Source organism: Lactuca virosa, chromosome 8 (assembly GCF_052849685.1).
Source record: "Lactuca virosa cultivar CGN04683 chromosome 8, Lactuca_virosa_CGN04683_v6, whole genome shotgun sequence".
Taxonomy (NCBI): Eukaryota; Viridiplantae; Streptophyta; class Magnoliopsida; order Asterales; family Asteraceae; genus Lactuca; species Lactuca virosa.
Genome location: NC_136433.1, coordinates 230,201,962 through 230,324,538, shown reverse-complemented (window position 1 = coordinate 230,324,538; position 122,577 = coordinate 230,201,962). Strand labels below are relative to the sequence as shown.

The 122,577-nt window shown below is 34.6% G+C and overlaps 19 protein-coding genes and 1 pseudogene across 19 annotated transcripts; all 20 read right to left on the bottom strand.

Moving 5' to 3' along the window:
• Nucleotides 1-3,473: 3,473 nt before the first annotated feature.
• On the bottom strand, nucleotides 3,474-4,155 carry LOC145131311 (uncharacterized). Its single transcript, XM_079066019.1, has 2 exons — nucleotides 3,604-4,155; nucleotides 3,474-3,533 (listed from the first exon to the last, which is right to left on the bottom strand). Exons 1-2 carry the CDS (start codon nucleotides 4,153-4,155, stop codon nucleotides 3,474-3,476), a joined length of 612 nt encoding a protein of 203 aa, XP_078922145.1.
• A 19,305-nt stretch (nucleotides 4,156-23,460) lies between these two features.
• Nucleotides 23,461-24,602, bottom strand: LOC145132198 (senescence-specific cysteine protease SAG39-like). Its single transcript, XM_079066906.1, has 2 exons — nucleotides 24,170-24,602; nucleotides 23,461-24,053 (listed from the first exon to the last, which is right to left on the bottom strand). Exons 1-2 carry the CDS (start codon nucleotides 24,600-24,602, stop codon nucleotides 23,461-23,463), a joined length of 1,026 nt encoding a protein of 341 aa, XP_078923032.1.
• A 3,587-nt stretch (nucleotides 24,603-28,189) lies between these two features.
• Nucleotides 28,190-29,514, bottom strand: LOC145132061 (senescence-specific cysteine protease SAG39-like). Its single transcript, XM_079066704.1, has 2 exons — nucleotides 28,899-29,514; nucleotides 28,190-28,782 (listed from the first exon to the last, which is right to left on the bottom strand). The coding sequence occupies exons 1-2, from the start codon at nucleotides 29,329-29,331 to the stop codon at nucleotides 28,190-28,192; spliced, it is 1,026 nt and encodes a 341-aa protein (XP_078922830.1). The 5' UTR covers nucleotides 29,332-29,514.
• A 3,394-nt stretch (nucleotides 29,515-32,908) lies between these two features.
• Nucleotides 32,909-34,050, bottom strand: LOC145132053 (senescence-specific cysteine protease SAG39-like). The gene is made up of 2 exons (XM_079066696.1): nucleotides 33,618-34,050; nucleotides 32,909-33,501 (listed from the first exon to the last, which is right to left on the bottom strand). The coding sequence occupies exons 1-2, from the start codon at nucleotides 34,048-34,050 to the stop codon at nucleotides 32,909-32,911; spliced, it is 1,026 nt and encodes a 341-aa protein (XP_078922822.1).
• Nucleotides 34,051-37,664: 3,614 nt separating this feature from the next.
• On the bottom strand, nucleotides 37,665-38,806 carry LOC145132315 (senescence-specific cysteine protease SAG39-like). Its single transcript, XM_079067060.1, has 2 exons — nucleotides 38,374-38,806; nucleotides 37,665-38,257 (listed from the first exon to the last, which is right to left on the bottom strand). Exons 1-2 carry the CDS (start codon nucleotides 38,804-38,806, stop codon nucleotides 37,665-37,667), a joined length of 1,026 nt encoding a protein of 341 aa, XP_078923186.1.
• Nucleotides 38,807-42,316: 3,510 nt separating this feature from the next.
• On the bottom strand, nucleotides 42,317-43,458 carry LOC145132140 (senescence-specific cysteine protease SAG39-like). The gene is made up of 2 exons (XM_079066814.1): nucleotides 43,026-43,458; nucleotides 42,317-42,909 (listed from the first exon to the last, which is right to left on the bottom strand). Exons 1-2 carry the CDS (start codon nucleotides 43,456-43,458, stop codon nucleotides 42,317-42,319), a joined length of 1,026 nt encoding a protein of 341 aa, XP_078922940.1.
• Nucleotides 43,459-47,062: 3,604 nt separating this feature from the next.
• On the bottom strand, nucleotides 47,063-48,204 carry LOC145132054 (senescence-specific cysteine protease SAG39-like). The gene is made up of 2 exons (XM_079066697.1): nucleotides 47,772-48,204; nucleotides 47,063-47,655 (listed from the first exon to the last, which is right to left on the bottom strand). Exons 1-2 carry the CDS (start codon nucleotides 48,202-48,204, stop codon nucleotides 47,063-47,065), a joined length of 1,026 nt encoding a protein of 341 aa, XP_078922823.1.
• A 3,595-nt stretch (nucleotides 48,205-51,799) lies between these two features.
• Nucleotides 51,800-52,941, bottom strand: LOC145132967 (senescence-specific cysteine protease SAG39-like). Its single transcript, XM_079067924.1, has 2 exons — nucleotides 52,509-52,941; nucleotides 51,800-52,392 (listed from the first exon to the last, which is right to left on the bottom strand). Exons 1-2 carry the CDS (start codon nucleotides 52,939-52,941, stop codon nucleotides 51,800-51,802), a joined length of 1,026 nt encoding a protein of 341 aa, XP_078924050.1.
• Nucleotides 52,942-56,564: 3,623 nt separating this feature from the next.
• On the bottom strand, nucleotides 56,565-57,706 carry LOC145132121 (senescence-specific cysteine protease SAG39-like). Its single transcript, XM_079066782.1, has 2 exons — nucleotides 57,274-57,706; nucleotides 56,565-57,157 (listed from the first exon to the last, which is right to left on the bottom strand). The coding sequence occupies exons 1-2, from the start codon at nucleotides 57,704-57,706 to the stop codon at nucleotides 56,565-56,567; spliced, it is 1,026 nt and encodes a 341-aa protein (XP_078922908.1).
• A 3,636-nt stretch (nucleotides 57,707-61,342) lies between these two features.
• On the bottom strand, nucleotides 61,343-62,484 carry LOC145132922 (senescence-specific cysteine protease SAG39-like). The gene is made up of 2 exons (XM_079067874.1): nucleotides 62,052-62,484; nucleotides 61,343-61,935 (listed from the first exon to the last, which is right to left on the bottom strand). Exons 1-2 carry the CDS (start codon nucleotides 62,482-62,484, stop codon nucleotides 61,343-61,345), a joined length of 1,026 nt encoding a protein of 341 aa, XP_078924000.1.
• Nucleotides 62,485-66,083: 3,599 nt separating this feature from the next.
• LOC145132693 (senescence-specific cysteine protease SAG39-like) lies at nucleotides 66,084-67,225 on the bottom strand. The gene is made up of 2 exons (XM_079067584.1): nucleotides 66,793-67,225; nucleotides 66,084-66,676 (listed from the first exon to the last, which is right to left on the bottom strand). Exons 1-2 carry the CDS (start codon nucleotides 67,223-67,225, stop codon nucleotides 66,084-66,086), a joined length of 1,026 nt encoding a protein of 341 aa, XP_078923710.1.
• A 3,604-nt stretch (nucleotides 67,226-70,829) lies between these two features.
• On the bottom strand, nucleotides 70,830-71,970 carry LOC145131310 (senescence-specific cysteine protease SAG12 pseudogene; annotated as a pseudogene).
• A 3,610-nt stretch (nucleotides 71,971-75,580) lies between these two features.
• On the bottom strand, nucleotides 75,581-76,722 carry LOC145132448 (senescence-specific cysteine protease SAG39-like). The gene is made up of 2 exons (XM_079067230.1): nucleotides 76,290-76,722; nucleotides 75,581-76,173 (listed from the first exon to the last, which is right to left on the bottom strand). The coding sequence occupies exons 1-2, from the start codon at nucleotides 76,720-76,722 to the stop codon at nucleotides 75,581-75,583; spliced, it is 1,026 nt and encodes a 341-aa protein (XP_078923356.1).
• Nucleotides 76,723-80,336: 3,614 nt separating this feature from the next.
• LOC145132228 (senescence-specific cysteine protease SAG39-like) lies at nucleotides 80,337-81,478 on the bottom strand. Its single transcript, XM_079066936.1, has 2 exons — nucleotides 81,046-81,478; nucleotides 80,337-80,929 (listed from the first exon to the last, which is right to left on the bottom strand). Exons 1-2 carry the CDS (start codon nucleotides 81,476-81,478, stop codon nucleotides 80,337-80,339), a joined length of 1,026 nt encoding a protein of 341 aa, XP_078923062.1.
• A 3,626-nt stretch (nucleotides 81,479-85,104) lies between these two features.
• LOC145132231 (senescence-specific cysteine protease SAG39-like) lies at nucleotides 85,105-86,246 on the bottom strand. The gene is made up of 2 exons (XM_079066938.1): nucleotides 85,814-86,246; nucleotides 85,105-85,697 (listed from the first exon to the last, which is right to left on the bottom strand). The coding sequence occupies exons 1-2, from the start codon at nucleotides 86,244-86,246 to the stop codon at nucleotides 85,105-85,107; spliced, it is 1,026 nt and encodes a 341-aa protein (XP_078923064.1).
• A 3,630-nt stretch (nucleotides 86,247-89,876) lies between these two features.
• On the bottom strand, nucleotides 89,877-91,018 carry LOC145132229 (senescence-specific cysteine protease SAG39-like). The gene is made up of 2 exons (XM_079066937.1): nucleotides 90,586-91,018; nucleotides 89,877-90,469 (listed from the first exon to the last, which is right to left on the bottom strand). The coding sequence occupies exons 1-2, from the start codon at nucleotides 91,016-91,018 to the stop codon at nucleotides 89,877-89,879; spliced, it is 1,026 nt and encodes a 341-aa protein (XP_078923063.1).
• A 3,616-nt stretch (nucleotides 91,019-94,634) lies between these two features.
• On the bottom strand, nucleotides 94,635-95,776 carry LOC145132319 (senescence-specific cysteine protease SAG39-like). Its single transcript, XM_079067065.1, has 2 exons — nucleotides 95,344-95,776; nucleotides 94,635-95,227 (listed from the first exon to the last, which is right to left on the bottom strand). Exons 1-2 carry the CDS (start codon nucleotides 95,774-95,776, stop codon nucleotides 94,635-94,637), a joined length of 1,026 nt encoding a protein of 341 aa, XP_078923191.1.
• A 3,621-nt stretch (nucleotides 95,777-99,397) lies between these two features.
• On the bottom strand, nucleotides 99,398-100,539 carry LOC145132160 (senescence-specific cysteine protease SAG39-like). Its single transcript, XM_079066853.1, has 2 exons — nucleotides 100,107-100,539; nucleotides 99,398-99,990 (listed from the first exon to the last, which is right to left on the bottom strand). Exons 1-2 carry the CDS (start codon nucleotides 100,537-100,539, stop codon nucleotides 99,398-99,400), a joined length of 1,026 nt encoding a protein of 341 aa, XP_078922979.1.
• A 3,617-nt stretch (nucleotides 100,540-104,156) lies between these two features.
• Nucleotides 104,157-105,298, bottom strand: LOC145132113 (senescence-specific cysteine protease SAG39-like). The gene is made up of 2 exons (XM_079066766.1): nucleotides 104,866-105,298; nucleotides 104,157-104,749 (listed from the first exon to the last, which is right to left on the bottom strand). Exons 1-2 carry the CDS (start codon nucleotides 105,296-105,298, stop codon nucleotides 104,157-104,159), a joined length of 1,026 nt encoding a protein of 341 aa, XP_078922892.1.
• Nucleotides 105,299-115,276: 9,978 nt separating this feature from the next.
• On the bottom strand, nucleotides 115,277-116,418 carry LOC145132589 (senescence-specific cysteine protease SAG12-like). The gene is made up of 2 exons (XM_079067434.1): nucleotides 115,986-116,418; nucleotides 115,277-115,869 (listed from the first exon to the last, which is right to left on the bottom strand). The coding sequence occupies exons 1-2, from the start codon at nucleotides 116,416-116,418 to the stop codon at nucleotides 115,277-115,279; spliced, it is 1,026 nt and encodes a 341-aa protein (XP_078923560.1).
• Between the last annotated feature and the right edge of the window lie 6,159 nt (nucleotides 116,419-122,577).

Sequence of the window (122,577 nt, the reverse complement as noted above, 5' to 3'; positions counted from 1 at the left end):
CATGAACATAGTCTTTTATATATATATATATATATATATATATATATATATATATATATATATATATATATATATATATATATATATATATATATATATATATATATATATATATATATATATATATATATATATATATATATAGGGTGAGGTTCAATAGAGAACTATAATTAACCAAGGAACCAATGAACCAATCGTGAGCGTTGGAAATCATAACGATCAACGGCCAAGGAAATAGATGTACACTTTTACATTGGACGCACACACACCGGATTATACCAAAAAATCCACCCTTTACAAAAAAAACGCATCACTTTTTTTCGTTTAAATTTTTTTTAGGCCATGTTTTTTATCGAAAAAAAAACCGAATATACCGTTGTTCACGATTTTTCGTTCTCTTTCCATAGAGATCCATGATGATATATAAAAAACGAACTTTTTTTTTCGAAAAAAACCCACTTCATTTTCTTTGATGAAAAAATTTAAGGTCTATTTTTTTATAGAAAAAAAATTAATAAATACATCAAAATTCATATTTTTTTGTACTTTTTAAACATAGATTCATATTCAAGTTAAAAAAAAAAAACTTAATTTCAGTTTAGATTCACATTGTGAACCTGATTCATATTGTAAACCTATTCAGATTCACATTATGAACCTCCATAGATTCACAGTGTGCATAATAAGAAGTTAGATTCACAGTGTGAATCTGAACTGATCGGAACTTTTTCACATTGTGAATGTTAAAATTTGAAATATTTACAGATTCACGGTGTGAATCTACACTGATCGAGGTTTTTTTTTGAACCTTCTCAGATTCACAGTGTGTATAATAGTAATTCAGATTCACAATGTGAATCTGAATTGCTCGAGATTTTTCATATTGTGAATGTTAAAAATTGAAATATTTACAGTTTAGATTCACAGTGTGAATCTGTACTGTTCAAGGTTTTTTTTTTTTTTTTTTTTTTTTTTTTTTTTTTTTTTTTTTTTTTTTTTAAGTCGGTGTTGATGTTTATTAATAGAGTACAAAAATTAATATTTTTGGTATAATTAGTTTTTTTTTATAAAAATAAACTTATATATTGAAAAAACTAAGAAAATTAAGTGGGTTTTTTTCGAAAAAAAAAGTTCGTTTTTTATATATCATCATGGATCTCTATGGAAAGAGGACGAAAAATCGTGAACAACGGTATATTCGGTTTTTTTTTTCGATAAACAACTTGGCCTAAAAAAAAATTTAAATGAAAAAAAAGGAATTGAGTTTTGTTATAATCCGGTACATGTGCGTCCATTATAAAAATTTATAACCCTTCATTTTGCCGTTGATCGCTTTAAATTCCGACGCTTTGGATTGGTTCTTCGGTTCCTTGATTAATAATGGTTCTCTATTGAACTTTTCCCTATATATATATATATATATATATATATATATATATATATATATATATATATATATATATATATATATATATATATATATATATATATATATATATATATAAGGCTATGTTATAATTTGGATAACATCTATTGTGTGGTTGTAAGTGTTGAAAATGGTGTCCAAGGTCATTAATTGTTTTTGTAATATTTAGACAAAATTATGTAAATGGTCCATGTCGTTGGCAAATTATAACACCGGAGGTCCTTTTCAAAGTTTGTGAACACCATTGGTCCTTTTGAGAAGAAATTTTCACACGAAGGGTTCTTTTGGTAAACACCGTTAACTTAGAGACGTTAGTCTCTCTCACGTACCCACTATGTGAGCGCAATTTGGTAGTTTTCTGATTTGGTTTATGTATTCACGAGGGGTATACCAGACTCTTCAATTCGACGCAAACCCCTTCACTTCTCTTCTTCTTTCTTCTTCGTTCGTCTTCATCCCAGGCCTGCTACATCGTAGGAACAAAGATCAAGAAGATATCGATACATTGCAAGTTAAAAATCGAAGGTTGAAGTTTGGATCAATATGCAGTTGGGTTTCGATTTTAATGTGTCTGTTTGTTGCAAAATTTTAGTAGTTAGGGTTTTCGATGGTTCTTTTTGTTTTTGGTAAGAATGGGGAAATTTCTAAAGCATTTAGAATTACGAACCTGGTGCATTTTTTGTAATGTATGTTGTTAAGAAATGAAAGTATTTGTTTTGCTATTCTGTTCTTGCAATCGAGTATTTGACTAAGCAAGCTGCAAATTCTGTTGTTGCATCTTTTGCAAGGTGACTCTCAGATTGTGTAACTCAGTTCCATTGAGATCAATAATTTTTCTGCAATAATATTAAGAATTGTTGTGTATCCATGTTAGAATCGGTAAAGGTTAGTTTGGTAATTTTCATAAGAGGGATACCTTTTTTCTGTTAAGTGCTTATTGAGTACTGCATCTTCCTAGATTATATTAACATAACATCATGTTAGCAACATTTAAACATGAGAGAAACCTCAAAAATAAAGTGACATTAGTCTTTTATGTTTGAGAAGTCCCAGAATATCACAAAGTATAACAGTTCTAGTATCATTTGTGTAAGCAAAAGTATGATGTTTATACAAACTAAATTAAAATCAAATTTCACAACAGCATGATGTTTACACAAACTAAATTAAAATCTAATGTCACAAAAGCATTGTACTAAAAATATGTCTAACCAAAACACTACCCATAAGCAAAAGTCATAAATTTTTTAGGGGGAATTAGTATAAAGGGACATGCTGATTTGTGCCACATGTTCTTTCCATTAATATGGCCTATTTTATGGCTATACATATTAGCCCATGTTTTAGGCCAATAAACTGGATGAACCCATGCCTCTATAGCAGGTACTTTTTTTCTACCATACTTGATTTTGTCCTAAATTGCACTCACAACATGACTACAAACAATGCATGTGAGTTCCCAATACATAAAAGTACAAGTTTTTTCCTTCAAATTGACCACATATTGGTCCTTCCTTGGAGTGGTCACTTGTGTCTTATCAGCACCATTAAAAATGCAAGCATTTTGAGTTGCTTCTTTCTTAATACCTTCTAAAATGGCTGTAGTTGTTGGTGTTAGTGGTCCTTTGGATTTGTCAATGGAGTTTTGAACAACAACTATCCTTTTCATCTGGTATTCTCTAATATACTCCAAACAAGTGATCACGGGTTTGTCTCTAGCATGAATGATTTTTGAATTAAATACCTCACACAATTTATTTGTCAAGCTGTCTGTCTTTTCCCTTCCTATATAAGATTATATACATTTAATACAATTTATATGAAAATAGTGCAATAATAACAGGGAAAAAAACAAACCACTGAAATGAGCTCTAGTCTAATGTGCTGCTGGAATTTTCTTCAACCAATCATTTGCCTTAACATCATACTTCTTGAACAACTCCATTGCATTGTCAAAATGTGGAATTCTAGTTGTTGTTGCAATGTCCCACAAGCAGTCCTTGTACTTTGTATCCCTCCAATGCAACCTCATATTCTCATGAATATGTCATAAACAATATCTATGCTCAACATTTTGGAACATCTGATTGATAGCAGATATGATACCCTAATTAAAGACAACAAACATAAATTAGATAATTTACAAAGCAGGTATGTTAATCTAAAAATAAATTTACTTTTTGTCTGTCACAAATAATGGTGAAGTTTGAAGATGCATTCAAATCTGGGTCATCTGCTAAACACTCTAAGAACCAACTCCATGAACTTTTAGTCTCAGCTTCAACAATACTGTAGGCTAGAGGGTCGATTCTGTTGTTTGAATCTAGACCTACAACAGACAAAACTTGACCTGGGAAAGGACCCTTTAAGAATGCACCATCAAATCCCAAAAAATCTTTCATACATGCTTTAAAACCTAACTTCAAAGCACCCAAGCAAACATAAACTCTTTTGAACATTCTAGATTGTGAACTGGTATTTGGTTCAATGTATACATCTACTTTGAATGTTGTTCCAACATTAGATCTCATGAGTTGTAATCCGTAATCCATGAGTAAAGCATATTGCTTTTGAAAATCCCCAAACACTTGTTTTTGAGTGATTTGTTTAGCCCCAAAAGCTTTCATCCTTGAAAACCCCACTTTGAAATTTGTTTGCATCTCTTCATGTAAGGCACTAACAGGAATAGTTGGGTTCCTCTCAACTTGACCAATGAGATTTTTAGCCATGAAATTTGTTGTGCAAGCTTTGATTTCTCTATTATGAACACAATTGTGATCTGTAACTATACTCTTCACTATCCACTACTCTTCACTATTTCTCCTTGAAACAAACAGTAACCAATGAAAAGTGGAAGAAGTAGACTGAACAACTTTCTTTTTGCTTCTAATCTTGCTTTTTCTCCATGGCCCATATTGACTAAAGTCTGTAACGACACCGTTGCATTTTACCCTTATTATTGTTTTGTCATTTTTTTCAAAATAAAGGGATCTCTTAGTGTGTATTGAATGAAGTTTCATCAACTGCTTCACATCCTCTTTATTCTTAAATATTTGACCAAGTCTAAATGTTGGTTGATGAACTCCCCCTAGTGAACAAAGAATTTGCTTTGCAAAAAATTTCAACATTTCCATCCTCTTGTCCCCTTCAACTATCCTTGAATCAAGAACTTGGGTATCAATGACATTTAGTTCATCTTCAGCATTGTCAAATGAATCAAGAATTGGAATGGTACTTGGATCTCTGTCAACTTCTTGGTCAAAAACACTAATAAAGTATATCATGTCAACCTCTGGTTCATTTAAGATGTTGTTCTCATCATATAGTAAATTACTACTCTCTTCATTGTTTGTGTTACTACTATCTATAATCCCATCTTCACTCTCATCATCCATATATACTGAATAAATCATCATCATCCAAATCCGTGTCGCCAAAATTAAGGCCTTCAAACGAATCTAATTTAGTAGCATCTTCCAATGGGTGACCTTCATTTGCATCATAAAAATATGGAACAGGTTCATTAAATGTTGATTGCCCATGTTCTATGTAAATCTGAAGGACTTTATTTTCCTTAACATATTTACTCATGTCATTAGCATCCCCATTGGTTACCAGAGGCATTAACCCAAAATCCAATTCGGTACCTGGTGTATGAAAAAGAAGGTAGATTGGCTCACCATTCTTATATCCAAGTTCCCTAATCATGTCGGCTATCTCGTGAATAGAAAACAAATCCATATCAACGAAATCGTAATAATCAACTGTTCCATCAACATATCTTATTCCCCTGTTCTTCGTAAAAGCCCCACTGTGATGGATTTTGAAAGAACAAAAAGTTTCTAATGATCCTGATAAAAATTGAAACTTTATTGTTATTACCTTCAAGGGGAGAAAACTAACTATAACATTTTTTAAGATAAACTTTGTATTTTGATGATAAAACTTACCATATTCTTCGTGCAAGTTTGGTTCAGGGGTAAAACGTGAACAGAGATTCTATATACTGAGAACCATTATGCATGAACTTCAACAACGACGAAGATGAAGGATATTTTTCTCGTGATTATGGTTGTTTGCAGATTCTTCAATCGTAAGAAGAAAAGGGTTTTTGGGGTAGTGATTGATGAACTAACATAGGGTTATGAGGATTGAAGGCAATAGCGTGGCAAAGATGAAAAATACCGAATTGCCCTTACATGGAGGGCACGTGAGAGAGACCAACGTCTCTAAGTTAACGGGGTTTACCAAAAGGACCCCTTGTGTGCAAATTTCTTCTCAAAAGGACCCATGGTGCTCACAAACTTTGAAAAGGACCTCCGGTGTTATAATTTGTCAACCACAGGGACCATTTACGTAATTTTGTCTAATATTTATAATAATAGAAGAGTCTTTTTTAGGTTGGCCTCATGACCTAAATTGTATAAGGAAATATAGTTTAATAATGTGTTAATTTATTAAAGAATTAATAAATTAATTAGATTTTCTTTTTGTAAATTAACTAAAATGATTTCATTAATTAAAAGTGGTTGAATATTAACTAATCAAAGGGATTAATTGGGATATTTTAGAACCTCCTAGAAGACATATAGGGACGATTTTGGTGTCCCTAGGATAGAGATAGAGCTGTTTAGAATCAGATAAGGATAAACCCTAGAGTTTGTATCCATCTGGGATTCTAACAGTTAACTATAAATAGACTGCTAGGGTAAATCCTAAAGCTTGTTATTCTCTCACTCAAAATCGTCCGCACTATGTCTCTCTTACTCTCTAAATCCGAAAATCACAACCTCTTTCCTAGGGTTGGTGATTTTCAAATATACCCTAATTTATGGGTTCCTCCTTTTGTTATTTGGTGTGTTGGTCTAATTTCATTAGAGGGGTTCTCCTTGAATCCTTCATCTTGCAACAAAGTGGCATGTACAATATCACAAACAAGAGAATCTGAGGGTGGTAACCCTATCTATGATGTTTTTCAAAGTATGTTGCTATAATTTTAAAACATAGTTTCTAGGTTGCATGTGCACTTAGGTATATCAAGTTTTGACTTTTCCACTACCTATCTGTTGTGTACTTGATGCTAATAATTCCCAAAAGTGGTATCAGAGCCTACTTGTTTTAGTTATGATACAAAACTTTGTGAAAAATGAAAAATGAAAAATGAATGAAACCTATTAATCGACAGGCACGGTGCGATGTGCCTATCTGGATTTTCAGGTTTTCACGTTTTTTTTTAATTTCAAAAATCTAGGGATAAACCTTATTTTTATAATATTATTTTAACTGTTTGAATCTGAATATTTAAATCTGATAATTAATCTGAAATACTATTAATTGGAATTTAAATTTTAGTATTTAACTAATTATATTTGAATATTATTTAAACTAGAATTAAAATTTGAATATTTATCTTGAATTTTATTTATTATGAAAATTAAATTAGATAGACAAGAATATAAATTTACAAGTTTAAATTTAATATATGGTATTATTTACTATACGTGAAACATTAATACCACATGTATCCTCACATGTTAATAAAATACATTGTCGTTGAAAGAAGACTAGGCTCACCTACTCTAATATTTAAGGAGGTCTCTTTGATTCCTAATGAGGTCGGTTTTAATATGCTTCGCGTTTACCCACCCCTAACCGCCTTTCATATTTTGATAATGGAGTTACATAAAGGATTCAATCGGATTTTGTTTTTCAAGCGGTTTTGCAGGGTTGATTCACCATCTATTTAATGGTTTGCGGCATCCCCAAATTAAATTTGAGATGAGCACAATCAAGATCAACATGCCATTGAATGCCAATGAATCTCAGATGATCTAGGAGTTTCAGTAGTTTCAAAAGTTTGAAACTGGCAAGTTTCTTTGCCTACCTATATAACCTTGTTATGTGTTTACGACATCCCTTTATACACTACAAAGTGAAATATGGATCCTAGCCTTGTTAATAATTGATTTAGAGCTGACAATTATTTTAACGACAAATTCGAAGTAACTAAATTCCGTTTCATCTTTTAGATGTCGAACAAGAACAATCTTCTTATTCTTCTTCCTCCTCCTCCCACACGTAACTCAAACTTTTCGCTTATCTCGATATTACATAATGATAAACTTACCAGTTAAAAACTATTAAGAATGGATTTGTAACCTAAGGATTTCCTTGAGGTACGAGGGCAAAGAGTATGTTTTCGATAAGGATATCATTTTTGTGAATGATAATGCTTTACCAGAAGATTTAGCCGCTTACAACAAGCACGACGAAGAATCTACCATAGTTGCTTGCATCATGTTGGCGACCATATCACCAGAGCTTCAAAAGAGCTTTGAGAACTGTGGAGCGTTTGAAATAAACGAACATCTCAAGGAAATGTTCCAAGAGCAATCTTGGAAAGAAATATTTGAGATCATCAAATCCTTGATGGCATGCAAACATCAAGATGGGAATTATGTATGTGTGCACATTCATAAAATGAAGTCATACACCGACATCCTAGGAACGTTGGTGTCGCGTTTCCAAAAGAGTTAGCTATTGACATGGTCCTGAACTGGCTTTCTAGTTCGTATCATCAGTTAAACATGAACTATAATATGAACAATGTCGACATGACCCTCGTGGGATGTTAAAAACAGCCAAAGCAAGTATGTCTTGGGTTTTATTCAAAATCATTTTTCTAAAAACGCTAAAAACGGTAACGAAAAATTTACAATTAAAATAAACTTAAAACCATTTTAACCAACCAATGATCATTTGGAAAATCATGGATATAATAAAACACAATCATAGAAGAAAAAGTGTTACAATCTTTAAAGACTTTGAATCCTCTCGAGAGGTTGGAAGTTGATGAAGATGACAAAAAGATCTAAAGTAGAAGCTCTCCAAAGGCATCCACCAAGCAATGATCAACCACTAAAACATGCTAGTCTTCACTTGTATATAAGTTGTTATTAAGCCTTAAGACATATATCAAATGTAACAATCCAAAATCAGTACCAAATTTTTTCATTGAAAAACCATTAGTTTTCATTCGTTGATTGTATCGAAAGCCATCATTCATTACAATATTCCAAAACATCAGAGTATAAATAAATCAAGTGCGGAAATCATGTGGGGAGGATGCTGTGTCATCATGCCGGACCCTTCCCTTTTGAACTGGAAGTACCTTAAACCATAAACATAAATTGTAAGCATAAAGCTTAATGAGCTTCCCAAATTACCACATACAACATACATGTCAAATAACAACACGTGGTTGTGACAGGTCCGTATCCACCTCCGGGTCCGTATCAACCCAAAATACAGCTTGTAGCTGTGTCGGGTCCAAATCAACCCCTGGGTCCATATCAACCCCAAGTCTATAATGACTCTGAGCCCATATAGCTCAATGCATGAATCATACAAGCACATAAAAAAAATCATACGAAAATCAAATGAAAAGGTACAAAATATGCTAAAGGGAAATCATGGAAAATCAAATGAAAAAATACATTTAAAGGGAAACCATGGAAAATCAAATGAAAAAATACATTTAAAAACCGTGCATTTAGCCATTTTTGTAATTTTAATCATAATAATTTTTTCATCAATTATTTTCAATGTTAAATGTTACTTTTGATTTTATGTTATTATTATCTATTATTATTGTTTGTTAATTTAAAATCTTTTTCATCGGAAAATTTTCTCAAAATGTGGACTTATTCAAACCCTTTGTTTGTCTGTGGGTGAAGAACTAAAGTTCTCTTAGTGGAAATATGTGTCCTCCACCTTTTATAAGCTTTATTACCCTATTCTTTTTTTCAACTCCCGTCGGGTGTGAGATATGTGGAAAAACCAAAGTCTCTAAACCATTTCATTAGGAGTCGCCTCATGCAACAAACAAACATGATAGTTATTCTTTATATATACAAAAAAACTATGTTTTCCGATAAACGAAGGGGGCTAAGGGTGACCAATAATTAAAGTGTTATGTCGGTCACCGTTTTGGTACTAGACTCCTCAGCTTTGAACTACACCTTCGCCTGCTAGACTTTAATGTTAAAACCATGATTGATTACGAGTGATTCGGATGGAAATCATGTTAATTTATAAATTTATTCATCCATGTTGTCGTAATAACAAAATTGAGTAGGTTTCAACGAAAGTGAGAAGATAAGAACGATGTTGAATGATACTGGCAATGTAGTCATTTTTATGGCAACACAAATCTTTAACGGCATACATTAGGAAAATCTACTACACGACCATCGAATCAATTTTTTCTAAGAGAAATGTAACCGACATGCTTTAGGTGTAATAGTCATTGTTAGTCCGGTCTCGAATAGAGGTAGTATACAACTATTTGAATTCCCTTAACATCTCAAGAAAGAAGGTCTTAGATTTCTCGAAAATCTACATGGTAATCGTATTCGGTTTAGGATCATTTTATAAAATATAGTTGTTAGATTATACCGTAGATCAAAAGTTTCACGATCAAGTCGATTTTTCTGCTCTCACGATCGTAATGTGTTGTAGGATTTTACGACAAGTTTCGTCAATATGATAAAAATAACATAGAACTCAATACTATGTGTGTAAAATAGTTCTTCTCACGAACCCAATACTATGTGTGTAAAATAGTTCTTCTCAGGCTAACAAGGTTGAGAAAAATAATGAGGAGGTGTCGATCATGGTTTCTTGAAAAGGTAAAAAATAAAGGTTTACGGTTGTTGATGCCAAGAAGGATGTAAGGGGAAAGAGATCAAAATTAGGAGAGACAAATTGACTTTGATACTATTAGAGGCGATCCAAAACCCCAATATGCATGAAATTATTTTGTTGAATCTAATGACAGAGTTCCAGAAATGTTTTGCATTTTCTATTGTGCAGTTGTTTTGTATTTCGTTTTCTTCTATGTAGCTTTTCTTATTTTCATATTCATTTCTTTCTTTTGTGATAAACTTAGAAAATATAAATAAAAATGAAGTATTATATGGCATTTAGGAGTCTTTAGTTATAGATAAAAAAATGTCCTGACTATTAAGAAGTTTTTAGTTTATTTACGAAATTATGGAAGGTTTGATTATAAAGACAGTTTAGATGCAATTATCTCAATGATTCCAACGACAATTATTTAAATTCCATTAATAGTGTTTGATGTGGCTTTTCTGTTTTGGACATCCAATATAACGGTTGATGTTGTGTAGTTGTTCTTTGGCTTTCGATCAATTGTTACAATCTTTATCTACTAATCAATACAATAAAAATTTGTTCTCAGGAACAACATGATTTGTTTCATTAATAATAATATATTAACAATTACAATGTACAAAAGGAACTATATATAAAACGGTCATATATGGGCCAAAACACAACATGATAAATACACATAACATAAATACACAAAATTTCTTTTCTTTTTATTATTAATTCGTAAATGTTAGTAGTTTTCTTAAAAATAACATGTGTGGTTTCATAGCTACTTCCATCTAGCCAATAAATTGCATAGCTCTCAAAATGACTTCATCATTACTTCCATATGCAACTTAGCACCCACAAAAATGTTTCAAGGGATTCTCAAGGAAAGTTGCTGTTTTGATTGGCACGACTTGGATTTGACTCCGGTCTCACATCTATCCGGCCCGCAGATTCGCATTCCCTGATTTATGATGTCCTTCATTGTGGGTGTTATTCGTATTATCAAATCATTTAGAGACTTTGGATTATTTGGAATTTTGCACTTGAATCTGCTACCAACTTATGGTAAACTTTGTTATTTGGTTAAAAGTATTTATTGTTCATTGGACCCTTCGTTTGATCAAAAAAGAATTCACACGTTTCAACATGTTTTGCATGGGTGAGTATTTTGTTCGACATTTCCTATACTCGGAGAAGCATTTGCATATACGAAGAGACATTCAAGCTCACAATTTTTCCGATACATAATATATATATATATATATATATATATATATATATATATATATATATATATAGAGTTATGTTCCAATGAGAACATTTTCCCCATGAGAACATTTGAGAACATTTTTTAGACTATGAGTTCAAAAAATTTAGACTATTAAACACGAGCCGCTTTCTTTTTTCTTTCTACTCGTCGACACAACGTCCCATTTTTGCCTCTACCCTCTCTGTTCTTCAACAATCAATCTACCTTGCCCCGATCTGCAACGACATTTCCGCCTTCGCTAGTTTCACCGACGACCCCTATCTCCAGGTTGTATTCTTCATGAAATCAAATACCTGTATCAATTATCATAGATGTAGATGTTAAGTTTTTTGATGCTATGGATGAATGACCTTGGATTCTGTTATGATTTTAATGCTGGATTTTGATTTGATTTTCATGTTGGATTTTGATTTGATTTCACCATCACCATCAACGAAGCTCATCTTTAACTATCTCTTCTGCAAGTCTCAATCTACTGTGAAGTTAATGTCTACAAACACGTTCTATGAGAGCTTCCAGGTAGTATTTTTTTCAAGTCTTTACATCTGCATTTTTCAACCTAAATTGACTCGATTTATCATGAAATTCATGAAATTAAGCTTATAATGAATGACTAATTGAGTGTCTAATACTTGATTTCACATAAGAAGACGTTTTATTTGAAAAGTTCCGGTATCTTTTCCTGTTGTTGATGGATTATGAACTTGCTTGTTCATTTGCTTGCTTTTGTGAGGAATTATGTGTACAGTTAGATTGTTTTAATGAAAACAGTAAGTTCTATTGTTTTTTATTGAAAATAGTAAGTTCTAGGGGATGGATTGGATTCTATTAGAGAGTTGATTATCATTTTAGGATTTCATGCACACAAGGTGTTTGTCATATTGTCTGAAAGAACCTAATAAGTGTAAAAGTAGCCTTTTATGTGAAAATCCTTAACTTTGAACCCTTATCAAGTTAAGCATTAAGGGCCTTATGTTAAATTAAATTTCACATCTCAATAGACTAATAAGTAACCAACAATCATGTTAAAAGTGTTAAACTTAAGGCTTAACTATTACGTACTTAATAGAACACCAAAAGTGATTTAAAAGCTATTATGATCAATTTTCCCAAATCTGTCCTCCAACTTCTAAAATTCGTGCAAGTCAGTAGGAATACCTAAAAATCATGAGACTTATTTTTCTGGAAATATTATTGTGTCTAGTTTCTTCAAACTTTGAATCACATTTCGAAATTCCAAATCTATGAGGGATAAAATTGACAATCTTCTCAGTTTGGTCCATGCTGTCACAGATTTCATGCATTGTCTTCAAAAAATCATAATAAATTCATCAGAACTCCAAATGCCAAAATTCCAAACCCTATAGTTATATATGGATGTATAGTTTCCCACATATAAAGGGTTTGATGTAATTCTTAGTAGATTGGTACAGTTTATTCCAATAGTTTTGAGTGGTCCAGAATGTGACAGCTTAAAGTTACTAACTTGTAAATTTAATATAAAATCAACCAAAAATCATTAGAACGAGATCTTTATATTTCTGAAAAGATAAAAGAGGGAACTTTACCATTATTATTTTATCGAAATTTAAGAATGGGTTGAAAGGTAAGAAAACAGATCCGAAAAGAGCACTACAATCAAAGAGAAAATAAGAAAATATATACATAAGTTTTATAAGAGTAATACAACAAAGCACAAGCTAAATAATGTTATGATTGTTGTGTAGGTCCTCAGAAAGGAAAGGATCCATCTTGCTCATGCTATCTGATTTTCAAGTTCAAGGAGGTGAGTTACACTAACTCTCCTATTATGTAGGCATTACTTGTTTTATGATATTGTTTACGTTCACCCTAATCCGGTAGAGTGAACAAGGAAAGGCAAAATGTAGTTTTTTTTTGGTGTGAAATGCAGACAAGATTTATTTCCATGTTCTCGATTCGTTAATTGTTCTCGTGTATGAAATCACATGCGATTATATGATCTAATCACGTATGACTTAGATGCACAGGATTCATTTTTGTGTTTTTGATTCAATAATTGTTCTTTGTCCATATTAATCATATGTGATTAAATATATAAAATGACATAGGATTAAATACATGATAACAACTATTGAATTGAGAATGCGAATTTGAATCTTATTCACATAAATCATATGTGATTAGATACGTATAATCACATGTGATTAAATACACGAGAACAACTATTGAATCGAGAACACAAAAATGAATATTGTCCACATAAATCATATGCGATTAGATACATATAATAACATGTGATTATGTGTATCTAATCACATATGATTTATGTGGCTAAGATTCATTTTTGCATTCTTGATTCAATAATTGTCTTTTTTCCACTTTAATCATATGTGATTAATTACATTTAATCAGATGTGATTATATGTTTCTAATCACATATGATTTTATTTGGAAAAAATGAATCTTGTCTATATAAATCATATGTGATTAGATACATACAATCACATGTGATTATATACATGATAAAAAATATTGAACCAAGAACACAAAAACAAATCATTATCCAAAATAATCATATGCGATTAAATACATCTAATCACATGTGATTATATGAATCTAATCACATATGATTTATGTGGACACAATTCATTTTCGCTTTGTCGATTGAATAGTTGTTCTCATGTATTTTATCACATGTGATTATATGTTTAATCGCATGTGATTAAATACATGAGCACAACTATTGAACCGAGAAGGCAAAAATAAATCTTGTCCACCACAAATCATATGTGATTATATACATATAATCACATGTGATTAAATACACAAAAGCAATTATTCAATCGAAACCGCAAAAATAAATATTGTCTACATAAATAATATTTGATTAAATACATATAATCATATGTGATTATTTGTATCTAATCACATATGATGTATATGGACAAAAAATAATGATTTCTATATAAATCATATGTGATTAGATACATATAATCACATAAGATTATATACACGAGAACAACTATTGAATGGAGAACACAAAGATAAATATTGTCCACATATATCATATGTGATTAAATGCATATAATCATATGTGATTACATATATCTAATCACATAGAATTTATGTGGAAAATATTTATTTTGGCATTCTCAATTCAGTTGTTGTTCTTGTGTATTTAATTACATGAGATTATATGTATCTAATCATATATGATTTATATGGAGAATATTCACTTTCACATTATCGTTCAATAATTGTTCTTGTACATTTAGTCACATATAATTTCTGTACACAAGATTCATTTTCGCATTTTCGATTCAATAGTTTTTGTTTTTCCACATTAATCATATGTGATTAAATACATACAATCACATATGATTAAATACATGAGAAAAAATATTGAATAAAAAATGTGAAAACGAATACTATCAATATAAATCATATGTGATTTGATACATATAATTACACGTGATTAAGTACATGAGTATTGAATTGAGAAAGAAATAATGACATTTGTCCAAATAAATAATATGTGATTGGGTACATATAATCACATGTGATTATATGTATTTAATCACATATGATTTATGTGGACAATATTCATTTTCACGTTCTCAATTCAATAATGGTTTTTTGTCCATTTTATTCGTATTTGATTAAATACATTTAATCAATTGTGATTAAATACACGAGAACAACTACTGAATCAAGAACACGAAAACGAATCTTGTCCATATAAATCATATGTGATTAAATAAATATAATCACATGTGACTAAATACACATGTGCATATATGTATATAATCACGTATGTTTTATGTAGACATGATTTATTTTTGTATTCTTAATTCAATAGTTGTTCTTTTACCACATTAATCATATGTGATTAAATTGATATAATCAAATATGATTATATCAATTTATGTATGATTTATGTGGACATTATTCATTTTTGTGTTCTCGACTCTATAGTTGTTCTCGTATATTTGATAATATGTTAATATATGTATCTAATCACATATGATTTATATAGACAATATCGATTCAATTTTGTCCATATAAATCACATATGATTAGATACTTATAATCACATGTGATTAAATACGTGAGAAATTATTGAATCTAAAACTCGAAAGTGAATTTTGTCCATGTAAATCCTATGTAATTAGATACATTTAATCATATGTGATTATATACACGAGAACAATTATTTAATCAAGAACGCGAAAATATATTTTTTCTACATAAATCATATGTGATTAAATACATTTAATCACATATGATTAAATACACGAGACTAAATATTGAGTCGAAAACATGAAAATGAACATTGTCCATATAAATCATATATGATTAAATAGATATAATCACATGTGATTAAATACACGACACCAACTATTGAATGGAAAACGAGAAATAAATATTGTCCACATAAATCATATATGATTAAATACATATAATCACATGTGATTATACGTATCTAATCATAAAAGATTTATGTGGACAAAATTCATTCTCGCTTTCTCGATTCAATAGTTTTTTTTGTGTATAATCACATGTGATTATATGTATCTAATCACATATGATTTATATGAACAAAAACGAATCTTGTCCACATTAATCATGTATGATTAAATACATGAGAAAATTATTGAATCGACGCAAAAATAAATATTCTCCACATAAAGAACATGTGATTAAAAACATAAAAAATTTTGTTGAAGAGAAAATGTGAAAATTAATCTTGTCAATATAAATCATATGTGATTAGATACATCATACATATAATCACATGTGATTAAATATAAGATAACAACTAACGAATCAACAACGCGAAAATGCATGTTGTTCACATAAATCATATGTGATTAAAACATATAATCAGATGTGATTATATATGTCTAATCACATGTGATTTATGTGGATACTATACATTTTTTTTATTCTCGTGTATTTAATCATATGTGATAAAAGGTATCTAATCACATATGATTTATTTAGACAAAAACGAATCGTATCCATGTAAATCATATGCATACATATAATCACATGTGGTGTTGGTGGGTGGAGGTGTTGGTGTTGGTTTCGGGTGGTGGTGGTCTTGGAGAGTGGTGGGTGGGGGTGGTTGTGGCGGGTGGTGGTAACGGGTGGTATAAGTGGGTGGTTAGGGGTGGTGGTGGTGGTGATGGGTGGTGATGGTAGGTGGTGGTGACGGGTGGTAGTGATTGGTGGATAGTGGTGGTTGGTGGTGATGAGTGGTGGTTTTTGTAGGTGGGGGTGGGGCTTGTGGCGGCGGGTGGTGATGATGGGTTGTTGAGGTGGTATGGTTGTGGGTGGTGGTGGTGGTGATAGTGATGGGTGGTGGTTTTGGTGGGTGTGTGTGGGTGGTGGTGGCGGGTGGTGGTGGTTGGGTGGTGATGATGATGGTGGGTGGTTGTGGTGGTGGTGGGTGATGGGTGGTGGTGGGTGGTGGGTAGTGATGGGTGGTGGGTAGTGATAGGTGGTGGGTAGTGATGGGTGGTGATGGTGGGTGGTGGTGGAGGATGGTTGTGATGGGTGGTAAGTGGTGGTGGTAGGCGGTGTTGGTTGGGTGATGATGATGGGTGGTGGAGGTGGATGGTGGTGGCGGGTGGTGGTGCTTGGGTGGCAATGGTGGTGGTGGTGTTGGGTGGGTGATGGGTAGTGATGGGTGTTAGGTGGTTGTGGGTAGTGATGGGTGGCGGGTGGTGGTGGTTGAATGGTGATGGTGGGTGGTGATGGTGGTGGTGGGTGGTGGTGATTGGTGGTGGTGATTGTGGTGGTTGTGGTGGGTGGGTGGTGGTAACGGGTGGTGTAAGTGGGTGATGGTGGTGGGTGGGGGTGGTTGTGGCGGTGGTGGTGGTGGTGATGGGTGGTGGAGGCGGGTGGTGATGGTAGGTGGTGGTGACGGGTGGTAGTGATTGGTGGATAATGGTGGTTGGTGGTGACGAGTGGTGGTTTTTGTAGGTGGGGACGGGGCTTGTGGCGGCTGGTGGTGATGATGGGTGGTGGAGGTGGCGTGCTTGTGGTGGTTTTTGTGGGTGGTGGTGGAGGTGGCGTGGTTGTGGTGGTTTTTGTTGGTGGGGGTGGAGGTGGGTGGTGGTGGCGGGTGGTGGTGGTTGGGTGGTGATGATGGTGGGTGGTTGTGGTGGTGGTGGGTGATGGGTGGTGGACTGGTGGTTGTGGTGGGTGGGTGGTGGTGGTGACGGGTGGTGATGGGTGGTGGGTAGTGATAGGTGGTGGGTGTTGGTTGGTGGTGGTAGGTAGTGATGGGTGGTGATGGTGAGTGGTGGTGGAGGGTGGTGAGTGGTGTTAGTTGGTGAGTTTTTTAATTGTTTGTAACAATTTTTTGATTTATATGAATATTATTTTATAATTTTAATTAAAAAAATTGTGTGGTCCAAATTTGTTCTCAAATGTTCTCGCGATAAAAAATGTTCTCGATTGAACGCTTCCCATATATATATATATATATATATATATATATATATATTTATATATATAAATATAAATATATATATATATATATATATATATATATATATATATATATATATATATATATATATATATATATATATATGGGGATAGGGAATATACATTACAACCCCACCTAAGCTTAGGTACTAAACCTCTAAAATATATCGTTTTAACTTAGTAGTTATCCTCGATTTGGTTTTCACTTGGTAAATATATCATCCCTAATAACATTTCTTCCCTTCATTATCGTTTTACCATCATTGTTTTTTTCCTTCATTATCGTTTTTACTTCACCCTAGTGAACAATATTGTTTTCCATCGTCACGAAGGAGGAAGATAATCAACGTTCTTGCTTCCTTATCAAAACTGTTGTGTACATTATGAAACTACAACTTCAAGTGGTAACCTAATCGTTATCTTTATATAGTAAAACAACATATTTTCATTAGGTTTAGTACCTAAGCTTAGGTGGGGCTGTAATGTATATTCATTTTTCCCTATATATATATATATATATATATATATATATATATATATATATATATATATATATATATATATATATATATATATATAGGTAGGTTCAGGTGTTTAAAATATTTATTGTGCTATTGTATGCATAAATGTGGGCCAATCAAAATTTAAAATATAAATAAATAATTAAATAAATAAATAAGGGTAATTAGGTAATTTTATAAACAACTTCCCCAAATACTTTCCTATAATTATGCTAATTGATTTTAACCTAATTTATCCACTTTTAATTACCACCACGATCCAAAGTTTGGATTTAAACCTAAACCCCCCGTAGGAACTGGTCGATCCATCAGGAGGAGGATCGCCGACTCTAGGGCTCGATGAGGCAGAAGCATCGAAGATGTGAAAAAGCAGCGATGTGGTCTCCTGGGTTCGACGTGCCGAAGGGAAGAACGGGATGGGGTAGGGCAGCAGCATCGTCGCGGTAGGAAAGAGGTCGAGGGATCAGAGGGGGTTGTCGCCTCCCATGTTTGCTCCGGGGAAACACCCACTTCGGTAGGTTTTGCTCTTGGTGGTTGAAAGGTGCGTGGACGGGGGCTGCTACGGCAGCTCCCCGGTTCTTTTTCTCTCTTTGTTTTTCTTGATCTAGCAATAGCTCCATTGAAATATCAGTGAAACAGATGAGCATGGGATTTGCTTTAGCAGCCTCGTTTTTTTTTTTTTTTTTTTTTTTGGGTATAGGAATCAATGTAGGACAAAGATGGATGTTTGGGTTTGTTTTTGACAGAAATTGATAGAGAGGAACAGAAGAACAATGAAAATTCCTTTTTCTTTGTTTGTTTTGACACAAACTGATCAAAGGCATCGTCCATAAGACCCCCCTCACATCCCTGATCCTGACCACTCGTGTCGCAGTCCACGAGCTCTTGTTCGGATAGAGAGACCAATTTACCTGTTTTCAGTTGGGTTATTCCTTCCATAGCTGCCACAGCTGAAAACGCCCAGCAACACCCTACAAACATATATGATGCGATATCGAGTTTAAATATGGTCTTGTTAACAAACATAACTTAATTAGTACTTGGACTACGTCTCAAGTTTGAAATTCCCATAGTAGTTTTTGCTTACCACATCGGCCTTGGTCTTTAACAGGTGTTACTGCGCCTTTCTTTCTCCAGTCCATTGATGATGGAACTGCTGTCACATTTTCATACCTGAAAGCAGAGGTCGATGGGGAACATTCGTGTGCCTTGAATCGGTTCCTTGTGCTCGTGAACTCTTGGTTTGTAAGGTCTGCAAACTCATTGACTGCTAGTTTGTAAGCTTTGTTCATGAGACTGTTGGATGACTCTATGTACTGAACATTCTCTTGAAAAATCTTTGAAACGTTGTTCTTTCTCATCAGCATTCCTTGTACACGCGTCCATAACGAGCCATCCATTGTTCGTGGCTCTCATAGCTTGAAGTTTCAGGGAGCAGCCGAGATGTAGTGTGCGAAAGCAAAGTAGCGGAGAAGAAAATTAATACCAAAAAAGTCAGGGCTGTCCGGTTTGTTGATGTCATAGTTCTGGTAGATATAAGAAAAAATGGATGTGAATGATGATTTGGAATAATTTCTTTGCCCACAGGTCGGCTTTATATAGAAACACATGGTTTCGTCATTGTTTGGGAAACGAAATATATTTATCACCTGCGTGGAAGATAAGATGTTCATTTGATATATTAATCAATACGAGGAAAACACACATGTTACGTTGTTTAGATTTATGATTGATGCCACTAATTTACTTGGATTTTTCTTTTGGACTATACTCCTAATGACTAAACTTGTTGTGTACTAATTTGTTTTCTTAACATAGGCATAGGTAGGTTATGTAAAAGTTTACAGAACATAGCTTGGCCATTATTTTGGAATGTAGTTGTGTCCTATATGAAGGAAATTCTCCAAGGGTTTGATACTTACAACTTATTTTTTATTTATAACTTTTTTTTTATTATCTGGCTATTAGATGTTCAAAACGCAGATATGCATGCCTATTCTATTCGTTTCCATCTCGGTTTCTTTTAACTTTACCCACACATTCAATGCATTTGAAGAATACTAGGCGATAAAGGAATTTGGCTGGTTGTACGCAATATCAATCTCATCACTACATAAATTGCAATTGCAAGGTGCTTGTTATATATAATATATATTGATCCCTTCAACAAGACTTGCAGTATCCCCAAAACGATCAAGAAATCTAATATTTCACAATTTTAATTTCGCCCTAATGCATGAATGCTTCTTAACGGCCACTTTTCAGAATCAATGAATGATGTCCGATGTCTGAATTTTCCACTGAAATCGGTTGTCACGACGTGATACTCCAATATATACTCATTTGACAAAACCTCCCCACAAAAGAGAATCAAAACGAATAGTGTGCACCAACAATGATCTTGTGCGAACTCTCCCCTTCCAAGCTCATTTGCCACAATATTAGTGTAGGAAACTTGTCCACATGCCCGCCAAATTAAAATGGTGATGAAAAAAGCAAGTTTACTATGTTAATAAAGGGAAATCGTGAAAATATGTTTGAAAAGGTACAAAATGTGCTAAAGGGAAATCATGGAAAATCAAATGAAAAAATACATTTAAAAACTGTTCATTTAGCCATTTTTGTAATTTTAATCATAATAATTTTTCATCAATTATTTTCAATGTTAAATGTTACTTTTGATTTTATGTTATTATTATCTATTATTATTGTTTGTTAATTTAAAATCGTTTTCATCGGAAAATTTTCTCAAAATGTGGACTTATTCAACCCCCTTGATTGTCTGTGGGTGAAGAACTAAATTTCTCTTAGTGGAAATATGTGTCCTCCACTTTTTATAAGCTTTATTACCCTATTCTTTTTTCAACTCCCATCGGGTGTGAGATTTGTGAGAAACCAAAGTCTCTAAACCATTTCATTAGGAGTCGCCTCGTGAAACAAACAAACATGATAGTTATTCTTTATATATACAAAAAACCTAGGTTTCTGATAAACGAAGGGGGCTAAGGGTGACCAATAATTAAAGTGTTATGTCGGTCACCGTTTTGGTACTAGACTCCTCGGCTTTGAACTTCACCTTCGCCTGCTAGACTTTAATGTTAAAACCATGATTGATTATGAGTGATCCGGATGGAAATCATGTTAATTTCTAAATTTATTCATCCATGTTATCGTAATAACAACATTGAGTAGGTTTCAAAGAAAGTGAGAAGATAAGAACGATGTTGAATGGTATCGGCAATGTAGTCATTTTTATGGCAACGCAAATCTATAACGGCATACATGAGGAAAATCTACTACACGACCATCGAATCAATTTATTCTAAGAGAAATGTAACCGACATGCTTTAGGTGTAATAGTCATTGTTAGTCCGGTCTCGAATAGAGGTAGTATACAACTATTTGAATTCCCTTAACATCTCAAGAAAGAAGGTCTTAGATTTCTCGAAAATCTACATGGCAGTCGTATTCAGTTTAGGATCATTTTATAAAATATAGTTGTTAGATTATACCGTAGATCGAAAGTTTCACGATCAAGTCGATTTTTCTGCTCTCACGATCGTAATGTGTTGTAGGAGTTTGCAACAAGTTTCGTCAATACGATAAGAATAACATAGAATCCAATACTATGTGTGTAAAATAGTTCTTCTCAGGAATCATAATTCAGGCTAACAAGGATGAGAAAAATGATGAGGAGGTGTCGATCATGGTTGCTTGAAAAGGTTAAAAATAAAGATTTACGGTTGTTGATGCCAAGAATGATGTAAGGGGAAAGAGATCAAAATTAGGAGAGACGAATTGACTTTGATACGATTAGAGGCGATCCAAAACCCCAGTATGTATGAAATTATTTTGTTGAATCTAATGCCAGAGTTCCAAAAATGTTTTGCATTTTCTATTATGCGGTTGTTTTGTATTTCTTCTATGTAGCTTTTCTTATTTTCATATTCATTTCTTTCTTTTGTGATAAACTTAGAAAATATAAATAAAAATGAAGTATTATATGGCATTTAGGAGTCATTACTTATAGATAAAAAATGTCCTGACTATTAAGAAGTTTTTAGTTTATTTACGAAATTATGGATGGTTTGATTATAAAGACAGTTTAGATGCAATTATCTCAATGATTCCAACCACGATTATTTAAAATCCATTAATAGTGTCGTTTGTTGTGGATTTTCTGTTTTGGACTTCCAATTTATCGGTTGATGTTGTGTAGTTGTTCTTTGGCTTTCGATACAATAAAAATTTGTTCTCAAGAACAACATGATTTCTTTCATTAATAATAATATATTAACAATTACAATGTACAAAAGGAACAATATATAAAACGGTCATATATGGGCCAAAACACAGCATGATAAATACACATAACATAAATACACAAAATTCCTTTTCTTTTTATTATGAATTCGTAAATGCTAATAGTTTTCTTAAAAATAACATGTGTGGTTTCATAGCTACTTCCATCTAGCCAATAAATTGCATAGCTCTCAAAACGACTTCATCATTACTTCCATATGCAACTTAGCACCCACAAAAATGTTTCAAGGGATTCTCAAGGAAAGTTGCTGTTTTGATTGGCACGACTTGGATTTGACTCCGGTCTCACATCTATCCGGCCCGCAGATTCGCATTCCCTGATTTATGATGTCCTTCATTGTGGGTGTATTCGTATTATCAAATCATTTAGAGACATTGGATTATTTGGAATTTTGCACTTGAATCTGCTACCAACTTATGGTAAACTTTGTTATTTTGTCAAAAGTATTTATTGTTCACTAGACCCTTCGTTTGATCAAAAAAGAATTCACACGTTTCAACATGTTTTTCATGGGTGAGTGTTTTGTTCAACATTTCCTATACTCGGAGAAGCATATGCATATACGAAAAGACATTCAAGCTCACAATTTTTCCAATACATAATATATATATATATATATATATATATATATATATATATAATTGCATCCTTACTAATATTTAATTTTTTGGATACATTTTGTAATTTACATATTTCATTGTAATAAAATAACCGTAAATACACTTAATTTACAATAATTACTCTTGATGTTCCACAATTATGCAGTGGGGTAGGAAGCCATCATGGCAATGCCACAAAGGCCTTCTTGCGCATCAACATCTCTTTGCATCATTATGTACCCCTCTTGACCCCAACTTGTTCCCCAAGAGTTCTTCACCAGCCAATATTTAGTTCCGTCAGCACTCGCTCCATAACCAACCGCAGTAACACCATGGTCTAGTTCAGTACCACATTCTCCTGTAAACACCCCGCTAGAGTAGAATTGGAAGTCGGACCCACTAGCATCAATGGCCACAGAAATAGGCTGACTAGCTACAGCTTTCAAAAGTGCACTTTCGCTATTAGCAGGAACATCTTCATGACCCGTAATCGCTGCAGCATGGTTAGATTCCTCGTTGCTGTTGCAGGTGCCATCGACTCCTTTGTACGGGTAGTTGCTCTCTGTAGTAAGGCCTTTATTGTTTAGGATGAAATCAAAGGCATCGTCCATAAGACCCCCCTCACATCCCTGATCCTGACCACCGGTGTCGCAGTCCACGAGCTCTTGTTCGGATAGAGAGACCAATTTACCTGTTTTCAGTTGGGTTATTCCTTCCATAGCTGCCACAGCTGAAAACGCCCAGCAACACCCTACAAACATATATGATGCGATATCGAGTTTAAATATGGTCTTGTTAACAAACATAACTTAATTAGTACTTGGACTACGTCTCAAGTTTGAAATTCCCATAGTAGTTTTTGCTTACCACATTGGCCTTGGTCTTTAACAGGTGTTACTGCGCCTTTCTTTCTCCAGTCCATTGATGATGGAACTGCTGTCACATTTTCATACCTGAAAGCAGAGGTCGATGGGGAACATTCGTGTGCCTTGAATCGGTTCCTTGTGCTCGTGAACTCTTGGTTTGTAAGGTCTGCAAACTCATTGACTGCTAGTTTGTAAGCTTTGTTCATGAGACTGTTGGATGACTCTATGTACTGAACATTCTCTTGAAAAATCTTTGAACGTTGTTCTTTCTCATCAGCATCCTTGTACACGCGTCCATAACGAGCCATCCATTGTTCGTGGCTCTCATAGCTTGAAGTTTCAGGGAGCAGCCGAGATGTAGTGTGCGAAAGCAAAGTAGTGGAGAAGAAAATTAATACCAAAAAAGTCAGGGCTGTCCGGTTTGTTGATGTCATAGTTCTGGTAGATATAAGAAAAAATGGATGTGAATGATGATTTGGAATAATTTCTTTGCCCACAGGTCGGCTTTATATAGAAACACATGGTTTCGTCATTGTTTGGGAAACGAAATATATTTATCACCTGCGTGGAAGATAGGATGTTCATTTGATATATTAATCAATACGAGGAAAACACACATGTTACGTTGTTTAGATTTATGATTGATGCCACTAATTTACTTGGATTTTTCTTTTGGACTATACTCCTAATGACTAAACTTGTTGTGTACTAATTTGTTTTCTTAACATAGGCATAGGTAGGTTATGTAAAAGCTTACAGAACATAGCTTGGCCATTATTTTGGAATGTAGTTGTGTCCTATATGAAGGAAATTCTCCAAGGGTCTGATACTTACAATTTATTTTTTATTTATAACTTTTTTTTTATTGTCTGGCTATTAGATGTTCAAAACGCAGATATGCATGCCTATTCTATTCGTTTCCATCTCGGTTTCTTTTAACTTTACCCACACATTCAATGCATTTGAAGAATACTAGGCGATAAAGGAATTTGGCTGGTTGTACGCAATATCAATCTCATCACTACATAAATTGCAATTGCAAGGTGCTTGTTATATATAATATATATTGATCCCTTCAACAAGACTTGCAGTATCCCCAAAATGATCAAGAAATCTAATATTTCACAATTTTAATTTCGCCCTAATGCATGAATGCTTCTTAACGGCCACTTTTCAGAATCAATGAATGATGTCTGATGTCTGAATTTTCCACTGAAATCGGTTGTCACGACGTGATACTCCAATATTACTCATTTGACAAAACCTCCCCACAAAAGAGAATCAAAACGAATAGTGTGCACCAACAATGATCTTGTGCGAACTCTCCCCTTCCAAGCTCATTTGCCACAATATTAGTGTAGGAAGCTTGTCCACATGCCCGCCAAATTAAAATGGTGATGAAAAAAGCAAGTTTACTATGTTAATAAAGGGAAATCGTGAAAATATGTTTGAAAAGGTACAAAATGTGCTAAAGGGAAATCATGGAAAATCAAATGAAAAAATACATTTAAAAACTGTTCATTTAGCCATTTTTGTAATTTTAATCATAATAATTTTCATCAATTATTATTTTCAATGTTAAATGTTACTTTTGATTTTATGGTATTATTATCTATTATTATTGTTTGTTAATTTAAAATCGTTTTCATTGGAAAATTTTCTCAAAATGTGGACTTATTCAACCCCCTTGTTTGTCTGTGGGTGAAGAACAAAATTTCTCTTAGTGGAAATATGTGTCCTCCACTTTTTATAAGCTTTATTACCCTATTCTTTTTTCAACTCCCATCGGGTGTGAGATTTGTGAGAAACCAAAGTCTCTAAACCATTTCATTAGGAGTCGCCTCGTGAAACAAACAAACATGATAGTTATTCTTTATATATACAAAAAACCTAGGTTTTCCGATAAACGAAGGGGGCTAAGGGTGACCAATAATTAAAGTGTTATGTCGGTCACCGTTTTGGTACTAGACTCCTCGGCTTTGAACTTCACCTTCGCCTGCTAGACTTTAATGTTAAAACCATGATTGATTATGAGTGATCCGGATGGAAATCATGTTAATTTCTAAATTTATTCATCCATGTTATCGTAATAACAACATTGAGTAGGTTTCAAAGAAAGTGAGAAGATAAGAACGATGTTGAATGGTACCGGCAATGTAGTCATTTTTATGGCAACGCAAATCTATAACGGCATACATGAGGAAAATCTACTACACGACCATCGAATCAATTTATTCTAAGAGAAATGTAACCGACATGCTTTAGGTGTAATAGTCATTGTTAGTCCGGTCTCGAATATAGGTAGTATACAACTATTTGAATTCCCTTAACATCTCAAGAAAGAAGGTCTTAGATTTCTCGAAAATCTACATGGCAGTCGTATTCGGTTTAGGATCATTTTATAAAATATAGTTGTTAGATTATACCGTAGATCGAAAGTTTCACGATCAAGTCGATTTTTCTGCTCTCACGATCGTAATGTGTTGTAGGAGTTTGCAACAAGTTTCGTCAATACGATAAGAATAACATAGAATCCAATACTATGTGTGTAAAATAGTTCTTCTCAGGAATCATAATTCAGGCTAACAAGGATGAGAAAAATGATGAGGAGGTGTCGATCATGGTTGCTTGAAAAGGTTAAAAATAAAGATTTACGGTTGTTGATGCCAAGAATGATGTAAGGGGAAAGAGATCAAAATTAGGAGAGACGAATTGACTTTGATACGATTAGAGGCGATCCAAAACCCCAGTATGTATGAAATTATTTTGTTGAATCTAATGCCAGAGTTCCAGAAATGTTTTGCATTTTCTATTATGCGGTTGTTTTGTATTTCTTCTATGTAGCTTTTCTTATTTTCATATTCATTTCTTTCTTTTGTGATAAACTTAGAAAATATAAATAAAAATGAAGTATTATATGGCATTTAGGAGTCATTACTTATAGATAAAAAATGTCCTGACTATTAAGAAGTTTTTAGTTTATTTACGAAATTATGGATGGTTTGATTATAAAGACAGTTTAGATGCAATTATCTCAATGATTCCAACCACGATTATTTAAAATCCATTAATAGTGTCGTTTGTTGTGGATTTTCTGTTTTGGACTTCCAATTTATCGGTTGATGTTGTGTAGTTGTTCTTTGGCTTTCGATACAATAAAAATTTGTTCTCAAGAACAACATGATTTCTTTCATTAATAATAATATATTAACAATTACAATGTACAAAAGGAACAATATATAAAACGGTCATATATGGGCCAAAACACAGCATGATAAATACACATAACATAAATACACAAAATTCCTTTTCTTTTTATTATGAATTCGTAAATGTTAATAGTTTTCTTAAAAATAACATGTGTGGTTTCATAGCTACTTCCATCTAGCCAATAAATTGCATAGCTCTCAAAACGACTTCATCATTACTTCCATATGCAACTTAGCACCCACAAAAATGTTTCAAGGGATTCTCAAGGAAAGTTGCTGTTTTGATTGGCACGACTTGGATTTGACTCCGGTCTCACATCTATCCGGCCCGCAGATTCGCATTCCCTGATTTATGATGTCCTTCATTGTGGGTGTATTCGTATTATCAAATCATTTAGAGACATTGGATTATTTGGAATTTTGCACTTGAATCTGCTACCAACTTATGGTAAACTTTGTTATTTTGTCAAAAGTATTTATTGTTCACTAGACCCTTCGTTTGATCAAAAAAGAATTCACACGTTTCAACATGTTTTTCATGGGTGAGTGTTTTGTTCAACATTTCCTATACTCGGAGAAGCATATGCATATACGAAAAGACATTCAAGCTCACAATTTTTCCAATACATAATATATATATATATATATATATATATATATATATATATATATATATATATATATATATATATATAATTGCATCCTTACTAATATTTAATTTTTTGGATACATTTTGTAATTTACATATTTCATTGTAATAAAATAACCGTAAATACACTTAATTTACAATAATTACTCTTGATGTTCCACAATTATGCAGTGGGGTAGGAAGCCATCATGGCAATGCCACAAAGGCCTTCTTGCGCATCAACATCTCTTTGCATCATTATGTACCCCTCTTGACCCCAACTTGTTCCCCAAGAGTTCTTCACCAGCCAATATTTAGTTCCGTCAGCACTCGCTCCATAACCAACCGCAGTAACACCATGGTCTAGTTCAGTACCACATTCTCCTGTAAACACCCCGCTAGAGTAGAATTGGAAGTCGGACCCACTAGCATCAATGGCCACAGAAATAGGCTGACTAGCTACAGCTTTCAAAAGTGCACTTTCGCTATTAGCAGGAACATCTTCATGACCCGTAATCGCTGCAGCATGGTTAGATTCCTCGTTGCTGTTGCAGGTGCCATCGACTCCTTTGTACGGGTAGTTGCTCTCTGTAGTAAGGCCTTTATTGTTTAGGATGAAATCAAAGGCATCGTCCATAAGACCCCCCTCACATCCCTGATCCTGACCACTGGTGTCGCAGTCCACGAGCTCTTGTTCGGATAGAGAGACCAATTTACCTGTTTTTAGTTGGGTTATTCCTTCCATAGCTGCCACAGCTGAAAACGCCCAGCAACACCCTACAAACATATATGATGCGATATCGAGTTTAAATATGGTCTTGTTAACAAACATAACTTAATTAGTACTTGGACTACGTCTCAAGTTTGAAATTCCCATAGTAGTTTTTGCTTACCACATTGGCCTTGGTCTTTAACAGGTGTTACTGCGCCTTTCTTTCTCCAGTCCATTGATGATGGAACTGCTGTCACATTTTCATACCTGAAAGCAGAGGTCGATGGGGAACATTCGTGTGCCTTGAATCGGTTCCTTGTGCTCGTGAACTCTTGGTTTGTAAGGTCTGCAAACTCATTGACTGCTAGTTTGTAAGCTTTGTTCATGAGACTGTTGGATGACTCTATGTACTGAACATTCTCTTGAAAAATCTTTGAACGTTGTTCTTTCTCATCAGCATCCTTGTACACGCGTCCATAACGAGCCATCCATTGTTCGTGGCTCTCATAGCTTGAAGTTTCAGGGAGCAGCCGAGATGTAGTGTGCGAAAGCAAAGTAGCGGAGGAGAAAATTAATACCAAAAAAGTCAGGGCTGTCCGGTTTGTTGATGTCATAGTTCTGGTAGATATAAGTAAAAATGGATGTGAATGATGATTTGGAATAATTTCTTTGCCCACAGGTCGGCTTTATATAGAAACACATGGTTTCGTCATTGTTTGGGAAACGAAATATATTTATCACCTGCGTGGAAGATAAGATGTTCATTTGATATATTAATCAATACGAGGAAAACACACATGTTACGTTGTTTAGATTTATGATTGATGCCACTAATTTACTTGGATTTTTCTTTTGGACTATACTCCTAATGACTAAACTTGTTGTGTACTAATTTGTTTTCTTAACATAGGCATAGGTAGGTTATGTAAAAGCTTACAGAACATAGCTTGGCCATTATTTTGGAATGTAGTTGTGTCCTATATGAAGGAAATTCTCCAAGGGTTCTGATACTTACAATTTATTTTTTATTTATAACTTTTTTTTTATTGTCTGGCTATTAGATGTTCAAAACGCAGATATGCATGCCTATTCTATTCGTTTCCATCTCGGTTTCTTTTAACTTTACCCACACATTCAATGCATTTGAAGAATACTAGGCGATAAAGGAATTTGGCTGGTTGTACGTAATATCAATCTCATCACTACATAAATTGCAATTGCAAGGTGCTTGTTATATATAATATATATTGATCCCTTCAACAAGACTTGCAGTATCCCCAAAACGATCAACAAATCTAATATTTCAGAATTTTAATTTCGCCCTAATGCATGAATGCTTCTTAACGGCCACTTTTCAGAATCAATGAATGATGTCCGATGTCTGAATTTTCCACTGAAATCGGTTGTCACGACGTGATACTCCAATATATACTCATTTGACAAAACCTCCCCACAAAAGAGAATCAAAACGAATAGTGTGCACCAACAATGATCTTGTGCGAACTCTCCCCTTCCAAGCTCATTTGCCACAATATTAGTGTAGGAAACTTGTCCACATGCCCGCCAAATTAAAATGGTGATGAAAAAAGCAAGTTTACTATGTTAATAAAGAGAAATCGTGAAAATATGTTTGAAAAGGTACAAAATGTGCTAAAGGGAAATCATGGAAAATCAAATGAAAAAATACATTTAAAAACTGTTCATTTAGCCATTTTTGTAATTTTAATCATAATAATTTTTCATCAATTATTTTCAATGTTAAATGTTACTTTTGATTTTATGTAATTATTATCTATTATTATTGTTTGTTAATTTAAAATCGTTTTCATCGGAAAATTTTCTCAAAATGTGGACTTATTCAACCCCCTTGATTGTCTGTGGGTGAAGAACTAAATTTCTCTTAGTGGAAATATGTGTCCTCCACTTTTTATAAGCTTTATTACCCTATTCTTTTTTCAACTCCCATCGGGTGTGAGATTTGTGAGAAACCAAAGTCTCTAAACCATTTCATTAGGAGACGCCTCGTGAAACAAACAAACATGATAGTTATTCTTTATATATACAAAAAACCTAGGTTTCCGATAAACGAAGGGGGCTAAGGGTGACCAATAATTAAAGTGTTATGTCGGTCACCGTTTTGGTACTAGACTCCTCGGCTTTGAACTTCACCTTCGCCTGCTAGACTTTAATGTGAAAACCATGATTGATTATGAGTGATCCGGATGGAAATCATGTTAATTTCTAAATTTATTCATCCATGTTATCGTAATAACAACATTGAGTAGGTTTCAAAGAAAGTGAGAAGATAAGAACGATGTTGAATGGTACCGACAATGTAGTCATTTTTATGGCAACGCAAATCTATAACGGCATACATGAGGAAAATCTACTACACGACCATCGAATCAATTTATTCTAAGAGAAATGTAACCGACATGCTTTAGGTGTAATAGTCATTGTTAGTCCGGTCTCGAATAGAGGTAGTATACAACTATTTGAATTCCCTTAACATCTCAAGAAAGAAGGTCTTAGATTTCTCGAAAATCTACATGGCAGTCGTATTCGGTTTAGGATCATTTTATAAAATATAGTTGTTAGATTATACCGTAGATCGAAAGTTTCACGATCAAGTCGATTTTTCTGCTCTCACGATCGTAATGTGTTGTAGGAGTTTGCAACAAGTTTCGTCAATACGATAAGAATAACATAGAATCCAATACTATGTGTGTAAAATAGTTCTTCTCAGGAATCATAATTCAGGCTAACAAGGATGAGAAAAATGATGAGGAGGTGTCGATCATGGTTGCTTGAAAAGGTTAAAAATAAAGATTTACGGTTGTTGATGCCAAGAATGATGTAAGGGGAAAGAGATCAAAATTAGGAGAGACGAATTGACTTTGATACGATTAGAGGCGATCCAAAACCCCAGTATGTATGAAATTATTTTGTTGAATCTAATGCCAGAGTTCCAGAAATGTTTTGCATTTTCTATTATGCGGTTGTTTTGTATTTCTTCTATGTAGCTTTTCTTATTTTCATATTCATTTCTTTCTTTTGTGATAAACTTAGAAAATATAAATAAAAATGAAGTATTATATGGCATTTAGGAGTCATTACTTATAGATAAAAAATGTCCTGACTATTAAGAAGTTTTTAGTTTATTTACGAAATTATGGATGGTTTGATTATAAAGACAGTTTAGATGCAATTATCTCAATGATTCCAACCACGATTATTTAAAATCCATTAATAGTGTCGTTTGTTGTGGATTTTCTGTTTTGGACTTCCAATTTATCGGTTGATGTTGTGTAGTTGTTCTTTGGCTTTCGATACAATAAAAATTTGTTCTCAAGAACAACATGATTTCTTTCATTAATAATAATATATTAACAATTACAATGTACAAAAGGAACAATATATAAAACGGTCATATATGGGCCAAAACACAGCATGATAAATACACATAACATAAATACACAAAATTCCTTTTCTTTTTATTATGAATTCGTAAATGTTAATAGTTTTCTTAAAAATAACATGTGTGGTTTCATAGCTACTTCCATCTAGCCAATAAATTGCATAGCTCTCAAAACGACTTCATCATTACTTCCATATGCAACTTAGCACCCACAAAAATGTTTCAAGGGATTCTCAAGGAAAGTTGCTGTTTTGATTGGCACGACTTGGATTTGACTCCGGTCTCACATCTATCCGGCCCGCAGATTCGCATTCCCTGATTTATGATGTCCTTCATTGTGGGTGTTATTCGTATTATCAAATCATTTAGAGACATTGGATTATTTGGAATTTTGCACTTGAATCTGCTACCAACTAATGGTAAACTTTGTTATTTTGTCAAAAGTATTTATTGTTCACTAGACCCTTCGTTTGATCAAAAAAGAATTCACACGTTTCAACATGTTTTTCATGGGTGAGTGTTTTGTTCAACATTTCCTATACTCGGAGAAGCATATGCATATACGAAAAGACATTCAAGCTCACAATTTTTCCAATACATAATATATATATATATATATATATATATATATATATATATATATATATATATATAAAATTGCATCCTTACTAATATTTAATTTTTTGGATACATTTTGTAATTTACATATTTCATTGTAATAAAATAACCGTAAATACACTTAATTTACAATAATTACTCTTGATGTTCCACAATTATGCAGTGGGGTAGGAAGCCATCATGGCAATGCCACAAAGGCCTTCTTGCGCATCAACATCTCTTTGCATCATTATGTACCCCTCTTGACCCCAACTTGTTCCCCAAGAGTTCTTCACCAGCCAATATTTAGTTCCGTCAGCACTCGCTCCATAACCAACCGCAGTAACACCATGGTCTAGTTCAGTACCACATTCTCCTGTAAACACCCCGCTAGAGTAGAATTGGAAGTCGGACCCACTAGCATCAATGGCCACAGAAATAGGCTGACTAGCTACAGCTTTCAAAAGTGCACTTTCGCTATTAGCAGGAACATCTTCATGACCCGTAATCGCTGCAGCATGGTTAGATTCCTCGTTGCTGTTGCAGGTGCCATCGACTCCTTTGTACGGGTAGTTGCTCTCTGTAGTAAGGCCTTTATTGTTTAGGATGAAATCAAAGGCATCGTCCATAAGACCCCCCTCACATCCCTGATCCTGACCACTGGTGTCGCAGTCCACGAGCTCTTGTTCGGATAGAGAGACCAATTTACCTGTTTTCAGTTGGGTTATTCCCTCCATAGCTGCCACAGCTGAAAACGCCCAGCAACACCCTACAAACATATATGATGCGATATCGAGTTTAAATATGGTCTTGTTAACAAACATAACTTAATTAGTACTTGGACTACGTCTCAAGTTTGAAATTCCCATAGTAGTTTTTGCTTACCACATTGGCCTTGGTCTTTAACAGGTGTTACTGCGCCTTTCTTTCTCCAGTCCATTGATGATGGAACTGCTGTCACATTTTCATACCTGAAAGCAGAGGTCGATGGGGAACATTCGTGTGCCTTGAATCGGTTCCTTGTGCTCGTGAACTCTTGGTTTGTAAGGTCTGCAAACTCATTGACTGCTAGTTTGTAAGCTTTGTTCATGAGACTGTTGGATGACTCTATGTACTGAACATTCTCTTGAAAAATCTTTGAACGTTGTTCTTTCTCATCAGCATCCTTGTACACGCGTCCATAACGAGCCATCCATTGTTCGTGGCTCTCATAGCTTGAAGTTTCAGGGAGCAGCCGAGATGTAGTGTGCGAAAGCAAAGTAGCGGAGAAGAAAATTAATACCAAAAAAGTCAGGGCTGTCCGGTTTGTTGATGTCATAGTTCTGGTAGATATAAGAAAAAATGGTTGTGAATGATGATTTGGAATAATTTGTGTGCCCACAGGTCGGCTTTATATAGAAACACACGGTTTCGTCATTGTTTGGGAAACGAAATATTTTTATCACCGTTCGTGGAAGATAAGATGTTCAGTTGATATAAGTATTAATCAATACAAGGAAAACACACATGTTACGTTGTTTAGATTTATGATTGATGCCACTAATTTACTTGGATTTTTCTTTTGGACTATACTCCTAATGACTAAAATTGTTGTGTACTGATTTGTTTTCTTAACATAGGCGTAGGTAGGTTATGTAAAAGCTTACAGAACATAGGTTGGCCATTATTTTGGAATGTAGTTGTGTCCTATATGAAGGAAATTCTCCAAGGGTCTGATACTTACAACATATTTTTTATTTCTAACTTTTTTTTATTGTATGGCTTTTAGATGTTCAAAATGCAGATATGCATGCCTTTATTCTATTCGTTTCCATCTTGGTTTATTTTAACTTTACCCACACTTTCAATGCATTTGAAGAATACTAGGCAATAAAGGAGTTTGGTTGGTTGTACGCAATATCAATCTCATCACTACATAAATTGCAATTGCAAGGAGCTTGTTATATATAATATATATATTGATCCCTTCAACAAGACTAGCAGTATCCCCAAAACGATCAAGAAATATAATATTTCAGAATTTTAATTTCGCCCGAATGCATGAATGCTTCTTAACGGCCACTTTTCAGAATCAATGAATGATGTCCGATGTCTGAATTTTCCACTGAAGTCGGCTGTCACGACGTGATACTCCAATATTACTCATTTGACAAAACCTCCCCACAAAAGAGAATTAAAACGAATAGTGTGCACCAACAATGATCTTGTGCGAACTCACCCCTTCCAAGCTCATTTGCCACAATATTAGTGTAGGAAACTTGTCCACACGCCCGCCAAATTAAAATGGTGATGAAAAAAGCAAGTTTACTATGTTAATAAAGGGAAATCGTGAAAATATGTTTGAAAAGGTACAAATGTGCTAAAGGGAAATCATGGAAAATCAAACGAAAAAATACATTTAAAAACTGTTCATTTAGCCATTTTTGTAATTTTAATCTTAATAAATTTTCGTCAATTATTTACAATGTTAAATGTTACTTTTGATTTTATGTTATTATTATCTATTATTATTGTTTGCTAATTTAAAATCTTTTTCATCGGAAAATTTTCTCAGAATGTGGACTTATGCAACCCCCTTGTTTGTATGTGGGTGAAGAACTAAAGTTCTCTTAGTGGAAATATGTGTCCTTCACCTTTTATAAGCTTTATTACCATATTCTTTTTTCAACTTCCATCTGGTGAGAGGTATGTTAAAACCAAAGTCTCTATACCATTTCATTAGGAGTCGCCTCATGAAACAAACAAACATGATAGTTATTCTTTATATATACAATAAACCTAGGTTTTCCGATAAACGAAGGGGGCTAAGGGTGACCAATAATTAAAGTGTTATGTCGATCACCGTTTTGGTACTAGACTCCTCAGCTTTGAACTTCTCCTTCGTCTGCTAGACTTTATTGTTAAAACCATGATTGATTATGAGTGATCCGGATGGAAATCATGTTAATTTCTAAATTTATTCATCCGATGTTGTCGTAATAACAACATTGAGTAGGTTTCAAAGAAAGTGAGAAGAAAAGAAGGATGTTGAATGGTACTGGCAATGTAGTCATTTTTATGGCAACACAAATCTTTAACGGCATACATGAGGAAAATCTACTAAACGACCATCGAATCAATTTATTCTAAGAGAAATGTAACCGACATGCTTTAGGTGTAATAGTCATTGTTAGTCCGGTCTCGAATAGAGGTAGTATACAACTATTTGAATTCCCTTAACATTTCAAGAAAGAAGGTCTTAGATTTCTCGAAAATCTACATGGCAGTCGTATTCGGTTTAGGATCATCTATAAAATATAGTTGTTAGATTATACCGTAGATCGAAAGTCTCACGATCAAGTCGATTTTTCTGCTCTCACAATCGTAATGTGTTGTAGAAGTTTACGAGAAGTTTCGTCAATATGATACAAATAACACATAACCCAATATTATGTGTGTAAAATAGTTCTTCTCAGGAATCATAGTTCAGACTAACAAGGTTGAGAAAAATGTTGAGGAGGTGTCGATCATGGTTGCCGGAAAAGGTTAAAAATAAAGATTTACGATTGTTGATGCCAAGAAGGATGTAAGGGGAAAGAGATCAAAATTAGGAGAGACGAATTGACTTTGATACGATTAGAGGCGATCCAAAACCCAAGTATGCATGAAATTATTTTGTTGAATCTAATGCCAGAGTTCCAGAAATGTTTTGCATTTTTCTATTGTGCGGTTGTTTTGTATTTCGTTCTCTTCTATGTAGCTTTTCTTATTTTCATATTCATTTCTTTCTTTTGTGATAAACATAGAAAATATAAATAAAAATGAAGTATTATATGGCATTTAGGAATCGTTAGTTATTGATAAAAAATGTCCCGACTATTAAGAAGTTTTTAGTTTATTTATGAAATTAGGGAAGGTTTGATTATGAAGACAGTTTAGATGCAATTATCTCAATGATTCCAACCACAATTATTTAAATCCCATTAAGAGTGCCGTTTGTTGTGGCTTTTCTGTTTTGGACTTCCAATTTAACGGTTGATGTTGTGTAGTTGTTCTTTGGCTTTCGATCAATTGTTACAATCTTTATCTACTAATCAATACAATAAAAATTTGTTCTCAAGAACAACATGATTTCTTTCTTTAATAATAATATATTAACAATTACAATGTACAAAAGGAACTATATATAAAACGGTCATATATGGGCCAAAACACAGCATGATAAATACACATAACATAAATACACGAAATTCCTTTTCTTTTTATTATAAATTCGTAAATGTTAATAGTTTTCTTAAAAATAACATGTGTGGTTTCATAGCTACTTCCATCTAGCCAATAAATTGCATAGCTCTCAAAACGACTTCATCACTACTTCCATATGCAACTTAGCACCCACAAAAATATTTCAAGGAATTCTCAAGGAAAGTTGGTGTTTTGATTGGCACGACTTGGATTTGACTCCGGTCTCACATCTATCCGGGCCGCAGATTCGCATTCCCGGATTTATGATGTCCTTCATTGTGGGTGTTATTCGTATTATCAAATCATTTAGAGACATTGGATTATTTGGAATTTTGCACTTGAATCTGCTACCAACTTATGGTAAACTTTGTTATTTTGTCAAAAGTATTTATTGTTCATTGGACCCTTCGTTTGATCAAAAAAGAATTCACACGTTTCAACATGTTTTTCATGGGTGAGTGTTTTGTTCAACATTTCCTATACTCGGAGAAGCATATGCATATACGAAAAGACATTCAAGCTCACAATTTTTCCAATACATAATATATATATATATATATATATATATATATATATATATATATATATATAATTGCATCCTTACTAATATTTAATTTTTTGGATACATTTTGTAATTTACATATTTCATTGTAATAAAATAACCGTAAATACACTTAATTTACAATAATTACTCTTGATGTTCCACAATTATGCAGTGGGGTAGGAAGCCATCATGGCAATGCCACAAAGGCCTTCTTGCGCATCAACATCTCTTTGCATCATTATGTACCCCTCTTGACCCCAACTTGTTCCCCAAGAGTTATTCACCAGCCAATATTTAGTTCCGTCAGCACTCGCTCCATAACCAACCGCAGTAACACCATGGTCTAGTTCAGTACCACATTCTCCTGTAAACACCCCGCTAGAGTAGAATTGGAAGTCGGACCCACTAGCATCAATGGCCACAGAAATAGGCTGACTAGCTACAGCTTTCAAAAGTGCACTTTCGCTATTAGCAGGAACATCTTCATGACCCGTAATCGCTGCAGCATGGTTAGATTCCTCGTTGCTGTTGCAGGTGCCATCGACTCCTTTGTACGGGTAGTTGCTCTCTGTAGTAAGGCCTTTATTGTTTAGGATGAAATCAAAGGCATCGTCCATAAGACCCCCCTCACATCCCTGATCCTGACCACTGGTGTCGCAGTCCACGAGCTCTTGTTCGGATAGAGAGACCAATTTACCTGTTTTCAGTTGGGTTATTCCTTCCATAGCTGCCACAGCTGAAAACGCCCAGCAACACCCTACAAACATATATGATGCGATATCGAGTTTAAATATGGTCTTGTTAACAAACATAACTTAATTAGTACTTGGACTACGTCTCAAGTTTGAAATTCCCATAGTAGTTTTTGCTTACCACATTGGCCTTGGTCTTTAACAGGTGTTACTGCGCCTTTCTTTCTCCAGTCCATTGATGATGGAACTGCTGTCACATTTTCATACCTGAAAGCAGAGGTCGATGGGGAACATTCGTGTGCCTTGAATCGGTTCCTTGTGGTCGTGAACTCTTGGTTTGTAAGGTCTGCAAACTCATTGACTGCTAGTTTGTAAGCTTTGTTCATGAGACTGTTGGATGACTCTATGTACTGAACATTCTCTTGAAAAATCTTTGAACGTTGTTCTTTCTCATCAGCATCCTTGTACACGCGTCCATAACGAGCCATCCATTGTTCGTGGCTCTCATAGCTTGAAGTTTCAGGGAGCAGCCGAGATGTAGTGTGCGAAAGCAAAGTAGCAGAGAAGAAGATTAATACCAAAAAAGTCAGGGCTGTCCGGTTTGTTGATGTCATAGTTCTGGTAGATATAAGAAAAAATGGATGTGAATGATGATTTGGAATAATTTCTTTGCCCACAGGTCGGCTTTATATAGAAACACATGGTTTCGTCATTGTTTGGGAAACGAAATATATTTATCACCTGCGTGGAAGATAAGATGTTCATTTGATATATTAATCAATACGAGGAAAACACACATGTTACGTTGTTTAGATTTATGATTGATGCCACTAATTTACTTGGATTTTTCTTTTGGACTATACTCCTAATGACTAAACTTGTTGTGTACTAATTTGTTTTCTTAACATAGGCATAGGTAGGTTATGTAAAAGTTTACAGAACATAGCTTGGCCATTATTTTGGAATGTAGTTGTGTCCTATATGAAGGAAATTCTCCAAGGGTCTGATACTTACAACTTATTTTTTATTTATAACTTTTTTTTATTATCTGGCTATTAGATGTTCAAAACGCAGATATGCATGCCTATTCTATTCGTTTCCATCTCGGTTTCTTTTAACTTTACCCACACATTCAATGCATTTGAAGAATACTAGGCGATAAAGGAATTTGGCTGGTTGTACGCAATATCAATCTCATCACTACATAAATTGCAATTGCAAGGTGCTTGTTATATATAATATATATTGATCCCTTCAACAAGACTTGCAGTATCCCCAAAACGATCAAGAAATCTAATATTTCAGAATTTTAATTTCGCCCTAATGCATGAATGCTTCTTAACGGCCACTTTTCAGAATCAATGAATGATGTCTGATGTCTGAATTTTCCACTGAAATCGGTTGTCACGACGTGATACTCCAATATATACTCATTTGACAAAACCTCCCCACAAAAGAGAATCAAAACGAATAGTGTGCACCAACAATGATCTTGTGCGAACTCTCCCCTTCCAAGCTCATTTGCCACAATATTAGTGTAGGAAACTTGTCCACATGACCGCCAAATTAAAATGGTGATGAAAAAAGCAAGTTTACTATGTTAATAAAGGGAAATCGTGAAAATATGTTTGAAAAGGTACAAAATGTGCTAAAGGGAAATCATGGAAAATCAAATGAAAAAATACATTTAAAAAGTGTCCATTTAGCTATTTTTGTAATTTTAATCATAATAATTTTTCATCAATTATTTTCAATGTTAAATGTTACTTTTGATTTTATGTTATTATTATCTATTATTATTGTTTGTTAATTTAAAATCGTTTTCATCGGAAAATTTTCTCAAAATGTGGACTTATTCAACCCCCTTGATTGTCTGTGGGTGAGGAACTAAATTTCTCTTAGTGGAAATATGTGTCCTCCACTTTTTATAAGCTTTATTACCCTATTCTTTTTTCAACTCCCATCGGGTGTGAGATTTGTGAGAAACCAAAGTCTCTAAACCATTTCATTAGGAGTCGCCTCGTGAAACAAACAAACATGATAGTTATTCTTTATATATACAAAAAACCTAGGTTTCCGATAAACGAAGGGGGCTAAGGGTGACCAATAATTAAAGTGTTATGTCGGTCACCGTTTTGGTACTAGACTCCTCGGCTTTGAACTTCACCTTCGCCTGCTAGACTTTAATGTTAAAACCATGATTGATTATGAGTGATCCGGATGGAAATCATGTTAATTTCTAAATTTATTCATCCATGTTATCGTAATAACAACATTGAGTAGGTTTCAAAGAAAGTGAGAAGATAAGAACGATGTTGAATGGTACCGGCAATGTAGTCATTTTTATGGCAACGCAAATCTATAACGGCATACATGAGGAAAATCTACTACACGACCATCGAATCAATTTATTCTAAGAGAAATGTAACCGACATGCTTTAGGTGTAATAGTCATTGTTAGTCCGGTCTCGAATAGAGGTAGTATACAACTATTTGAATTCCCTTAACATCTCAAGAAAGAAGGTCTTAGATTTCTCGAAAATCTACATGGCAGTCGTATTCAGTTTAGGATCATTTTATAAAATATAGTTGTTAGATTATACCGTAGATCGAAAGTTTCACGATCAAGTCGATTTTTCTGCTCTCACGATCGTAATGTGTTGTAGGAGTTTGCAACAAGTTTCGTCAATACGATAAGAATAACATAGAATCCAATACTATGTGTGTAAAATAGTTCTTCTCAGGAATCATAATTCAGGCTAACAAGGATGAGAAAAATGATGAGGAGGTGTCGATCATGGTTGCTTGAAAAGGTTAAAAATAAAGATTTACGGTTGTTGATGCCAAGAATGATGTAAGGGGAAAGAGATCAAAATTAGGAGAGACGAATTGACTTTGATACGATTAGAGGCGATCCAAAACCCCAGTATGTATGAAATTATTTTGTTGAATCTAATGCCAGAGTTCCAGAAATGTTTTGCATTTTCTATTATGCGGTTGTTTTGTATTTCTTCTATGCATTTTCTTTTGTATTATATGGCATTTAGGAGTCATTACTTATAGATAAAAAATGTCCTGACTATTAAGAAGTTTTTAGTTTATTTACGAAATTATGGATGGTTTGATTATAAAGACAGTTTAGATGCAATTATCTCAATGATTCCAACCACGATTATTTAAAATCCATTAATAGTGTCGTTTGTTGTGGATTTTCTGTTTTGGACTTCCAATTTATCGGTTGATGTTGTGTAGTTGTTCTTTGGCTTTCGATACAATAAAAATTTGTTCTCAAGAACAACATGATTTCTTTCATTAATAATAATATATTAACAATTACAATGTACAAAAGGAACAATATATAAAACGGTCATATATGGGCCAAAACACAGCATGATAAATACACATAACATAAATACACAAAATTCCTTTTCTTTTTATTATGAATTCGTAAATGTTAATAGTTTTCTTAAAAATAACATGTGTGGTTTCATAGCTACTTCCATCTAGCCAATAAATTGCATAGCTCTCAAAACGACTTCATCATTACTTCCATATGCAACTTAGCACCCACAAAAATGTTTCAAGGGATTCTCAAGGAAAGTTGCTGTTTTGATTGGCACGACTTGGATTTGACTCCGGTCTCACATCTATCCGGCCCGCAGATTCGCATTCCCTGATTTATGATGTCCTTCATTGTGGGTGTATTCGTATTATCAAATCATTTAGAGACATTGGATTATTTGGAATTTTGCACTTGAATCTGCTACCAACTTATGGTAAACTTTGTTATTTTGTCAAAAGTATTTATTGTTCACTAGACCCTTCGTTTGATCAAAAAAGAATTCACACGTTTCAACATGTTTTTCATGGGTGAGTGTTTTGTTCAACATTTCCTATACTCGGAGAAGCATATGCATATACGAAAAGACATTCAAGCTCACAATTTTTCCAATACATAATATATATATATATATATATATATATATATATATATATATATATATATAATTGCATCCTTACTAATATTTAATTTTTTGGATACATTTTGTAATTTACATATTTCATTGTAATAAAATAACCGTAAATACACTTAATTTACAATAATTACTCTTGATGTTCCACAATTATGCAGTGGGGTAGGAAGCCATCATGGCAATGCCACAAAGGCCTTCTTGCGCATCAACATCTCTTTGCATCATTATGTACCCCTCTTGACCCCAACTTGTTCCCCAAGAGTTCTTCACCAGCCAATATTTAGTTCCGTCAGCACTCGCTCCATAACCAACCGCAGTAACACCATGGTCTAGTTCAGTACCACATTCTCCTGTAAACACCCCGCTAGAGTAGAATTGGAAGTCGGACCCACTAGCATCAATGGCCACAGAAATAGGCTGACTAGCTACAGCTTTCAAAAGTGCACTTTCGCTATTAGCAGGAACATCTTCATGACCCGTAATCGCTGCAGCATGGTTAGATTCCTCGTTGCTGTTGCAGGTGCCATCGACTCCTTTGTACGGGTAGTTGCTCTCTGTAGTAAGGCCTTTATTGTTTAGGATGAAATCAAAGGCATCGTCCATAAGACCCCCCTCACATCCCTGATCCTGACCACCGGTGTCGCAGTCCACGAGCTCTTGTTCGGATAGAGAGACCAATTTACCTGTTTTCAGTTGGGTTATTCCTTCCATAGCTGCCACAGCTGAAAACGCCCAGCAACACCCTACAAACATATATGATGCGATATCGAGTTTAAATATGGTCTTGTTAACAAACATAACTTAATTAGTACTTGGACTACGTCTCAAGTTTGAAATTCCCATAGTAGTTTTTGCTTACCACATTGGCCTTGGTCTTTAACAGGTGTTACTGCGCCTTTCTTTCTCCAGTCCATTGATGATGGAACTGCTGTCACATTTTCATACCTGAAAGCAGAGGTCGATGGGGAACATTCGTGTGCCTTGAATCGGTTCCTTGTGCTCGTGAACTCTTGGTTTGTAAGGTCTGCAAACTCATTGACTGCTAGTTTGTAAGCTTTGTTCATGAGACTGTTGGATGACTCTATGTACTGAACATTCTCTTGAAAAATCTTTGAACGTTGTTCTTTCTCATCAGCATCCTTGTACACGCGTCCATAACGAGCCATCCATTGTTCGTGGCTCTCATAGCTTGAAGTTTCAGGGAGCAGCCGAGATGTAGTGTGCGAAAGCAAAGTAGCGGAGAAGAAAATTAATACAAAAAAAGTCAGGGCTGTCCGGTTTGTTGATGTCATAGTTCTGGTAGATATAAGAAAAAATGGATGTGAATGATGATTTGGAATAATTTCTTTGCCCACAGGTCGGCTTTATATAGAAACACATGGTTTCGTCATTGTTTGGGAAACGAAATATATTTATCACCTGCGTGGAAGATAAGATGTTCATTTGATATATTAATCAATACGAGGAAAACACACATGTTACGTTGTTTAGATTTATGATTGATGCCACTAATTTACTTGGATTTTTCTTTTGGACTATACTCCTAATGACTAAACTTGTTGTGTACTAATTTGTTTTCTTAACATAGGCATAGGTAGGTTATGTAAAAGTTTACAGAACATAGCTTGGCCATTATTTTGGAATGTAGTTGTGTCCTATATGAAGGAAATTCTCCAAGGGTCTGATACTTACAACCTATTTTTTATTTATAACTTTTTTTTTATTGTCTGGCTATTAGATGTTCAAAACGCAGATATGCATGCCTATTCTATTCGTTTCCATCTCGGTTTCTTTTAACTTTACCCACACATTCCATGCATTTGAAGAATACTAGGCGATAAAGGAATTTGGCTGGTTGTACGCAATATCAATCTCATCACTACATAAATTGCAATTGCAAGGTGCTTGTTATATATAATATATATTGATCCCTTCAACAAGACTTGCAGTATCCCCAAAATGATCAAGAAATCTAATATTTCACAATTTTAATTTCGCCCTAATGCATGAATGCTTCTTAACGGCCACTTTTCAGAATCAATGAATGATGTCTGATGTCTGAATTTTCCACTGAAATCGGTTGTCACGACGTGATACTCCAATATATACTCATTTGACAAAACCTCCCCACAAAAGAGAATCAAAACGAATAGTGTGCACCAACAATGATCTTGTGCGAACTCTCCCCTTCCAAGCTCATTTGCCACAATATTAGTGTAGGAAGCTTGTCCACATGCCCGCCAAATTAAAATGGTGATGAAAAAAGCAAGTTTACTATGTTAACAAAGGGAAATCGTGAAAATATGTTTGAAAAGGTACAAAATGTGCTAAAGGGAAATCATGGAAAATCAAATGAAAAAATACATTTAAAAACTGTTCATTTAGCCATTTTTGTAATTTTAATCATAATAATTTTTCATCAATTATTATTTTCAATGTTAAATGTTACTTTTGATTTTATGGTATTATTATCTATTATTATTGTTTGTTAATTTAAAATCGTTTTCAATGGAAAATTTTCTCAAAATGTGGACTTATTCAACCCCCTTGTTTGTCTGTGGGTGAAGAACAAAATTTCTCTTAGTGGAAATATGTGTCCTCCACTTTTTATAAGCTTTATTACCCTGTTCTTTTTTCAACTCCCATCGGGTGTGAGATTTGTGAGAAACCAAAGTCTCTAAACCATTTCATTAGGAGTCGCCTCGTGAAACAAACAAACATGATAGTTATTCTTTATATATACAAAAAACCTAGGTTTTCCGATAAACGAAGGGGGCTAAGGGTGACCAATAATTAAAGTGTTATGTCGGTCACCGTTTTGGTACTAGACTCCTCGGCTTTGAACTTCACCTTCGCCTGCTAGACTTTAATGTGAAAACCATGATTGATTATGAGTGATCCGGATGGAAATCATGTTAATTTCTAAATTTATTCATCCATGTTATCGTAATAACAACATTGAGTAGGTTTCAAAGAAAGTGAGAAGATAAGAACGATGTTGAATGGTACCGGCAATGTAGTCATTTTTATGGCAACGCAAATCTATAACGGCATACATGAGGAAAATCTACTACACGACCATCGAATCAATTTATTCTAAGAGAAATGTAACCGACATGCTTTAGGTGTAATAGTCATTGTTAGTCCGGTCTCGAATAGAGGTAGTATACAACTATTTGAATTCCCTTAACATCTCAAGAAAGAAGGTCTTAGATTTCTCGAAAATCTACATGGCAGTCGTATTCGGTTTAGGATCATTTTATAAAATATAGTTGTTAGATTATACCGTAGATCGAAAGTTTCACGATCAAGTCGATTTTTCTGCTCTCACGATCGTAATGTGTTGTAGGAGTTTGCAACAAGTTTCGTCAATACGATAAGAATAACATAGAATCCAATACTAAGTGTGTAAAATAGTTCTTCTCAGGAATCATAATTCAGGCTAACAAGGATGAGAAAAATGATGAGGAGGTGTCGATCATGGTTGCTTGAAAAGGTTAAAAATAAAGATTTACGGTTGTTGATGCCAAGAATGATGTAAGGGGAAAGAGATCAAAATTAGGAGAGACGAATTGACTTTGATACGATTACAGGCGATCCAAAACCCCAGTATGTATGAAATTATTTTGTTGAATCTAATGCCAGAGTTCCAGAAATGTTATGCATTTTCTATTATGCGGTTGTTTTGTATTTCTTCTATGTAGCTTTTCTTATTTTCATATTCATTTCTTTCTTTTGTGATAAACTTAGAAAATATAAATAAAAATGAAGTATTATATGGCATTTAGGAGTCATTACTTATAGATAAAAAATGTCCTGACTATTAAGAAGTTTTTAGTTTATTTACGAAATTATGGATGGTTTGATTATAAAGACAGTTTAGATGCAATTATCTCAATGATTCCAACCACGATTATTTAAAATCCATTAATAGTGTCGTTTGTTGTGGATTTTCTGTTTTGGACTTCCAATTTATCGGTTGATGTTGTGTAGTTGTTCTTTGGCTTTCGATACAATAAAAATTTGTTCTCAAGAACAACATGATTTCTTTCATTAATAATAATATATTAACAATTACAATGTACAAAAGGAACAATATATAAAACGGTCATATATGGGCCAAAACACAGCATGATAAATACACATAACATAAATACACAAAATTCCTTTTCTTTTTATTATGAATTCGTAAATGTTAATAGTTTTCTTAAAAATAACATGTGTGGTTTCATAGCTACTTCCATCTAGCCAATAAATTGCATAGCTCTCAAAACGACTTCATCATTACTTCCATATGCAACTTAGCACCCACAAAAATGTTTCAAGGGATTCTCAAGGAAAGTTGCTGTTTTGATTGGCACGACTTGGATTTGACTCCGGTCTCACATCTATCCGGCCCGCAGATTCGCATTCCCTGATTTATGATGTCCTTCATTGTGGGTGTTATTCGTATTATCAAATCATTTAGAGACATTGGATTATTTGGAATTTTGCACTTGAATCTGCTACCAACTTATGGTAAACTTTGTTATTTTGTCAAAAGTATTTATTGTTCACTAGACCCTTCGTTTGATCAAAAAAGAATTCACACGTTTCAACATGTTTTTCATGGGTGAGTGTTTTGTTCAACATTTCCTATACTCGGAGAAGCATATGCATATACGAAAAGACATTCAAGCTCACAATTTTTCCAATACATAATATATATATATATATATATATATATATATATATATATATATATATATATATATATATATATATATATATATATATATAATTGCATCCTTACTAATATTTAATTTTTTGGATACATTATGTAATTTACATATTTCATTGTAATAAAATAACCGTAAATACACTTAATTTACAATAATTACTCTTGATGTTCCACAATTATGCAGTGGGGTAGGAAGCCATCATGGCAATGCCACAAAGGCCTTCTTGCGCATCAACATCTCTTTGCATCATTATGTACCCCTCTTGACCCCAACTTGTTCCCCAAGAGTTCTTCACCAGCCAATATTTAGTTCCGTCAGCACTCGCTCCATAACCAACCGCAGTAACACCATGGTCTAGTTCAGTACCACATTCTCCTGTAAACACCCCGCTAGAGTAGAATTGGAAGTCGGACCCACTAGCATCAATGGCCACAGAAATAGGCTGACTAGCTACAGCTTTCAAAAGTGCACTTTCGCTATTAGCAGGAACATCTTCATGACCCGTAATCGCTGCAGCATGGTTAGATTCCTCGTTGCTGTTGCAGGTGCCATCGACTCCTTTGTACGGGTAGTTGCTCTCTGTAGTAAGGCCTTTATTGTTTAGGATGAAATCAAAGGCATCGTCCATAAGACCCCCCTCACATCCCTGATCCTGACCACTGGTGTCGCAGTCCACGAGCTCTTGTTCGGATAGAGAGACCAATTTACCTGTTTTCAGTTGGGTTATTCCTTCCATAGCTGCCACAGCTGAAAACGCCCAGCAACACCCTACAAACATATATGATGCGATATCGAGTTTAAATATGGTCTTGTTAACAAACATAACTTAATTAGTACTTGGACTACGTCTCAAGTTTGAAATTCCCATAGTAGTTTTTGCTTACCACATTGGCCTTGGTCTTTAACAGGTGTTACTGCGCCTTTCTTTCTCCAGTCCATTGATGATGGAACTGCTGTCACATTTTCATACCTGAAAGCAGAGGTCGATGGGGAACATTCGTGTGCCTTGAATCGGTTCCTTGTGCTCGTGAACTCTTGGTTTGTAAGGTCTGCAAACTCATTGACTGCTAGTTTGTAAGCTTTGTTCATGAGACTGTTGGATGACTCTATGTACTGAACATTCTCTTGAAAAATCTTTGAACGTTGTTCTTTCTCATCAGCATCCTTGTACACGCGTCCATAACGAGCCATCCATTGTTCGTGGCTCTCATAGCTTGAAGTTTCAGGGAGCAGCCGAGATGTAGTGTGCGAAAGCAAAGTAGCGGAGGAGAAAATTAATACCAAAAAAGTCAGGGCTGTCCGGTTTGTTGATGTCATAGTTCTGGTAGATATAAGTAAAAATGTATGTGAATGATGATTTGGAATAATTTCTTTGCCCACAGGTCGGCTTTATATAGAAACACATGGTTTCGTCATTGTTTGGGAAACGAAATATATTTATCACCTGCGTGGAAGATAAGATGTTCATTTGATATATTAATCAATACGAGGAAAACACACATGTTACGTTGTTTAGATTTATGATTGATGCCACTAATTTACTTGGATTTTTCTTTTGGACTATACTCCTAATGACTAAACTTGTTGTGTACTAATTTGTTTTCTTAACATAGGCATAGGTAGGTTATGTAAAAGCTTACAGAACATAGCTTGGCCATTATTTTGGAATGTAGTTGTGTCCTATATGAAGGAAATTCTCCAAGGGTCTGATACTTACAACTTATTTTTTATTTATAACTTTTTTTTTATTGTCTGGCTATTAGATGTTCAAAACGCAGATATGCATGCCTATTCTATTCGTTTCCATCTCGGTTTCTTTTAACTTTACCCACACATTCAATGCATTTGAAGAATACTAGGCGATAAAGGAATTTGGCTGGTTGTACGTAATATCAATCTCATCACTACATAAATTGCAATTGCAAGGTGCTTGTTATATATAATATATATTGATCCCTTCAACAAGACTTGCAGTATCCCCAAAACGATCAACAAATCTAATATTTCAGAATTTTAATTTCGCCCTAATGCATGAATGCTTCTTAACGGCCACTTTTCAGAATCAATGAATGATGTCCGATGTCTGAATTTTCCACTGAAATCGGTTGTCACGACGTGATACTCCAATATATACTCATTTGACAAAACCTCCCCACAAAAGAGAATCAAAACGAATAGTGTGCACCAACAATGATCTTGTGCGAACTCTCCCCTTCCAAGCTCATTTGCCACAATATTAGTGTAGGAAACTTGTCCACATGCCCGCCAAATTAAAATGGTGATGAAAAAAGCAAGTTTACTATGTTAATAAAGGGAAATCGTGAAAATATGTTTGAAAAGGTACAAAATGTGCTAAAGGGAAATCATGGAAAATCAAATGAAAAAATACATTTAAAAACTGTTCATTTAGCCATTTTTATAATTTTAATCATAATAATTTTTCATCAATTATTTTCAATGTTAAATGTTACTTTTGATTTTATGTTATTATTATCTATTATTATTGTTTGTTAATTTAAAATCGTTTTCATCGGAAAATTTTCTCAAAATGTGGACTTATTCAACCCCCTTGATTGTCTGTGGGTGAAGAACTAAATTTCTCTTAGTGGAAATATGTGTCCTCCACTTTTTATAAGCTTTATTACCCTATTCTTTTTTCAACTCCCATCGGGTGTGAGATTTGTGAGAAACCAAAGTCTCTAAACCATTTCATTAGGAGTCGCCTCGTGAAACAAACAAACATGATAGTTATTCTTTATATATACAAAAAACCTAGGTTTCCGATAAACGAAGGGGGCTAAGGGTGACCAATAATTATAGTGTTATGTCGGTCACCGTTTTGGTACTAGACTCCTCGGCTTTGAACTTCACCTTCGCCTGCTAGACTTTAATGTGAAAACCATGATTGATTATGAGTGATCCGGATGGAAATCATGTTAATTTCTAAATTTATTCATCCATGTTATCGTAATAACAACATTGAGTAGGTTTCAAAGAAAGTGAGAAGATAAGAACGATGTTGAATGGTACCGACAATGTAGTCATTTTTATGGCAACGCAAATCTGTAACGGCATACATGAGGAAAATCTACTACACGACCATCGAATCAATTTATTCTAAGAGAAATGTAACCGACATGCTTTAGGTGTAATAGTCATTGTTAGTCCGGTCTCGAATAGAGGTAGTATACAACTATTTGAATTCCCTTAACATCTCAAGAAAGAAGGTCTTAGATTTCTCGAAAATCTACATGGCAGTCGTATTCGGTTTAGGATCATTTTATAAAATATAGTTGTTAGACTATACCGTAGATCGAAAGTTTCACGATCAAGTCGATTTTTCTGCTCTCACGATCGTAATGTGTTGTAGGAGTTTGCAACAAGTTTCGTCAATACGATAAGAATAACATAGAATCCAATACTATGTGTGTAAAATAGTTCTTCTCAGGAATCATAATTCAGGCTAACAAGGATGAGAAAAATGATGAGGAGGTGTCGATCATGGTTGCTTGAAAAGGTTAAAAATAAAGATTTACGGTTGTTGATGCCAAGAATGATGTAAGGGGAAAGAGATCAAAATTAAGAGAGACGAATTGACTTTGATACGATTAGAGGCGATCTAAAACCCCAGTATGTATGAAATTATTTTGTTGAATCTAATGCCAGAGTTCCAGAAATGTTTTGCATTTTCTATTATGCGGTTGTTTTGTATTTCTTCTATGTAGCTTTTCTTATTTTCATATTCATTTCTTTCTTTTGTGATAAACTTAGAAAATATAAATAAAAATGAAGTATTATATGGCATTTAGGAGTCATTACTTATAGATAAAAAATGTCCTGACTATTAAGACTTTTTAGTTTATTTACGAAATTATGGATGGTTTGATTATAAAGACAGTTTAGATGCAATTATCTCAATGATTCCAACCACGATTATTTAAAATCCATTAATAGTGTCGTTTGTTGTGGATTTTCTGTTTTGGACTTCCAATTTATCGGTTGATGTTGTGTAGTTGTTCTTTGGCTTTCGATACAATAAAAATTTGTTCTCAAGAACAACATGATTTCTTTCATTAATAATAATATATTAACAATTACAATGTGCAAAAGGAACAATATATAAAACGGTCATATATGGGCCAAAACACAGCATGATAAATACACATAACATAAATACACAAAATTCCTTTTCTTTTTATTATGAATTCGTAAATGTTAATAGTTTTCTTAAAAATAACATGTGTGGTTTCATAGCTACTTCCATCTAGCCAATAAATTGCATAGCTCTCAAAACGACTTCATCATTACTTCCATATGCAACTTAGCACCCACAAAAATGTTTCAAGGGATTCTCAAGGAAAGTTGCTGTTTTGATTGGCACGACTTGGATTTGACTCCGGTCTCACATCTATCCGGCCCGCAGATTCGCATTCCCTGATTTATGATGTCCTTCATTGTGGGTGTTATTCGTATTATCAAATCATTTAGAGACATTGGATTATTTGGAATTTTGCACTTGAATCTGCTACCAACTTATGGTAAACTTTGTTATTTTGTCAAAAGTATTTATTGTTCACTAGACCCTTCGTTTGATCAAAAAAGAATTCACACGTTTCAACATGTTTTTCATGGGTGAGTGTTTTGTTCAACATTTCCTATACTCGGAGAAGCATATGCATATACGAAAAGACATTCAAGCTCACAATTTTTCCAATACATAATATATATATATATATATATATATATATATATATATATATATATATATATATATATATATATATATATATATAAAATTGCATCCTTACTAATATTTAATTTTTTGGATACATTTTGTAATTTACATATTTCATTGTAATAAAATAACCGTAAATACACTTAATTTACAATAATTACTCTTGATGTTCCACAATTATGCAGTGGGGTAGGAAGCCATCATGGCAATGCCACAAAGGCCTTCTTGCGCATCAACATCTCTTTGCATCATTATGTACCCCTCTTGACCCCAACTTGTTCCCCAAGAGTTCTTCACCAGCCAATATTTAGTTCCGTCAGCACTCGCTCCATAACCAACCGCAGTAACACCATGGTCTAGTTCAGTACCACATTCTCCTGTAAACACCCCGCTAGAGTAGAATTGGAAGTCGGACCCACTAGCATCAATGGCCACAGAAATAGGCTGACTAGCTACAGCTTTCAAAAGTGCACTTTCGCTATTAGCAGGAACATCTTCATGACCCGTAATCGCTGCAGCATGGTTAGATTCCTCGTTGCTGTTGCAGGTGCCATCGACTCCTTTGTACGGGTAGTTGCTCCCTGTAGTAAGGCCTTTATTGTTTAGGATGAAATCAAAGGCATCGTCCATAAGACCCCCCTCACATCCCTGATCCTGACCACCGGTGTCGCAGTCCACGAGCTCTTGTTCGGATAGAGAGACCAATTTACCTGTTTTCAGTTGGGTTATTCCTTCCATAGCTGCCACAGCTGAAAACGCCCAGCAACACCCTACAAACATATATGATGCGATATCGAGTTTAAATATGGTCTTGTTAACAAACATAACTTAATTAGTACTTGGACTACGTCTCAAGTTTGAAATTCCCATAGTAGTTTTTGCTTACCACATTGGCCTTGGTCTTTAACAGGTGTTACTGCGCCTTTCTTTCTCCAGTCCATTGATGATGGAACTGCTGTCACATTTTCATACCTGAAAGCAGAGGTCGATGGGGAACATTCGTGTGCCTTGAATCGGTTCCTTGTACTCGTGAACTCTTGGTTTGTAAGGTCTGCAAACTCATTGACTGCTAGTTTGTAAGCTTTGTTCATGAGACTGTTGGATGACTCTATGTACTGAACATTCTCTTCAAAAATCTTTGAACGTTGTTCTTTCTCATCAGCATCCTTGTACACGCGTCCATAACGAGCCATCCATTGTTCGTGGCTCTCATAGCTTGAAGTTTCAGGGAGCAGCCGAGATGTAGTGTGCGAAAGCAAAGTAGCAGAGAAGAAGATTAATACCAAAAAAGTCAGGGCTGTCCGGTTTGTTGATGTCATAGTTCTGGTAGATATAAGAAAAAATGGTTGTGAATGATGATTTGGAATAATTTGTGTGCCCACAGGTCGGCTTTATATAGAAACACACGGTTTCGTCATTGTTTGGGAAACAAAATATTTTTATCACCGTTCGTGGAAGATAAGATGTTCAGTTGATATAAGTATTAATCAATACAAGGAAAACACACATGTTACGTTGTTTAGATTTATGATTGATGCCACTAATTTACTTGGATTTTTCTTTTGGACTATACTCCTAATGACTAAAATTGTTGTGTACTGATTTGTTTTCTTAACATAGGCGTAGGTAGGTTATGTAAAAGCTTACAGAACATAGCTTGGCCATTATTTTGGAATGTAGTTGTGTCCTATATGAAGGAAATTCTCCAAGGGTCTGATACTTACAACATATTTTTTATTTCTAACTTTTTTTTATTGTATGGCTTTTAGATGTTAAAAATGCAGATATGCATGCCTTTATTCTATTCGTTTCCATCTTGGTTTATTTTAACTTTACCCACACTTTCAATGCATTTGAAGAATACTAGGCAATAAAGGAGTTTGGTTGGTTGTACGCAATATCAATCTCATCACTACATAAATTGCAATTGCAAGGAGCTTGTTATATATAATATATATTGATCCCTTCAACAAGACTTGCAGTATCCCCAAAACGATCAAGAAATATAATATTTCAGAATTTTAATTTCGCCCGAATGCATGAATGCTTCTTAACGGCCACTTTTCAGAATCAATGAATGATGTCCGATGTCTGAATTTTCCACTGAAGTCGGCTGTCACGACGTGATACTCCAATATTACTCATTTGACAAAACCTCCCCACAAAAGAGAATTAAAACGAATAGTGTGCACCAACAATGATCTTGTGCGAACTCACCCCTTCCAAGCTCATTTGCCACAATATTAGTGTAGGAAACTTGTCCACACGCCCGCCAAATTAAAATGGTGATGAAAAAAGAAAGTTTACTATGTTAATAAAGGGAAATCGTGAAAATATGTTTGAAAAGGTACAAATGTGCTAAAGGGAAATCATGGAAAATCAAACGAAAAAATACATTTAAAAACTGTTCATTTAGCCATTTTTGTAATTTTAATCATAATAAATTTTCGTCAATTATTTACAATGTTAAATGTTACTTTTGATTTTATGTTATTATTATCTATTATTATTGTTTGCTAATTTAAAATCTTTTTCATCGGAAAATTTTCTCAGAATGTGGACTTATGCAACCCCCTTGTTTGTATGTGGGTGAAGAACTAAAGTTCTCTTAGTGGAAATATGTGTCCTTCACCTTTTATAAGCTTTATTACCATATTCTTTTTTCAACTCCCATCTGGTGAGAGGTATGTTAAAACCAAAGTTTCTATACCATTTCATTAGGAGTCGCCTCATGAAACAAACAAACATGATAGTTATTCTTTATATATACAATAAACCTAGGTTTTCCGATAAACGAAGGGGGCTAAGGGTGACCAATAATTAAAGTGTTATGTCGATCACCGTTTTTGTACTAGACTCCTTAGCTTTGAACTTCTCCTTCGTCTGCCAGACTTTATTGTTAAAACCATGATTGATTATGAGTGATCCGGATGGAAATCATGTTAATTTCTAAACTTATTCATCCGATGTTGTCGTAATAACAACATTGAGTAGGTTTCAAAGAAAGTGAGAAGAAAAGAAGGATGTTGAATGGTACTGGCAATGTAGTCATTTTTATGGCAACACAAATCTTTAACGGCATACATGAGGAAAATCTACTACACGACCATCGAATCAATTTATTCTAAGAGAAATGTAACCGACATGCTTTAGGTGTAATAGTCATTGTTAGTCCGGTCTCGAATAGAGGTAGTATACAACTATTTGAATTCCCTTAACATTTCAAGAAAGAAGGTCTTAGATTTCTCGAAAATCTACATGGCAGTCGTATTCGGTTTAGGATCATCTATAAAATATAGTTGTTAGATTATACCGTAGATCGAAAGTCTCACGATCAAGTCGATTTTTCTGCTCTCACAATCGTAATGTGTTGTAGAAGTTTACGAGAAATTTCGTCAATATGATACAAATAACACAGAACCCAATATTATGTGTGTAAAATAGTTCTTCTCAGGAATCATAGTTCAGACTAACAAGGTTGAGAAAAATGTTGAGGAGGTGTCGATCATGGTTGCCGGAAAAGGTTAAAAATAAAGATTTACGATTGTTGATGCCAAGAAGGATGTAAGGGGAAAGAGATCAAAATTAGGAGAGACGAATTGACTTTGATACGATTAGAGGCGATCCAAAACCCCAGTATGCATGAAATTATTTTGTTGAATCTAATGCCAGAGTTCCAGAAATGTTTTGCATTTTCTATTGTGCGGTTGTTTTGTATTTCGTTCTCTTCTATGTAGCTTTTCTTATTTTCATATTCATTTCTTTCTTTTGTGATAAACATAGAAAATATAAATAAAAATGAAGTATTATATGGCATTTAGGAATCGTTAGTTATTGATAAAAAATGTCCCGACTATTAAGAAGTTTTTAGTTTATTTATGAAATTATGGAAGGTTTGATTATAAAGACAGTTTAGATGCAATTATCTCAATGATTCCAACCACAATTATTTAAATCCCATTAAGAGTGCCGTTTGTTGTGGCTTTTCTGTTTTGGACTACCAATTTAACGGTTGATGTTGTGTAGTTGTTCTTTGGCTTTCGATCAATTGTTACAATCTTTATCTACTAATCAATACAATAAAAATTTGTTCTCAAGAACAACATGATTTCTTTCTTTAATAATAATATATTAACAATTACAATGTACAAAAGGAACTATATATAAAACGGTCATATATGGGCCAAAACACAGCATGATAAATACACATAACATAAATACACGAAATTCCTTTTCTTTTTATTATAAATTCGTAAATGTTAATAGTTTTCTTAAAAATAACATGTGTGGTTTCATAGCTACTTCCATCTAGCCAATAAATTGCATAGCTCTCAAAACGACTTCATCACTACTTCCATATGCAACTTAGCACCCACAAAAATATTTCAAGGAATTCTCAAGGAAAGTTGGTGTTTTGATTGGCACGACTTGGATTTGACTCCGGTCTCACATCTATCCGGGCCGCAGATTCGCATTCCCGGATTTATGATGTCCTTCATTGTGGGTGTTATTCGTATTATCAAATCATTTAGAGACATTGGATTATTTGGAATTTTGCACTTGAATCTGCTACCAACTTATGGTAAACTTTGTTATTTTGTCAAAAGTATTTATTGTTCATTGGACCCTTCGTTTGATCAAAAAAGAATTCACACGTTTCAACATGTTTTTCATGGGTGAGTGTTTTGTTTAACATTTCCTATACTCGGAGAAGCATATGCATATACGAAAAGACATTCAAGCTCACAATTTTTCCAATACATAATATATATATATATATATATATATATATATATATATATATATATATATATATATATATATAATTGCATCCTTACTAATATTTAATTTTTTGGATACATTTTGTAATTTACATATTTCATTGTAATAAAATAACCGTAAATACACTTAATTTACAATAATTACTCTTGATGTTTGACAATTATGCAGTGGGGTAGGAAGCCATCATGGCAATGCCACAAAGGCCTTCTTGCGCATCAACATCTCTTTGCATCATTATGTACCCCTCTTGACCCCAACTTGTTCCCCAAGAGTTCTTCACCAGCCAATATTTAGTTCCGTCAGCACTCGCTCCATAACCAACCGCAGTAACACCATGGTCTAGTTCAGTACCACATTCTCCTGTAAACACCCCGCTAGAGTAGAATTGGAAGTCGGACCCACTAGCATCAATGGCCACAGAAATAGGCTGACTAGCTACAGCTTTCAAAAGTGCACTTTCGCTATTAGCAGGAACATCTTCATGACCCGTAATCGCTGCAGCATGGTTAGATTCCTCGTTGCTGTTGCAGGTGCCATCGACTCCTTTGTACGGGTAGTTGCTCTCTGTAGTAAGGCCTTTATTGTTTAGGATGAAATCAAAGGCATCGTCCATAAGACCCCCCTCACATCCCTGATCCTGACCACCGGTGTCGCAGTCCACGAGCTCTTGTTCGGATAGAGAGACCAATTTACCTGTTTTCAGTTGGGTTATTCCTTCCATAGCTGCCACAGCTGAAAACGCCCAGCAACACCCTACAAACATATATGATGCGATATCGAGTTTAAATATGGTCTTGTTAACAAACATAACTTAATTAGTACTTGGACTACGTCTCAAGTTTGAAATTCCCATAGTAGTTTTTGCTTACCACATTGGCCTTGGTCTTTAACAGGTGTTACTGCGCCTTTCTTTCTCCAGTCCATTGATGATGGAACTGCTGTCACATTTTCATACCTGAAAGCAGAGGTCGATGGGGAACATTCGTGTGCCTTGAATCGGTTCCTTGTGCTCGTGAACTCTTGGTTTGTAAGGTCTGCAAACTCATTGACTGCTAGTTTGTAAGCTTTGTTCATGAGACTGTTGGATGACTCTATGTACTGAACATTCTCTTGAAAAATCTTTGAACGTTGTTCTTTCTCATCAGCATCCTTGTACACGCGTCCATAACGAGCCATCCATTGTTCGTGGCTCTCATAGCTTGAAGTTTCAGGGAGCAGCCGAGATGTAGTGTGCGAAAGCAAAGTAGCAGAGAAGAAGATTAATACCAAAAAAGTCAGGGCTGTCCGGTTTGTTGATGTCATAGTTCTGGTAGATATAAGAAAAAATGGTTGTGAATGATGATTTGGAATAATTTGTGTGCCCACAGGTCGGCTTTATATAGAAACACACGGTTTCGTCATTGTTTGGGAAACGAAATATTTTTATCACCGTTCGTGGAAGATAAGATGTTCAGTTGATATAAGTATTAATCAATACAAGGAAAACACACATGTTACGTTGTTTAGATTTATGATTGATGCCACTAATTTACTTGGATTTTTCTTTTGGACTATACTCCTAATGACTAAAATTGTTGTGTACTGATTTGTTTTCTTAACATAGGCGTAGGTAGGTTATGTAAAAGCTTACAGAACATAGCTTGGCCATTATTTTGGAATGTAGTTGTGTCCTATATGAAGGAAATTCTCCAAGGGTCTGATACTTACAACATATTTTTTATTTCTAACTTTTTTTTATTGTATGGCTTTTAGATGTTCAAAATGCAGATATGCATGCCTTTATTCTATTCGTTTCCATCTTGGTTTATTTTAACTTTACCCACACTTTCAATGCATTTGAAGAATACTAGGCAATAAAGGAGTTTGGTTGGTTGTACGCAATATCAATCTCATCACTACATAAATTGCAATTGCAAGGAGCTTGTTATATATAATATATATTGATCCCTTCAACAAGACTTGCAGTATCCCCAAAACGATCAAGAAATATAATATTTCAAAATTTTAATTTCGCCCGAATGCATGAATGCTTCTTAACGGCCACTTTTCAGAATCAATGAATGATGTCCGATGTCTGAATTTTCCACTGAAGTCGGCTGTCACGACGTGATACTCCAATATTACTCATTTGACAAAACCTCCCCACAAAAGAGAATTAAAACGAATAGTGTGCACCAACAATGATCTGTGCGAACTCACCCCTTCCAAGCTCATTTGCCACAATATTAGTGTAGGAAACTTGTCCACACGCCCGCCAAATTAAAATGGTGATGAAAAAAGCAAGTTTACTATGTTAATAAAGGGAAATCGTGAAAATATGTTTGAAAAGGTACAAATGTGCTAAAGGGAAATCATGGAAAATCAAACAAAAAAATACATTTAAAAACTGTTCATTTATCCATTTTTGTAATTTTAATCATAATAAATTTTCGTCAATTATTTACAATGTTAAATGTTACTTTTGATTTTATGTTATTATTATCTATTATTATTGTTTGCTAATTTAAAATCTTTTTCATCGGAAAATTTTCTCAGAATGTGGACTTATGCAACCCCCTTGTTTGTATGTGGGTGAAGAACTAAAGTTCTCTTAGTGGAAATATGTGTCCTTCACCTTTTATAAGCTTTATTACCATATTCTTTTTTCAACTCTCATCTGGTGAGAGGTATGTTAAAACCAAAGTCTCTATACCATTTCATTAGGAGTCGCCTCATGAAACAAACAAACATGATAGTTATTCTTTATATATACAATAAACCTAGGTTTTCCGATAAACGAAGGGGGCTAAGGGTGACCAATAATTAAAGTGTTATGTCGATCACCGTTTTGGTACTAGACTCCTCAGCTTTGAACTTCTCCTTCGTCTGCTAGACTTTAATGTTAAAACCATGATTGATTATGAGTGATCCGGATGGAAATCATGTTAATTTCTAAATTTATTCATCCGATGTTGTTGTAATAACAACATTGAGTAGGTTTCAAAGAAAGTGAGAAGAAAAGAAGGATGTTGAATGGTACTGGCAATGTAGTCATTTTTATGGCAACACAAATCTTTAACGGCATACATGAGGAAAATCTACTACACGACCATCGAATCAATTTATTCTAAGAGAAATGTAACCGACATGCTTTAGGTGTAATAGTCATTGTTAGTCCGGTCTCGAATAGAGGTAGTATACAACTATTTGAATTCCCTTAACATTTCAAGAAAGAAGGTCTTAGATTTCTCGAAAATCTACATGGCAGTCGTATTCGGTTTAGGATCATCTATAAAATATAGTTGTTAGATTATACCATAGATCGAAAGTCTCACGATCAAGTCGATTTTTCTGCTCTCACAATCGTAATGTGTTGTAGAAGTTTACGAGAAGTTTCGTCAATATGATACAAATAACACAGAACCCAATATTATGTGTGTAAAATAGTTCTTCTCAGTAATCATAGTTCAGACTAACAAGGTTGAGAAAAATGTTGAGGATGTATTGATCATGGTTGCCGGAAAAGGTTAAAAATAAAGATTTACGATTGTTGATGCCAAGAAGGATGTAAGGGGAAAGAGATCAAAATTAGGAGAGACGAATTGACTTTGATACGATTAGAGGCGATCCAAAACCCCAGTATGCATGAAATTATTTTGTTGAATCTAATACCAGAGTTCCAGAAATGTTTTGCATTTTCTATTGTGCGGTTGTTTTGTATTTCGTTCTCTTCTATGTAGCTTTTCTTATTTTCATATTCATTTCTTTCTTTTGTGATAAACATAGAAAATATAAATAAAAATGAAGTATTATATGGCATTTAGGAATCGTTAGTTATTGATAAAAAATGTCCCGACTATTAAGAAGTTTTTAGTTTATTTATGAAATTATGGAAGGTTTGATTATAAAGACAGTTTAGATGCAATTATCTCAATGATTCCAACCACAATTATTTAAATCCCATTAAGAGTGCCGTTTGTTGTGGCTTTTCTGTTTTGGACTACCAATTTAACGGTTGATGTTGTGTAGTTGTTCTTTGGCTTTCGATCAATTGTTACAATCTTTATCTACTAATCAATACAATAAAAATTTGTTCTCAAGAACAACATGATTTCTTTCTTTAATAATAATATATTAACAATTACAATGTACAAAAGGAACTATATATAAAACGGTCATATATGGGCCAAAACACAGCATGATAAATACACATAACATAAATACACAAAATTCCTTTTCTTTTTATTATAAATTCGTAAATGTTAATAGTTTTCTTAAAAATAACATGTGTGGTTTCATAGCTACTTCCATCTAGCCAATAAATTGCATAGCTCTCAAAACGACTTCATCACTACTTCCATATGCAACTTAGCACCCACAAAAATATTTCAAGGAATTCTCAAGGAAAGTTGGTGTTTTGATTGACACGACGTGGATTTGACTCCGGTCTCACATCTATCTGGCCCGCAGATTCGCATTCCCGAATTTATGATGTCCTTCATTGTGGGTGTTATTCGTATTATCAAATCATTTAGAGACATTGGATTATTTGGAATTTTGCACTTGAATCTGCTACCAACTTATGGTAAACTTTGTTATTTTGTCAAAAGTATTTATTGTTCATTGGACCCTTCGTTTGATCAAAAAAGAATTCACACGTTTCAACATGTTTTTCATGGGTGAGTGTTTTGTTCAACATTTCCTATACTCGGAGAAGCATATGCATATACGAAAAGACATTCAAGCTCACAATTTTTCCAATACATAATATATATATATATATATATATATATATATATATATATATATATATATATATATATATATATATATATATATATAATTGCATCCTTACTAATATTTAATTTTTTGGATACATTTTGTAATTTACATATTTCATTGTAATAAAATAACCGTAAATACACTTAATTTACAATAATTACTCTTGATGTTCCACAATTATGCAGTGGGGTAGGAAGCCATCATGGCAATGCCACAAAGGCCTTCTTGCGCATCAACATCTCTTTGCATCATTATGTACCCCTCTTGACCCCAACTTGTTCCCCAAGAGTTCTTCACCAGCCAATATTTAGTTCCATCAGCACTCGCTCCATAACCAACCGCAGTAACACCATGGTCTAGTTCAGTACCACATTCTCCTGTAAACACCCCGCTAGAGTAGAATTGGAAGTCGGACCCACTAGCATCAATGGCCACAGAAATAGGCTGACTAGCTACAGCTTTCAAAAGTGCACTTTCGCTATTAGCAGGAACATCTTCATGACCCGTAATCGCTGCAGCATGGTTAGATTCCTCGTTGCTGTTGCAGGTGCCATCGACTCCTTTGTACGGGTAGTTGCTCCCTGTAGTAAGGCCTTTATTGTTTAGGATGAAATCAAAGGCATCGTCCATAAGACCCCCCTCACATCCCTGATCCTGACCACCGGTGTCGCAGTCCACGAGCTCTTGTTCGGATAGAGAGACCAATTTACCTGTTTTCAGTTGGGTTATTCCTTCCATAGCTGCCACAGCTGAAAACGCCCAGCAACACCCTACAAACATATATGATGCGATATCGAGTTTAAATATGGTCTTGTTAACAAACATAACTTAATTAGTACTTGGACTACGTCTCAAGTTTGAAATTCCCATAGTAGTTTTTGCTTACCACATTGGCCTTGGTCTTTAACAGGTGTTACTGCGCCTTTCTTTCTCCAGTCCATTGATGATGGAACTGCTGTCACATTTTCATACCTGAAAGCAGAGGTCGATGGGGAACATTCGTGTGCCTTGAATCGGTTCCTTGTGCTCGTGAACTCTTGGTTTGTAAGGTCTGCAAACTCATTGACTGCTAGTTTGTAAGCTTTGTTCAGGAGACTGTTGGATGACTCTATGTACTGAACATTCTCTTGAAAAATCTTTGAACGTTGTTCTTTCTCATCAGCATCCTTGTACACGCGTCCATAACGAGCCATCCATTGTTCGTGGCTCTCATAGCTTGAAGTTTCAGGGAGCAGCCGAGATGTAGTGTGCGAAAGCAAAGTAGCAGAGAAGAAGATTAATACCAAAAAAGTCAGGGCTGTCCGGTTTGTTGATGTCATAGTTCTGGTAGATATAAGAAAAAATGGTTGTGAATGATGATTTGGAATAATTTGTGTGCCCACAGGTCGGCTTTATATAGAAACACACGGTTTCGTCATTGTTTGGGAAACAAAATATTTTTATCACCGTTCGTGGAAGATAAGATGTTCAGTTGATATAAGTATTAATCAATACAAGGAAAACACACATGTTACGTTGTTTAGATTTATGATTGATGCCACTAATTTACTTGGATTTTTCTTTTGGACTATACTCCTAATGACTAAAATTGTTGTGTACTGATTTGTTTTCTTAACATAGGCGTAGGTAGGTTATGTAAAAGCTTACAGAACATAGCTTGGCCATTATTTTGGAATGTAGTTGTGTCCTATATGAAGGAAATTCTCCAAGGGTCTGATACTTACAACATATTTTTTATTTCTAACTTTTTTTTATTGTATGGCTTTTAGATGTTAAAAATGCAGATATGGATGCCTTTATTCTATTCGTTTCCATCTTGGTTTATTTTAACTTTACCCACACTTTCAATGCATTTGAAGAATACTAGGCAATAAAGGAGTTTGGTTGGTTGTACGCAATATCAATCTCATCACTACATAAATTGCAATTGCAAGGAGCTTGTTATATATAATATATATTGATCCCTTCAACAAGACTTGCAGTATCCCCAAAACGATCAAGAAATATAATATTTCAGAATTTTAATTTCGCCCGAATGCATGAATGCTTCTTAACGGCCACTTTTCAGAATCAATGAATGATGTCCGATGTCTGAATTTTCCACTGAAGTCGGCTGTCACGACGTGATACTCCAATATTACTCATTTGACAAAACCTCCCCACAAAAGAGAATTAAAACGAATAGTGTGCACCAACAATGATCTTGTGCGAACTCACCCCTTCCAAGCTCATTTGCCACAATATTAGTGTAGGAAACTTGTCCACACGCCCGCCAAATTAAAATGGTGATGAAAAAAGCAAGTTTACTATGTTAATAAAGGGAAATCGTGAAAATATGTTTGAAAAGGTACAAATGTGCTAAAGGGAAATCATGGAAAATCAAACAAAAAAATACATTTAAAAACTGTTCATTTATCCATTTTTGTAATTTTAATCATAATAAATTTTCGTCAATTATTTACAATGTTAAATGTTACTTTTGATTTTATGTTATTATTATCTATTATTATTGTTTGCTAATTTAAAATCTTTTTCATCGGAAAATTTTCTCAGAATGTGGACTTATGCAACCCCCTTGTTTGTATGTGGGTGAAGAACTAAAGTTCTCTTAGTGGAAATATGTGTCCTTCACCTTTTATAAGCTTTATTACCATATTCTTTTTTCAACTCTCATCTGGTGAGAGGTATGTTAAAACCAAAGTCTCTATACCATTTCATTAGGAGTCGCCTCATGAAACAAACAAACATGATAGTTATTCTTTATATATACAATAAACCTAGGTTTTCCGATAAACGAAGGGGGCTAAGGGTGACCAATAATTAAAGTGTTATGTCGATCACCGTTTTGGTACTAGACTCCTCAGCTTTGAACTTCTCCTTCGTCTGCTAGACTTTAATGTTAAAACCATGATTGATTATGAGTGATCCGGATGGAAATCATGTTAATTTCTAAATTTATTCATCCGATGTTGTTGTAATAACAACATTGAGTAGGTTTCAAAGAAAGTGAGAAGAAAAGAAGGATGTTGAATGGTACTGGCAATGTAGTCATTTTTATGGCAACACAAATCTTTAACGGCATACATGAGGAAAATCTACTACACGACCATCGAATCAATTTATTCTAAGAGAAATGTAACCGACATGCTTTAGGTGTAATAGTCATTGTTAGTCCGGTCTCGAATAGAGGTAGTATACAACTATTTGAATTCCCTTAACATTTCAAGAAAGAAGGTCTTAGATTTCTCGAAAATCTACATGGCAGTCGTATTCGGTTTAGGATCATCTATAAAATATAGTTGTTAGATTATACCATAGATCGAAAGTCTCACGATCAAGTCGATTTTTCTGCTCTCACAATCGTAATGTGTTGTAGAAGTTTACGAGAAGTTTCGTCAATATGATACAAATAACACAGAACCCAATATTATGTGTGTAAAATAGTTCTTCTCAGTAATCATAGTTCAGACTAACAAGGTTGAGAAAAATGTTGAGGATGTATTGATCATGGTTGCCGGAAAAGGTTAAAAATAAAGATTTACGATTGTTGATGCCAAGAAGGATGTAAGGGGAAAGAGATCAAAATTAGGAGAGACGAATTGACTTTGATACGATTAGAGGCGATCCAAAACCCCAGTATGCATGAAATTATTTTGTTGAATCTAATACCAGAGTTCCAGAAATGTTTTGCATTTTCTATTGTGCGGTTGTTTTGTATTTCGTTCTCTTCTATGTAGCTTTTCTTATTTTCATATTCATTTCTTTCTTTTGTGATAAACATAGAAAATATAAATAAAAATGAAGTATTATATGGCATTTAGGAATCGTTAGTTATTGATAAAAAATGTCCCGACTATTAAGAAGTTTTTAGTTTATTTATGAAATTATGGAAGGTTTGATTATAAAGACAGTTTAGATGCAATTATCTCAATGATTCCAACCACAATTATTTAAATCCCATTAAGAGTGCCGTTTGTTGTGGCTTTTCTGTTTTGGACTACCAATTTAACGGTTGATGTTGTGTAGTTGTTCTTTGGCTTTCGATCAATTGTTACAATCTTTATCTACTAATCAATACAATAAAAATTTGTTCTCAAGAACAACATGATTTCTTTCTTTAATAATAATATATTAACAATTACAATGTACAAAAGGAACTATATATAAAACGGTCATATATGGGCCAAAACACAGCATGATAAATACACATAACATAAATACACGAAATTCCTTTTCTTTTTATTATAAATTCGTAAATGTTAATAGTTTTCTTAAAAATAACATGTGTGGTTTCATAGCTACTTCCATCTAGCCAATAAATTGCATAGCTCTCAAAACGACTTCATCACTACTTCCATATGCAACTTAGCACCCACAAAAATATTTCAAGGAATTCTCAAGGAAAGTTGGTGTTTTGATTGACACGACGTGGATTTGACTCCGGTCTCACATCTATCTGGCCCGCAGATTCGCATTCCCGAATTTATGATGTCCTTCATTGTGGGTGTTATTCGTATTATCAAATCATTTAGAGACATTGGATTATTTGGAATTTTGCACTTGAATCTGCTACCAACTTATGGTAAACTTTGTTATTTTGTCAAAAGTATTTATTGTTCATTGGACCCTTCGTTTGATCAAAAAAGAATTCACACGTTTCAACATGTTTTTCATGGGTGAGTGTTTTGTTCAACATTTCCTATACTCGGAGAAGCATATGCATATACGAAAAGACATTCAAGCTCACAATTTTTCCAATACATAATATATATATATATATATATATATATATATATATATAATTGCATCCTTACTAATATTTAATTTTTTGGATACATTTTGTAATTTACATATTTCATTGTAATAAAATAACCGTAAATACACTTAATTTACAATAATTACTCTTGATGTTCCACAATTATGCAGTGGGGTAGGAAGCCATCATGGCAATGCCACAAAGGCCTTCTTGCGCATCAACATCTCTTTGCATCATTATGTACCCCTCTTGACCCCAACTTGTTCCCCAAGAGTTCTTCACCAGCCAATATTTAGTTCCATCAGCACTCGCTCCATAACCAACCGCAGTAACACCATGGTCTAGTTCAGTACCACATTCTCCTGTAAACACCCCGCTAGAGTAGAATTGGAAGTCGGACCCACTAGCATCAATGGCCACAGAAATAGGCTGACTAGCTACAGCTTTCAAAAGTGCACTTTCGCTATTAGCAGGAACATCTTCATGACCCGTAATCGCTGCAGCATGGTTAGATTCCTCGTTGCTGTTGCAGGTGCCATCGACTCCTTTGTACGGGTAGTTGCTCCCTGTAGTAAGGCCTTTATTGTTTAGGATGAAATCAAAGGCATCGTCCATAAGACCCCCCTCACATCCCTGATCCTGACCACCGGTGTCGCAGTCCACGAGCTCTTGTTCGGATAGAGAGACCAATTTACCTGTTTTCAGTTGGGTTATTCCTTCCATAGCTGCCACAGCTGAAAACGCCCAGCAACACCCTACAAACATATATGATGCGATATCGAGTTTAAATATGGTCTTGTTAACAAACATAACTTAATTAGTACTTGGACTACGTCTCAAGTTTGAAATTCCCATAGTAGTTTTTGCTTACCACATTGGCCTTGGTCTTTAACAGGTGTTACTGCGCCTTTCTTTCTCCAGTCCATTGATGATGGAACTGCTGTCACATTTTCATACCTGAAAGCAGAGGTCGATGGGGAACATTCGTGTGCCTTGAATCGGTTCCTTGTGCTCGTGAACTCTTGGTTTGTAAGGTCTGCAAACTCATTGACTGCTAGTTTGTAAGCTTTGTTCATGAGACTGTTGGATGACTCTATGTACTGAACATTCTCTTGAAAAATCTTTGAACGTTGTTCTTTCTCATCAGCATCCTTGTACACGCGTCCATAACGAGCCATCCATTGTTCGTGGCTCTCATAGCTTGAAGTTTCAGGGAGCAGCCGAGATGTAGTGTGCGAAAGCAAAGTAGCAGAGAAGAAGATTAATACCAAAAAAGTCAGGGCTGTCCGGTTTGTTGATGTCATAGTTCTGGTAGATATAAGAAAAAATGGTTGTGAATGATGATTTGGAATAATTTGTGTGCCCACAGGTCGGCTTTATATAGAAACACACGGTTTCGTCATTGTTTGGGAAACGAAATATTTTTATCACCGTTCGTGGAAGATAAGATGTTCAGTTGATATAAGTATTAATCAATACAAGGAAAACACACATGTTACGTTGTTTAGATTTATGATTGATGCCACTAATTTACTTGGATTTTTCTTTTGGACTATACTCCTAATGACTAAAATTGTTGTGTACTGATTTGTTTTCTTAACATAGGCGTAGGTAGGTTATGTAAAAGCTTACAGAACATAGCTTGGCCATTATTTTGGAATGTAGTTGTGTCCTATATGAAGGAAATTCTCCAAGGGTCTGATACTTACAACATATTTTTTATTTCTAACTTTTTTTTATTGTATGGCTTTTAGATGTTCAAAATGCAGATATGCATGCCTTTATTCTATTCGTTTCCATCTTGGTTTATTTTAACTTTACCCACACTTTCAATGCATTTGAAGAATACTAGGCAATAAAGGAGTTTGGTTGGTTGTACGCAATATCAATCTCATCACTACATAAATTGCAATTGCAAGGAGCTTGTTATATATAATATATATTGATCCCTTCAACAAGACTTGCAGTATCCCCAAAACGATCAAGAAATATAATATTTCAGAATTTTAATTTCGCCCGAATGCATGAATGCTTCTTAACAGCCACTTTTCAGAATCAATGAATGATGTCCGATGTCTGAATTTTCCACTGAAGTCGGCTGTCACGACGTGATACTCCAATATTACTCATTTGACAAAACCTCCCCACAAAAGAGAATTAAAACGAATAGTGTGCACCAACAATGATCTGTGCGAACTCACCCCTTCCAAGCTCATTTGCCACAATATTAGTGTAGGAAACTTGTCCACACGCCCGCCAAATTAAAATGGTGATGAAAAAAGCAAGTTTACTATGTTAATAAAGGGAAATCGTGAAAATATGTTTGAAAAGGTACAAATGTGCTAAAGGGAAATCATGGAAAATCAAACGAAAAAATACATTTAAAAACTGTTCATTTAGCCATTTTTGTAATTTTAATCATAATAAATTTTCGTCAATTATTTACAATGTTAAATGTTACTTTTGATTTTATGTTATTATTATCTATTATTATTGTTTGCTAATTTAAAATCTTTTTCATCGGAAAATTTTCTCAGAATGTGGACTTATGCAACCCCCTTGTTTGTATGTGGGTGAAGAACTAAAGTTCTCTTAGTGGAAATATGTGTCCTTCACCTTTTATAAGCTTTATTACCATATTCTTTTTTCAACTCCCATCTGGTGAGAGGTATGTTAAAACCAAAGTCTCTATACCATTTCATTAGGAGTCGCCTCATGAAACAAACAAACATGATAGTTATTCTTTATATATACAATAAACCTAGGTTTTCCGATAAACGAAGGGGGCTAAGGGTGACCAATAATTAAAGTGTTATGTCGATCACCGTTTTGGTACTAGACTCCTCAGCTTTGAACTTCTCCTTCGTCTGCTAGACTTTAATGTTAAAACCATGATTGATTATGAGTGATCCGGATGGAAATCATGTTAATTTCTAAATTTATTCATCCGATGTTGTTGTAATAACAACATTGAGTAGGTTTCAAAGAAAGTGAGAAGAAAAGAAGGATGTTGAATGGTACTGGCAATGTAGTCATTTTTATGGCAACACAAATCTTTAACGGCATACATGAGGAAAATCTACTACACGACCATCGAATCAATTTATTCTAAGAGAAATGTAACCGACATGCTTTAGGTGTAATAGTCATTGTTAGTCCGGTCTCGAATAGAGGTAGTATACAACTATTTGAATTCCCTTAACATTTCAAGAAAGAAGGTCTTAGATTTCTCGAAAATCTACATGGCAGTCGTATTCGGTTTAGGATCATCTATAAAATATAGTTGTTAGATTATACCGTAGATCGAAAGTCTCATGATCAAGTCGATTTTTCTGCTCTCACAATCGTAATGTGTTGTAGAAGTTTACGAAAAGTTTCGTCAATATGATACAAATAACACAGAACCCAATATTATGTGTGTAAAATAGTTCTTCTCAGTAATCATAGTTCAGACTAACAAGGTTGAGAAAAATGTTGAGGAGGTATCGATCATGGTTGCCGGAAAAGGTTAAAAATAAAGATTTACGATTGTTGATGCCAAGAAGGATGTAAGGGGAAAGAGATCAAAATTAGGAAAGACGAATTGACTTTGATACGATTAGAGGCGATCCAAAACCCCAGTATGCATGAAATTATTTTGTTGAATCTAATACCAGAGTTCCAGAAATGTTTTGCATTTTCTATTGTGCGGTTGTTTTGTATTTCGTTCTCTTCTATGTAGCTTTTCTTATTTTCATATTCATTTCTTTCTTTTGTGATAAACATAGAAAATAAAAATAAAAATGAAGTATTATATGGCATTTAGGAATCGTTAGTTATTGATAAAAAATGTCCCGACTATTAAGAAGTTTTTAGTTTATTTATGAAATTATGGAAGGTTTGATTATAAAGACAGTTTAGATGCAATTATCTCAATGATTCCAACCACAATTATTTAAATCCCATTAAGAGTGCCGTTTGTTGTGGCTTTTCTGTTTTGGACTACCAATTTAACGGTTGATGTTGTGTAGTTGTTCTTTGGCTTTCGATCAATTGTTACAATCTTTATCTACTAATCAATACAATAAAAATTTGTTCTCAAGAACAACATGATTTCTTTCTTTAATAATAATATATTAACAATTACAATGTACAAAAGGAACTATATATAAAACGGTCATATATGGGCCAAAACACAACATGATAAATACACATAACATAAATACACGAAATTCCTTTTCTTTTTATTATAAATTCGTAAATGTTAATAGTTTTCTTAAAAATAACATGTGTGGTTTCATAGCTACTTCCATCTAGCCAATAAATTGCATAGCTCTCAAAACGACTTCATCACTACTTCCATATGCAACTTAGCACCCACAAAAATATTTCAAGGAATTCTCAAGGAAAGTTGGTGTTTTGATTGACACGACGTGGATTTGACTCCGGTCTCACATCTATCTGGCCCGCAGATTCGCATTCCCGAATTTATGATGTCCTTCATTGTGGGTGTTATTCGTATTATCAAATCATTTAGAGACATTGGATTATTTGGAATTTTGCACTTGAATCTGCTACCAACTTATGGTAAACTTTGTTATTTTGTCAAAAGTATTTATTGTTCATTGGACCCTTCGTTTGATCAAAAAAGAATTCACACGTTTCAACATGTTTTTCATGGGTGAGTGTTTTGTTCAACATTTCCTATACTCGGAGAAGCATATGCATATCCGAAAAGACATTCAAGCTCACAATTTTTCCAATACATAATATATATATATATATATATATATATATATATATATATATATAATTGCATCCTTACTAATATTTAATTTTTTGGATACATTTTGTAATTTACATATTTCATTGTAATAAAATAACCGTAAATACACTTAATTTACAATAATTACTCTTGATGTTCCACAATTATGCAGTGGGGTAGGAAGCCATCATGGCAATGCCACAAAGGCCTTCTTGCGCATCAACATCTCTTTGCATCATTATGTACCCCTCTTGACCCCAACTTGTTCCCCAAGAGTTCTTCACCAGCCAATATTTAGTTCCGTCAGCACTCGCTCCATAACCAACCGCAGTAACACCATGGTCTAGTTCAGTACCACATTCTCCTGTAAACACCCCGCTAGAGTAGAATTGGAAGTCGGACCCACTAGCATCAATGGCCACAGAAATAGGCTGACTAGCTACAGCTTTCAAAAGTGCACTTTCGCTATTAGCAGGAACATCTTCATGACCCGTAATCGCTGCAGCATGGTTAGATTCCTCGTTGCTGTTGCAGGTGCCATCGACTCCTTTGTACGGGTAGTTGCTCTCTGTAGTAAGGCCTTTATTGTTAGGATGAAATCAAAGGCATCGTCCATAAGACCCCCCTCACATCCCTGATCCTGACCACCGGTGTCGCAGTCCACGAGCTCTTGTTCGGATAGAGAGACCAATTTACCTGTTTTCAGTTGGGTTATTCCTTCCATAGCTGCCACAGCTGAAAACGCCCAGCAACACCCTACAAACATATATGATGCGATATCGAGTTTAAATATGGTCTTGTTAACAAACATAACTTAATTAGTACTTGGACTACGTCTCAAGTTTGAAATTCCCATAGTAGTTTTTGCTTACCACATTGGCCTTGGTCTTTAACAGGTGTTACTGCGCCTTTCTTTCTCCAGTCCATTGATGATGGAACTGCTGTCACATTTTCATACCTGAAAGCAGAGGTCGATGGGGAACATTCGTGTGCCTTGAATCGGTTCCTTGTGCTCGTGAACTCTTGGTTTGTAAGGTCTGCAAACTCATTGACTGCTAGTTTGTAAGCTTTGTTCATGAGACTGTTGGATGACTCTATGTACTGAACATTCTCTTGAAAAATCTTTGAACGTTGTTCTTTCTCATCCGCATCCTTGTACACGCGTCCATAATGAGCCATCCATTGTTCGTGGCTCTCATAGCTTGAAGTTTCAGGGAGCAGCCGAGATGTAGTGTGCGAAAGCCAAGTAGCAGAGAAGAAGATTAATACCAAAAAAGTCAGGGCTGTCCGGTTTGTTGATGTCATAGTTCTGGTAGATATAAGAAAAAATGGTTGTGAATGATGATTTGGAATAATTTGTGTGCCCACAGGTCGGCTTTATATAGAAACACACGGTTTCGTCATTGTTTGGGAAACGAAATTTTTTTATCACCGTTCGTGGAAGATAAGATGTTCAGTTGATATAAGTATTAATCAATACAAGGAAAACACACATGTTACGTTGTTTAGATTTATGATTGATGCCACTAATTTACTTGGATTTTTCTTTTGGACTATACTCCTAATGACTAAAATTGTTGTGTACTGATTTGTTTTCTTAACATAGGCGTAGGTAGGTTATGTAAAAGCTTACAGAACATAGCTTGGCCATTATTTTGGAATGTAGTTGTGTCCTATATGAAGGAAATTCTCCAAGGGTCTGATACTTACAACATATTTTTTATTTCTAACTTTTTTTTATTGTATGGCTTTTAGATGTTCAAAATGCAGATATGCATGCCTTTATTCTATTCGTTTCCATCTTGGTTTATTTTAACTTTACCCACACTTTCAATGCATTTGAAGAATACTAGGCAATAAAGGAGTTTGGTTGGTTGTACGCAATATCAATCTCATCACTACATAAATTGCAATTGCAAGGAGCTTGTTATATATAATATATATTGATCCCTTCAACAAGACTTGCAGTATCCCCAAAACGATCAAGAAATATAATATTTCAGAATTTTAATTTCGCCCGAATGCATGAATGCTTCTTAACGGCCACTTTTCAGAATCAATGAATGATGTCCGATGTCTGAATTTTCCACTGAAGTCGGCTGTCACGACGTGATACTCCAATATTACTCATTTGACAAAACCTCCCCACAAAAGAGAATTAAAACAAATAGTGTGCACCAACAATGATCTGTGCGAACTCACCCCTTCCAAGCTCATTTGCCACAATATTAGTGTAGGAAACTTGTCCACACGCCCGCCAAATTAAAATGGTGATGAAAAAAGCAAGTTTACTATGTTAATAAAGGGAAATCGTGAAAATATGTTTGAAAAGGTACAAATGTGCTAAAGGGAAATCATGGAAAATCAAACGAAAAAATACATTTAAAAACTGTTCATTTAGCCATTTTTGTAATTTTAATCATAATAAATTTTCGTCAATTATTTACAATGTTAAATGTTACTTTTGATTTTATGTTATTATTATCTATTATTATTGTTTGCTAATTTAAAATCTTTTTCATCGGAAAATTTTCTCAGAATGTGGACTTATGCAACCCCCTTGTTTGTATGTGGGTGAAGAACTAAAGTTCTCTTAGTGGAAATATGTGTCCTTCACCTTTTATAAGCTTTATTACCATATTCTTTTTTCAACTCCCATCTGGTGAGAGGTATGTTAAAACCAAAGTCTCTATACCATTTCATTAGGAGTCGCCTCATGAAACAAACAAACATGATAGTTATTCTTTATATATACAATAAACCTAGGTTTTCCGATAAACGAAGGGGGCTAAGGGTGACCAATAATTAAAGTGTTATGTCGATCACCGTTTTGGTACTAGACTCCTCAGCTTTGAACTTCTCCTTCGTCTGCTAGACTTTAATGTTAAAACCATGATTGATTATGAGTGATCCGGATGGAAATCATGTTAATTTCTAAATTTATTCATCCAATGTTGTTGTAATAACAACATTGAGTAGGTTTCAAAGAAAGTGAGAAGAAAAGAAGGATGTTGAATGGTACTGGCAATGTAGTCATTTTTATGGCAACACAAATCTTTAACGGCATACATGAGGAAAATCTACTACACGACCATCGAATCAATTTATTCTAAGAGAAATGTAACCGACATGCTTTAGGTGTAATAGTCATTGTTAGTCCGGTCTCGAATAGAGGTAGTATACAACTATTTGAATTCCCTTAACATTTCAAGAAAGAAGGTCTTAGATTTCTCGAAAATCTACATGGCAGTCGTATTCGGTTTAGGATCATCTATAAAATATAGTTGTTAGATTATACCGTAGATCGAAAGTCTCACGATCAAGTCGATTTTTCTGTTCTCACAATCGTAATGTGTTGTAGAAGTTTACGAGAAGTTTCGTCAATATGATACAAATAACACAGAACCCAATATTATGTGTGTAAAATAGTTCTTCTCAGTAATCATAGTTCAGACTAACAACGTTGAGAAAAATGTTGAGGAGGTATCGATCATGGTTGCCGGAAAAGGTTAAAAATAAAGATTTACGATTGTTGATGCCAAGAAGGATGTAAGGGGAAAGAGATCAAAATTAGGAGAGACGAATTGACTTTGATACGATTAGAGGCGATCCAAAACCCCCGTATGCATGAAATTATTTTGTTGAATCTAATACCAGAGTTCCAGAAATGTTTTGCATTTTCTATTGTGCGGTTGTTTTGTATTTCGTTCTCTTCTATGTAGCTTTCCTTATTTTCATATTCATTTCTTTCTTTTGTGATAAACATAGAAAATATAAATAAAAATGAAGTATTATATGGCATTTAGGAATCGTTAGTTATTGATAAAAAATGTCCCGACTATTAAGAAGTTTTTAGTTTATTTATGAAATTATGGAAGGTTTGATTATAAAGACAGTTTAGATGCAATTATCTCAATGATTCCAACCACAATTATTTAAATCCCATTAAGAGTGCCGTTTGTTGTGGCTTTTCTGTTTTGGACTACCAATTTAACGGTTGATGTTGTGTAGTTGTTCTTTGGCTTTCGATCAATTGTTACAATCTTTATCTACTAATCAATACAATAAAAATTTGTTCTCAAGAACAACATGGTTTCTTTCTTTAATAATAATATATTAACAATTACAATGTACAAAAGGAACTATATATAAAACGGTCATATATGGGCCAAAACACAGCATGATAAATACACATAACATAAATACACGAAATTCCTTTTCTTTTTATTATAAATTCGTAAATGTTAATAGTTTTCTTAAAAATAACATGTGTGGTTTCATAGCTACTTCCATCTAGCCAATAAATTGCATAGCTCTCAAAACGACTTCATCACTACTTCCATATGCAACTTAGCACCCACAAAAATATTTCAAGGAATTCTCAAGGAAAGTTGGTGTTTTGATTGGCACGACTTGGATTTGACTCCGGTCTCACATCTATCCGGGCCGCAGATTCGCATTCCCGGATTTATGATGTCCTTCATTGTGGGTGTTATTCGTATTATCAAATCATTTAGAGACATTGGATTATTTGGAATTTTGCACTTGAATCTGCTACCAACTTATGGTAAACTTTGTTATTTTGTCAAAAGTATTTATTGTTCATTGGACCCTTCGTTTGATCAAAAAAGAATTCACACGTTTCAACATGTTTTTCATGGGTGAGTGTTTTGTTTAACATTTCCTATACTCGGAGAAGCATATGCATATACGAAAAGACATTCAAGCTCACAATTTTTCCAATACATAATATATATATATATATATATATATATATATATATATATATATATATATAATTGCATCCTTACTAATATTTAATTTTTTGGATACATTTTGTAATTTACATATTTCATTGTAATAAAATAACCGTAAATACACTTAATTTACAATAATTACTCTTGATGTTCCACAATTATGCAGTGGGGTAGGAAGCCATCATGGCAATGCCACAAAGGCCTTCTTGCGCATCAACATCTCTTTGCATCATTATGTACCCCTCTTGACCCCAACTTGTTCCCCAAGAGTTCTTCACCAGCCAATATTTAGTTCCGTCAGCACTCGCTCCATAACCAACCGCAGTAACACCATGGTCTAGTTCAGTACCACATTCTCCTGTAAACACCCCGCTAGAGTAGAATTGGAAGTCGGACCCACTAGCATCAATGGCCACAGAAATAGGCTGACTAGCTACAGCTTTCAAAAGTGCACTTTCGCTATTAGCAGGAACATCTTCATGACCCGTAATCGCTGCAGCATGGTTAGATTCCTCGTTGCTGTTGCAGGTGCCATCGACTCCTTTGTACGGGTAGTTGCTCTCTGTAGTAAGGCCTTTATTGTTTAGGATGAAATCAAAGGCATCGTCCATAAGACCCCCCTCACATCCCTGATCCTGACCACCGGTGTCGCAGTCCACGAGCTCTTGTTCGGATAGAGAGACCAATTTACCTGTTTTCAGTTGGGTTATTCCTTCCATAGCTGCCACAGCTGAAAACGCCCAGCAACACCCTACAAACATATATGATGCGATATCGAGTTTAAATATGGTCTTGTTAACAAACATAACTTAATTAGTACTTGGACTACGTCTCAAGTTTGAAATTCCCATAGTAGTTTTTGCTTACCACATTGGCCTTGGTCTTTAACAGGTGTTACTGCGCCTTTCTTTCTCCAGTCCATTGATGATGGAACTGCTGTCACATTTTCATACCTGAAAGCAGAGGTCGATGGGGAACATTCGTGTGCCTTGAATCGGTTCCTTGTGCTCGTGAACTCTTGGTTTGTAAGGTCTGCAAACTCATTGACTGCTAGTTTGTAAGCTTTGTTCATGAGACTGTTGGATGACTCTATGTACTGAACATTCTCTTGAAAAATCTTTGAACGTTGTTCTTTCTTATCAGCATCCTTGTACACGCGTCCATAATGAGCCATCCATTGTTCGTGGCTCTCATAGCTTGAAGTTTCAGGGAGCAGCCGAGATGTAGTGTGCGAAAGCCAAGTAGCAGAGAAGAAGATTAATACCAAAAAAGTCAGGGCTGTCCGGTTTGTTGATGTCATAGTTCTGGTAGATATAAGAAAAAATGGTTGTGAATGATGATTTGGAATAATTTGTGTGCCCACAGGTCGGCTTTATATAGAAACACACGGTTTCGTCATTGTTTGGGAAACGAAATATTTTTATCACCGTTCGTGGAAGATAAGATGTTCAGTTGATATAAGTATTAATCAATACAAGGAAAACACACATGTTACGTTGTTTAGATTTATGATTGATGCCACTAATTTACTTGGATTTTTCTTTTGGACTATACTCCTAATGACTAAAATTGTTGTGTACTGATTTGTTTTCTTAACATAGGCGTAGGTAGGTTATGTAAAAGCTTACAGAACATAGCTTGGCCATTATTTTGGAATGTAGTTGTGTCCTATATGAAGGAAATTCTCCAAGGGTCTGATACTTACAACATATTTTTTATTTCTAACTTTTTTTTATTGTATGGCTTTTAGATGTTCAAAATGCAGATATGCATGCCTTTATTCTATTCGTTTCCATCTTGGTTTATTTTAACTTTACCCACACTTTCAATGCATTTGAAGAATACTAGGCAATAAAGGAGTTTGGTTGGTTGTACGCAATATCAATCTCATCACTACATAAATTGCAATTGCAAGGAGCTTGTTATATATAATATATATTGATCCCTTCAACAAGACTTGCAGTATCCCCAAAACGATCAAGAAATATAATATTTCAGAATTTTAATTTCGCCCGAATGCATGAATGCTTCTTAACGGCCACTTTTCAGAATCAATGAATGATGTCCGATGTCTGAATTTTCCACTGAAGTCGGCTGTCACGACGTGATACTCCAATATTACTCATTTGACAAAACCTCCCCACAAAAGAGAATTAAAACAAATAGTGTGCACCAACAATGATCTGTGCGAACTCACCCCTTCCAAGCTCATTTGCCACAATATTAGTGTAGGAAACTTGTCCACACGCCCGCCAAATTAAAATGGTGATGAAAAAAGCAAGTTTACTATGTTAATAAAGGGAAATCGTGAAAATATGTTTGAAAAGGTACAAATGTGCTAAAGGGAAATCATGGAAAATCAAACGAAAAAATACATTTAAAAACTGTTCATTTAGCCATTTTTGTAATTTTAATCATAATAAATTTTCGTCAATTATTTACAATGTTAAATGTTACTTTTGATTTTATGTTATTATTATCTATTATTATTGTTTGCTAATTTAAAATCTTTTTCATCGGAAAATTTTCTCAGAATGTGGACTTATGCAACCCCCTTGTTTGTATGTGGGTGAAGAACTAAAGTTCTCTTAGTGGAAATATGTGTCCTTCACCTTTTATAAGCTTTATTACCATATTCTTTTTTCAACTCCCATCTGGTGAGAGGTATGTTAAAACCAAAGTCTCTATACCATTTCATTAGGAGTCGCCTCATGAAACAAACAAACATGATAGTTATTCTTTATATATACAATAAACCTAGGTTTTCCGATAAACGAAGGGGGCTAAGGGTGACCAATAATTAAAGTGTTATGTCGATCACCGTTTTGGTACTAGACTCCTCAGCTTTGAACTTCTCCTTCGTCTGCTAGACTTTAATGTTAAAACCATGATTGATTATGAGTGATCCGGATGGAAATCATGTTAATTTCTAAATTTATTCATCCGATGTTGTTGTAATAACAACATTGAGTAGGTTTCAAAGAAAGTGAGAAGAAAAGAAGGATGTTGAATGGTACTGGCAATGTAGTCATTTTTATGGCAACACAAATCTTTAACGGCATACATGAGGAAAATCTACTACACGACCATCGAATCAATTTATTCTAAGAGAAATGTAACCGACATGCTTTAGGTGTAATAGTCATTGTTAGTCCGGTCTCGAATAGAGGTAGTATACAACTATTTGAATTCCCTTAACATTTCAAGAAAGAAGGTCTTAGATTTCTCGAAAATCTACATGGCAGTCGTATTCGGTTTAGGATCATCTATAAAATATAGTTGTTAGATTATACCGTAGATCGAAAGTCTCACGATCAAGTCGATTTTTCTGTTCTCACAATCGTAATGTGTTGTAGAAGTTTACGAGAAGTTTCGTCAATATGATACAAATAACACAGAACCCAATATTATGTGTGTAAAATAGTTCTTCTCAGTAATCATAGTTCAGACTAACAACGTTGAGAAAAATGTTGAGGAGGTATTGATCATGGTTGCCGGAAAAGGTTAAAAATAAAGATTTACGATTGTTGATGCCAAGAAGGATGTAAGGGGAAAGAGATCAAAATTAGGAGAGACGAATTGACTTTGATACGATTAGAGGCGATCCAAAACCCCAGTATGCATGAAATTATTTTGTTGAATCTAATACCAGAGTTCCAGAAATGTTTTGCATTTTCTATTGTGCGGTTGTTTTGTATTTCGTTCTCTTCTATGTAGCTTTCCTTATTTTCATATTCATTTCTTTCTTTTGTGATAAACATAGAAAATATAAATAAAAATGAAGTATTATATGGCATTTAGGAATCGTTAGTTATTGATAAAAAATGTCCCGACTATTAAGAAGTTTTTAGTTTATTTATGAAATTATGGAAGGTTTGATTATAAAGACAGTTTAGATGCAATTATCTCAATGATTCCAACCACAATTATTTAAATCCCATTAAGAGTGCCGTTTGTTGTGGCTTTTCTGTTTTGGACTACCAATTTAACGGTTGATGTTGTGTAGTTGTTCTTTGGCTTTCGATCAATTGTTACAATCTTTATCTACTAATCAATACAATAAAAATTTGTTCTCAAGAACAACATGGTTTCTTTCTTTAATAATAATATATTAACAATTACAATGTACAAAAGGAACTATATATAAAACGGTCATATATGGGCCAAAACACAGCATGATAAATACACATAACATAAATACATGAAATTCCTTTTCTTTTTATTATAAATTCGTAAATGTTAATAGTTTTCTTAAAAATAACATGTGTGGTTTCATAGCTACTTCCATCTAGCCAATAAATTGCATAGCTCTCAAAACGACTTCATCACTACTTCCATATGCAACTTAGCACCCACAAAAATATTTCAAGGAATTCTCAAGGAAAGTTGGTGTTTTGATTGACACGACTTGGATTTGACTCCGGTCTCACATCTATCCGGCCCGCAGATTCGCATTCCCGGATTTATGATGTCCTTCATTGTGGGTGTTATTCGTATTATCAAATCATTTAGAGACATTGGATTATTTGGAATTTTGCACTTGAATCTGCTACCAACTTATGGTAAACTTTGTTATTTTGTCAAAAGTATTTATTGTTCATTGGACCCTTCGTTTGATCAAAAAAGAATTCACACGTTTCAACATGTTTTTCATTGGTGAGTGTTTTGTTCAACATTTCCTATACTCGGAGAAGCATATGCATATACGAAAAGACATTCAAGCTCACAATTTTTCCAATACATAATATATATATATATATATATATATATATATATATATATATATATATATATATAATTGCATCCTTACTAATATTTAATTTTTTGGATACATTTTGTAATTTACATATTTCATTGTAATAAAATAACCGTAAATACACTTAATTTACAATAATTACTCTTGATGTTCCACAATTATGCAGTGGGGTAGGAAGCCATCATGGCAATGCCACAAAGGCCTTCTTGCGCATCAACATCTCTTTGCATCATTATGTACCCCTCTTGACCCCAACTTGTTCCCCAAGAGTTCTTCACCAGCCAATATTTAGTTCCGTCAGCACTCGCTCCATAACCAACCGCAGTAACACCATGGTCTAGTTCAGTACCACATTCTCCTGTAAACACCCCGCTAGAGTAGAATTGGAAGTCGGACCCACTAGCATCAATGGCCACAGAAATAGGCTGACTAGCTACAGCTTTCAAAAGTGCACTTTCGCTATTAGCAGGAACATCTTCATGACCCGTAATCGCTGCAGCATGGTTAGATTCCTCGTTGCTGTTGCAGGTGCCATCGACTCCTTTGTACGGGTAGTTGCTCTCTGTAGTAAGGCCTTTATTGTTTAGGATGAAATCAAAGGCATCGTCCATAAGACCCCCCTCACATCCCTGATCCTGACCACCGGTGTCGCAGTCCACGAGCTCTTGTTCGGATAGAGAGACCAATTTACCTGTTTTCAGTTGGGTTATTCCTTCCATAGCTGCCACAGCTGAAAACGCCCAGCAACACCCTACAAACATATATGATGCGATATCGAGTTTAAATATGGTCTTGTTAACAAACATAACTTAATTAGTACTTGGACTACGTCTCAAGTTTGAAATTCCCATAGTAGTTTTTGCTTACCACATTGGCCTTGGTCTTTAACAGGTGTTACTGCGCCTTTCTTTCTCCAGTCCATTGATGATGGAACTGCTGTCACATTTTCATACCTGAAAGCAGAGGTCGATGGGGAACATTCGTGTGCCTTGAATCGGTTCCTTGTGCTCGTGAACTCTTGGTTTGTAAGGTCTGCAAACTCATTGACTGCTAGTTTGTAAGCTTTGTTCATGAGACTGTTGGATGACTCTATGTACTGAACATTCTCTTGAAAAATCTTTGAACGTTGTTCTTTCTCATCAGCATCCTTGTACACGCGTCCATAATGAGCCATCCATTGTTCGTGGCTCTCATAGCTTGAAGTTTCAGGGAGCAGCCGAGATGTAGTGTGCGAAAGCCAAGTAGCAGAGAAGAAGATTAATACCAAAAAAGTCAGGGCTGTCCGGTTTGTTGATGTCATAGTTCTGGTAGATATAAGAAAAAATGGTTGTGAATGATGATTTGGAATAATTTGTGTGCCCACAGGTCGGCTTTATATAGAAACACACGGTTTCGTCATTGTTTGGGAAACGAAATATTTTTATCACCGTTCGTGGAAGATAAGATGTTCAGTTGATATAAGTATTAATCAATACAAGGAAAACACACATGTTACGTTGTTTAGATTTATGATTGATGCCACTAATTTACTTGGATTTTTCTTTTGGACTATACTCCTAATGACTAAAATTGTTGTGTACTGATTTGTTTTCTTAACATAGGCGTAGGTAGGTTATGTAAAAGCTTACAGAACATAGCTTGGCCATTATTTTGGAATGTAGTTGTGTCCTATATGAAGGAAATTCTCCAAGGGTCTGATACTTACAACATATTTTTTATTTCTAACTTTTTTTTATTGTATGGCTTTTAGATGTTCAAAATGCAGATATGCATGCCTTTATTCTATTCGTTTCCATCTTGGTTTATTTTAACTTTACCCACACTTTCAATGCATTTGAAGAATACTAGGCAATAAAGGAGTTTGGTTGGTTGTACGCAATATCAATCTCATCACTACATAAATTGCAATTGCAAGGAGCTTGTTATATATAATATATATTGATCCCTTCAACAAGACTTGCAGTATCCCCAAAACGATCAAGAAATATAATATTTCAGAATTTTAATTTCGCCCGAATGCATGAATGCTTCTTAACGGCCACTTTTCAGAATCAATGAATGATGTCCGATGTCTGAATTTTCCACTGAAGTCGGCTGTCACGACGTGATACTCCAATATTACTCATTTGACAAAACCTCCCCACAAAAGAGAATTAAAACAAATAGTGTGCACCAACAATGATCTGTGCGAACTCACCCCTTCCAAGCTCATTTGCCACAATATTAGTGTAGGAAACTTGTCCACACGCCCGCCAAATTAAAATGGTGATGAAAAAAGCAAGTTTACTATGTTAATAAAGGGAAATCGTGAAAATATGTTTGAAAAGGTACAAATGTGCTAAAGGGAAATCATGGAAAATCAAACGAAAAAATACATTTAAAAACTGTTCATTTAGCCATTTTTGTAATTTTAATCATAATAAATTTTCGTCAATTATTTACAATGTTAAATGTTACTTTTGATTTTATGTTATTATTATCTATTATTATTGTTTGCTAATTTAAAATCTTTTTCATCGGAAAATTTTCTCAGAATGTGGACTTATGCAACCCCCTTGTTTGTATGTGGGTGAAGAACTAAAGTTCTCTTAGTGGAAATATGTGTCCTTCACCTTTTATAAGCTTTATTACCATATTCTTTTTTCAACTCCCATCTGGTGAGAGGTATGTTAAAACCAAAGTCTCTATACCATTTCATTAGGAGTCGCCTCATGAAACAAACAAACATGATAGTTATTCTTTATATATACAATAAACCTAGGTTTTCCGATAAACGAAGGGGGCTAAGGGTGACCAATAATTAAAGTGTTATGTCGATCACCGTTTTGGTACTAGACTCCTCAGCTTTGAACTTCTCCTTCGTCTGCTAGACTTTAATGTTAAAACCATGATTGATTATGAGTGATCCGGATGGAAATCATGTTAATTTCTAAATTTATTCATCCGATGTTGTTGTAATAACAACATTGAGTAGGTTTCAAAGAAAGTGAGAAGAAAAGAAGGATGTTGAATGGTACTGGCAATGTAGTCATTTTTATGGCAACACAAATCTTTAACGGCATACATGAGGAAAATCTACTACACGACCATCGAATCAATTTATTCTAAGAGAAATGTAACCGACATGCTTTAGGTGTAATAGTCATTGTTAGTCCGGTCTCGAATAGAGGTAGTATACAACTATTTGAATTCCCTTAACATTTCAAGAAAGAAGGTCTTAGATTTCTCGAAAATCTACATGGCAGTCGTATTCGGTTTAGGATCATCTATAAAATATAGTTGTTAGATTATACCGTAGATCGAAAGTCTCACGATCAAGTCGATTTTTCTGTTCTCACAATCGTAATGTGTTGTAGAAGTTTACGAGAAGTTTCGTCAATATGATACAAATAACACAGAACCCAATATTATGTGTGTAAAATAGTTCTTCTCAGTAATCATAGTTCAGACTAACAACGTTGAGAAAAATGTTGAGGAGGTATTGATCATGGTTGCCGGAAAAGGTTAAAAATAAAGATTTACGATTGTTGATGCCAAGAAGGATGTAAGGGGAAAGAGATCAAAATTAGGAGAGACGAATTGACTTTGATACGATTAGAGGCGATCCAAAACCCCAGTATGCATGAAATTATTTTGTTGAATCTAATACCAGAGTTCCAGAAATGTTTTGCATTTTCTATTGTGCGGTTGTTTTGTATTTCGTTCTCTTCTATGTAGCTTTCCTTATTTTCATATTCATTTCTTTCTTTTGTGATAAACATAGAAAATATAAATAAAAATGAAGTATTATATGGCATTTAGGAATCGTTAGTTATTGATAAAAAATGTCCCGACTATTAAGAAGTTTTTAGTTTATTTATGAAATTATGGAAGGTTTGATTATAAAGACAGTTTAGATGCAATTATCTCAATGATTCCAACCACAATTATTTAAATCCCATTAAGAGTGCCGTTTGTTGTGGCTTTTCTGTTTTGGACTACCAATTTAACGGTTGATGTTGTGTAGTTGTTCTTTGGCTTTCGATCAATTGTTACAATCTTTATCTACTAATCAATACAATAAAAATTTGTTCTCAAGAACAACATGGTTTCTTTCTTTAATAATAATATATTAACAATTACAATGTACAAAAGGAACTATATATAAAACGGTCATATATGGGCCAAAACACAGCATGATAAATACACATAACATAAATACATGAAATTCCTTTTCTTTTTATTATAAATTCGTAAATGTTAATAGTTTTCTTAAAAATAACATGTGTGGTTTCATAGCTACTTCCATCTAGCCAATAAATTGCATAGCTCTCAAAACGACTTCATCACTACTTCCATATGCAACTTAGCACCCACAAAAATATTTCAAGGAATTCTCAAGGAAAGTTGGTGTTTTGATTGACACGACTTGGATTTGACTCCGGTCTCACATCTATCCGGCCCGCAGATTCGCATTCCCGGATTTATGATGTCCTTCATTGTGGGTGTTATTCGTATTATCAAATCATTTAGAGACATTGGATTATTTGGAATTTTGCACTTGAATCTGCTACCAACTTATGGTAAACTTTGTTATTTTGTCAAAAGTATTTATTGTTCATTGGACCCTTCGTTTGATCAAAAAAGAATTCACACGTTTCAACATGTTTTTCATTGGTGAGTGTTTTGTTCAACATTTCCTATACTCGGAGAAGCATATGCATATACGAAAAGACATTCAAGCTCACAATTTTTCCAATACATAATATATATATATATATATATATATATATATATATATATATATATATATATATATATATATATATAATTGCATCCTTACTAATATTTAATTTTTTGGATACATTTTGTAATTTACATATTTCATTGTAATAAAATAACCGTAAATACACTTAATTTACAATAATTACTCTTGATGTTCCACAATTATGCAGTGGGGTAGGAAGCCATCATGGCAATGCCACAAAGGCCTTCTTGCGCATCAACATCTCTTTGCATCATTATGTACCCCTCTTGACCCCAACTTGTTCCCCAAGAGTTCTTCACCAGCCAATATTTAGTTCCGTCAGCACTCGCTCCATAACCAACCGCAGTAACACCATGGTCTAGTTCAGTACCACATTCTCCTGTAAACACCCCGCTAGAGTAGAATTGGAAGTCGGACCCACTAGCATCAATGGCCACAGAAATAGGCTGACTAGCTACAGCTTTCAAAAGTGCACTTTCGCTATTAGCAGGAACATCTTCATGACCCGTAATCGCTGCAGCATGGTTAGATTCCTCGTTGCTGTTGCAGGTGCCATCGACTCCTTTGTACGGGTAGTTGCTCTCTGTAGTAAGGCCTTTATTGTTTAGGATGAAATCAAAGGCATCGTCCATAAGACCCCCCTCACATCCCTGATCCTGACCACCGGTGTCGCAGTCCACGAGCTCTTGTTCGGATAGAGAGACCAATTTACCTGTTTTCAGTTGGGTTATTCCTTCCATAGCTGCCACAGCTGAAAACGCCCAGCAACACCCTACAAACATATATGATGCGATATCGAGTTTAAATATGGTCTTGTTAACAAACATAACTTAATTAGTACTTGGACTACGTCTCAAGTTTGAAATTCCCATAGTAGTTTTTGCTTACCACATTGGCCTTGGTCTTTAACAGGTGTTACTGCGCCTTTCTTTCTCCAGTCCATTGATGATGGAACTGCTGTCACATTTTCATACCTGAAAGCAGAGGTCGATGGGGAACATTCGTGTGCCTTGAATCGGTTCCTTGTGCTCGTGAACTCTTGGTTTGTAAGGTCTGCAAACTCATTGACTGCTAGTTTGTAAGCTTTGTTCATGAGACTGTTGGATGACTCTATGTACTGAACATTCTCTTGAAAAATCTTTGAACGTTGTTCTTTCTCATCAGCATCCTTGTACACGCGTCCATAATGAGCCATCCATTGTTCGTGGCTCTCATAGCTTGAAGTTTCAGGGAGCAGCCGAGATGTAGTGTGCGAAAGCCAAGTAGCAGAGAAGAAGATTAATACCAAAAAAGTCAGGGCTGTCCGGTTTGTTGATGTCATAGTTCTGGTAGATATAAGAAAAAATGGTTGTGAATGATGATTTGGAATAATTTGTGTGCCCACAGGTCGGCTTTATATAGAAACACACGGTTTCGTCATTGTTTGGGAAACGAAATATTTTTATCACCGTTCGTGGAAGATAAGATGTTCAGTTGATATAAGTATTAATCAATACAAGGAAAACACACATGTTACGTTGTTTAGATTTATGATTGATGCCACTAATTTACTTGGATTTTTCTTTTGGACTATACTCCTAATGACTAAAATTGTTGTGTACTGATTTGTTTTCTTAACATAGGCGTAGGTAGGTTATGTAAAAGCTTACAGAACATAGCTTGGCCATTATTTTGGAATGTAGTTGTGTCCTATATGAAGGAAATTCTCCAAGGGTCTGATACTTACAACATATTTTTTATTTCTAACTTTTTTTTATTGTATGGCTTTTAGATGTTCAAAATGCAGATATGCATGCCTTTATTCTATTCGTTTCCATCTTGGTTTATTTTAACTTTACCCACACTTTCAATGCATTTGAAGAATACTAGGCAATAAAGGAGTTTGGTTGGTTGTACGCAATATCAATCTCATCACTACATAAATTGCAATTGCAAGGAGCTTGTTATATATAATATATATTGATCCCTTCAACAAGACTTGCAGTATCCCCAAAACGATCAAGAAATATAATATTTCAGAATTTTAATTTCGCCCGAATGCATGAATGCTTCTTAACGGCCACTTTTCAGAATCAATGAATGATGTCCGATGTCTGAATTTTCCACTGAAGTCGGCTGTCACGACGTGATACTCCAATATTACTCATTTGACAAAACCTCCCCACAAAAGAGAATTAAAACAAATAGTGTGCACCAACAATGATCTGTGCGAACTCACCCCTTCCAAGCTCATTTGCCACAATATTAGTGTAGGAAACTTGTCCACACGCCCGCCAAATTAAAATGGTGATGAAAAAAGCAAGTTTACTATGTTAATAAAGGGAAATCGTGAAAATATGTTTGAAAAGGTACAAATGTGCTAAAGGGAAATCATGGAAAATCAAACGAAAAAATACATTTAAAAACTGTTCATTTAGCCATTTTTGTAATTTTAATCATAATAAATTTTCGTCAATTATTTACAATGTTAAATGTTACTTTTGATTTTATGTTATTATTATCTATTATTATTGTTTGCTAATTTAAAATCTTTTTCATCGGAAAATTTTCTCAGAATGTGGACTTATGCAACCCCCTTGTTTGTATGTGGGTGAAGAACTAAAGTTCTCTTAGTGGAAATATGTGTCCTTCACCTTTTATAAGCTTTATTACCATATTCTTTTTTCAACTCCCATCTGGTGAGAGGTATGTTAAAACCAAAGTCTCTATACCATTTCATTAGGAGTCGCCTCATGAAACAAACAAACATGATAGTTATTCTTTATATATACAATAAACCTAGGTTTTCCGATAAACGAAGGGGGCTAAGGGTGACCAATAATTAAAGTGTTATGTCGATCACCGTTTTGGTACTAGACTCCTCAGCTTTGAACTTCTCCTTCGTCTGCTAGACTTTAATGTTAAAACCATGATTGATTATGAGTGATCCGGATGGAAATCATGTTAATTTCTAAATTTATTCATCCGATGTTGTTGTAATAACAACATTGAGTAGGTTTCAAAGAAAGTGAGAAGAAAAGAAGGATGTTGAATGGTACTGGCAATGTAGTCATTTTTATGGCAACACAAATCTTTAACGGCATACATGAGGAAAATCTACTACACGACCATCGAATCAATTTATTCTAAGAGAAATGTAACCGACATGCTTTAGGTGTAATAGTCATTGTTAGTCCGGTCTCGAATAGAGGTAGTATACAACTATTTGAATTCCCTTAACATTTCAAGAAAGAAGGTCTTAGATTTCTCGAAAATCTACATGGCAGTCGTATTCGGTTTAGGATCATCTATAAAATATAGTTGTTAGATTATACCGTAGATCGAAAGTCTCACGATCAAGTCGATTTTTCTGTTCTCACAATCGTAATGTGTTGTAGAAGTTTACGAGAAGTTTCGTCAATATGATACAAATAACACAGAACCCAATATTATGTGTGTAAAATAGTTCTTCTCAGTAATCATAGTTCAGACTAACAACGTTGAGAAAAATGTTGAGGAGGTATTGATCATGGTTGCCGGAAAAGGTTAAAAATAAAGATTTACGATTGTTGATGCCAAGAAGGATGTAAGGGGAAAGAGATCAAAATTAGGAGAGACGAATTGACTTTGATACGATTAGAGGCGATCCAAAACCCCAGTATGCATGAAATTATTTTGTTGAATCTAATACCAGAGTTCCAGAAATGTTTTGCATTTTCTATTGTGCGGTTGTTTTGTATTTCGTTCTCTTCTATGTAGCTTTCCTTATTTTCATATTCATTTCTTTCTTTTGTGATAAACATAGAAAATATAAATAAAAATGAAGTATTATATGGCATTTAGGAATCGTTAGTTATTGATAAAAAATGTCCCGACTATTAAGAAGTTTTTAGTTTATTTATGAAATTATGGAAGGTTTGATTATAAAGACAGTTTAGATGCAATTATCTCAATGATTCCAACCACAATTATTTAAATCCCATTAAGAGTGCCGTTTGTTGTGGCTTTTCTGTTTTGGACTACCAATTTAACGGTTGATGTTGTGTAGTTGTTCTTTGGCTTTCGATCAATTGTTACAATCTTTATCTACTAATCAATACAATAAAAATTTGTTCTCAAGAACAACATGGTTTCTTTCTTTAATAATAATATATTAACAATTACAATGTACAAAAGGAACTATATATAAAACGGTCATATATGGGCCAAAACACAGCATGATAAATACACATAACATAAATACACGAAATTCCTTTTCTTTTTATTATAAATTCGTAAATGTTAATAGTTTTCTTAAAAATAACATGTGTGGTTTCATAGCTACTTCCATCTAGCCAATAAATTGCATAGCTCTCAAAACGACTTCATCACTACTTCCATATGCAACTTAGCACCCACAAAAATATTTCAAGGAATTCTCAAGGAAAGTTGGTGTTTTGATTGACACGACTTGGATTTGACTCCGGTCTCACATCTATCCGGCCCGCAGATTCGCATTCCCGGATTTATGATGTCCTTCATTGTGGGTGTTATTCGTATTATCAAATCATTTAGAGACATTGGATTATTTGGAATTTTGCACTTGAATCTGCTACCAACTTATGGTAAACTTTGTTATTTTGTCAAAAGTATTTATTGTTCATTGGACCCTTCGTTTGATCAAAAAAGAATTCACACGTTTCAACATGTTTTTCATTGGTGAGTGTTTTGTTCAACATTTCCTATACTCGGAGAAGCATATGCATATACGAAAAGACATTCAAGCTCACAATTTTTCCAATACATAATATATATATATATATATATATATATATATATATATATATATATATATATATATATATATATATATATAATTGCATCCTTACTAATATTTAATTTTTTGGATACATTTTGTAATTTACATATTTCATTGTAATAAAATAACCGTAAATACACTTAATTTACAATAATTACTCTTGATGTTCCACAATTATGCAGTGGGGTAGGAAGCCATCATGGCAATGCCACAAAGGCCTTCTTGCGCATCAACATCTCTTTGCATCATTATGTACCCCTCTTGACCCCAACTTGTTCCCCAAGAGTTCTTCACCAGCCAATATTTAGTTCCGTCAGCACTCGCTCCATAACCAACCGCAGTAACACCATGGTCTAGTTCAGTACCACATTCTCCTGTAAACACCCCGCTAGAGTAGAATTGGAAGTCGGACCCACTAGCATCAATGGCCACAGAAATAGGCTGACTAGCTACAGCTTTCAAAAGTGCACTTTCGCTATTAGCAGGAACATCTTCATGACCCGTAATCGCTGCAGCATGGTTAGATTCCTCGTTGCTGTTGCAGGTGCCATCGACTCCTTTGTACGGGTAGTTGCTCTCTGTAGTAAGGCCTTTATTGTTTAGGATGAAATCAAAGGCATCGTCCATAAGACCCCCCTCACATCCCTGATCCTGACCACCGGTGTCGCAGTCCACGAGCTCTTGTTCGGATAGAGAGACCAATTTACCTGTTTTCAGTTGGGTTATTCCTTCCATAGCTGCCACAGCTGAAAACGCCCAGCAACACCCTACAAACATATATGATGCGATATCGAGTTTAAATATGGTCTTGTTAACAAACATAACTTAATTAGTACTTGGACTACGTCTCAAGTTTGAAATTCCCATAGTAGTTTTTGCTTACCACATTGGCCTTGGTCTTTAACAGGTGTTACTGCGCCTTTCTTTCTCCAGTCCATTGATGATGGAACTGCTGTCACATTTTCATACCTGAAAGCAGAGGTCGATGGGGAACATTCGTGTGCCTTGAATCGATTCCTTGTGCTCGTGAACTCTTGGTTTGTAAGGTCTGCAAACTCATTGACTGCTAGTTTGTAAGCTTTGTTCATGAGACTGTTGGATGACTCTATGTACTGAACATTCTCTTGAAAAATCTTTGAACGTTGTTCTTTCTCATCAGCATCCTTGTACACGCGTCCATAATGAGCCATCCATTGTTCGTGGCTCTCATAGCTTGAAGTTTCAGGGAGCAGCCGAGATGTAGTGTGCGAAAGCCAAGTAGCAGAGAAGAAGATTAATACCAAAAAAGTCAGGGCTGTCCGGTTTGTTGATGTCATAGTTCTGGTAGATATAAGAAAAAATGGTTGTGAATGATGATTTGGAATAATTTGTGTGCCCACAGGTCGGCTTTATATAGAAACACACGGTTTCGTCATTGTTTGGGAAACGAAATATTTTTATCACCGTTCGTGGAAGATAAGATGTTCAGTTGATATAAGTATTAATCAATACAAGGAAAACACACATGTTACGTTGTTTAGATTTATGATTGATGCCACTAATTTACTTGGATTTTTCTTTTGGACTATACTCCTAATGACTAAAATTGTTGTGTACTGATTTGTTTTCTTAACATAGGCGTAGGTAGGTTATGTAAAAGCTTACAGAACATAGCTTGGCCATTATTTTGGAATGTAGTTGTGTCCTATATGAAGGAAATTCTCCAAGGGTCTGATACTTACAACATATTTTTTATTTCTAACTTTTTTTTATTGTATGGCTTTTAGATGTTCAAAATGCAGATATGCATGCCTTTATTCTATTCGTTTCCATCTTGGTTTATTTTAACTTTACCCACACTTTCAATGCATTTGAAGAATACTAGGCAATAAAGGAGTTTGGTTGGTTGTACGCAATATCAATCTCATCACTACATAAATTGCAATTGCAAGGAGCTTGTTATATATAATATATATTGATCCCTTCAACAAGACTTGCAGTATCCCCAAAACGATCAAGAAATATAATATTTCAGAATTTTAATTTCGCCCGAATGCATGAATGCTTCTTAACGGCCACTTTTCAGAATCAATGAATGATGTCCGATGTCTGAATTTTCCACTGAAGTCGGCTGTCACGACGTGATACTCCAATATTACTCATTTGACAAAACCTCCCCACAAAAGAGAATTAAAACAAATAGTGTGCACCAACAATGATCTGTGCGAACTCACCCCTTCCAAGCTCATTTGCCACAATATTAGTGTAGGAAACTTGTCCACACGCCCGCCAAATTAAAATGGTGATGAAAAAAGCAAGTTTACTATGTTAATAAAGGGAAATCGTGAAAATATGTTTGAAAAGGTACAAATGTGCTAAAGGGAAATCATGGAAAATCAAACGAAAAAATACATTTAAAAACTGTTCATTTAGCCATTTTTGTAATTTTAATCATAATAAATTTTCGTCAATTATTTACAATGTTAAATGTTACTTTTGATTTTATGTTATTATTATCTATTATTATTGTTTGCTAATTTAAAATCTTTTTCATCGGAAAATTTTCTCAGAATGTGGACTTATGCAACCCCCTTGTTTGTATGTGGGTGAAGAACTAAAGTTCTCTTAGTGGAAATATGTGTCCTTCACCTTTTATAAGCTTTATTACCATATTCTTTTTTCAACTCCCATCTGGTGAGAGGTATGTTAAAACCAAAGTCTCTATACCATTTCATTAGGAGTCGCCTCATGAAACAAACAAACATGATAGTTATTCTTTATATATACAATAAACCTAGGTTTTCCGATAAACGAAGGGGGCTAAGGGTGACCAATAATTAAAGTGTTATGTCGATCACCGTTTTGGTACTAGACTCCTCAGCTTTGAACTTCTCCTTCGTCTGCTAGACTTTAATGTTAAAACCATGATTGATTATGAGTGATCCGGATGGAAATCATGTTAATTTCTAAATTTATTCATCCGATGTTGTTGTAATAACAACATTGAGTAGGTTTCAAAGAAAGTGAGAAGAAAAGAAGGATGTTGAATGGTACTGGCAATGTAGTCATTTTTATGGCAACACAAATCTTTAACGGCATACATGAGGAAAATCTACTACACGACCATCGAATCAATTTATTCTAAGAGAAATGTAACCGACATGCTTTAGGTGTAATAGTCATTGTTAGTCCGGTCTCGAATAGAGGTAGTATACAACTATTTGAATTCCCTTAACATTTCAAGAAAGAAGGTCTTAGATTTCTCGAAAATCTACATGGCAGTCGTATTCGGTTTAGGATCATCTATAAAATATAGTTGTTAGATTATACCGTAGATCGAAAGTCTCACGATCAAGTCGATTTTTCTGTTCTCACAATCGTAATGTGTTGTAGAAGTTTACGAGAAGTTTCGTCAATATGATACAAATAACACAGAACCCAATATTATGTGTGTAAAATAGTTCTTCTCAGTAATCATAGTTCAGACTAACAACGTTGAGAAAAATGTTGAGGAGGTATTGATCATGGTTGCCGGAAAAGGTTAAAAATAAAGATTTACGATTGTTGATGCCAAGAAGGATGTAAGGGGAAAGAGATCAAAATTAGGAGAGACGAATTGACTTTGATACGATTAGAGGCGATCCAAAACCCCAGTATGCATGAAATTATTTTGTTGAATCTAATACCAGAGTTCCAGAAATGTTTTGCATTTTCTATTGTGCGGTTGTTTTGTATTTCGTTCTCTTCTATGTAGCTTTCCTTATTTTCATATTCATTTCTTTCTTTTGTGATAAACATAGAAAATATAAATAAAAATGAAGTATTATATGGCATTTAGGAATCGTTAGTTATTGATAAAAAATGTCCCGACTATTAAGAAGTTTTTAGTTTATTTATGAAATTATGGAAGGTTTGATTATAAAGACAGTTTAGATGCAATTATCTCAATGATTCCAACCACAATTATTTAAATCCCATTAAGAGTGCCGTTTGTTGTGGCTTTTCTGTTTTGGACTACCAATTTAACGGTTGATGTTGTGTAGTTGTTCTTTGGCTTTCGATCAATTGTTACAATCTTTATCTACTAATCAATACAATAAAAATTTGTTCTCAAGAACAACATGGTTTCTTTCTTTAATAATAATATATTAACAATTACAATGTACAAAAGGAACTATATATAAAACGGTCATATATGGGCCAAAACACAGCATGATAAATACACATAACATAAATACACGAAATTCCTTTTCTTTTTATTATAAATTCGTAAATGTTAATAGTTTTCTTAAAAATAACATGTGTGGTTTCATAGCTACTTCCATCTAGCCAATAAATTGCATAGCTCTCAAAACGACTTCATCACTACTTCCATATGCAACTTAGCACCCACAAAAATATTTCAAGGAATTCTCAAGGAAAGTTGGTGTTTTGATTGACACGACTTGGATTTGACTCCGGTCTCACATCTATCCGGCCCGCAGATTCGCATTCCCGGATTTATGATGTCCTTCATTGTGGGTGTTATTCGTATTATCAAATCATTTAGAGACATTGGATTATTTGGAATTTTGCACTTGAATCTGCTACCAACTTATGGTAAACTTTGTTATTTTGTCAAAAGTATTTATTGTTCATTGGACCCTTCGTTTGATCAAAAAAGAATTCACACGTTTCAACATGTTTTTCATTGGTGAGTGTTTTGTTCAACATTTCCTATACTCGGAGAAGCATATGCATATACGAAAAGACATTCAAGCTCACAATTTTTCCAATACATAATATATATATATATATATATATATATATATATATATATATATATATATATATATAATTGCATCCTTACTAATATTTAATTTTTTGGATACATTTTGTAATTTACATATTTCATTGTAATAAAATAACCGTAAATACACTTAATTTACAATAATTACTCTTGATGTTCCACAATTATGCAGTGGGGTAGGAAGCCATCATGGCAATGCCACAAAGGCCTTCTTGCGCATCAACATCTCTTTGCATCATTATGTACCCCTCTTGACCCCAACTTGTTCCCCAAGAGTTCTTCACCAGCCAATATTTAGTTCCGTCAGCACTCGCTCCATAACCAACCGCAGTAACACCATGGTCTAGTTCAGTACCACATTCTCCTGTAAACACCCCGCTAGAGTAGAATTGGAAGTCGGACCCACTAGCATCAATGGCCACAGAAATAGGCTGACTAGCTACAGCTTTCAAAAGTGCACTTTCGCTATTAGCAGGAACATCTTCATGACCCGTAATCGCTGCAGCATGGTTAGATTCCTCGTTGCTGTTGCAGGTGCCATCGACTCCTTTGTACGGGTAGTTGCTCTCTGTAGTAAGGCCTTTATTGTTTAGGATGAAATCAAAGGCATCGTCCATAAGACCCCCCTCACATCCCTGATCCTGACCACCGGTGTCGCAGTCCACGAGCTCTTGTTCGGATAGAGAGACCAATTTACCTGTTTTCAGTTGGGTTATTCCTTCCATAGCTGCCACAGCTGAAAACGCCCAGCAACACCCTACAAACATATATGATGCGATATCGAGTTTAAATATGGTCTTGTTAACAAACATAACTTAATTAGTACTTGGACTACGTCTCAAGTTTGAAATTCCCATAGTAGTTTTTGCTTACCACATTGGCCTTGGTCTTTAACAGGTGTTACTGCGCCTTTCTTTCTCCAGTCCATTGATGATGGAACTGCTGTCACATTTTCATACCTGAAAGCAGAGGTCGATGGGGAACATTCGTGTGCCTTGAATCGGTTCCTTGTGCTCGTGAACTCTTGGTTTGTAAGGTCTGCAAACTCATTGACTGCTAGTTTGTAAGCTTTGTTCATGAGACTGTTGGATGACTCTATGTACTGAACATTCTCTTGAAAAATCTTTGAACGTTGTTCTTTCTCATCAGCATCCTTGTACACGCGTCCATAAGGAGCCATCCATTGTTCGTGGCTCTCATAGCTTGAAGTTTCAGGGAGCAGCCGAGATGTAGTGTGCGAAAGCAAAGTAGCAGAGAAGAAGATTAATACCAAAAAAGTCAGGGCTGTCCGGTTTGTTGATGTCATAGTTCTGGTAGATATAAGAAAAAATGGTTGTGAATGATGATTTGGAATAATTTGTGTGCCCACAGGTCGGCTTTATATAGAAACACACGGTTTCGTCATTGTTTGGGAAACGAAATATTTTTATCACCGTTCGTGGAAGATAAGATGTTCAGTTGATATAAGTATTAATCAATACAAGGAAAACACACATGTTACGTTGTTTAGATTTATGATTGATGCCACTAATTTACTTGGATTTTTCTTTTGGACTATACTCCTAATGACTAAAATTGTTGTGTACTGATTTGTTTTCTTAACATAGGCGTAGGTAGGTTATGTAAAAGCTTACAGAACATAGCTTGGCCATTATTTTGGAATGTAGTTGTGTCCTATATGAAGGAAATTCTCCAAGGGTCTGATACTTACAACATATTTTTTATTTCTAACTTTTTTTTATTGTATGGCTTTTAGATGTTCAAAATGCAGATATGCATGCCTTTATTCTATTCGTTTCCATCTTGGTTTATTTTAACTTTACCCACACTTTCAATGCATTTGAAGAATACTAGGCAATAAAGGAGTTTGGTTGGTTGTACGCAATATCAATCTCATCACTACATAAATTGCAATTGCAAGGAGCTTGTTATATATAAATATATATTGATCCCTTCAACAAGACTTGCAGTATCCCCAAAACGATCAAGAAATATAATATTTCAGAATTTTAATTTCGCCCGAATGCATGAATGCTTCTTAACGGCCACTTTTCAGAATCAATGAATGATGTCCGATGTCTGAATTTTCCACTGAAGTCGGCTGTCACGACGTGATACTCCAATATTACTCATTTGACAAAACCTCCCCACAAAAGAGAATTAAAACGAATAGTGTGCACCAACAATGATCTTGTGCGAACTCACCCCTTCCAAGCTCATTTGCCACAATATTAGTGTAGGAAACTTGTCCACACGCCCGCCAAATTAAAATGGTGATGAAAAAAGCAAGTTTACTATGTTAATAAAGGGAAATCGTGAAAATATGTTTGAAAAGGTACAAATGTGCTAAAGGGAAATCATGGAAAATCAAACGAAAAAATACATTTAAAAACCGTTCATTTAGCCATTTTTGTAATATTAATCATAATAAATTTTCGTCAATTATTTACAATGTTAAATGTTACTTTTGATTTTATGTTATTATTATCTATTATTATTGTTTGCTAATTTAAAATCTTTTTCAGCGGAAAATTTTCTCAGAATGTGGACTTATGCAACCCCCTTGTTTGTATGTGGGTGAAGAACTAAAGTTCTCTTAGTGGAAATATGTGTCCTTCACCTTTTATAAGCTTTATTACCATATTCTTTTTTCAACTCCCATCTGGTGAGAGGTATGTTAAAACCAAAGTCTCTATACCATTTCATTAGGAGTCGCCTCATGAAACAAACAAACATGATAGTTATTCTTTATATATACAATAAACCTAGGTTTTCCGATAAACGAAGGGGGCTAAGGGTGACCAATAATTAAAGTGTTATGTCGATCACCGTTTTGGTACTAGACTCCTCAGCTTTGAACTTCTCCTTCGTCTGCCAGACTTTATTGTTAAAACCATGATTGATTATGAGTGATCCGGATGGAAATCATGTTAATTTCTAAATTTATTCATCCGATGTTGTCGTAATAACAACATTGTAGGTTTCAAAGAAAGTGAGAAGAAAAGAAGGATGTTGAATGGTACTGGCAATGTAGTCATTTTTATGGCAACACAAATCTTTAACGGCATACATGAGGAAAATCTACTACACGACCATCGAATCAATTTATTCTAAGAGAAATGTAACCGACATGCTTTAGGTGTAATAGTCATTGTTAGTCCGGTCTCGAATAGAGGTAGTATACAACTATTTGAATTCCCTTAACATTTCCAGAAAGAAGGTCTTAGATTTCTCGAAAATCTACATGGTAGTCGTATTCGGTTTAGGATCATCTATAAAATATAGTTGTTAGATTATACCGTAGATCGAAAGTCTCACGATCAAGTCGATTTTTCTGCTCTCACAATCGTAATGTGTTGTAGAAGTTTACGAGAAGTTTCGTCAATATGATACAAATAACACAGAACCCAATATTATGTGTGTAAAATAGTTCTTCTCAGGAGGAATCATAGTTCAGACTAACAAGGTTGAGAAAAATGTTGAGGAGGTGTCGATCATGGTTGCCGGAAAAGGTTAAAAATAAAGATTTACGATTGTTGATGCCAAGAAGGATGTAAGGGGAAAGAGATCAAAATTAGGAGAGACGAATTGACTTTGATACGATTAGAGGCGATCCAAAACCCCAGTATGCATGAAATTATTTTGTTGAATCTAATGCCAGAGTTCCAGAAATGTTTTGCATTTTCTATTGTGCGGTTGTTTTGTATTTCGTTCTCTTCTATGTAGCTTTTCTTATTTTCATATTTATTTCTTTCTTTTGTGATAAACATAGAAAATATAAATAAAAATGAAGTATTATATGGCATTTAGGAATCGTTAGTTATTGATAAAAAATGTCCCGACTATTAAGAAGTTTTTAGTTTATTTATGAAATTATGGAAGGTTTGATTATAAAGACAGTTTAGATGCAATTATCTCAATGATTCCAACCACAATTATTTAAATCCCATTAATAGTGTCGTTTGTTGTGGCTTTTCTGTTTTGGACTTCCAATTTAACGGTTGATGTTGTGTAGTTGTTCTTTGGCTTTCGATCAATTGTTACAATCTTTATCTACTAATCAATACAATAAAAATTTGTTCTCAAGAACAACATGATTTCTTTCTTTAATAATAATATATTAACAATTACAATGTACAAAAGGAACTATATATAAAACGGTCATATATGGGCCAAAACACAGCATGATAAATACACATAACATAAATACACGAAATTCCTTTTCTTTTTATTATAAATACGTAAATGTTAATAGTTTTCTTAAAAATAACATGTGTGGTTTCATAGCTACTTCCATCTAGCCAATAAATTGCATAGCTCTCAAAACGACTTCATCACTACTTCCATATGCAACTTAGCACCCACAAAAATATTTCAAGTGATTCTCAAGGAAAGTTGGTGTTTTGATTGGCACGACTTGGATTTGACTCCGGTCTCACATCTATCCGGCCCGCAGATTCGCATTCCCTGATTTATGATGTCCTTCATTGTGGGTGTTATTCGTATTATCAAATCATTTAGAGACTTTGGATTATCTGGAATTTTGCACTTGAATCTGCTACCAACTTATGGTAAACTTTGTTATTTTGTCAAAAGTATTTATTGTTCACTGGACCCTTCGTTTGATCAAAAAAGAATTCATACGTTTCAACATGTTTTTCATGGGTGAGTGTTTTGTTCAACATTTCCTATACTCGGAGAAGCATATGCATATACGAAAAGACATTCAAGCTCACAATTTTTCCAATACATAATATATATATATATATATATATATATATATATATATATATATATATATATATATATAATTGCATCCTTACTAATATTTAATTTTTTGGATACATTTTGTAATTTACATATTTCATTGTAATAAAATAACCGTAAATACACTTAATTTACAATAATTACTCTTGATGTTCCACAATTATGCAGTGGGGTAGGAAGCCATCATGGCAATGCCACAAAGGCCTTCTTGCGCATCAACATCTCTTTGCATCATTATGTACCCCTCTTGACCCCAACTTGTTCCCCAAGAGTTCTTCACCAGCCAATATTTAGTTCCGTCAGCACTCGCTCCATAACCAACCGCAGTAACACCATGGTCTAGTTCAGTACCACATTCTCCTGTAAACACCCCGCTAGAGTAGAATTGGAAGTCGGACCCACTAGCATCAATGGCCACAGAAATAGGCTGACTAGCTACAGCTTTCAAAAGTGCACTTTCGCTATTAGCAGGAACATCTTCATGACCCGTAATCGCTGCAGCATGGTTAGATTCCTCGTTGCTGTTGCAGGTGCCATCGACTCCTTTGTACGGGTAGTTGCTCTCTGTAGTAAGGCCTTTATTGTTTAGGATGAAATCAAAGGCATCGTCCATAAGACCCCCCTCACATCCCTGATCCTGACCACTGGTGTCGCAGTCCACGAGCTCTTGTTCGGATAGAGAGACCAATTTACCTGTTTTCAGTTGGGTTATTCCTTCCATAGCTGCCACAGCTGAAAACGCCCAGCAACACCCTACAAACATATATGATGCGATATCGAGTTTAAATATGGTCTTGTTAACAAACATAACTTAATTAGTACTTGGACTACGTCTCAAGTTTGAAATTCCCATAGTAGTTTTTGCTTACCACATTGGCCTTGGTCTTTAACAGGTGTTACTGCGCCTTTCTTTCTCCAGTCCATTGATGATGGAACTGCTGTCACATTTTCATACCTGAAAGCAGAGGTCGATGGGGAACATTCGTGTGCCTTGAATCGGTTCCTTGTGCTCGTGAACTCTTGGTTTGTAAGGTCTGCAAACTCATTGACTGCTAGTTTGTAAGCTTTGTTCATGAGACTGTTGGATGACTCTATGTACTGAACATTCTCTTCAAAAATCTTTGAACGTTGTTCTTTCTCATCAGCATCCTTGTACACGCGTCCATAATGAGCCATCCATTGTTCGTGGCTCTCATAGCTTGAAGTTTCAGGGAGCAGCCGAGATGTAGTGTGCGAAAGCAAAGTAGCAGAGAAGAAGATTAATACCAAAAAAGTCAGGGCTGTCCGGTTTGTTGATGTCATAGTTCTGGTAGATATAAGAAAAAGTGGTTGTGAATGATGATTTGGAATAATTTGTGTGCCCACAGGTCGGCTTTATATAGAAACACACGGTTTCGTCATTGTTTGGGAAACGAAATATTTTTATCACCGTTCGTGGAAGCTAAGATGTTCAGTTGATATAAGTATTAATCAATACAAGGAAACCACACATGTTACGTTGTTTAGATTTATGATTGATGCCACTAATTTACTTGGATTTTTCTTTTGGACTATACTCCTAATGACTAAAATTGTTGTGTACTGATTTGTTTTCTTAACATAGGCGTAGGTAGGTTATGTAAAAGCTTACAGAACATAGCTTGGCCATTATTTTGGAATGTAGTTGTGTCCTATATGAAGGAAATTCTCCAAGGGTCTGATACTTACAACATATTTTTTATTTCTAACTTTTTTTTATTGTATGGCTTTTAGATGTTCAAAATGCAGATATGCATGCCTTTATTCTATTCGTTTCCATCTTGGTTTATTTTAACTTTACCCACACTTTCAATGCATTTGAAGAATACTAGGCAATAAAGGAGTTTGGTTGGTTGTACGCAATATCAATCTCATCACTACATAAATTGCAATTGCAAGGAGCTTGTTATATATAAATATATATTGATCCCTTCAACAAGACTTGCAGTATCCCCAAAACGATCAAGAAATATAATATTTCAGAATTTTAATTTCGCCCGAATGCATGAATGCTTCTTAACGGCCACTTTTCAGAATCAATGAATGATGTCCGATGTCTGAATTTTCCACTGAAGTCGGCTGTCACGACGTGATACTCCAATATTACTCATTTGACAAAACCTCCCCACAAAAGAGAATTAAAACGAATAGTGTGCACCAACAATGATCTTGTGCGAACTCACCCCTTCCAAGCTCATTTGCCACAATATTAGTGTAGGAAACTTGTCCACACGCCCGCCAAATTAAAATGGTGATGAAAAAAGCAAGTTTACTATGTTAATAAAGGGAAATCGTGAAAATATGTTTGAAAAGGTACAAATGTGCTAAAGGGAAATCATGGAAAATCAAACGAAAAAATACATTTAAAAACCGTTCATTTAGCCATTTTTGTAATATTAATCATAATAAATTTTCGTCAATTATTTACAATGTTAAATGTTACTTTTGATTTTATGTTATTATTATCTATTATTATTGTTTGCTAATTTAAAATCTTTTTCAGCGGAAAATTTTCTCAGAATGTGGACTTATGCAACCCCCTTGTTTGTATGTGGGTGAAGAACTAAAGTTCTCTTAGTGGAAATATGTGTCCTTCACCTTTTATAAGCTTTATTACCATATTCTTTTTTCAACTCCCATCTGGTGAGAGGTATGTTAAAACCAAAGTCTCTATACCATTTCATTAGGAGTCGCCTCATGAAACAAACAAACATGATAGTTATTCTTTATATATACAATAAACCTAGGTTTTCCGATAAACGAAGGGGGCTAAGGGTGACCAATAATTAAAGTGTTATGTCGATCACCGTTTTGGTACTAGACTCCTCAGCTTTGAACTTCTCCTTCGTCTGCCAGACTTTATTGTTAAAACCATGATTGATTATGAGTGATCCGGATGGAAATCATGTTAATTTCTAAATTTATTCATCCGATGTTGTCGTAATAACAACATTGTAGGTTTCAAAGAAAGTGAGAAGAAAAGAAGGATGTTGAATGGTACTGGCAATGTAGTCATTTTTATGGCAACACAAATCTTTAACGGCATACATGAGGAAAATCTACTACACGACCATCGAATCAATTTATTCTAAGAGAAATGTAACCGACATGCTTTAGGTGTAATAGTCATTGTTAGTCCGGTCTCGAATAGAGGTAGTATACAACTATTTGAATTCCCTTAACATTTCCAGAAAGAAGGTCTTAGATTTCTCGAAAATCTACATGGCAGTCGTATTCGGTTTAGGATCATCTATAAAATATAGTTGTTAGATTATACCGTAGATCGAAAGTCTCACGATCAAGTCGATTTTTCTGCTCTCACAATCGTAATGTGTTGTAGAAGTTTACGAGAAGTTTCGTCAATATGATACAAATAACACAGAACCCAATATTATGTGTGTAAAATAGTTCTTCTCAGGAGGAATCATAGTTCAGACTAACAAGGTTGAGAAAAATGTTGAGGAGGTGTCGATCATGGTTGCCGGAAAAGGTTAAAAATAAAGATTTACGATTGTTGATGCCAAGAAGGATGTAAGGGGAAAGAGATCAAAATTAGGAGAGACGAATTGACTTTGATACGATTAGAGGCGATCCAAAACCCCAGTATGCATGAAATTATTTTGTTGAATCTAATGCCAGAGTTCCAGAAATGTTTTGCATTTTCTATTGTGCGGTTGTTTTGTATTTCGTTCTCTTCTATGTAGCTTTTCTTATTTTCATATTTATTTCTTTCTTTTGTGATAAACATAGAAAATATAAATAAAAATGAAGTATTATATGGCATTTAGGAATCGTTAGTTATTGATAAAAAATGTCCCGACTATTAAGAAGTTTTTAGTTTATTTATGAAATTATGGAAGGTTTGATTATAAAGACAGTTTAGATGCAATTATCTCAATGATTCCAACCACAATTATTTAAATCCCATTAATAGTGTCGTTTGTTGTGGCTTTTCTGTTTTGGACTTCCAATTTAACGGTTGATGTTGTGTAGTTGTTCTTTGGCTTTCGATCAATTGTTACAATCTTTATCTACTAATCAATACAATAAAAATTTGTTCTCAAGAACAACATGATTTCTTTCTTTAATAATAATATATTAACAATTACAATGTACAAAAGGAACTATATATAAAACGGTCATATATGGGCCAAAACACAGCATGATAAATACACATAACATAAATACACGAAATTCCTTTTCTTTTTATTATAAATACGTAAATGTTAATAGTTTTCTTAAAAATAACATGTGTGGTTTCATAGCTACTTCCATCTAGCCAATAAATTGCATAGCTCTCAAAACGACTTCATCACTACTTCCATATGCAACTTAGCACCCACAAAAATATTTCAAGTGATTCTCAAGGAAAGTTGGTGTTTTGATTGGCACGACTTGGATTTGACTCCGGTCTCACATCTATCCGGCCCGCAGATTCGCATTCCCTGATTTATGATGTCCTTCATTGTGGGTGTTATTCGTATTATCAAATCATTTAGAGACTTTGGATTATCTGGAATTTTGCACTTGAATCTGCTACCAACTTATGGTAAACTTTGTTATTTTGTCAAAAGTATTTATTGTTCACTGGACCCTTCGTTTGATCAAAAAAGAATTCATACGTTTCAACATGTTTTTCATGGGTGAGTGTTTTGTTCAACATTTCCTATACTCGGAGAAGCATATGCATATACGAAAAGACATTCAAGCTCACAATTTTTCCAATACATAATATATATATATATATATATATATATATATATATATATATATATATATATATAATTGCATCCTTACTAATATTTAATTTTTTGGATACATTTTGTAATTTACATATTTCATTGTAATAAAATAACCGTAAATACACTTAATTTACAATAATTACTCTTGATGTTCCACAATTATGCAGTGGGGTAGGAAGCCATCATGGCAATGCCACAAAGGCCTTCTTGCGCATCAACATCTCTTTGCATCATTATGTACCCCTCTTGACCCCAACTTGTTCCCCAAGAGTTCTTCACCAGCCAATATTTAGTTCCGTCAGCACTCGCTCCATAACCAACCGCAGTAACACCATGGTCTAGTTCAGTACCACATTCTCCTGTAAACACCCCGCTAGAGTAGAATTGGAAGTCGGACCCACTAGCATCAATGGCCACAGAAATAGGCTGACTAGCTACAGCTTTCAAAAGTGCACTTTCGCTATTAGCAGGAACATCTTCATGACCCGTAATCGCTGCAGCATGGTTAGATTCCTCGTTGCTGTTGCAGGTGCCATCGACTCCTTTGTACGGGTAGTTGCTCTCTGTAGTAAGGCCTTTATTGTTTAGGATGAAATCAAAGGCATCGTCCATAAGACCCCCCTCACATCCCTGATCCTGACCACTGGTGTCGCAGTCCACGAGCTCTTGTTCGGATAGAGAGACCAATTTACCTGTTTTCAGTTGGGTTATTCCTTCCATAGCTGCCACAGCTGAAAACGCCCAGCAACACCCTACAAACATATATGATGCGATATCGAGTTTAAATATGGTCTTGTTAACAAACATAACTTAATTAGTACTTGGACTACGTCTCAAGTTTGAAATTCCCATAGTAGTTTTTGCTTACCACATTGGCCTTGGTCTTTAACAGGTGTTACTGCGCCTTTCTTTCTCCAGTCCATTGATGATGGAACTGCTGTCACATTTTCATACCTGAAAGCAGAGGTCGATGGGGAACATTCGTGTGCCTTGAATCGGTTCCTTGTGCTCGTGAACTCTTGGTTTGTAAGGTCTGCAAACTCATTGACTGCTAGTTTGTAAGCTTTGTTCATGAGACTGTTGGATGACTCTATGTACTGAACATTCTCTTCAAAAATCTTTGAACGTTGTTCTTTCTCATCAGCATCCTTGTACACGCGTCCATAATGAGCCATCCATTGTTCGTGGCTCTCATAGCTTGAAGTTTCAGGGAGCAGCCGAGATGTAGTGTGCGAAAGCAAAGTAGCAGAGAAGAAGATTAATACCAAAAAAGTCAGGGCTGTCCGGTTTGTTGATGTCATAGTTCTGGTAGATATAAGAAAAAATGGTTGTGAATGATGATTTGGAATAATTTGTGTGCCCACAGGTCGGCTTTATATAGAAACACACGGTTTCGTCATTGTTTGGGAAACGAAATATTTTTATCACCGTTCGTGGAAGCTAAGATGTTCAGTTGATATAAGTATTAATCAATACAAGGAAACCACACATGTTACGTTGTTTAGATTTATGATTGATGCCACTAATTTACTTGGATTTTTCTTTTGGACTATACTCCTAATGACTAAAATTGTTGTGTACTGATTTGTTTTCTTAACATAGGCGTAGGTAGGTTATGTAAAAGCTTACAGAACATAGCTTGGCCATTATTTTGGAATGTAGTTGTGTCCTATATGAAGGAAATTCTCCAAGGGTCTGATACTTACAACATATTTTTTATTTCTAACTTTTTTTTATTGTATGGCTTTTAGATGTTCAAAATGCAGATATGCATGCCTTTATTCTATTCGTTTCCATCTTGGTTTATTTTAACTTTACCCACACTTTCAATGCATTTGAAGAATACTAGGCAATAAAGGAGTTTGGTTGGTTGTACGCAATATCAATCTCATCACTACATAAATTGCAATTGCATGGAGCTTGTTATATATAATATATATTGATCCCTTCAACAAGACTTGCAGTATCCCCAAAACGATCAAGAAATATAATATTTCAGAATTTTAATTTCGCCCGAATGCATGAATGCTTCTTAACGGCCACTTTTCAGAATCAATGAATGATGTCCGATGTCTGAATTTTCCACTGTAGTCGGCTGTCACGACGTGATACTCCAATATTACTCATTTGACAAAACCTCCCCACAAAAGAGAATTAAAACGAATAGTGTGCACCAACAATGATCTTGTGCGAACTGACCCCTTCCAAGCTCATTTGCCACAATATTAGTTTAGGAAACTTGTCCACACGCCCGCCAAATTAAAATGGTGATGAAAAAAGCAAGTTTACTATGTTAATAAAGGGAAATCGTGAAAATATGTTTGAAAATGTACAAATGTGCTAAAGGGAAATCATGGAAAATCAAACGAAAAAATACATTTAAAAACTCTTCATTTAGCCATTTTTGTAATTTTAATCATAATAAATTTTCGTCAATTATTTACAATGTTAAATGTTACTTTTGATTTTATGTTATTATTATCTATTATTATTGTTTGCTAATTTAAAATCTTTTTCATCGGAAAATTTTCTCAGAATGTGGACTTATTCAACCCCCTTGTTTGTATGTGGGTGAAGAACTAAAGTTCTCTTAGTGGAAATATGTGTCCTTCACCTTTTATAAGCTTTATTACCATATTCTTGTTTCAACTCCCATCTGGTGAGAGGTATGTTAAAACCAAAGTCTCTATACCATTTCATTAGGAGTCGCCTCATGAAACAAACAAACATGATAGTTATTCTTTATATATACAATAAACCTAGGTTTTCCGATAAACGAAGGGGGCTAAGGGTGACCAATAATTAAAGTGTTATGTCGATCACTGTTTTGGTACTAGACTCCTCAGCTTTTAACTTCTCCTTCGTCTGCTAGACTTTAATGTTAAAACCATGATTGATTATGAGTGATCCGGATGGAAATCACGTTAATTTCTAAATTTATTCATCCGATGTTGTCGTAATAACAACATTGAGTAGGTTTCAAAGAAAGTGAGAAGAAAAGAAGGATGTTGAATGGTACTGGCAATGTAGTCATTTTTATGGCAACACAAATCTTTAACGGCATACATGAGGAAAATCTACTACACGACCATCGAATCAATTTATTCTAAGAGAAATGTAACCGACATGCTTTAGGTGTAATAGTCATTGTTAGTCCGGTCTCGAATAGAGGTAGTATACAATTATTTGAATTCCCTTAACATTTCAAGAAAGAAGGTCTTACATTTCTCGAAAATCTACATGGCAGTCGTATTCGGTTTAGGATCAGCTATAAAATATAGTTGTTAGATTATACCGTAGATCGAAAGTCTCACGATCAAGTCGATTTTTCTGCTCTCACAATCGTAATGTGTTGTAGAAGTTTACGAGAAGTTTCGTCAATATGATACAAATAACACAGAACCCAATATTATGTGTGTAAAATAGTTCTTCTCAGGAATCATAGTTCAGACTAACAAGGTTGAGAAAAATGTTGAGGAGGTGTCGATCATGGTTGCCGGAAAAGGTTAAAAATAAAGATTTACGATTGTTGATGCCAAGAAGGATGTAAGGGGAAAGAGATCAAAATTAGGAGAGACGAATTGACTTTGATACGATTAGAGGCGATCCAAAACCCCAGTATGCATGAAATTATTTTGTTGAATCTAATGCCAGAGTTCCAGAAATGTTTTGCATTTTCTATTGTACGGTTGTTTTGTATTTCGTTCTCTTCTATGTAGCTTTTCTTATTTTCATATTCATTTCTTTCTTTTGTGATAAACATAGAAAATATAAATAAAAATGAAGTATTATATGGCATTTAGGAATCGTTAGTTATTGATAAAAAATGTCCCGACTATTAAGAAGTTTTTAGTTTATTTATGAAATTATGGATGGTTTGATTATAAAGACAGTTTAGATGCAATTATCTCAATGATTCCAACCACAATTATTTAAATCCCATTAATAGTGTCGTTTGTTGTGGCTTTTCTGTTTTGGACTTCCAATTTAACGGTTGATGTTGTGTAGTTGTTCTTTGGCTTTCGATCAATTGTTACAATCTTTATCTACTAATCAATACAATAAAAATTTGTTCTCAAGAACAACATGATTTCTTTCTTTAATAATAATATATTAACAATTACAATGTACAAAAGGAACTATATATAAAACGGTCATATATGGGCCAAAACACAGCATGATAAATACACATAACATAAATACACGAAATTCCTTTTCTTTTTATTATAAATTCGTAAATGTTAATAGTTTTCTTAAAAATAACATGTGTGGTTTCATAGCTACTTCCATCTAGCCAATAAATTGCATAGCTCTCAAAACGACTTCATCACTACTTCCATATGCAACTTAGCACTCACAAAAATATTTCAAGGAATTCTCAAGGAAAGTTGGTGTTTTGATTGGCACGACTTGGATTTGACTCCGGTCTCACATCTATCCGGCCCGCAGATTCGCATTCCCTGATTTATGATGTCCTTCATTGTGGGTGTTATTCGTATTATCATCATTTAGAGACATTGGATTATTTGGAATTTTGCACTTGAATCTGCTACCAACTTATGATAAACTTTGTTATTTTGTAAAAAGTATTTATTGTTCATTGGACCCTTCGTTTGATCAAAAAAGAATTCACACGTTTCAACATGTTTTTCATGGGTGAGTGTTTTGTTCAACATTTCCTATACTCAGAGAAACATATGCCTATACGAAAAGACATTCAAGCTCACAATTTTTCCAATACATAATATATATATATATATATATATATATATATATATATATATATATAATTGCATCCTTACTAATATTTAATTTTTTGGATACATTTTGTAATTTACATATTTCATTGTAATAAAATAACCGTAAATACACTTAATTTACAATAATTACTCTTGATGTTTGTGGAAAATGTTGCCTCCAAAATTAGCAAGTGGCAAATAGTTCAGGGGTTATTTCCATAACTTATCATTTACTATTCATAGTTTGACTATGAATAGTAATATATATGTGAAATGTTTGAAGAATTGGACGGCACATGTGAATTTGGAGATTTGTTATTCAAAAGTTTGTAGGCAGAGTGTTTGGTCATGAATAGTATTCAAATTTGAAGGCGCAACATTTTTGGACGACGACATTTTTTATCCTTTCATATGTTCTTTTCTTTGGCTATAAATAGCCTAATCCATTTCATTACGAATAAACCAAAACAATCAAATATATATATATAGTAAAACATTACATATATATATATATATATATATATATATATATATATATATATATATATATATATATATATATATACACACTGATACACCACCATATATTTTAGCCCTCTCACTCTATTTGTAATCTCTTTCATAATCCCTGTAAACACTGCAAATTATAGTGAATTGTTTCTCGGCTTCCTCCGCCCGTAGTTTTTTTCCCGATTTGGGTTTCCACGTAAATTCCTGTGTCTCTATTCTATTTATTTTATTCGTATTTCGTTGTGATTATTACGCTTTGATAATTTTTGATCCCATTCCGCATTGAACTAATATTATTTAAGTCTATTCGGATCCTTCGTATTTCACAACAATTGGTATCAGAGCATCCGGGTTGTAATATTAGCTCATTGGGATCATTTTATCAAGTAATTAATCATGTCTTCGGTAAAATACGATATTCCACTACTGGATCGTAACACACGATTTCCGTTGTGGCAAGTAAAGATGAGAGACATTCTCATTCAGATGGATTTACACAAGGCGCTTTTGGGTTTCAATAAGATGCCCGATACATGGACCGAAGAAGAAAAGGAGATGAAAGATCTGAAGGCTTTATCCCAGATTCGTTTGCACTTGTCAAACGATGTTTTGCAAGATGTTCTAAAAGAAACGTCAGCGGCTTCTTTATGGCTAAAGTTGGAGCAACTGTTGATGACCAAGAGCTTACCAAACAAGTTGCATTTGAAGCAACGGTTGTTCAATCTCAAGATGATTGAAGGAGGCTCTTTAACTGAACATATATCCACATTTAAAGAGTTAGTAAATAACTTAGAGAATATGGATGTTCAGTATGAAGATGAAGACTTGGCTTTATTCTTACTGTCGTCGTTGCCAGAATCCTATAGCCATTTTCATGATACTATTATCTATAGCCGTGACACTTTAGTTTTAGATGAAGTCTATACAGCTTTGGATTCCAAAGAGAAGATGAAGCATATTACTGGTGGTGGTTCAAGTGATGCTAAAGCCGAAGGTTTGAATGCCAGAGGAAGAACAACAGAGAGAAGTAGAACTTCTCAATCTTCCAACAGAACCAGATCCAAATCAAAAGGCAAACGAAAGTTTTGCAACTATTGTCACAAGAAGGGACATGTGCTTGAAGAATGCTTCAAGTTGAAGAATAAAGAAAAAGAGAAGACGGCAGCAAATGGTAAACAAGCTAGCACTTCGGGTGAAGCCGATGTAGCTGAGGTGGAAGGTATTGGAGAACTTTTGACAGTTTATTCAGATAAACTGGATTCCACTGGTGATTGGATACTCGACTCTGGTTGTACTTTTCATATGTGTCACAACAAAAGTTGGTTTTACACATTTGAAAAGGTTAACCAGGGCTATGTGTTGATGGGTAACAATACTACATGTCCAGTTCTTGGACATGGTTCAGTCAGGATCCGTATGTTTGACGGAGTTATTCGAACCATGGGGGATGTTAGATATGTTACTGACCTCAGAAGAAACTTGTTATCTCTCAGTTCCTTTGACAAAAGGGGATACGAGTTTGCTGGTAAAGGTGGAGTTCTCAGGGTATTCAAAGACGGCTCCGACAAACTGAGAGCCAAACGAAAAACCTCAGATCTTTACTTTCTTGACGGGCAAACAATTTCAAGTGATGCTGCTGTTGTTTCAAAGTCTTTTTCTGATCCAGATCAGTCCCGTCTTTGGCACCTTCGACTCGGCCATATGAGTTTTCAAGGCATGTTAGAATTGAGTCGAAGAGGTTTACTTGGTCAACAAAAGATTGTTGATTTGGATTTCTGTGAAGACTGTGTATATGGCAAGGCAAAACGAGTGAGGTTTGCAAGTGGCATCCATACAACGAAAGGACCACTTGATTATGTTCACTCGGATTTGTGGGGACCGGCTCGAGTTGCTTCAAAAGGTGGAGCTATTTATATGCTCACTATTATTGATGATTTCTCCAGGAAGGTGTGGTCTTTCTTCTTAAAACTTAAAGGAGACGTTTTCTATACCTTCAGAAATTGGAAAGTTCAGGTTGAAAAGCAATCAGGTCTGGTGGTAAAGTATCTTCGTACGGATAATGGACTTGAGTTTTGCTCAGAAGAGTTTAATGTCTATTGTCAAAAGGAAGGCATTACTCGACATCGCACAGTAGTCCATTCACCTCAACAAAATGGTGTAGCTGAAAGGATGAATCGCACCCTTATGGAGAAGGTCCGGTGTATGCTTTCTAATTCCAAATTGCCAAAGTCTTTTTGGGCGAAGGCTGCTTCGACTGCTTGCTATGTTATCAACCGATCACCGTCACGAGCAATCGAGAAGAAAACTCCGTTTGAGTTATGGTCCGGTAAACCTGCCAATTATTCAGATTTAAAACCATTCGGATGTCCAGCGTATGCACGAGTTGACAATGGGAAGCTAGAACCAAGAGCAATCAAATGCGTTTTTCTTGGGTACAATCAAGGTGTAAAGGGTTACAAGTTATGGAGCTTTGATTTGAAGAAAATTATCATCTCAAGAGATGTTACTTTTGATGAGTCTGCTATGATTCAACCAGTTGCTGACTCTTCTAAAAGAACAGATGCATCAGATGTATCATCCGAAGCAAATAAAGAGTATGCTCAAATGGAGGTGGAGCTTCCTACTTCACCTACCACTAATCAGAGTACAAATCAGCATCAAGATTCTTCTTCGTCGGATGAGCATGTTGTTGGTGAAGATTCAACACCTTCACAACCACAAGCTACTACTCCAAGCATTGCAAGAGATAGACCGAGAAGACAGATTATTCCTCCGAAGAGGTATGCTGAATCTGATTTGGTTGCCTATGCTTTTATTGTTGCTGATAATATTGAGTATGCAACGGAGCCTGCGAATTATGACGAGGCTATCAAATCTGAAGACTCAAATGATTGGATGCTCGCTATGCAAAATGAGATGGAATCCTTGCAGCGAAACAGTACTTGGAATTTAGTTCCTATTCCGAAAAGGAAGAGACCAGTTAAATGCAAGTGGGTCTATAAGCTCAAGGAACCTGTCAACCCAAATGATAAACCAAGATACAAAGCTCGGTTAGTAGCTAAAGGCTACAGTCAGATTCCTGGTATTGATTACACTGACATTTATTCCCCAGTTGTCAAACATACTTCCATTCGTGTATTGTTGGGGTTGGTTGCTTCTAACGATTTTGAGTTAGAACAACTTGATGTCACTACAGCTTTCCTAAATGGTGAGCTTGAGGAAGAGATTTTTATGCAACAACCTGAAGGTTTTGTAGTTCCTGGAAAGGAGAACTACGTATGCAAGTTGAACAAATCTCTTTATGGCCTCAAGCAGTCTCCTAGACAATGGTACAAGAGGTTCGATTCTTTCATGACCAGTCACAAATTCAGCAGGTGCACCTATGATAGCTGCGTTTATTTCAAGAAAGGTGACAATGGTTCAAAGATCTACTTACTCTTGTACGTGGATGACATGTTGATTGCAGCAAAAGATATGAAGGAGATTCAGAAGTTAAAAGACCAGTTGAAAGCTAAATTTGAAATGAAGGACTTAGGAGCTGCCAAAAAGATTTTAGGTATGGAAATTGTTCGTGACAGGAAGTCTAGGATCTTGCATCTTTCTAAGAAAAGTTATATTGAGAAAGTCCTAAGACGCTTCAATATGCACGAAGCAAAGTCTGTCAACACACCTTTTGCAGCTCATTTCAAGCTATCATCCGCTTTGAGTCCTACTAATGAGACTGATATGGCTTACATGGCACGTGTTCCATACTCTAGTGCTGTTGGATCTTTAATGTATGCTATGATCTGCACACGCCCTGATTTGGCTTATGTTGTTAGCATGGTTAGTAGATACATGGCGAACCCGGGGAAAGAACACTGGAAAGCAGTACAGTGGATTTTTCGTTATTTACGAGGTACGTCTTCCATGTGTTTACATTTTGGCAAATCTAACACTGGGGTGTTCGGATATGTTGATTCAGATTATGGAAAAGATTTGGATAAACGAAGATCAATTACAGGGTATGTGTTTACACTAAATGGTTGTGCTGTTAGTTGCACACGCCCTGATTTGGCTTTTGCATTTTCTATTGTACGGTTGTTTTGTATTTCGTTCTCTTCTATGTAGCTTTTCTTATTTTCATATTCATTTCTTTCTTTTGTGATAAACATAGAAAATATAAATAAAAATGAAGTATTATATGGCATTTAGGAATCGTTAGTTATTGATAAAAAATGTCCCAACTATTAAGAAGTTTTTAGTTTATTTATGAAATTATGGAAGGTTTGATTATAAAGACAGTTTAGATGCAATTATCTCAATGATTCCAACCACAATTATTTAAATCCCATTAATAGTGTCGTTTGTTGTGGCTTTTCTGTTTTGGACTTCCAATTTAACGGTTGATGTTGTGTAGTTGTTCTTTGGCTTTCGATCAATTGTTACAATCTTTATCTACTAATCAATACAATAAAAATTTGTTCTCAAGAACAACATGATTTCTTTCTTTAATAATAATATATTAACAATTACAATGTACAAAAGGAACTATATATAAAACGGTCATATATGGGCCAAAACACAGCATGATAAATACACATAACATAAATACACGAAATTCCTTTTCTTTTTATTATAAATTCGTAAATGTTAATAGTTTTCTTAAAAATAACATGTGTGGTTTCATAGCTACTTCCATCTAGCCAATAAATTGCATAGCTCTCAAAACGACTTCATCACTACTTCCATATGCAACTTAGCACCCACAAAAATATTTCAAGGAATTCTCAAGGAAAGTTGGTGTTTTGATTGGCACGACTTGGATTTGACTCCGGTCTCACATCTATCCGGCCCGCAGATTCGCATTCCCTGATTTATGATGTCCTTCATTGTGGGTGTTATTCGTATTATCATCATTTAGAGACATTGGATTATTTGGAATTTTGCACTTGAATCTGCTACCAACTTATGATAAACTTTGTTATTTTGTCAAAAGTATTTATTGTTCATTGGACCCTTCGTTTGATCAAAAAAGAATTCACACGTTTCAACATGTTTTTCATGGGTGAGTGTTTTGTTCAACATTTCCTATACTCAGAGAAACATATGCCTATACGAAAAGACATTCAAGCTCACAATTTTTCCAATACATAATATATATATATATATATATATATATATATATATATATATATATATATATATATATATATATATATATATATATATATATATAATTGCATCCTTACTAATATTTAATTTTTTGGATACATTTTGTAATTTACATATTTCATTGTAATAAAATAACCGTAAATACACTTAATTTACAATAATTACTCTTGATGTTTGTGGAAAATGTTGCCTCCAAAATTAGCAAGTGGCAAATAGTTTAGGGGTTATTTCCGTAACTTATCATTTACTATTCATAGTTTGACTATGAATAGTAATATATATGTGAAATGTTTGAAGAATTCGACGGCACATGTGAATTTGGAGATTTGTTATTCAAAAGTTTGTAGGCGGAGTGTTTGGTCATGAATAGTATTCAAATTTGAAGGCGCAACATTTTTGGACGACGACATTTTTTATCCTTTCATATGTTCTTTTCTTTGGCTATAAATAGCCTAAGCCATTTCATTACGAATAAACCAAAACAATCAAATATATATATATAGTAAAACATTACATATATATATATATATATATATATATATATATATATATATATATATATATATATATATATATATATATATATATATATACTGATACACCACCATATATTTTAGCCCTCTCACTCTATTTGTAATCTCATTCATAATCCTTGTAAACACTGCAAATTAGAGTGAATTGTTTCTCGGCTTCCTCCGCCCGTGGTTTTTTTCCCGATTTGGGTTTCCACGTAAATTCCTGTGTCTCTATTCTATTTATTTTATTCGTATTTCGTTGTGATTATTACGCTTTGATAAATTTTGATCCCATTCCGCATTGAGCTAATATTATTTAAGTCTATTCGGATCCTTCGTATTTCACAACAATGTTCCACAATTATGCAGTGGGGTAGGAAGCCATCATGGCAATGCCACAAAGGCCTTCTTGCGCATCAACATCTCTTTGCATCATTATGTACCCCTCTTGACCCCAACTTGTTCCCCAAGAGTTCTTCACCAGCCAATATTTAGTTCCGTCAGCACTCGCTCCATAACCAACCGCAGTAACACCATGGTCTAGTTCAGTACCACATTCTCCTGTAAACACCCCGCTAGAGTAGAATTGGAAGTCGGACCCACTAGCATCAATGGCCACAGAAATAGGCTGACTAGCTACAGCTTTCAAAAGTGCACTTTCGCTATTAGCAGGAACATCTTCATGACCCGTAATCGCTGCAGCATGGTTAGATTCCTCGTTGGTGTTGCAGGTGCCATCGACTCCTTTGTACGGGTAGTTGCTCTCTGTAGTAAGGCCTTTATTGTTTAGGATGAAATCAAAGGCATCGTCCATAAGACCCCCCTCACATCCCTGATCCTGACCACCGGTGTCGCAGTCCACGAGCTCTTGTTCGGATAAAGAGACCAATTTACCTGTTTTCAGTTGGGTTATTCCTTCCATAGCTGCCACAGCTGAAAATGCCCAGCAACACCCTACAAACATATATGATGCGATATCGAGTTTAAATATGGTCTTGTTAACAAACATAACTTAATTAGTACTTGGACTACGTCTCAAGTTTGAAATTCCCATAGTAGTTTTTGCTTACCACATTGGCCTTGGTCTTTAACAGGTGTTACTGCGCCTTTCTTTCTCCAGTCCATTGATGATGGAACTGCTGTCACATTTTCATACCTGAAAGCAGAGGTCGATGGGGAACATTCGTGTGCCTTGAATCGGTTCCTTGTGCTCGTGAACTCTTGGTTTGTAAGGTCTGCAAACTCATTGACTGCTAGTTTGTAAGCTTTTTTCATGAGACTGTTGGATGACTCTATGTACTGAACATTCTCTTGAAAAATCTTTGAACGTTGTTCTTTCTCATCAGCATCCTTGTACACGCGTCCATAACGAGCCATCCAGTGTTCGTGGCTCTCATAGCTTGAAGTTTCAGGGAGCAGCCGAGATGTAGTGTGCGAAAGCAAAGTAGCAGAGAAGAAGATTAATACCAAAAAAGTCAGGGCTGTCCGGTTTGTTGATGTCATAGTTCTGGTAGATATAAGAAAAAATGGTTGTGAATGATGATTTGGAATAATTTGTGTGCCCACAGGTCGGCTTTATATAGAAACACACGGTTTCGTCATTGTTTGGGAAACGAAATATTTTTATCACCGTTCGTGGAAGATAAGATGTTCAGTTGATATAAGTATTAATCAATACAAGGAAAACACACATGTTACGTTGTTTAGATTTATGATTGATGCCACTAATTTACTTGGATTTTTCTTTTGGACTATACTCCTAATGACTAAAATTGTTGTGTACTGATTTGTTTTCTTAACATAGGCGTAGGTAGGTTATGTAAAAGCTTACAGAACATAGCTTGGCCATTATTTTGGAATGTAGTTGTGTCCTATATGAAGGAAATTCTCCAAGGGTCTGATACTTACAACATATTTTTTATTTCTAACTTTTTTTTATTGTATGGCTTTTAGATGTTCAAAATGCAGATATGCATGCCTTTATTCTATTCGTTTCCATCTTGGTTTATTTTAACTTTACCCACACTTTCAATGCATTTGAAGAATACTAGGCAATAAAGGAGTTTGGTTGGTTGTACGCAATATCAATCTCATCACTACATAAATTGCAATTGCAAGGAGCTTGTTATATATAAATATATATTGATCCCTTCAACAAGACTTGCAGTATCCCCAAAACGATCAAGAAATATAATATTTCAGAATTTTAATTTCGCCCGAATGCATGAATGCTTCTTAACGGCCACTTTTCAGAATCAATGAATGATGTCCGATGTCTGAATTTTCCACTGAAGTCGGCTGTCACGACGTGATACTCCAATATTACTCATTTGACAAAACCTCCCCACAAAAGAGAATTAAAACGAATAGTGTGCACCAACAATGATCTTGTGCGAACTCACCCCTTCCAAGCTCATTTGCCACAATATTAGTGTAGGAAACTTGTCCACACGCCCGCCAAATTAAAATGGTGATGAAAAAAGCAAGTTTACTATGTTAATAAAGGGAAATCGTGAAAATATGTTTGAAAAGGTACAAATGTGCTAAAGGGAAATCATGGAAAATCAAACGAAAAAATACATTTAAAAACTGTTCATTTAGCCATTTTTGTAATTTTAATCATAATAATTTTTCGTCAATTATTTACAATGTTAAATGTTACTTTTGATTTTATGTTATTATTATCTATTATTATTGTTTGCTAATTTAAAATCTTTTTCATCGGAAAATTTTCTCAGAATGTGGACTTATTCAACCCCCTTGTTCGTATGTGGGTGAAGAACTAAAGTTCTCTTAGTAGAAATATGTGTCCTTCACCTTTTATAAGCTTTATTACCATATTCTTTTTTCAACTCCCATCTGGTGAGAGGTATGTTAAAACCAAAGTCTCTATACCATTTCATTAGGAGTCGCCTCATGAAACAAACAAACATGATAGTTATTCTTTATATATACAATAAACCTAGGTTTTCCGATAAACGAAGGGGGCTAAGGGTGACCAATAATTAAAGTGTTATGTCGATCACCGTTTTGGTACTAGACTCCTCAGCTTTGAACTTCTCCTTCGTCTGCTAGACTTTAATGTTAAAACCATGATTGATTATGAGTGATCCGGATGGAAATCACGTTAATTTCTAAATTTATTCATCCGATGTTGTCGTAATAACAACATTGAGTAGGTTTCAAAGAAAGTGAGAAGAAAAGAAGGATGTTGAATGGTACTGGCAATGTAGTCATTTTTATGGCAACACAAATCTTTAACGGCATACATGAGGAAAATCTACTACACGACCATCGAATCAATTTATTCTAAGAGAAATGTAACCGACATGCTTTAGGTGTAATAGTCATTGTTAGTCCGGTCTCGAATAGAGGTAGTATACAACTATTTGAATTCCCTTAACATTTCAAGAAAGAAGGTCTTAGATTTCTCGAAAATCTACATGGCAGTCGTATTCGGTTTAGGATCAGCTATAAAATATAGTTGTTAGATTATACTGTAGATCGAAAGTCTCACGATCAAGTCGATTTTTCTGCTCTCACAATCGTAATGTGTTGTAGAAGTTTACGAGAAGTTTCGTCAATATGATACAAATAACACAGAACCCAATATTATGTGTGTAAAATAGTTCTTCTCAGGAATCATAGTTCAGACTAACAAGGTTGAGAAAAATGTTGAGGAGGTGTCGATCATGGTTGCCGGAAAAGGTTAAAAATAAAGATTTACGATTGTTGATGCCAAGAAGGATGTAAGGGGAAAGAGATCAAAATTAGGAGAGACGAATTGACTTTGATACGATTAGAGGCGATCCAAAACCCCAGTATGCATGAAATTATTTTGTTGAATCTAATGCCAGAGTTCCAGAAATGTTTTGCATTTTCTATTGTACGGTTGTTTTGTATTTCGTTCTCTTCTATGTAGCTTTTCTTATTTTCATATTCATTTCTTTCTTTTGTGATAAACATAGAAAATATAAATAAAAATGAAGTATTATATGGCATTTAGGAATCGTTAGTTATTGATAAAAAATGTCCCGACTATTAAGAAGTTTTTAGTTTATTTATGAAATTATGGAAGGTTTGATTATAAAGACAGTTTAGATGCAATTATCTCAATGATTCCAACCACAATTATTTAAATCCCATTAATAGTGTCGTTTGTTGTGGCTTTTCTGTTTTGGACTTCCAATTTAACGGTTGATGTTGTGTAGTTGTTCTTTGGCTTTCGATCAATTGTTACAATCTTTATCTACTAATCAATACAATAAAAATTTGTTCTCAAGAACAACATGATTTCTTTCTTTAATAATAATATATTAACAATTACAATGTACAAAAGGAACTATATATAAAACGGTCATATATGGGCCAAAACACAGCATGATAAATACACATAACATAAATACACGAAATTCCTTTTCTTTTTATTATAAATTCGTAAATGTTAATAGTTTTCTTAAAAATAACATGTGTGGTTTCATAGCTACTTCCATCTAGCCAATAAATTGCATAGCTCTCAAAACGACTTCATCACTACTTCCATATGCAACTTAGCACCCACAAAAATATTTCAAGGAATTCTCAAGGAAAGTTGGTGTTTTGATTGGCACGACTTGGATTTGACTCCGGTCTCACATCTATCCGGCCCGCAGATTCGCATTCCCTGATTTATGATGTCCTTCATTGTGGGTGTTATTCGTATTATCATCATTTAGAGACATTGGATTATTTGGAATTTTGCACTTGAATCTGCTACCAACTTATGATAAACTTTGTTATTTTGTAAAAAGTATTTATTGTTCATTGGACCCTTCGTTTGATCAAAAAAGAATTCACACGTATCAACATGTTTTTCATGGGTGAGTGTTTTGTTCAACATTTCCTATACTCAGAGAAACATATGCCTATACGAAAAGACATTCAAGCTCACAATTTTTCCAATACATAATATATATATATATATATATATATATATATATATATATATATATATATATATATATATATATATATATATATATATAATTGCATCCTTACTAATATTTAATTTTTTGGATACATTTTGTAATTTACATATTTCATTGTAATAAAATAACCGTAAATACACTTAATTTACAATAATTACTCTTGATGTTTGTGGAAAATGTTGCCTCCAAAATTAGCAAGTGGCAAATAGTTCAGGGGTTATTTCCATAACTTATCATTTACTATTCATAGTTTGACTATGAATAGTAATATATATGTGAAATGTTTGAAGAATTGGACGGCACATGTGAATTTGGAGATTTGTTATTCAAAAGTTTGTAGGCAGAGTGTTTGGTCATGAATAGTATTCAAATTTGAAGGCGCAACATTTTTGGACGACGGCATTTTTTATCCTTTCATATGTTCTTTTCTTTGGCTATAAATAGCCTAATCCATTTCATTACGAATAAACCAAAACAATCAAATATATATATATATAGTAAAACATTACATATATATATATATATATATATATATATATATATATATATATATATATATATATATATACATATATATATATATATATATACACACTGATACACCACCATATATTTTAGCCCTCTCACTCTATTTGTAATCTCTTTCATAATCCCTGTAAACACTGCAAATTATAGTGAATTGTTTCTCGGCTTCCTCCGCCCGTAGTTTTTTTCCCGATTTGGGTTTCCACGTAAATTCCTGTGTCTCTATTCTATTTATTTTATTCGTATTTCGTTGTGATTATTACGCTTTGATAATTTTTGATCCCATTCCGCATTGAGCTAATATTATTTAAGTCTATTCGGATCCTTCGTATTTCACAACAATTGGTATCAGAGCATCCGGGTTGTAATATTAGCTCATTGGGATCATTTTATCAAGTAATTAATCATGTCTTCGGTAAAATACGATATTCCACTACTGGATCGTAACACACGATTTCCGTTGTGGCAAGTAAAGATGAGAGACATTCTCATTCAGATGGATTTACACAAGGCGCTTTTGGGTTTCAATAAGATGCCCGATACATGGACCGAAGAAGAAAAGGAGATGAAAGATCTGAAGGCTTTATCCCAGATTCGTTTGCACTTGTCAAACGATGTTTTGCAAGATGTTCTAAAAGAAACGTCAGCGGCTTCTTTATGGCTAAAGTTGGAGCAACTGTTGATGACCAAGAGCTTACCAAACAAGTTGCATTTGAAGCAACGGTTGTTCAATCTCAAGATGATTGAAGGAGGCTCTTTAACTGAACATATATCCACATTTAAAGAGTTAGTAAATAACTTAGAGAATATGGATGTTCAGTATGAAGATGAAGACTTGGCTTTATTCTTACTGTCGTCGTTGCCAGAATCCTATAGCCATTTTCATGATACTATTATCTATAGCCGTGACACTTTAGTTTTAGATGAAGTCTATACAGCTTTGGATTCCAAAGAGAAGATGAAGCATATTACTGGTGGTGGTTCAAGTGATGCTAAAGCCGAAGGTTTGAATGCCAGAGGAAGAACAACAGAGAGAAGTAGAACTTCTCAATCTTCCAACAGAACCAGATCCAAATCAAAAGGCAAACGAAAGTTTTGCAACTATTGTCACAAGAAGGGACATGTGCTTGAAGAATGCTTCAAGTTGAAGAATAAAGAAAAAGAGAAGACGGCAGCAAATGGTAAACAAGCTAGCACTTCGGGTGAAGCCGATGTAGCTGAGGTGGAAGGTATTGGAGAACTTTTGACAGTTTATTCAGATAAACTGGATTCCACTGGTGATTGGATACTCGACTCTGGTTGTACTTTTCATATGTGTCACAACAAAAGTTGGTTTTACACATTTGAAAAGGTTAACCAGGGCTATGTGTTGATGGGTAACAATACTACATGTCCAGTTCTTGGACATGGTTCAGTCAGGATCCGTATGTTTGACGGAGTTATTCGAACCATGGGGGATGTTAGATATGTTACTGACCTCAGAAGAAACTTGTTATCTCTCAGTTCCTTTGACAAAAGGGGATACGAGTTTGCTGGTAAAGGTGGAGTTCTCAGGGTATTCAAAGACGGCTCCGACAAACTGAGAGCCAAACGAAAAACCTCAGATCTTTACTTTCTTGACGGGCAAACAATTTCAAGTGATGCTGCTGTTGTTTCAAAGTCTTTTTCTGATCCAGATCAGTCCCGTCTTTGGCACCTTCGACTCGGCCATATGAGTTTTCAAGGCATGTTAGAATTGAGTCGAAGAGGTTTACTTGGTCAACAAAAGATTGTTGATTTGGATTTCTGTGAAGACTGTGTATATGGCAAGGCAAAACGAGTGAGGTTTGCAAGTGGCATCCATACAACGAAAGGACCACTTGATTATGTTCACTCGGATTTGTGGGGACCGGCTCGAGTTGCTTCAAAAGGTGGAGCTATTTATATGCTCACTATTATTGATGATTTCTCCAGGAAGGTGTGGTCTTTCTTCTTAAAACTTAAAGGAGACGTTTTCTATACCTTCAGAAATTGGAAAGTTCAGGTTGAAAAGCAATCAGGTCTGGTGGTAAAGTATCTTCGTACGGATAATGGACTTGAGTTTTGCTCAGAAGAGTTTAATGTCTATTGTCAAAAGGAAGGCATTACTCGACATCGCACAGTAGTCCATTCACCTCAACAAAATGGTGTA

What these genes read in the sequence shown, in the direction of transcription:
- LOC145132160 (XM_079066853.1), bottom strand. Translation starts at nt 100,539, where the DNA reads ATGACATCAACAAACCGGACAGCCCTGACTTTTTTGGTATTAATCTTC. An exon ending in TAAAGACCAAGGCCAATGTG is followed by an intron (nt 99,991 to 100,106) that starts GTAAGCAAAAAC and finishes ATATGTTTGTAG; the next exon opens with GGTGTTGCTGGGCGTTTTCA.
- LOC145132121 (XM_079066782.1), bottom strand. Translation starts at nt 57,706, where the DNA reads ATGACATCAACAAACCGGACAGCCCTGACTTTTTTGGTATTAATCTTC. An exon ending in TAAAGACCAAGGCCAATGTG is followed by an intron (nt 57,158 to 57,273) that starts GTAAGCAAAAAC and finishes ATATGTTTGTAG; the next exon opens with GGTGTTGCTGGGCGTTTTCA.
- LOC145132589 (XM_079067434.1), bottom strand. Translation starts at nt 116,418, where the DNA reads ATGACATCAACAAACCGGACAGCCCTGACTTTTTTGGTATTAATCTTC. An exon ending in TAAAGACCAAGGCCAATGTG is followed by an intron (nt 115,870 to 115,985) that starts GTAAGCAAAAAC and finishes ATATGTTTGTAG; the next exon opens with GGTGTTGCTGGGCATTTTCA.
- LOC145132319 (XM_079067065.1), bottom strand. Translation starts at nt 95,776, where the DNA reads ATGACATCAACAAACCGGACAGCCCTGACTTTTTTGGTATTAATCTTC. An exon ending in TAAAGACCAAGGCCAATGTG is followed by an intron (nt 95,228 to 95,343) that starts GTAAGCAAAAAC and finishes ATATGTTTGTAG; the next exon opens with GGTGTTGCTGGGCGTTTTCA.
- LOC145132061 (XM_079066704.1), bottom strand. Translation starts at nt 29,331, where the DNA reads ATGACATCAACAAACCGGACAGCCCTGACTTTTTTGGTATTAATTTTC. An exon ending in TAAAGACCAAGGCCAATGTG is followed by an intron (nt 28,783 to 28,898) that starts GTAAGCAAAAAC and finishes ATATGTTTGTAG; the next exon opens with GGTGTTGCTGGGCGTTTTCA.
- LOC145132229 (XM_079066937.1), bottom strand. Translation starts at nt 91,018, where the DNA reads ATGACATCAACAAACCGGACAGCCCTGACTTTTTTGGTATTAATCTTC. An exon ending in TAAAGACCAAGGCCAATGTG is followed by an intron (nt 90,470 to 90,585) that starts GTAAGCAAAAAC and finishes ATATGTTTGTAG; the next exon opens with GGTGTTGCTGGGCGTTTTCA.
- LOC145132922 (XM_079067874.1), bottom strand. Translation starts at nt 62,484, where the DNA reads ATGACATCAACAAACCGGACAGCCCTGACTTTTTTGGTATTAATCTTC. An exon ending in TAAAGACCAAGGCCAATGTG is followed by an intron (nt 61,936 to 62,051) that starts GTAAGCAAAAAC and finishes ATATGTTTGTAG; the next exon opens with GGTGTTGCTGGGCGTTTTCA.
- LOC145132054 (XM_079066697.1), bottom strand. Translation starts at nt 48,204, where the DNA reads ATGACATCAACAAACCGGACAGCCCTGACTTTTTTGGTATTAATTTTC. An exon ending in TAAAGACCAAGGCCAATGTG is followed by an intron (nt 47,656 to 47,771) that starts GTAAGCAAAAAC and finishes ATATGTTTGTAG; the next exon opens with GGTGTTGCTGGGCGTTTTCA.
- LOC145131311 (XM_079066019.1), bottom strand. Translation starts at nt 4,155, where the DNA reads ATGGCTAAAAATCTCATTGGTCAAGTTGAGAGGAACCCAACTATTCCT. An exon ending in TTATTTGTGACAGACAAAAA is followed by an intron (nt 3,534 to 3,603) that starts GTAAATTTATTT and finishes GTCTTTAATTAG; the next exon opens with GGTATCATATCTGCTATCAA.
- LOC145132231 (XM_079066938.1), bottom strand. Translation starts at nt 86,246, where the DNA reads ATGACATCAACAAACCGGACAGCCCTGACTTTTTTGGTATTAATCTTC. An exon ending in TAAAGACCAAGGCCAATGTG is followed by an intron (nt 85,698 to 85,813) that starts GTAAGCAAAAAC and finishes ATATGTTTGTAG; the next exon opens with GGTGTTGCTGGGCGTTTTCA.
- LOC145132315 (XM_079067060.1), bottom strand. Translation starts at nt 38,806, where the DNA reads ATGACATCAACAAACCGGACAGCCCTGACTTTTTTGGTATTAATCTTC. An exon ending in TAAAGACCAAGGCCAATGTG is followed by an intron (nt 38,258 to 38,373) that starts GTAAGCAAAAAC and finishes ATATGTTTGTAG; the next exon opens with GGTGTTGCTGGGCGTTTTCA.
- LOC145132448 (XM_079067230.1), bottom strand. Translation starts at nt 76,722, where the DNA reads ATGACATCAACAAACCGGACAGCCCTGACTTTTTTGGTATTAATCTTC. An exon ending in TAAAGACCAAGGCCAATGTG is followed by an intron (nt 76,174 to 76,289) that starts GTAAGCAAAAAC and finishes ATATGTTTGTAG; the next exon opens with GGTGTTGCTGGGCGTTTTCA.
- LOC145132053 (XM_079066696.1), bottom strand. Translation starts at nt 34,050, where the DNA reads ATGACATCAACAAACCGGACAGCCCTGACTTTTTTGGTATTAATTTTC. An exon ending in TAAAGACCAAGGCCAATGTG is followed by an intron (nt 33,502 to 33,617) that starts GTAAGCAAAAAC and finishes ATATGTTTGTAG; the next exon opens with GGTGTTGCTGGGCGTTTTCA.
- LOC145132967 (XM_079067924.1), bottom strand. Translation starts at nt 52,941, where the DNA reads ATGACATCAACAAACCGGACAGCCCTGACTTTTTTGGTATTAATCTTC. An exon ending in TAAAGACCAAGGCCAATGTG is followed by an intron (nt 52,393 to 52,508) that starts GTAAGCAAAAAC and finishes ATATGTTTGTAG; the next exon opens with GGTGTTGCTGGGCGTTTTCA.
- LOC145132113 (XM_079066766.1), bottom strand. Translation starts at nt 105,298, where the DNA reads ATGACATCAACAAACCGGACAGCCCTGACTTTTTTGGTATTAATCTTC. An exon ending in TAAAGACCAAGGCCAATGTG is followed by an intron (nt 104,750 to 104,865) that starts GTAAGCAAAAAC and finishes ATATGTTTGTAG; the next exon opens with GGTGTTGCTGGGCGTTTTCA.
- LOC145132228 (XM_079066936.1), bottom strand. Translation starts at nt 81,478, where the DNA reads ATGACATCAACAAACCGGACAGCCCTGACTTTTTTGGTATTAATCTTC. An exon ending in TAAAGACCAAGGCCAATGTG is followed by an intron (nt 80,930 to 81,045) that starts GTAAGCAAAAAC and finishes ATATGTTTGTAG; the next exon opens with GGTGTTGCTGGGCGTTTTCA.
- LOC145132140 (XM_079066814.1), bottom strand. Translation starts at nt 43,458, where the DNA reads ATGACATCAACAAACCGGACAGCCCTGACTTTTTTTGTATTAATTTTC. An exon ending in TAAAGACCAAGGCCAATGTG is followed by an intron (nt 42,910 to 43,025) that starts GTAAGCAAAAAC and finishes ATATGTTTGTAG; the next exon opens with GGTGTTGCTGGGCGTTTTCA.
- LOC145132198 (XM_079066906.1), bottom strand. Translation starts at nt 24,602, where the DNA reads ATGACATCAACAAACCGGACAGCCCTGACTTTTTTGGTATTAATTTTC. An exon ending in TAAAGACCAAGGCCAATGTG is followed by an intron (nt 24,054 to 24,169) that starts GTAAGCAAAAAC and finishes ATATGTTTGTAG; the next exon opens with GGTGTTGCTGGGCGTTTTCA.
- LOC145132693 (XM_079067584.1), bottom strand. Translation starts at nt 67,225, where the DNA reads ATGACATCAACAAACCGGACAGCCCTGACTTTTTTGGTATTAATCTTC. An exon ending in TAAAGACCAAGGCCAATGTG is followed by an intron (nt 66,677 to 66,792) that starts GTAAGCAAAAAC and finishes ATATGTTTGTAG; the next exon opens with GGTGTTGCTGGGCGTTTTCA.